This window comes from Oryx dammah, unplaced genomic scaffold (genome assembly GCF_014754425.2).
Source record: "Oryx dammah isolate SB20612 unplaced genomic scaffold, SCBI_Odam_1.1 HiC_scaffold_27, whole genome shotgun sequence".
In the NCBI taxonomy this organism is placed as follows: Eukaryota; Metazoa; Chordata; class Mammalia; order Artiodactyla; family Bovidae; genus Oryx; species Oryx dammah.
This window is the reverse complement of record NW_024070211.1, coordinates 62819080-62963258: the sequence shown is the minus strand read 5'-3', so window position 1 is coordinate 62963258 and position 144179 is coordinate 62819080. Positions and strand designations below refer to the sequence as shown.

The window sequence follows — 144179 nt, the reverse complement described above, 5'->3', positions numbered from 1 at the left end:
CATTTAAATTAGTTGGATCATCAAGGCTGCATCGCTTCTCCTGTTCTGCAAGATGTCTTTCTTTTTGGTTTGATTTTAATGAACACGTCTGCCTTCTTAGAGCAGTAAGCAGTGTGTCAGTCTCAAAATCTGAAGGTCCTGAGTTCAAGCCTCAGAGAGGGCAGTTTGTTTGGGCTTCCCTGATAGCTCAGTTGGTAAAGAATCAACCTGCAATGAAGGAGACCTGGGTTTGGTCCCTGGGTTGGGAAGATCCCTTGGAGAAGGGAAAGGCTACTCATTCCAGTATTCTGGCCTAGAGAATTCCATGGACTGTATAGTCCATGGGGTCACAAACAGTCAGACACGACTGAGTGAATTTCATTTCACTTTAATGGACACAGTCTTAGAAACATTGCAGATTAAAAGCCCAGACACCTTTTATCCTTTGGTGATTAAATGCACATTAGCATATCTGTGTCTTGTCCTGACTCACTGCTGTAAAGCATGAGCAGAGGCTAGAAAGGCACCGGAATTGTTGTGAAACATTTCAAAGCAGCGTGCCTCTCTTTAATTCATCTATCCATCACTGTTTAAGTATAAAGCACTTTGAATGAAGGGAATGGCCAGGGTTTGTTGCCGAGGTAATGGGTGTTTTTCTCTATTACTTTTTGAGCTTGTGAGAGTAATTTTATTTTAATTTTATCAACTCCTTCCCTTTAATAGTGATTCAATTGCACTGGTTAAACAGCTAACCATTCTTTAGAATATGCTCTCTATTTATTTAGTTGCCACAGATGGATAGGCTTGATTGTTTGAACCAAAATGGGAACATCAAACGAACATCACAGCTCTCACCAATAACACTATGACTTTGCTGTCAAGCATAGACTCCACCTTTCATGTAAAAGCTTGTGAGCATGTAGTATGATTTGTTTGGAAACTTCTGTAAGTCTTATGTTTTAGTAAAATATTTTTGTTATTCTAAAAAAAAAAAAGAGGAAACTCTACAGGGATAAAGCCAAAAAAGATATTCTGATGCACACAGCCTAAAAAGAAGAAAAATGCATTGCATATAGAAAGTGAGCTATAGAAAAAAGTCAGTCCAAATCCCATAGGATGATAATTCTGAAGAGACAAGAGAATGAGAAGAATTTCAGAGAAAAAATATCCCCCAGAGACAATATACCAGAAAGATATGTATGCAAGAGATAGAAATTATAACCTACCGTTAAAAAACAAGCTAAAATGTATTATGAAAATGATTAAAAATGATTAAAAGCTATTTAAGAAAAGTATAAATTCAAATCAGAAAATCTTATAAATGAGGTGACTGGAAACTAGGAAGCTTTGAAAAGAGGAGTGACAGAATTTAGAACATAACTAGAGAAAATAAAATATTATTTTTAAATGAAGTCTAAAATTAAGAAATACAAAAAAGAGCAACACAATAATGCCTTAAGATAAATACAAAATGGAAAGGAAGACATATTTTTAAAATATTTTTAAAGAAATAGAAAGGATTGAGAGAAAAACAATAGAGACTACCATGGTGGTTCAGTGGTTAAGAATCCGCCTGCCAATGCAAGGGACACAGGTTCAATCCCTGGTCAGGGAACTAAGATCCCACCTGCCTCAGGGCACTAAGCCCAAGTGCTGCAACAGAGAAGCTGCAGTGATGAGAAGTTCAAACACCGCAGCTGGAGAGTAGCTTCTGCTCACCGTAACTAGAGAAAGCCCATGCTGCTGCTGCTGCTAAGTTGCTTCAGTCGTGTCTGACTCTGTGCGACCCCATAGACGGCAGCCCACCAGGCTCCCCCATCCCTGGGATTCTCCAGGCAAGAACACTGGAGTGGGTTGCCATTTCCTTTTCCAATGCATGAAAGTGAAAAGTGAAAGTGAAGTTGCTCAGTCGTGTCCGACTTTTAGCGACCCCATGGACTGCAGCCTACCAGGCTCCCCTGTCCATGGGATTCTCCAGGCAAGAGTACTGGAGTGGGGTGCCATTGCCTTCTCCCATATGCAACTACAAAAAACCAGAGCAGCCAAAAATAAATTTAAAAAGTAAAAATGATAGATAATAGAGATAAGCAAAGATACAACATAAGTATAATAAGGGGCTTTTCAAGACATGCATGAAAGCAAAGAAAAAAACCACAAAGACTAAAGCATATAACTTAAGAAAATATTCCTGAAGCAAAAGAATTTGTGACTACATAGTACAAGAACATACCACAGTCCTAAAGAAAATAATCTACATGGCCAGTAACAAGATGTATTCTGATAAAATTATAAGGCTTTATGAAAAAGTTATTTCAGGCATCCTGACAAAAAGGCCAAGCTACTCAAACGGGAATTATAGCCACATTGTCATCAGGATTTTTGACAGTAACACTTCATGCCAGAAGACAACGGAGTAACTTATCTAACATATGCAAAAAACATAAGTCACAGATTTTACACCAACCTAATAAATCTCTATGTAACTAGACCATAGAAAATTGTTATGAACATAATAACTCAGGGAATACTGTTCTACAGCCCTTCCTGGGGGGCCATCTGAGGAATAAGCTTTCCCAAAACACTGGGAGGGTGTGATGAAGTAATAGGGACCAAATTTACCCTTCCACCTCAAACACCCAAAATACAAAACAAAATGTGTGAAACTGAACACTTAAACCATCGACCAGCCCTGTTACCCATCACCCAGTCTTGACTAACCTCTATAAGTTCCCAGTTTCCTCTTCTATGAAAGGGAAAAATTGGCTGTCCTGACTTCTTACGGTTGCTGTGAAACAAATATCAGATTACACATGTCATGTGCTCACCACAGGCCCTGGCAGAGTGCTGCGTACCTAATAGAGATTAGTTTTATCCTTAACCTGTATGTAGGCTGAGGAGATGGGAGGGTCACAGACACTAAGTAACTTGCCAAGGACATACAGCTAGAAAGTATCACTGAGTCTGTCTGTCTGGTCCACAAGGAGGCTGCACACAGTTTTATCACATGGCTTAGTGAGGTTCAGATATGCTTTGTCTTTTGCATTTTCTTTGTATTTTGCTTACCAATATTTAAAGCCTGGCTTGAAAAAGACAAGCTGGCACAGGAAATTAAGAAGAAATGTCAGAGAACTTTCCATCTTGACCATTCATCTCTTAATCTAGGCCGCCCTGGATATCATAATAGGGGAATGACCAGAATCAAGCAAGGTCATAAGTGAAGTCGCTCAGTCGTGTCCGACTCTTTGCGACCCCACGGACTGTAGCCCACCAGGCTCCTCCATCCATGGGATTTTCCAGGCAAGAATGCTGGAGTGGATTGCCATTTCCTTCTCCAGGAGATCTTCCCGACCCAGGAATCAAACCTGGGTCCCCCGCATTGCAGGCAGACCCTTTACTGTCTGAGCCACCAGGGAAGCTAACAAAGGAATGAATGGACAATTAGCCTGGATACTGCAGCATTGTCCAGGGTCCAGATCCACAGCGATGCTGGCTAAGGCCAGTCATAGTCACAGCTTCTGTTGCCCTGGAAATCCCAGGGAATTTTCTCCTCTGCTCTTCAGGAAATTCAATGGCTCTATGATACATGGGGTCATTTCCAATGTCAGAAATTATAACCAACCATAAAACATTTATTAAATCCAGACAACAACCATCTCTGTTTATAAACATGTCAAGAAGGAAAGTGACTGCTCAAGGAAGCTTGCTGTAAAATCCAAAGCCAAACCCAGCTCGACCCTGTTCCTTCACTGGTCCCAGTTCCTGGGAGGATCCTCTGGCTTTTTTATGCACTGAGACTTTATGGGAATGACACAGGTTCCTGTCCCTTCTCTAGAACCATCAGTACTGAAAGATTCAAGTCTTCACCTTTGAACCCAATTGTGCCAAACTAAAAATAATTATTACCTACTTGCTGCTGGGAAAATAAAAAGAAACAGGCAGACATTTCCTTTTTTCCCCTAAATCAGGCACTGAAGACCCCAAAAGAGGGAAGATCATCTCTTGTCTTAAGTAACTCAGCTCCAGAGGGATGTCCACCAGCCCAGCTCTATCCCTCCCCGCTTGGGTTTCTAATCATTCGTGTGTTCACTGGGGCAGCTTTCAATTTCCGTCAAGAACTTTTCCTTTGTATTCAAAACTTGGTTGACTGTTTGGCATTAGAGGCCTACCTTTCAGCCTGTCTTGGCTTTCAACATGTCTTCCTCATTAAGCTTTATCATTTCTAGTGTTTTATTTGACTCTTCCTTTCACTTCAAAGCCATTCTAAGGTTATTCAGTTCAGGTCAGTCACTCAGTCGTGCCGGACTCTTTGTGACCCCATGGATTGCAACACGCCAGGCCGCCCTGTCCATCACCAACTCCTGGAGTTTACTCAAATTCATGTCCAATGAGTTGGTTATGTCATCCATCCATCTCATTCTCTATCATCCCCTATTCCTCCCACCTTCAATCTTTCCCAGTATCAGAGTCTTTTCCAATGAGTCAGCTCTTCAAGTCAGGTGGCCAAAATATTGGAGTTTCAGCTTCAGCATCAGTCCTTCCAATGAATATTCAGGACTGATTTCCTTTAGGAAGGACTGGTTGGATCTCCTTGATGTCCAAGGGACTCTCAAGAGTCTTCTCCAACACCACAGTTCAAAAGCATTAATTCCTCAACATTCAGCTTTCTTTATAGTCCAGCTGTCAAATCCATACATGTCTACTGGAAAAATCAAAGCTTTGACTACACAGACCCTTGTTGGCAAAGCAATGTCTCTGCTTTTTAATAAGCTGTCTAGGTTGGTCTTAACTTTTCTTCCAAAGAGCAAGCGTTTTTTCGTTTCATGGCTGCAGCCACCATCTGCAGAGATTTTGGAGCCCCCCAAAATAAAGTCTCTTACTGTTTCCATTGTTGCTCCACATATTTGCCATGAAGTGATGGGACCAGATGCCATAATCTTAGTTTTCTGAATGTTGAGTTTTCAGCCAACTTTTTCACTCTTTTCTTTCTCTTTCATCAAAATGCTCTTTAGTTCCTCTTCATTTTATGCAACGATGGTGGTGTCATCTGCAATAGTAACCCACTCCAGTATTGTTGCCTGGAGAATCCCAGGGATGGGGGAGCCTGGTGGGCTGCTGTCTATGGGGTCGCACAGAGCCAGACACGACTGATGTGACTTAGCAGCAGCAGCATCTGCATATCTGAGGTTATTAATATTTCTCCTAGCACTCTTGATTCCAGCTTGTGCTTCATCCAGTCCAGCATTTCTCATGATGTACTCTGCATATAAGTTAAATAAGCAGGGTGACAATATACAGCCTTGACGTACTCCTTTCCCGATTTGGAACCAGTCTGTTGTTCCATGTCCAGTTCCAACTGTTGCTTCTTGACCTGCTTACAGATTTCTCAAGAGGCAGGTCAGGTGGTCTGGTATTCCCATCTCTTTCAGAATTTTCCACAGACTTTTGATCCACACAGTCAAAGGCTTTGGCATAGTCAATAAAGAAGAAAGAGATATTTTTCTGGAACTCTCTTGCTTTTTCGATGATCCAACGGATGTTGGCAATTTGATCTCTGGCTCCTCTGCCTGTTCTAAATCCAGCTTGAACATCTGGAAGTTTATGGTTCATGTACTGTTGAAGCCTGTCTTGGAGAATTTTGAGCATTACTTTACTAGTGTGTGAGATGAGTGCAATTGTGCGGTAGTTTGAACATTCTTTGCCATTGCCCTTCTTTGGGATTGGAATGAAAACTGACCTTTTCCAGTCCTGTGGCCACTGCTGAGTTTTTCAAATTTGATGGCGTGTTGAGTGAAGCACTTTCACAGCATCATCTTTTAGGATTTGAAACAGCTCAACCAGAATGCCATCACCTCCACTAGCTTTGTTCGTAGTGATGCTTCCTAAGGCCTACCTGACTTTGAATTCCAGTGTGTCTGGTTCTAGGTAGGTGATCACAGCATTTTGATTATCTGGGTAGTGAAGATCTTTCTGTATAGTTCTTCTGTGTACTCTTGCCACCTCTTCTTAATATCTTCTGCTTCTGTTAGGTCCATACCATTTCTGTCCTTTATCAAGCCCATCGTTGCATGTAAAGTTCCCTTGGTATCTCTAATTTTCTTGAAGAGATCTCTAGTCTTTCCCATTCTATTGTTTTCCTCTATTTCTTTGCATTGATCACTGAGGAAGTCTTTATCTCTCCTTGCTATTCTTTGAAACTCTGCATTCAAATGGGTATCTTTCTTTTTCTCCTTTGCCTTTCACTTCTCTTTTTTCATAGCTGTTTGTAAGGCCTCCTCAGACAGCCACTTTGCCTTTCTGCATTTCTTTTTCTTGGGGAGGGTCTTGATCACTGCCTCCTGTACAATGTTATGAACCTCTCCCCATAGTTCTTCAGGCACTCTATTGGATCTAATCCCTTTAATCTCTTTGTCACTTCCACTGTATAATCCTAAGGGGTTTGATTTATGTCATACTTGATTGACCTGGTGGTTTTCCCTCCTTTTTTCAATTTAAGTCTGAATTGGCAGTAAGGAGTTCATGATCTGAGCCACAGTCAGCTCCCAGTCTTGTTTTTGCTGACTGTATAGAGCTTCTCCATCTTGGGCTGCAAAGAATATAATCAATCTGATTTCAGTGTTGACCATCTGGTGATGTCCATGTGTAGAGTCTTCTCTTGTGTTGTTGGAAGAGGGTGTTTGCTATGACCAGTGCATTCTCTTGGCAAAGCTCTATTAGCCTTTGCCCTGCTTCATTCTGTACTCCAAGGCCAAATTTGCCTGTTATTCCTGGTATTTCTTTACTTCCTACTTTTGCATTCCAGTCCCCTATAATGAAAAGGACATCTTTTTTGGGTGTTAGTTCTAGAAGGTCTTGCAGGTCTTCATAGAACCATTAACTTCAGCTTCTTCAGCATTACTGGTCTGGGTATAGACTTGGATTACTGTGATATTGAATGGTTTACCTTTCAATATCAGAGATCATTCTGATTTTTCAAGAACAGAGATCTTTCTGGTGGGGTTTTTTTTTTAGATTGTACCCAGGTACTGCATTTTGGAGTCATTTTTTACTATGAGGGCTACTCCATTTCTTCTAAGGGATTCTTGCCCACAGTAGTAGAGCTAATGGTCATCTGAGTTACATTCACCCATTCCAGTCAATTTTAGTTTGCCGATTCTAAAATGTTGATATTCACTCTTGCCATCTCCTGTTTGCCCCCTTCCAATTTGCCTTGACTCATGGACCTAACATTCCAGGTTCCTATGCAATATTGTTCTTTAAAGCATCAGATTTTACTTCCATCACCAGTCACATCCACAACTGGCTGTTGTTTTTCCTTTGGCTCCATCTCTTCATTCTTTCTGGATTTATTTCTCCATTGATCTCCAGTAGCATATTGGGCACCTACCAACCAGGGGCATCATCTTTCAGTGTCCTATGTTTTTGCCTTTTCATACTGTTCATGGGGTTCTCAAGGCAAAAATACTGAAGTGGTTTGCCATTCTCTTCTCCAGTGGACCACGTTTTGTCAGAACTCTCCACCATGACCTGTCCGTCTTGGGTGGCCCTACACCGCATGGCTCATAGTTTCACTGAGTTAGACAAGGCTGTGGTCCATGTGATCAGATTGGTTAGTTTTCTGTGACTGAGGTTTTCAGTCTGTCTGCCCTCTGATGGATAAAGGATAAGAGGCTTATGGAAACTTCCTGATGGGAGAGATTGACTGAGGGAGAAACTGGGTCTTGTTTTGATGGGCAGGGGCAAGCTCAGTAAATCTTTAATCCAATTTTCTGTTGAAGGGCAGGGCTGTGTTCCCTCCCTGTTATTTGACCTGAGGCCAAACTATGGTGGAGGTAATGCAGATAATGGCGACCTCCTGCAAAAGGTCCCATGCACACACTGCTACACTCAGTGCCCCCAGCCCTGCAGCAAGCCGGCCAACCCAAGCCTCTGCCAAGACTTCTGAACACTCACGGGCAAGTCTGGGTCAGTCTCTTGTGGGGTCACTGCTTTTTCCTCTGGGTCCTGGTGCTCACAAGGTTCTGTTTGTGCCCTCCAAGAGTCTGTTTCCCCTGTCCTGTGTAAGTTCTGGTGGCTCTATGGTGGGTTAATGGTGACCTCCTCCAAGAGGGCTTATACGATACCCGGGTCTACTGCACCCAGAGCCCCTGCCCCTGCAGCTCCACTGCTGACCCGTATATCCTCAGGAGACACCCAAACACAGTTCTGTCTCAGGCTCTATAATGTTATTAATTGGCCAAATTTCGATATTGTTGTGTCCTGGGGAATAGGTAGGACCAAGGAAAGAGAGACTAGGAAACAGCCAGTTGATGGAGGAGTCAGAACACACACATTTATTGATTACATTTGCCATCTTAAATGCACATGGTTCATGGTGCCCCAGACAAGTATACAATAGTAACATCAAAGATCATTGATCACAGGTCACCATAGCAAATATAATAATGATGATAAAGTTTGAAATGTTGCAAAGATTACCAAAGTTTGACACAGAGGCATGAAGTACACGAATACTGTTGGAAAAACAGCACTGGCAGTCTTGCTTGACAGGGTTGCCACAAACATTCAGTTTGCTGAAAAAAGAAAAAAGAAAAGAAAAGCACAATAAAACAAACTACAGTAAAACAAGGTATGCCTGTACTATGCAGTGGATGCTACGAAAGATAAAAAGGTGAAAAGTACAAAACCTTCTTCCTCAAGGAATTCAGGCTTTGTTTGGGAGAAAAAATATGAATCTTTGGAAATGTCAACCAAGAAATAAGATTAAAAACTTTTTTCTTCTAGTTTATTGAGATACAGCTGACATACAGTACTGTGTAATTTTAAGGAGTATGGCATAATGATTTACATATCTCATGAAATGATTATTAAGGTCAGTTCAGTGAACATCCATTATCTCATATAAACATAAAACTGAAGAAATAGAAAAAAATTCTTTTCCTGTGATAAGATCTCTTAGGATTTAATCTCTTAACAGCTTTCATGCATAACACACAGAAGTGCTAATTAAATTAATCATGGTGTACATTACATCCCTTACTTACTTATCTTACAGCTGAAAATTTGTACCTTTTGACTACCTTCATCCAGTTCCCTCAACCCCGCCTCTGGTAACCACAAATCTGATCTCTTTTTCTGAGTTTGTCTGTTTTTGAAGTATAATTGACCTGAAACACGATGTTAGTTCCTGTTACACAGCATAGTGATTTGATATTTCTATACATTTCAAAGTGATCACCAAGATAAGTCTAATTACCATCTGTCATTATAAAAAGATATTACATAATTATTGACTATATTCTCCACACTGTACACTTTATACCTGTGACTCATTTACTTTGTAACTGAGAGTTTGTACCTCTTAATCTCCCTCACTTATTCCCCCTCACCCCTCCCGCTGGCAGCCACCTATTTGTTCTTTGTATCTGTGCGTCTGTTCCTGTTTTGTTTGTTCATTTATTCCATTTGTTTTAGATTCCACGTATAAGTGAAATCACATAGTATTTGTCTTCCTCTGTTTGACTTATTTCATTCAGCATAATATCCTCTAGGTCCATCCACGTTGCTGCAAATATCAAGATTTCATTCTTTTTTTCAAGGCTGAGTAATATTCCATTATATATATGTGTGTGTGTCTATATATACATATATATACACCACATCTTCTTTATCCATTCATCTGTTGATGGGCACTTAGCCATGTCTTGTAAATAATGCTTCTATGAACATTGGGATGCATGTATCTTTTCTAAAATATTTTTGTTTCTTTGAATAAATATACAGCAGTAAGATTTCTGGGTCAAGGGTAGTTCTATTTCTAATTTTTGAAGGAATCTCCATACTGTTTCCCATAGTGACTGCAGCAGTTTATATTACCATCAGTGGTAGTAAGTGTTCCTCTTTCTTCACATACTCACCAACACTTGTTACTTGTCTTATTGATAATAGTCCTTCTGACAGGTAGGAGGTGATGTCTCACTGTGGTTTTAATTTGCATTTCCCTGATGATTAGTGATGTTGAGCATCTTTTTCTGTCCCCGTTGGCCATCTGTATGTCTTTTTTGGAAAAATGCCTATTTACATTTTCTGCCCATTTTTTAATTGGGTTGTTTGAGTTTTGTTTTTGTGTTTGTGTTTTTGGCTACACTGTGCAGCATACAGAATCTTAGTTCCCCATACAGGGATTGAACCCATGTCCCCTGAAGTGGAAGCATGGAGTCTAAACCGCTGGACCACCAGGAAAGTTTGTAGTTGTTTGTTCTATTGATGTTGAGTTGCATGAGTTCTTTGTAAATTTTGGGTGTTAATTCTATATTGGCCAGCAACTTTACAGAATTCACTGATGAATTCGAGTAGGTTTTTGGTGGCATCTTTAGGGTTTTCTGTGTTTAGTATTATGTCACCTGCAAAGAGTGACAATTTTACTTATTCTTTTTCACTTGGATTCCTTTTATTTCTTTTCCATGCCTGATTGCTGTGGCTAGGAGTTCCAATACTATGTTGAATAAAAGTGGTGAGAGTGGGCATCCTTGTCTTGCTCCTGACCTTAGAGGTAATGCTTTGAGTTTTTCACCTTTGAGTATGCTAGCTATGGGCTTGTCATATACAGCTTTTATTATATTGAGGTATGTTCCCTCTTTACCCACTTTATTGAGACTTTGTTTTTGTTTTTTATCATAAGTGGATATTAAAGGGAATAAATATAAATAACAAAGATGGCAAAGTGAAATCTAACAATGATGAAAACAGAATTAATTATCAGGTACTTTGCCTCTGCTCATCATCGCTTCTCACACTTGGGGCCCCAACCCCCCTCCTAGAGCCTCACCCCTGCCCCTATCTGCATCCTCAGACCAGTCCATTATGAGAAGCTGGTTTGTGAGCAGCCTGAGTCCCATCCTCTCCCTCATGTGCCCATCCTATCCCTAGACCCTAGGAAGTAGGTACATTCCTGCCCATTTTACAGATGACAAAACTAAGGCCCATGGTGATTAACTTCTCAAAACCCCAAATTCCATAAGTATCAGAACCTGGATCCCATCCCAGTGCTGTTTGACAGTCTGAGCTTCACCCGTACACTTGGTCTACCCATACTGGGAGGCATTTGGTGGGAATTACACCAGGGTGTAAGGCAGCATTTCTGCTCTTGGGGCTTGTAATCCATTTGAAGGGAAGAGTATTTGCTCACCTGGAACAGTTGGTATCATGCAAATGCAAAAATATGTGTGTTGAGTGCAAACAACAGAAACCCAACTTTGGCTGCCAGGGATCTCAAAATCGACAGGAAGGTGGGAGAACAAAGCTCAGGAAATGGCCAGGAGCCAAAGGAGGCTGGAAGCCAAAAGCACAGCCAGTCATACCCCCGGCTCCTCTGGGCAAGGTCCGCCTCACTGAGGCTGGTCTCTAGGACTGCTGTGCTCACCTCTAGCCTTGGCCATGGGGAACGGTGTCCAACTCTCCCTTTGAATGATGTCACCACTTAAGATTCTGAGCCCTGGATAGCAGTGTCTTTCTGCACAAGCCTGGTCAACATGCCAAGGAACTTGATGAGGGTACATCTGCCCTCTTCAGCTTTCAGAGTGGAGTGGCTTATATCCTGCCAGTATCACATAAAGGGGCCTTCCTCTCAATAGGATGGGCAGGGACAAATATGCTGGGCAGTATTCTCCCCATCCCAATAACAGTATCCCCTGCAGTAAGATAAAGCTAAAAAGAGTAGTCTGGACACTGTGGGGTCTAGTTGTCTAAAGGAAGAGCCCAGATGAGCACTGAAAGAACTCAAGAGGTCTTCACAGAAGAGGTGTGTCTTGACATTGGCCTCATAGAGAGGATGTGGCCCTCGCTCTGGCCCCGATGCTTGGTCTAACCTGGAGAGTCGTCTTCTAGGTGACTGTGTTGCCGTGTCATTTTCACAAGTCCGCCAGCCCCTGGCAATAAGTTGAGAGCCAGGCCTGCCCAACTTCTAGCTCTCCCAACCATCTTGCTGGCTATCTTCACTGGCTCCATTTCACAGATGAGGAAACTGAAGCTTAGAAAGATCACATGTGTGGGGTGGAGGAGACTGCTGTGGGAACTCAGGCCTGTCGACCAGGACCCCCCCCCACGTTCTTTGCCAAAAGCCTGACGCCTCCCAGCATGGCTGAGAAGTAGCAGGAACGCTACACTCCACTCCTTCCTGCTCAACGCTTTGCTCAGGAATTTTTGTATCCTTCACGCCAACGCTATGAGAGCGAGGGCCCTGTGATCACCCCTTTGAGTAGCCGAGGAATTTCTAAGGCCAAGGTCAACCAGCTTTCGCGGCCTGGTGCCGGCTTTCTGGCCTCGTCCAGCCTGAAAGCTGCCTTCCTCCCCGTGACCCTGCTGCTGGAGGCTGTTGGGTAGAGTGGCTTGGGGAACAGATCCCATTAAGATGTGTCCATCCTCAGAGTGTAAGCCCACACCGAGCCTGTCCCCGGAACCCAGTGGTCAGAAGCGCTGAGGGAACATGTCTAAGGGAACAATACGTATTGATGACTCTGGCAGCGGCAGCTGGCAGGCTCTGGCGGCGGTTTCGTCTGGGGTTTGAGGTGGGTTTTACTTGGATGCCAAAGCCCAGTTACTCATCATTCTTGCTCTACCTGGGCCCCTGGGCTGCCTGAGACCCAGTAGGAACAGCTCCACAGCCCAGATGGGCTGTCCCCCTGGCCCCTCTCCTCCTGGGTGTGACTGATGTCAAGGCCCTGACTGGGCCTGGACTGGCCTGAAACCCCTCCAAAGACTGGGACAGAGGCCTGGACACTGGGCTCAGACCTCCCAGCCCTGGAGGCAGCAGGCATCCTTCTTTATAAAGGGCACATACACCTGAGAACTTTCTAGAGAAGACTGCATTCTTGCTTCATTACTGGCCACCTACCTTTCACTCCAAAGACTCTCTCTGTATATTACACAGACTTTACATGCACACCCAGAGCCAGGTCACCTTCTGCCTGTCACCACCTCAGTCACCTCAGTCGTCTGAGTGTCAAGAGATCTCAAGCCAGTCCTGGTCCAGCCACCAAGGCACGGCCTTTTGTGTCCCCTCTCAGTATCTTTAACTGTATGATGAGGAGACTGGACATATCAGCCTCTCGGTCTGCACAGCTTCACGCCTTCTGGATCTCACCTGTCTTCTGCTCCAGCCACCTGGGTACCTGTGGGGACCAGCTCTGAGTTCTCATCCATGGAGCATTCTCTGTCTGGTGGCCACACAGTCACAATAGGAAATGGTGGGATACAGGGGCCTACGGATAAGTCCCCCGTCTCCCTCCCCCGGGAGGAGTATGTGTCACTTCTTGAAGCCAGGACCCAGGGGTCTGTCATCAATCCCATCCAAGCATCCGTTCTCCACCCCAGCCCATGCCCTCCCCTCTCCATCGCTCCATCTCCCAAGGGTCATACTGTTACCAAAAGGGATGTGGGGGAGATGGGGAGGTCCAGCCGCTTGCCACTCAAAAGCCAGTAAACAGGCCAGATTGGTGGAAACTTCGCTTTATTTCAGATGCTGGCAACCAGAGGGTGGCAGACATCTGTCCAGGGGCTGATCCCCACCCCCCAACAAGCAGAGGGTGACAGCTCTTTAGATGGGGCCAGGGTGGGGTGTTACATGCAAAAGCAGCACAGTCATCTCTAACAGTCATCTTCAAACTGATCATCAGTGGTCTGACCAGCATCATCTTGTTTGTTTCAGGTACAGTTAATCTTCAGTTCCACGGTCCATTTGTCTCCATTTCTCTGTGGTCCATTCTAAGAACTGTGGCAGCTCCTGTCCTGGGTCCAGTCTGGCCATCATGTAGCTAGCTTCTCCACCTGGTGTTTCGGTATCTATAAGACAGCTCACAGGATATGGCTCAGAATATTATCTATAACCCTTGAGAAAGAACCAAACGTCCTTGACTGTGCTTAATGACTAGAGTATTATTATTTAGCCTCCTTTGACTGTTTTCCTTTGTTTCAGCATTTCTCACTTCTCTGATTAAACTTATTCTTTGATTAAAGTTTTCCATAGGCAAAAGGCAGGCAGAGGACATAGGGGGGCGGCAAGGACCATATGGTCCTGCTCCGTTTCAGTACTTACCCCAGAAGATTTCACACAGAGGCCGGAAGCCTCAGGCTCTGCTTGGGTGAACTCAGGTCAAGACAGTGGGTTTGAGAATCTCTCTGGTCTCTGTTTTGTCACATGGGAAGGATGTTCTCTTAAGAAAAAATGCCGAGGCCTGGGTCTTACTCCTGTCACACCTGCTTTGCATCCCTGCGTAATGAGGCTGAACTCTTGCAGACTTGCTCCCCGGCTGAAATGAAACAGTGCATCTAATGCCCTCTGAACAATTCCCGTGTCCAGTAGGTGCTCAGTGGGGACCTTTCCAGCTGTCCCTTGGGAGGCGCTGCCTCGCTGGCGGGCCTTGATGACAGAGGCACCCAGGTCCACCCAGGTCCACCCAGGTCCCCTACATCTCCCCCTTCCACCGGCCCCCAGATCCAGTGTTCACAGGCTGGATGAGACGCGCCCGGAACTGGGGCCAAGACTCCGGCAGGCGCTCAAGATCAACAAGCCTTGGGTTTCCTGCTTGAGGACACGCATGCACACCATGTTCCCTCTCTCCAGAAGGCGGTGGCAGCTCCAGAGGCAGCCTCATGCGGCTCTGTCACCCTGACTCCCTCCCACCTCCCCCCCTGCCCTCGGTATCCCCCCAGCTGCCTGGACCCGTTCACCCGAGCAAACCCGCAATGGCTCTGTCTCAGAGTGACGAGCGCCGGACATAACTGTCTGCACCCCCTGAGCCAGCTTCTAATCTTGGCTTCACAAGACCCTGGGAACTTGGCTCTGCAGTACCTCTGATCACAACCCCATTCACCTCTGGAAGTCAAGGCCAGGCAGGGAGGGTGGGAGCCTGGCAGTGAAGGAACACCACGGATCTGATCCTCAGGAGGCAAGTGCGCCCAGCTGGACGGGCAGACATCAACACTGCTCCTCCAGCCATCTGGCTAAAGCTGCAGGTTCCCAGTCAGTGGAAGGCCAGGGCCCTGCCCGCGGGAAGGTGATATCATCACCCAACAGCCAGAACACCTGGGAGAAACTCAACACGAACCCATCAGCCTTTTAGTGGCAGGTGCAGTAGGTGCTAAGGGGAGGGAGGGGCAGCTCAGAGGGTCCCAGAGGGTCAATCCTGTAAAAGTCCAACTCCAACTTCCACATCCTGCACGATGGACAAAAATGTGACCCAAAACTCACCCTCCAGCCTGGCTTTAATATTAACCTTCACCTTATCCAGGAGGCCACATCTGGTCCTGACCCAGACCTGAATTTGAATCCAAATGAAATCCAGTCTGCAGCCAGACCTCAGTCTTTCTCCACATAGAGGGCTCAAGAAATCCTTGTGTGACAGCTAACCAAATAGAACTCAGAAATGCTCTGAGAGAAGGCTCTGGAAAAGGCAAAGCAGATTCAAAGAGCAGCTCCCTCTGTAGGAAACCCACCTGCAGCTCTGGACCACAGCCACGGACTCAGGTGTCTGGGAATCGTGTCCCTCCAGCACCTACAGAAATGGGCTGAGGGTCCCGGGCACCTGGGATCAATTAAGGTGGCTAGGAGCAGCGGACATAGATGTCTGGCTCCCTGTCTTCTGGTCTGCTGCTCCTGCTTGGAGGCCTCACTGCTCACACTAGCGAGGTATTGATCCTTGGCATGCTCTTGGGGATCCCTGCAAGGGCTGGGTCCCCTGCTCAGCACTTGGAGGTGAAGTATGTGCAGGTCTTGCTCTCAGGAACTCGGCTGTGGTGGGGCAGGCAAGATTTATTCTACATAAATCTTATGCCTGTTCATCATACAGGCATTGCGCTTCTTCTGCAATTCCCAAGCTCATGGGTAAGAGTTCCACAGCACAAGGCTTTGGAAATCTGCTTTAGGGGACACCCCACGTGCAGCTCCATCTCTTCAGATGGACTCACATGTATAAACCTTCAGGTCTGTGCATTTATTTATAATGAGTATCCCTGGGACATGATGGAAACTGTTCTTGGCTTGTGACTGCCTTCTTCCCACAGCAGACCATCATCAGAAGACAAACAACCATACGTAGGTTGCTCAGAGAGCATGAATGTGGCACAGAGAGAGCTAGAGAAACCAATGGGTCCAGAATTCTGAAAGGGCATTGACTAAAAAGGTTCTTGTGGTCATTGCTGGACTGGGCACTGCCAGTGTTTGCTTCTGTGTAGCTGTGACAGAAATTTTCTTTCTTTAGACATTGTAGAAGATAAGAATACATCTGGCTTCAAATTCTCTGAGACTCCTTTCCTTTATGTGTATTGCCTCACGGTGGCAAAATGGTTGCTGCCTCACCAAGCCTCATAGCAACATTCCAGTATCCCCTACAAACCTGACAGAAGGAAGCAGGATGGTCAGAGGGAAGGGGACCCCTGCATTGGTGGGCGGCGAAGGCCTGAGTGAGTTCTGAAAAGTAAATCAGCTCTTGGGGCTGCCATGAATGGAAGGGAGAGGTCAAAAGTAAGGGTAGATGGAGGGTGGGGCTAGATCACAGAGGGCAAGAGGTTCAGCTGAGGGAAAGCTGTCCTCATCCTGCCCCAAAGAAGGATCTATTCTGTTCCTGCATTCTCATAGTGATGGCTCATGTTTTCACAGAGCCCACGAGTCCAGGCTGTTCTAAACAGTTTACTGGCATTAGCTCATTTACCTGGCACAGAACTACTTAGAGGTGAAGACTGTTCCCACCTCCACCTTACCAGTGAGAAAACTGAGCAGAAAGGGCAGACAGCTGTCCAAGGTCACACTGGGAGTAAGTGGCTCCCAGGCTGTCTGGCTTCAGAGCACAGGCTCTGAGTCTCTACCCCACTCAGCCACAGAAGCACCTTTGGGTGGTTGGGGCCTGAGATAGAAGCAGCCCAAGGCTGCATCCTCTGACCTCCTCGTCGATTCTCCTTGACCCTCAGGGAGGCACATCTTCACTCCCAGCCAGGTGAGGATGCTGCTGACCTGGCCCTTTCAAACCAAAGACTTCAGAACTCCGGGCCCTCAAAGGCAGCTTGTCTTCCAGGGACAAAGCAGCAGACGCCAAGCCCCAGGGGGTGGGCTGTGGGCCAGGGACATGGTTTGGCTCCAGAACATCACAGAGCAATTTGCAACACCTTCAAACCTCCCAGAGCAGCCAAGAGAGGTAGGTGAAGCACAGGTCTGTGGGAGGAGGGCCAGGTGTTGATGTACCTGGGTGGGGGGTGAGGGTGGGGGAAGGAGAGGAAGGCCCTGGCAGCCCACCCCTCCCATCAGCACGCCGGCATTCTCCTCCACGCAGCTCATTGCCTGGGGCTCCCACAGCCGGGTACCAGCCTTGGCGGTCCTACCTATGAGATCCATCAGCACCCCCAGCTTAGTCCCCTGGCTGCAGGGGTCTTCAAGGTATGAGAGCACACATGCAGGTGGGGAGGCTGGCTGTGACCAGCCCACCAGGACCACCCATCACCTTCAGCATTGTGGTCTCAGCCTGGGTTACCTGCCTCTGAGCAGATGCAGTGGTCATGACTGGATGGTTTAAAGCCCTCATTTAAAATAACTGATGTTTCCTCTAGATCTGCTGTAGGCCAGGCATGATCTTATGAGTTTACTTCCCTTTACCTCCCTCTCAGTTCCATAGATACCTACTGAATAATACTAAGTACCAGGCACCCTGGCAGGTGAGCCAGGCCCAGGTTATCCCCACCGTAACCTACAAGGGATGGACTGCCATTCAGGCTTTAGAGAAGTGAAATTGAGGCTCAGAGAGGTCAAGCAACTTGCTCAGACTCACACAGCAGCCATGGTAAGATTTGAACCCCACTGTGAACAACCCCAAGTTCTTGTGCTCAGTCCTGAGGATCAAGGCAGGCGGGACAGTGCCAGGCAGCTGAAGCAGGATGGTTGTGGGGGTGGGTGAATGCGGAAGGAGTAGGGCTCGAAGAAGAACAGTGACTCACCCACTGGGAGATGTCATCACAGGTTACAAAACAGGCCTGGCCCATGCCAGACACTTATTATCTCTCACTTTTTTCTGTTTCTTCCCTGCCCTTCCACTCCCTGTTCCTTGGGCTCCTGGAGTACATTCTGTTCTTGCTGAACTGAGCAGGGCCACTGGGTTGCCCCATGAACCTAGGGCCCTCAGCCACCGGGATTATCACTCCAGGCCAGGAGGACCTGAGAGATACAGTTTAAGGTGTGTACCAGAGCCCAGGCTGCCCAGCCTGCACGTCTGCAGGGCTCCCCGTGCCAACACTCACCTTAGTGCCAGGGCTGTTCCATTGCCCAGGCTGCCTTTCAGTCTGGCCTCCTCCACGCCTCTCAGGCGCTCAGCATAGAAACGCTGCTCAGATCACCTTAGTACCAGGGCTGTTCCATTGCCGGGGCTGCCTGCTCTGCAGTCTGGCCTCCTCCACGCCTCCCAGGTGCTCAGCACAGAAACCCTGCTCAGACTACTACACGCACCACCCATCTCCACATCCACAGGCTGCCCACAACACTCCCTACAATTTCCTAATGTTGATCATGGTACTGGGGTTGCTCTTGCGTTTAGGAAACTCTCACTGAACTATTCAGATGTAAAAGGTCACCATATCTGCAACTTATTCTGAAACACCTTAGAAAAAATAAAATTTGAGCGTTATAGATAAATGATGAGGAAGATGATAGATAATGGATAGATAGATAAATGATAGATATGGGGAAGAGAGAGGGAAAGAAAGTAAATGTGGAATTTACTTTCCAAAAGAAAGGAATTTGAATGAAGGATATTGGAAATTCTTTGCACAATTTTTGCAACTTTTCTCCAAATTTGAAATTACTTCTTTAAACATGCAGAAAATTAGAATAGGGAAATAAGTTTTAAAACTCATCCACCTAGAGCTTCATCTCCAGAAAGGCCTTCCCCATGACTGAGACTGGGTGTAGGGCCCCTTCCAGGCCCTCCCCAACATCTTCATGTCCCCTGTCACACTGTATTTTAATGAACTGTTTGCCATTTTAGCCAGTGAGTGCCTGGAGGACAGGGTCTGTGTCGAATTCAGATCTGTGACCCAAATGATGTGTGTGTCTCTGCCTCTGGGCTCAGTGCTCTGAAAATACAACAGCAAGATGAGATGGTACCCTATGTCCAAAAGCTCACTGTTGATTAGGGAAAGGAGAGGAGAAAATAATAAATCATGACACTTGTCTCAGACAGTGCAGACATGCCACGTGGCTGCCAGCACTCACTCTGGCCAGAGCCACTTTCCTGAGCCACCCGGGTACCTCTCCCCTCCCCTACCCCACCAGCTGACTCCAGTGAGCCTGGGCCCAGGATCTCTGAGAGCCAATGTCCCTCCAGGGAACTGGAAATCTGCAGAGAGGAAAGGCCAGGCTACCGAGAGCAAGGGAGACAGGGAGGAAAGGCAGGGTGGTGGGGACACTGGGAGAGGCCCAACCTTGCCAGCTTTTCTCTCAGAACTTGTTCTTCATGGGGCGTCTGCCTGTCCAGGCTCTGCTCCAGGTACAGATGATACAGCAATAAGTGAAGCAAAGCCCACTTCCCAAGGATGGCCATCCTGCTGCAGGAGACAGTCAACTCCACATATCGAGAGCTCTACAGCCTGGGCTCTCTCAGCGTGGAGAAAATGACTCTGATTAGCGGGCTCTGGGCAGCGGTGGAAGGTGCTGGTCCAGCCCCGAGAGGATGTGCAGGTGGCAGAATCAAGGCCTCCAGCAGGGACACTGAGCCAGACCCTATTCTCAAGTTGCCACCAGGGAGGTGATGAGAGACCCTTCCCCGCCTCCTTTGAAAGGTACACATGCCTTTGTCCAGAAGTGGTAGGGAACCGTTGACCAACCTTTTGGCCAGGCGTGATGATAACCACTTGCATGAGTTGTCTCATAGCAGAAGGTTCCGATAAGGAACATGATGCTGCTGCTGAAATCTAAGAATTAGGGCAGGGCCAAAAAGAGGGAGGAGACTCCAGTCTGTATGTCCTGCCAGCCTCCCAGAAGCCTTCCTGCTGGAATCCATCTTGGCTGAGAGAGGCACACGTAATTAGGAAAGACCTTGAGTCAGACCAAATATGAGCCAAGCAAGACGACTGTGCAGAGACAACCCGGAAACTGAGCCCATCACCATAAAACCTGAGGCTGCCACCCACATGGCGAGTCCTCCTGGGTTCCCTTACCCTGCTGCCCTCTGCCTGGGCGCCCCTTCCTAATAAAGTCTCTCGCTTTGTCATCACGTGTGTCTCCTCTGACAATTCATTTCTGAGTGTTAGACAAGAGCCCACTCTCGCGCCCTGGAAGGGGTCCCCCTTCCTGCAACAGAGAGAAGTCCCATGGGCCTTCCACCCTCTGTCTGATTGGCCTTGGGTAAAAGCAATGGTGATCTCGGCTGTGTGACCCCACTACCACCCCCTGCCCTGCCAGGACTGTCTTCTTCCACCCAGCAGCGCAAGCTCTTCAGTCTTTCCCAAGGTCATAGCCAAGGTTAGCCATAGGTGAGGTGCTTTCCTCAATGGACATGAGTACTCCCACCCTGCCAGCCTTGGCATAAGTCACTTCAGAGCATCTTTATGGAAGGATTAGGGTCCAAACCTGGGAAGAAGAGAAAGAGAGTCAGGGAGACCTGTACTCCTCTCCTGACCCTCCGTGACTGGTGGCCTCGAGTGAGCCTCAGAACTCAGTCACCTCCTCTGTGGTGTCCAATGTCTGTTGAGTGGGTATCCTCACAGGCCAGTGTGTTCACTACCTCATGTCTGCAAGGTGGCGCTTGCATGGGGCACTTTCCAGGGAAGCCAGCCTCTGCATCTCTGACTCCAATTCTGTCTGGGAACCAGGATTTCCTTGGCCGAGGATCCGTCCTTGGCCTGCCCTGGGCCCCATGCTGGGCCCTGGACCAGGGCCGGCCTCACTGAGTCTCATCCAGATTGGCCTCTAGTTCACCAGGAGTGTGACCGGGCCGGCTGTCTGGAAGGGTGAGTGGTTCTAGGACAAGCTGCAGGTCTACACAAGGCAAGGTGGGAACTGGGAGGGAAAAGATATGGGTGATTGCAGGGGGCCTGGCTGCAGGGAGCGAAGCTCTGACACTCTGCTGATAACTGGCCTTCTTTCTCCTCTGTTTCCTCATCTGGAAAATGGGTGCAATAACCCCCATCTGACAAAGCCATTATGAGGATTTTCTGAGAGAATGAAGCCCAGAGTCTTGCGCTCTTTCTGAGTCTAGACCCTCAGAAAACAGCAGTTCCCTGATTTTTGCTTATGAAAGTTTCACATGATGGGGGTGGGGGTGTGTGTGTAGTGGATACTCATGAATGTCCCCTTCAGGGATGAAGGACCTTCTCTCCAGGTTGCTGGGTAAGGTGCAGCCCCCCACAATCCCTGCAAGAATTGCTGCCCTCAGGTCACATCCCCTCTGCCTTCAAACCACATGCCTTCCGCCTTAGGGTCACAACCCTCCTGGGTGACCAGTATCCAGGGACTGACTGGCAGGTGATGTCTGGCTCTCTTACCCCTTGTGGGGGAAACTCTGAAATGTGTTCCAGCCTTGAACTGCCCGTGGGGCCCTTGGAGGCCCCACCGGGATGGCTTGGCAGCCCAACATGTCCATCTGCTCTTCCCTGCTTCCCCACCACGTCCCACTCCCAGTGCCAACCTCAAGACCATTTCCTATTGGAAACTCCCTGGCAGTCCAGTGCTTAGAACTTGGCGCTTTCATAGCCGGGAGGCACAGGTTCAATCCCTGGTCATGTAACTAAGATCCTGCAAACCACATGGTGTGGCCAAAAAAAAAACACCCAAAACAAAAAACCAAAATGGCATTCATTTCCTGTTAAAAGTCCTGCACAGTGATCTCTATCCTGGAGTCTGCTTCCCAGATCCCCCAGTGTTCAAAATGTGGATTTATGTAAGAAAAAAAAATCAGACGGGTTTTGTGGCTGTACAAAAGAATCCTTTACTCTCCCGAAAAACTAACTCTTCATAGGCTTTCCTTAAAAGGCGAAACTCACTGATGTATTTAAACTAGCTTTTGAATGACCCACAGTGAATGGGCTGTATCCAGAGTAGCCCATGGAAACAAGGGCCTTGAAGGGAGATCTGGGGGTTACTCTGGAAGCTGGTCAGCATCCTCCAATTCAGAGCTCTCAGGATGTAAGACAGAAGCCTGTGCTTCAGAGGCTCTCAGCCTGGGGGAGTACAGGGCAAGGTGAAACACCTTTGCTGGGGCAAGCTAGGGGCTGTGGGAGTTGGAAGGGGGCGTGTCTGGCCTGCCTGTGTTAGAGGCGACCGGGAGGGCTCTGTGCCTGCAGGAAGGGAAGGCTGTCCTGGGCAAGGAAGCCATGTGGTCAGGCCCTTTCCACATAAGTGCCCGGTGCCTTTCCTGTGTCATCACATTGAAACCAGGCACCTGCCCTTGGGAAGGAGATACGATTATCTTTAGTCTAGGGGCTCAGAGAAGTGGTCAGGGCTGAGCCTGCCTGAACCCTCCTGTTGTTAGAACACACTGGCCAGGTGTGGGCTGAAATGCCTCGTGGTGGGCAGTTGTGGGCAGCCTTTGGCTCCTGGGGACTGGGTGCTCCAAGGCAGGATCTGGGGCAGCATGTGGCCGGGGAGGCCGAGGACACCCATGCTGCCAGATTCTGAGGCCTCCTCTTTCTTCAGAGCTGTCAGCAGAGCAGACTCGATGGGCAAGAACAATGGATGACTGCTCTGGTACTGGCCCAGCTCGACGGCAGGGTTGGGTGGAGATGGGCTGGCCCCTGGAGAGGGTCCCTTAGGTGGAGCACTGACTCTCCTCATCAAGGAAGCATGAGGAACATGGACCAGAAACCAAGTGCTGCCAGCACCAGTTGTGGAAGAGACCAAAAGAAAAGCAGGTGCATCCAGAAGAGAAGACAGCAGAAGATTCTTCAGGTCCATGGGGGAGCTGCCTGCTCCGGCTGGGAGCACTGGGCAAGGGGCGGGTTTTGTTTTCTTTTCTTTTCCAGAATGACATGTTTTATGAACTGAGCATTTCTTTCTCTTTCTGTCTTCTTCAAACCTATTTTATTGTGAAACTTCATGTAAATACAGAAAAGGGCGGAAAACAGACACAGAGCTCAATGACTTATAACAAAGCCAGCATTCAATAAGATCACTCCTGGGGCAGGAAGTGGACCACTGCGATTCCCCAGAACCATCCCCACACTGAATCCTCTCCCACTGCCCCCCGTTCCCACCAAGTTAACCACTAGCCTGACTCTCACAGCTATCACTCCCTCGCCTTTCTGTTGAACTTGACCACCTAAGCATCCCTAAAGATTCATAGATTTGCCTTCTTTACCAAGCTAGGAAGTTGGGTAACACGCCTTCTTCCTGCTTCTTTCACTCCCTGTCACATCTGAGATGGTCATGAGCTGTTTACCAAGACACCTTATCAGAGCATCTCTGGAGTCAGGCTGGCTGGTACCCCCTGCAGGGCATGACCTGGGCTTTGAGTCTTCCTACACCTGGGCATCCTGTCCAAACTTGAAGGTGCCAGTCCCCAAACTACCGCCCATCTGAAGAGCTCCAGAACTAAATCTGAACCCAGGCTTCACCACTTTCTGACTGTGTCAGCTTGTGGGGGGTTCTTTTTGGCTGCTCTGCGTGGATTATGGGATCTTAGTTCCCCTATCAGGGATCAAACCCATGGCCTCTGCAGTGGAAGCGCAGAATCTTAACCACTGGACTGCTAGGGAAGTCCCTGACCGTGTCATTTTAATCAAGGTACTCGCTTTTTCTGAGACCCCATTCAGTTCAGTTCAGTTCAGTCGCTCAGTCATGTCCTACTCTTTGCGACCCCATGAATCGCAGCACTCCAGGCCTCCCTGTCCATCACCAACTCCCGGAGTTTACCCAAACTCATGTCCATCGAGACCCCATTACTCCTCTACAGAGTAATAATAGTAACTCCTTGCAGGATGTTTTAAGAACTATGGATGTTTGGGTAAAGGCATGGTACATTTCTTATCCTCTTAGCTATAATGTCCCCGACCTGATGTAATGTTTAATAAGTTACTTATAAACAACCACTTGTGAGAGGGACCCTCTTCTTCCTTTTTATTTGAAAACATGATGGTATCTATGAAACACAATGCTGCCATAGTCCCTGGCTGAAAAGACAGCTCTATCAAAGTGCTGTCTGCCCTCAAGCTGTTTCTGGGCTTGACAGGAACAGGAGGAAAGGCCTGCTGCCCTGGGGGAGCCCTGAACACCAACAGCTTGTCCCAAGTCCCTTCCAGAAGGAACCTCCTAGGGTCTCCTATTCCTCTGGAGTAGGAGGCCCTTCCACCAGCTTAAAGCAAGGAGTGTCCATGAAAATGTTCCAAAACCCATTGTGCGCTGCAAGTTTGGGCATTTCAGACCCACCCCAGCAGGAGCCGAGGAGGCACCTCTCTGTAAGCAAAGTCCCCAGTGTTAGAAAGAAAGGCAGACGGAGGTGGCGTCTCTGGGAAAAGACCCACACACCAGGATTTATGGACAGCCAGTGGCCGGTGGCATGTGGGTCAGAAGCCTAGAGTCAGACTTCCTCCCATGCCCTCTTTACAACTCAGTCTGGTCCTCAGAGCAGAGATTGGAGTGTACAGCCACACACAGTTGAAAGAAGGTTTGGGGGGACAGGTTTGAGGACCACCGGCCTGGGCGATGTCGAGGGTTCCTGCCAGGTTGACTATCCAGGGTAGGGTGACCTGGGTCTGGCTGGAATTGGGCCGAACATGGCCACAGCTGGGTCACGCAGGAGCAGGTCCTCCCTCCCATACCTCCTCCATCACCCCATGCCAGAGACAAACAGGACTGAAACTAGCCTGGAAGCCGCAGCCCACTCACAGTGGACCCTGTGTACCCCCACCCTGCCCTGCACCCCCAGGCCCAGCTTCTGTTTTGTACACAAACACTGAAGATATGGTGTTGGAAACCTGTGGACTGGTTTTGTCTTTCCCAAAACAGCGCTTCTTTTTTTCTTAAAGGCGCCGTTGCACACTAGGGTTGGGGAGGCAAGTCGAGGCCATGAGGAATCTGGAAGGGGGCTACTTAATCAGTAAAGAATCTGCCTGCAACGCAGGAGACCCCGGTTGATTCCTAGGCCCGGGAAGATCCCTGGAGAAGGGGTAGGCTACCCACTCCAGTATTCTTAGGCTCCCCTTGTGGCCCAGCTGATAAGGAATCCACCTGCAATGCGGGAGACCTGGGATCGATCCCTGGGTTGGGAAGATCCCCGGAGAAGGGAAAGGCTACCCACTCCAGTATTCTGGCCTGGAGAATTCCATGGACCATAGAGTCCACGGGGTCACAAAGAGTGGACATGGTTAAGGCACTTCCACATTCACTTTCACTGTCCAGTGGGCAAGATTTTGCCTTCCAGTGCAGAGGCTGCTGGTTTGATCCCTGGTCAGGGGATCTAAGATCCAACATGGCTTCAAGTAAAAAAAAAAAAAAAAACACATAAAACAGAAACAGTATTGTAACAAATTCAATAAAGACCTTAAAAAACAGAGGCTGGAGGAGGTGGAAGACCACAGTTCTGCAAGTCCCCTGCTATGAGCATGGAATGTGGGGTGTCCCCTACATCACCCCATCCAGCAGAGTGCCTGCCACACAGCAGTGTGAGCTCAGAATGACTGTTGGTGAAGAAAATAAAAAAGAATGAATAAATTCTGATGCAGAGCCCCTGAAAATCAGCCCACTTTTGGACTGATTATGTCTCTATTGAGGCAGAGTCAAGCAGTGGTTTAGGGCACAGGGTTGAGTCAAAACACTGGCTTTCAGATTCTTTCCTGGACAAGTTAACGAGTCTCTCCTGCTCCAGTTTTCTCCTTCCTGAAACTGGGCTGTTGATGGTGCCGAGCAGGGCTGTTGGGAGCATTGGTATCTAGACCCTAAACAGAGCTGGGTGCAGGGGCAACGCTGGACATATCAGCAAGTGCTTTCTTCATTCATTCTGGTGGGTTTTGTTGTTTTCGTTCAGTCACTAAGTTGTATCCAACTCTTTATGACCCCGTGGACTGCAGCATGCCAGGCCTCCCAGTCTGTCACTATCTCCAGGAGTTTGCTCAAATTCATGTCCATTGAGTCAACAGGTTTCTTTATTTATTATTAAACTCCATGGAGGAAGCGAATGCTGGACCCATAACTGGTCTGCATTTCCCAACCACCCAAGAATGGTACCAGTGATCTGTGCAACTTCCTTCTGTCCACAGTCATGTGAGGAAAGTCGCTTGGGGCCACTCTCAAGCTGATCTCTAAAACTGCTCCTCTTATCCTCTGGGTGCTCAGCCTCTGCCTGCAGCAACGGGTCAAGTAGAGGGCTCTAAGGCCCTAGGAAACAGTGGGACCCCCAGATGGAGGGAACTTTGGTCCCTGAATGACCACATGGAACATAGTCTGGCAGCCCAGATCAGCCTGAGACACAAAAGAGAAATAAACCTTTATTGTGTAAAGCACCAAAATCCAGGGGAAGGGGTGAAGGGATGGGGTCTAGCGTCACTTACCTAATATGGCCATCACATGAGACTATGAATGTAAAGGGATATAGCCTATCCCTTCTCCAGGGGATCTTCCCTACCCAGGAATCAAGCCGGGGTCTCCTGCACTGAAGGCAGTAGTCACCTCTTCTCAGGGCATCTTCAACTTAATACTTTTCTCCTAATAATTATTATCTGGTAAGGTTGTGTTCTATTCTTAGTAGTCTTTTAAATGTTATCATTTGGCTACTTTACAGACAGTTCAATTGGTCTACCATCCATTCTCCTAATTCATAAGCTGCTAACAACCTGAGAAAAAAATGGTACCCAAAGTGCTACTTAGAACATGTGGTTTCATCTGTTGGGAGAGTGTGTAATTTCCTCGGGTCTGTCTCACCACAGCAAAGATTTGAAACAGCAGACAGGTGTTACAGCTTAAGCTCAGAGTTTTATTTGGCAAACAAAGGATAATACGCCCTTCAGGCATGAGGGTGGGCTGATCCCAAAGAAGAGGTCTCAATCCATCTTGGCTTCCTTTTTGTCTCCTCCCTCCCAAGCCTGCCCAATGCAAATTGGGCTAGCCAGGAAGGCTGTTTGTTTCACCCGAGGTTCTTACTCTAGTCCATGGATTTTCTTTTGTTCCATTTTCGTAGGTTTTTCCCTTTCATTGTCTTTTAGCCACTGTCATTTTGGACTCCATTTTCCTATTCTAACTACCTAACACATCCACCCTTTTACATGGTCAAAGGGAAGAGTTAGGATATGGCTGAGATGGGGATGGGATGACCATGATACCTGATTTCACCAAGGGCATGAAGAATTGGGGGTATCCAAAGAAAACTCTAATTCAAAAGTATACATGTGCCCAGTGTTTATTGCAGCACTATTCACAATAGCCAAGACCTGAAAGCAACCTAAATGTCTATTAACAGATGAATGAATAAAGCTCTGGTATATATATATATATATATATATATATATATATATATATATATAATGGAATATTCAGTTCAGTTCAGTTCAGTCACTCAGTCATGTCCGACTCTTTGCGACCCCGTGAATTGCAGCACACCAGGCCTCCCTGTCCATCACCAACTCCCAGAGGTCACTCAAACTCATGTCCATCGAGTCAGTGATGAGGTGGCCAAACTATGGAGTTTGGCTTTGGAGTTTCAGCTTTAGCATCAGTCCTTCCAATGGACACCCAGGACTGATCTTGTTTAGGATGCACTGGTTGGATCTCTTTGCAGTCCAAGGGATTCTCAAGAGTCTTCTCCAATCCCACAGTTCAAAAGCATCAATTCTTCGGGGCTCAGCTTTCTTCACAGTCCAACTCTCACATGCATACATGACCACTGGAAAAACCATAGCCTGGACTAGACAGACCTTTGTTGGCAAAGTAATGTCTCTGCTTTTGAATATGCTATTGAATTCGGTCATAACTTTCCTTTCAAGGAGTAAGTGTATTTTAATTTCATGGCTGCAATCACCATCTGCAGTGATTTTGGAGCCCCCAAAAATAAAGTCTGACACTGTTTCCACTGTTTCCCCATCTATTTCCCATGAAGTGATGGGACCAGATGCCATGATCTTCGTTTTCTGATTGTTGAGCTTTAAGCCAATTTTTTTCACTCTCCTCTTTCACTTTCATCAAGAGGCTTTTTAGTTCCTCTTCACTTTCTGCCATAAGGGTGGTGTCATCTGCATATCTGAGGTTATTGATATTTCTCCCGGCAATCTTGATTCCAGCTTGTGTTTCTTCCAGTCCAGCGTTTCTCACGATGTACTCTGCATATAAGTTAAATAAGCAGGGTGACAGTATACAGCCTTGACATACTCCTTTTCCTATTGGGAACCAGTCTGTTGTTCCATGTCCAGTTCTAACTGTTGCTTCCTGACCTGCATAGAGGTTTCTCAAGAGGCAGGTCAGGTGGTCTGGTATTCCCATCTCTCTCAGAATTTTCCACAGTTTATTGTGATCCACACAGTCAAAGGCTTTGGCATAGTCAATAAAGCAGAAAGAGATGTTTTTCTGGAACTCTCTTGCTTTTTTGATGATTCAACGGATGTTGGCAATTTGATCTCTGGCTCCTCTGCCTTTTCCAAAACCAGCTTGAACATCTGGAAGTTCACGGTTCATGTACTGCTGAAGCCTGGCTTGGAGAATTTTGAGCATTACTTTACTAGCATGTGACATGAGTGCAATTGTGTGGTAGTTTGAGCATTCTTTGGCATTGCCTTTCTTTGGAATTGGAATGAAAACTGACCTTTTCCAGTCCTGTGGCCACTGCTGAGTTTTCCAAATTTGCTGGCATATTGAGTGCAGCACTTTCACAGCGTCATCTTTCAGGATTTGAAATAGCTCCACTGGAATTCCATCACCTCCACTAGCTTTGTTCGTAGTGATGCTTTCTAAGGCCCACTTGACTTCACATTCCAGGATTCTGGCTCTAGGTGAGTGATCACACCATCGTGATTATCTGGGTCATGAAGATCTTTTTTGTACAGTTCTTCCGTGTATTCTTGCCACCTCTTCTTAATATCTTCTGCTTCTGTTAGGTCCATACCATTTCTGTCCTTTATCGAGGCCATCTTTGCATGAAATGTTCCCTTGGTATCTCTAGTTTTCTTGAAGAGATCTCTAGTCTTTCCCATTCTGTTCTTTTCCTCTATTTCTTTGTATTGATTGCTGAGGAAGGCTTTCTTATCTCTCCTTGCTATTCTTTGGAACCCTGCATTCAGATGCTTGTATCTTTCCTTTTCTCCTTTGCTTTTCGCCTCTCTTCTTTTCAGAGCTATTTGTAAGGCCTCCCCAAACAGCCATTGTGCTTTTTTGCATTTCTTTTCCATGAGATGGTCTTGATCCCTGTCTCCTGTACAATGTCATGAACCTCAGTCCATAGTTCATCAGGCACTCTATCTATCAGATCTAGTCCCTTAAATCTATTTCTCATTTCCACTGTATAATCATAAGGGATTTGATTTAGGTCATACCTGAATGGTCTAGTAGTTTTCCCTACTTTCTTCAATTTAAGTCTGAATTTGGCAATAAAGAGTTCATGATCTGAGCCACAGTCAGCTCCTGGTCTTGTTTTTGTTGACTGTTTAGAGCTTCTCCATCTTTCAGCCAGAAAAAGGAAAGAAATAATGCCATTTGCAGTAACATGGAACGACTTAGACATTATCATACTAAATGAAGTCAGACAAAGAAAAACATAATGTGGTATCCCTTATATGTGGAATCTAAAAGAGGACACCAATAAACTTGTTTACAAAACAGAAACAGACTCACAGGTATAGAAAACAAACTTATGGTTACTGAAAGGGATAGTGGCAGGGAGATAAATGAGGGGTTTGGGATTACCAGATACACACTATGATATATAAAAGGGAGAAAAAATAAGGTCTTACTATATAGGATGGGAAATATATTTAATGTCTGATGATAAACCATAATGGGAAAAAATATGAAAAACAATGTATATATATGTACAATTGAACCTCTTTGCTGTACAGCAGAAAATAACATAACACTGTATATCAGCTCTATTTAAATTTTTAAAAAAGAAAAATAATTGGGAGGAAGGGCACCCCCACAACCTACCTAGACATACTGGATATTCCTTCCAAGCTCAGAACAGCATCTCTTCCAGGACATGCTTCCCCCCATCTCTGGCCCCATCATCCCCTCCCCTGAGATGCCTGTACAGCCCTGGAGTCCATGGCAGTCCTTGGAGCAGACAAATGTGGGTTGGAAGTCCAGTTCTGCTTCTGAGCCGCTGTGTGTCCTTGAGTAGATTATTCAGCTTCTCTGAGCCTCAGCCTCCTCATGGGCAATACAGAGACTTTAACAATTGCCTCAAAAAGTACACTGAGCATTAGGCAAACTTACAAAATGTCAGAGAGGAAAATCTCTTCCTCTGCCCTCTGATGTTCAGTATTAGGGAGCCAGAGAATTAATTGAACAGAAAGATTAGCAGGAGAAAAGACAGGTTTTTATTCTCTCTTGTGCACAAGAGTTCACAGAAAAATGTGACTCAAGGAGACAGAATTTGGGATTTATATGGGTGCCTCAGATGGTAAAGAATCTGCCTGCAATGAAGGAGACCTGGGTTCAATCCCTGGGTCAGGAAGATCCCCTGCAGAAGGGAATGGTAACCCACCCCAGTAGTCTTGCCTGGAGAATCCCATGGACACAGAAGCCTGGTGGGCTACCATCCATGGGGTCGTGAAGAGCCGGACACAACTGAGAGACTACACTTAACACCATCTTCATAGGGGAAGGGGCAGGAAAGAAGGGCCTTTGGGGAAAACAAATCATTTGTTTTCCTGAATGACAAGTGGGCCCTCGGGAGAACTGGGAGAGGAGGGGAGGGGAATATTGTAACAATGTTTGTTAGGTGATTTCTTATCTAGGTGAAGATGTCTGGATTTTTTCTCTCTGGTGACAGAAATCAGTCTTTCCTGGTTGTAAAATGCTCAGGGAGACGATTTATGACGGCTGAATTCTTTCAGAAGACTCTGCTTTATGCAGATAAGAAGAGTTAAAAAACAAAACAAAACAAAAAACTTTCTGTGGTAGTGTATCCTGGCTCCTTTTAAAGACCCCTGGCCCATGGTGGGCACCTGACTCGGGGCTGCCTTCCCAGGCCCCTCCATGCAGACCCACCCAGTGTTCTTTTGCCCCATGCTTGGTTCTTGTCCCAATTCCTTACCCTCCCATTCAAAATTTCCCATCCTTTGTCCTCTATCACCATAGCCCTGTTCCCTGTGCTGTGAGCTAATAAACTAATGTGAAGTCCTACCAAGGCGCACCAGCTGATGCCCTGCCCTCTATAGGCATTCCTTCCCTAAGGCCTCCAGCTCCCACTCTTGCACTCGCCCACTACCATATTGCTATCATTTAGTCATTCAACCAGCACTCCTGGAGAGGCTTCTCTCTGCCAGGACTTCAGAGTAGCAGTGATCAGGCAGACCACTCTCTGTCCTCTAGGAGCTCTGCCTGGTGAGAAGGGGAGACAGATACATGGACAGTTCAGTCTATGCCCAGGAGCCCAGGGGTGCTCAGAGGAAGAGCAGGGCTAGCAAGCTCAGTGCCTTGTTGGTGCCAGGAGAGCTGGATCCTCAAAGGGATGGTTGTGGGAGGGGAAAAAGGGAGGAAAGAGGAGAGAGAGGGAGGGAAGGAGGAAGGGGGAGGGAGGGAGGAAGCAGAAGAGCTGGCTGATTTCCCTCCACCCACCTTTCTCTTCTCTATAGGCTTTCCTGGTGGCTCAGATGGTAAAGAATCTGCCTGCAATGCAGGAGACCCAGGTTCAATCCCTGTGTCAGGAATATCTCCTGGAGAATGGCAATCTGCTCCAGTATTCTTGCCTGGGAAATTCCACGGACAGAGGAGCTTTGTGGGCTACAGTCCTTGACTAAGCGACTAACATACACCTTTCTCTTCTTTGGATGAGTTCAGGGTCCAGCTCCCCTCCCCGACTCATGTCAGCCTCTCAGATTATCAGATTTTCCAGTAGCCACTCCTGCCTGATAAACTCATTCCAGATAACCCCTTTGCCTTCTCCAGAGTTTAAATATAAATCCACCAAAGGCAGCTGAACCTCCCTTTCAACAACGCTGAACCTTTATTTTCTTGGGCTCCAAAATCACGGCAGATGGTGACTGCAGCCATGAAATTAAAAGATGCGAGCTCCTTGGAAGAAAAGCTATGACCAACCTAGACAGCATATTAAAAAACAGAGACATTCCTTTGCCTACTAAGGTCCATCTAGTCGAAGCTATGGTTTTTCCAGTAGTCATGTATGGATGTGACAGTTGGGCTATAAAGAAAGCTGAGCACTGAAGAACTGATGCTTTTGAACTATGGTGTTGGAGAGGACTTTTGAGGGTCCCTTGGGCTACAAGGAGATCCAACCACTTGATCCTAAAGGAAATCAGTCCTGAATATTCACTGGAGGGACTGATGCTGAAGTTGAAGCTCCAATACTTTGGCCACCTGATGGGAAGAACTGATTCACTTGAAAAGACCCTGATGCTGGGAAAGATTGAAGGCAGGAGGAGAAGGGAATGGCAGAGGTTGAGATGGTTGGATGGCATCACTGACACGATGGACATGAGTTTGAGCAAGCTCCAGGAGTTGGTGATGGACAGGGAAGCCTGGTGTGCTGCAGTCCATGGCGTCACAAAGATTCATACACGACTGGATGACTGAACTGAAATGAACCTCCCAGCTACCAGGCTCCCTTCCCTGGAGTAGCCTGGGCAGCCATGGGGCATGGCCTTCTCGTGCTGGGGGCCCAAGAACCCTCTCCAAGCTGAACTCCGGTGCCTGTGCCTACAGCATGGAAGCCCCAGCACCTGCCTTTCCCAATGTTCGGAGCAGGTGAGAGCAGAAGACATGGGCAGTTTGGGTCCTGCCCACTGCTCCCACTCAGGACACAGGGGGAGAAGCACTTCTGCTGGCCCCTTTGCCCAGCCAGGAGAACAACTCTCCTTCAGGGGCTCTGCTCTGCTAGCCTGGAATGAATTCCCTCCGGCTCCAGCGAGTTTGGTCCCTGTGAGTCAGCCCCTGAGGGCCCATCTGCTCTGACACACTCCTGGTGGAATTTCCAGCCCACAGGATGGAGGCGCAGGAGTGGCCCCTGTCCGCCACCGATGAGTTTCTCTGGTTTCCCACAGGGACAACCACGACCAGTGGCGCGGAGCCGCTGCAGCCAGGGACTCAGGAGAAGGGCTCAGTGTGGTTGCCGCACATGCCGAACAGGGGAGTGGGGAGCAGGCAGCCTCTCCGCCTGCAGCCAGAAGGCCCCCTGCCTCCCCCAGCAATCAACCCAAATCAGCTTCCCCTAGAGTGAGGATGGGGGTTCCCCAGTGGTTCAGCAATAAAGAATCTGCCTGCAATGTGGGAGACGTGGGTTCGATCCCCGGGTCGGGAAGATTCCCCTGGAGGAGGGCATGGCAACCCACTTCAGTATTCTAGCTTGGAGAAGCCCATGGACAGAGGAGCCTGGCAGGCTGCAGTCCATGGAGTCGAAAAGAGTCGGACACAACTGAAGCTACTGAGCACGCACACCCACAAATTGAGGACAGACGATCCCACCGGTGACTGCAGGCCTCAGGCTCTGATGACATTTGTGTCCATTGACCTAACGATCTCCAGTCCTCCTGTACCACTCCCCCACCCTTAGCTCACACTCAGGTCTACATCTTTCTTTTTTTTTTTTTTTAATTATTTATTTGGCTGCATCAGGTCTTACTTGTGGCATTCAGAATCTTCGATCTTGATTGTAGCATGCAGGGTCTTTAGTTGTGGCATGTGGGACTAGTTGCCTAACTAGGGATCAAACCCAGGCCCCCTGCATTGGGAGAGCAGAGTCTTAGCCACTGGACCATCAGGGAAGTCCCCAGATCTACATCTTGAGTGACTGGAGAGTGACTTCAAGAGGGCGCATGCCTCAAGGGCAGGGGTTTTCAAAGTGTGGCCCCCACCAGCAAACAGCACCCACTGGGAGAAATACAAAGTCTCACCCCACCTTTCTGAAGGAGAGACTCTGCAGATGGGGCCCAGCACTGTGTCTGGTGATCTCTCCAGGGATTCTGAAGCTTAGGACACTGGTTCTCAGCAGGGGCTACCAAGTTGTTGCTCAGTCACTCGATCATGTCTGACTTTTTGAGACCCCATGCCATCCATGCAGACCAGGAACTGCAGTGGGGCTTCTCTGCTGGTTCAGCTGGTAAAGAATATGCCTGCAATGCAGGAGACCCCGCTTCAATTCCTGGGTTGGGAAGATCCCCTGAAGAAGGAAATGGCAACCCATTCCAGTACTCTCACCTGGACAATACCATGGACAGAGAGGAGCCTTGTGGGCTACAGTCCATGGGGTCACAAAGAGTCAGACACGACTGAGCGACTGTGAGCAGCGTGAGCAGTGTGCCAGGCTTCCCTGTCCTTTACTGTCTCCTGGAGTTTGCTCAGACTTGTCCATTGAGTCGATAATGCCATCCAACCATCTCATGCTCTGTCACCCCCTTCTCCTCCTGCCTTCAATCTTTCCCAGCACCAGGGTCTTTTCCAATGAGTCAAAGTTTCCCCTCCCCAAAGAATTACAAACCATGACTAAAAGGCTCTCACTCAGTTTACTGTGGGCTGCTGCTAAGTCACTTCAGTCGTGTCCAACTCTGTGCAACCCAATAGATGGCAGCCCACCAGGCTCCATCCCTGGGATTCTCCAGGCAAGAACACTGGAGTGGGTTGCCATTTCCTTCTCCAATGCATGAAAGTGAAAAGTGAAAGTGAAGTCGCTCAGTCATGTCCAACTCTTAGCGACCCCATGGACTGCAGCCCACCAGGCTCCTCCATCCATGGGATTTTCCAGGCAAGAGTACTGGAGTAGGGTGCCATTACTGTGGGCTAGGGTCATTCAAAACTCTTTACAGAAATTAAATCCTAGGAATCGGGCATCATCAGTCCTCTTTTATGGATGAGAAAGGCAAGGCACAGAAAAGTTAAGTCCCCTCACCCAGGTGACCAAGCTAATAGCTGACTCTGAGCTGACTCTGAACCAAGGCAGTGCTCCACTGTTTAAGAAGGTTCTCAAAGTGTGGTCCCTGGACCAGCGGCATCAGCATTGCCTGGGAACTTTTTAAATGTTTTGGCCGCAGTGTGAGGCATGCAGGATCTTGTTTCCCTGACCAGAAATAGAACCCACTCCCCCTGCTGTGGAAGCACAGGGTCTTAGCCACTGGACCAGCAGGGAAGTCCTATCTGGGAATGTTTTAGAAATACAAAATCTTAGGCTCTAGTTCAAATCTGCAGAGTCAGAAACCCTGGGCACAGGGAGGTTGTTGAACAAGATCTCCAGGTGATTCTGGATGCAATTTGAGGATCACAGCATCCCATCCTGCTGCCATAAATGGGGCGTCACAGGCGATTCATCCCCGAAACCTCATGCCCACATCGTGGCCAAGGGAACATTTGCTGGAAAGGGAGCCTCTTGCACACTGCAAGGGCTCCCTCCACTCTTGCCCATCTGGAAGGATCTGGGCAGGGGATGTGCCGGTGGAGCTTGCCTGCCTGGGCCTGGCTGGCTCTCCTGCGGACCGCGGGAAGGTAGCTTGCTGCTGGGCCCTGGGGTCAGGGTAGGGGGGTCGGGGTCGGCTCTAGGTCCCAGCCACTGGGAGAGCCTACCCACGGTAAGCTGAGAGCACCCCTGGGACACACCACTCTGCTTGTTGTGTCCTTCTGCTCACATTTGAGTTCCCTGCTGGGGCAGAGGCCACCCGTGTGGTGGACAGCCAACAGCCAAGCCAGGCTCCAGCCCCCAATGGCTCTGAAACCTCATCGAGCTCCTGAATTCAACTCTGAACTTTTGAACCCAGTCCTGTCTGACCCTTCTCAGTTTCAGGACCTCCATGGCTGTGTCCCACCACCCCTTTAGAAAACAAATCAGACCTCCCTTCCTCTGCCCAATGAGACCCCATGTCAGTATTGTCAAAAATGTGGGGCACATCCCACTGATGGGCTGGGAATCAGAATCTGCATTTTTTTAAAAAAGCAATTTATTTATTCATTTTAGGCTGCATCGTGTCTTAGTCGTGGTACTTGGGATCTCTGAACAGCACATGGGCTGCTTTCTCTTTGTGGAGTGCTGGCTCAGTAGTTGCGGCTCGTGGCTCAGTCGCCCCATGGCATGTGGGATCTTAATTCCCTGTCCAGGGACTGAAACCAAGGCCCCTACATTGCAAGGCAGATTCTTAACCACTGGACCACCAGAGGAGTCCCTGGACCAGCATTTCTAAAGAAGACATAAAATGGAATCATTCAAGTATTATTTGGTGAGACTCTTAATAGGTGAGTGTTTACTGGGTAACATTATTAATCCAAAGAATCACAGTGTTATCTGACCTGATCCCCAATCTCCCCCATAAGATGCAGGAAACATAAGAGACATGGGTTCTATCCCTGGGTCAGGAAGATCCTCTGGGGGAGGGCATGGCAACCCACTCCAATATTCTTGCTTGGAGAATCCCATGGACAGAGAAGCCTGGAGGGTTACAGCCCATAGGGTTGCAAAGATTCGAGCATGACTGAAGCAACTTAGCACACACCCCATGGTGTCAGTCTTCTGGATCTTGGAACACATCAAGCTATCCTCGCCTTGGAGCATCCCCACCCCAGCTGCTCCTGCATGTCCCTGGGAGCCTGGTCCTGCCCAGCCTTGTGCTAGGTCACACATCATCACAGAGCATCCTTGGGCTAGATAGTGACAAGGGTCTGGGACGGTGGCCACTATGGATGTGCCCCCATTGGGCTTAACACAGCCCACCCACTGAGCAAGCTTCAAAGACCCAAGGTCTCCTACGGACATAGGAGAGAAGGGGGCAAGGCACAATTTTTGAATGCCACAGCTCGAAGACACAATATAAACCAATTAGAATCAAATGGGTCCAAGATGGCAGACAAGTCAACTTGATCTTCAATCAGCAAGTTAAATGACACACCCAGAGGTACCATGATAATCCCAAGGCACTGTCAAAAGACCAAAAAGTGGGCAGTGGCCCAATTCCTAAAAATCTCCACCCCTTCCCCAAAATAGTTGGAATAATCCTCCCTCTCATTAGCCTATGAAATACCAAGCCCATAGAAGCTAACCACATCACATTTCAGGGCTGATGCACTTGTCCTATGCGATGGCCCACACTCTGTGTAGTGTGTCTCTCTCTAGATAAATCCACTTCTTACCTATCACTTTGTCTCTCACTGAATTCTTTCTGTGATGAGACATCAAGAACCTGAGCATCACTAGGTCCTGAAACCAGGTTTTGGCTGGGTTTGAGTTCCAGCACATGGGTTAAAGTCCTAATCTGAGGTAAGCAGTTTTACTATGAATATGGTACTAGCCCCAGAAAAACCCCATCTGTGTCTGGGGCTCCACAGGATGAAGGCAGGGACAGGCTGGCCTGGCTGCCCAAACAGCCAGGTGTCTCAGCCCAGGACTAAGAAGTGCTGGCCCCTCCCTGCCTCACCCTGCCAGTTGTCCTGGACAGAACAGCAAAGCTACCTCTTAGAGATTCCACAAGCCATGTGGGAAAACGAAAAAAGGAAAAAACTGTGACCCCCATGGACTGAGCCTGCCAGACTCCGTTGTCCATGGAATTTTCCAGGTACGAATACTGGAGTGGGTTGCCATTTCCTACCCCAAGGGAATCTCCCTAACCCAGGGATCGAGCCCAAGTCTCTTGCATTATTTGCACTGGCAGATTCTTTATCACTGGGCCACCTGGGAAGCCCCTGAGGACATTATGCCCTGTAAAGTCAGCCACTTACAAGAGGACCAAGACATATGACTCCACTTATAAGAGGCCCCCAGAGGAGTCACATTCACAGAGACATAAAAGAGAAGGGTGGGTGCCAGGGGCTGGGGGAGCTGCTGTTTAATGCTGAAGATGGTAAATTTCCTGTCACATACATTTTATTACAAGTGAAAAATATTAAAAGGCCAGAGGTCTGAGCCACACAGGTTTCTTACAAATGAGTTTTATTTGCATTCTGACCCAAGCACGGAACCTACACGTAGATCTCTTGTCTTCACAATGGTACAGTAACAAGTGCAAATATGCTTTATTTCAGGTACAAAAACGTGGCAGTGTGACAACTTCTGCTTTGGTGCCCACTCCCCCCTACAACCCCTCCCAATGTCACGCCCACCTGACCCATCAGAGGGCCACACCACCCCAACTGAGATGCCCGCCACCTTAAGAGAAGAGTCACCCCATCTGGAGAAAAGTGACGAAGTGACATTTCTAAAAAAGAAATCACTTTCTATACAGGAGCACTGGTAAGCACAGTAACCAAGGTGTTGCCCAGCAAGGGGAGGGCTGGTGGGAGGCACAAAACAATGACTTCTCTTCTGTCCCCCTGCTTACACCCCTCCCCCCACCCCCACCGCAGGGCACAGAGCCCAGGGATGATGTCATCAGGAGAGTGAGCACTAGGGATGAAAGGACTCGCCCGTGCATCTGGGGCAAGAGTGCGGTCTAGATGCAAGATCGGGACCCTGGCTCAGCCCATCAATAGTCATAGGACCTGGGCCCCTATCTGATTTCTCAGTCTTGATTTCCTCAACTAGAAATCAGCCTATGGGGCCTCAGAGCTGTGAGGAGGCTCAAATGGGACAAAGGCAAAGCACAGAGCCCAAAGTCTGACTCAGGCGAGGCCAGTCAGCATCATCAGCGGTTGGTGCTAATGGAGAGCTGGCTGCAGCGTCTGGCCATCTTCACTGGAAGCAAAGGAGCCGGGGCCCAGAATGGGCAGCCAAGCCACAGGGAGATGGGACCACCCCAGCATGAGGCTGCCTATGGGCCAGCTTCTCCCAGGGTCAGAAGTGAGCACTGGGTCCAGGGAACCCTTGCAGAGGGCAGGGAAACCCTCCCCATCATCAAGCTGAAGCTGTCACAAGCCAGTCCCTCTGTTGGGGGAAGAGCTGCAGACATGTGGAGGGGGCTTTGGGGGACCCCAGAGCAGCTGAGAGGTCCTCAAGGTGCCAGTAGAGGTGGAGGTTAGGCCATACCTCCTGGGGCGGTAAAGTCCCAGTGACCTAAGTCAAGAGACCACCACCCACCAGGCCCCGGAGCCGGTACTGTATTCTCCCCACAGCCAGCTCTCGGACACAACCTCCCGCACCCTGCCCCGCGACCAAAGGCCCTGCAAGTCTCCAAGAAGTGGACAGCAGGAGGGAAGGGGCAAGAGCAAAGGACTATGACTCCTGAGCAGCTGGGGCAAAGACTGTCTGGGGGAGGGGGCACATGACTAACAGGCGGGGTGGGGGTCTGGTTTCAAAGACTGTTCAGCTGAATGATCCTCCTGCTTCAAAGCTCCAAACAAAATACTTTTATTATTTTTAAAAGCCCTTATTTTCAAGGATACTATTCAACATCATGTAGGGGGCATACAGAGTAACAGAGGTCTAGCTCAGCAGTGGGCAATGTTTTTCTGTGAAGGCTGGATGAGACCTATTTTGGGCTTTAAGGGCTTCAAGGAGGCAAATAAGAGAAAATGAGTTTCCATAAGTTTCAGATGATGAAATTCAAACTATAATAACTGAGTACAGGTTTTGGTATACAAATGGGAGTGGAATAGCAGAGGGGAGGACAGGATGACATTTCACTTCATTGAGTTCAGTGTTCCCTGTCATCAAACAGACTACAAAATGCAGCAAGAAGCTGCATTTGGCCTGCAGTTGGCCTGTCCCTGATGAGCAGGTGTAGGGTGATCGTTGAGGAGGTGGAGTGACGGGTACCAGGGCTAATTATATTGGTCTGTCTTTCAAGAAGGATTGAAAAATTTTCACGATAAAAAGTTTCCTGGTCCCTGCTAGCCCCCTGCAGGCCGCCACCCCTTAACCCATCCCTGTCTGGGGCTCCACAGGATGAAGGCAGGGACAGGCTCACACACTCCCTCCTGGGACAGGCTGGCCTGGCTGCCCAAACAGCCAGGTGTCTCAGCCCACAACTAAGCAGTGCTGGCCCCTCCCTGCCTCACCCTGCCAGTTGCCCTGGACAGAACAGCAAAGCTACCTCTTAGAGATACTACCTGGGGATGCTGCCACTAGAAAGTCCCTACATGGCCAGGTGAAGACCACACCCTCAGAACTCAGTCATTTCCCACAGGAGCAGGAGGGAGGAAAGCCCAGCCTTTACAAGGTGCTCTGGGGAGCTGGGCAGAGGCTGCATGGAGTTCTCAGGTTGGGGAAGGAGGTGGGGGTGGCTTGTCTTGTACTGCACTGCTCTGCCCCACAGAGTGGAGGGAAAGGGGCCAGGAGGTGATCAGAGAGGATGTACAAATACTTCCTACTGCCTGGCCTGACTGATGACATCACACACAGAATACGCAACCCAAGGGGACACAGGGAACGTGAGGTGGCTGCAAGTAAGACCAAGTCTGAGGACCTTGCTTTGGGGGTCCTGGTTAGATGTCAGCTCCCAGCATTGCTCTGCTCCCTAGGGCAGGACTGAGGATGGGCCTTTCCCCACAATTAGGGCAACAGTGCCCTAATCAGTTTTATCAACTTAGTCCGAACCAGGAGCATCACGTAAGGTCTAAAGGGAGCAGCAGTCATCACTCCATCTAGGTGAGCTGAAGACACTCAGGGCTGCCCTCCTCATGCCAGATACAGGGGCAGAGAAGGGGATTCATGTGCATCCATGAACATGCACATACATAGGCATGCATGCATGCATGTCTGTCACACAGACATAAAGCCAGCCAACAAGGAATCCAGCTTCAGGCTGCAGGGAACAGCTGGTGGCCACTCTTAAGAGCATGGATGGAATCAAGTCACCCTGGCTGCAAGCTAGGCTGGATTCCTAAAGACGTGGCTAAGATGCAGTGTCTCACACTGAAATGCATGCAACCTCGCAGAGCATGTACCAGTCCAAGCAGAAGAACTGAGGCGCTGTGTACCACTAGGAAGCACGCATGTACATGCCACCCACCCACAGTGCAACTCTGATGGAGGGAAAAAAGGAATGCCCCCCTCAGACACACTCATGCCTGAGTCAGTCACAGCCCCAGAAGCCTCCCAGAGAGGAGGTGAGGCCCAGAGAGGCAGAAAAAGCACGCCAAGTGAGGGCGTAGGAGCCCAGGACTCCTGGCTCTTGGTCACTTGCTTTTCTATCTTCTCTGAGCTCCTGGGGGCTGCCTCCCTCTGCTCCACTGACAACAGCAAAAGAAGCTCTTCCATTTTTCTCATTAACTCGTTAATGATTTTCAGAACTTAACTCATGCAGGCCAGCCCCTGAGGCCGGTCTGGACTTGGAAACTTGTGACGCACTGCTCAGGCAGCTCCACTCTGCTCCTGGGAAAGTCCCTCTAGGTTCATGGCTCTTCCCAAGAAGCCCAAGGTGGCCGGGGAAGGAGGTCACCAGGACAGCATCTGACCTTTGCTTAGTACCTTACACTGAGACTCCCTGCCCATCCTCTTTCCAAAGGCCTACCATCCCTTCCTCCATTCCAAAGCCCATGTCTTTATTATAAAGGGGTGACTCAGTAACCAGGAGAAGGTTTATCACAACCTTGCAGACAACTGCCCAGCAAAGAAATGCGATGGACTGAGAAAAAAGCACTCCACTTCGGGTTTCTGGTTCAAGACAGTGGCTCTGGTGCACAGTACATCTTCTGTCCCTCGGGGGATCCCTTTTAAAATTTGTTGCTGCCAAGGAGCAGCCACAGCTCAGAATACGTGGGGGTGGAGGGGACTGTTCTGGGAGGGGCCACCCTGTCCAGCAGGCTCAGACGCTGGACTCAGAGCACATAGGAAAGACAGTGGACAGGACTGAAAAGGGCACAGCTTTTCTGTACTTTAATAAAATGAAAAAACTAGACACAAAATCTAAACACCTGCAGCTAGCTCCTCTGACCCCTGTGGAAGGAACAAACTGCTGAATTGGGCAGCTAAAACATTTTGGTACCAAATGACTGTGTATTCTTCTTTGGTATTTATTATTTTCTACTTCTGTGTAACCTACAAGACTGAACTATAACCATTAGGAGAAGGTAAGCAGAGCTGATGCAGTGTGCATTCCAGATGAAAGACTCCACCTACAGCAAACTGAAGGTCACAGTTCTTGACTGGACCCTTATTTTGAATGAAGAAATAAAAATAAAATATTAGCCTACCACATTTTTAGAATTAAGATTTTAGCCTGTCATCACTTGGCCTGGGAAGTGGCATCTCTTGGGTCTAGTCAATTGTAGATATCTCAAAATGCCAGAAGTCACAAGACCAATAACCTATTTCTGGTTCTGGGGGACCTTTGGCAAGTTTTTCTACTTCTGTGTGACTTGGTTTCCTCAAAACAGAAAACGATTGATCCTAACCTTCCCCTAGGACTGATGTGTGGAGCCACGCACCCAGAAAGGCTGTAGATCATCAGAGAGTGATGTCACCCAGTGTTGCTGAAACAGGGAAAGAGGGAGACAGAAAGAAAAGAAGAGAAAGCCATTTGTAAAACTGGTGGAGCCAAACATGGGCTGGAAAAAAAAAAAAAAAAGGTGAGCATCCTAATGACAGTCCCATGTCGCAGAAAAAAAGATCCAGTAAGAATTAGGGCCCATTATCAAGGGTATGAAGACAATTCTATGGAGACCCCAATAGTGTTTTCAACAATTGGTGCTGGGACAGCTGAATATCTACATGCAAAAGAATGAAGTTGGACCCATACTTCACATCATAAATGCAAATTAATTCAAAATTAATCAAAGACTACTGGAGAGCTAAAACTAGAAAAACTGTTGGAAGAAAACATAAATCTTCTTGACCCTGGATTAGGCAATAGTTTCCTTAGATATGACATCAAAAGTACAAGCAACAAGAGAAAAATGGTATCTTAGAGATCATTAACATTAAAAACCTTTGTCCTTCAAAGGACATCATAAGAAAGTGAAGACAACCCCCAGGAGTGGAGAACAGTTTGACACCTCATATATCTGATAGAGGGTCTGCATCTAAACTATACACAGAACTTCTACAACTCAATAATAAAAAGACAAATAAGCCAATTGCAAATAGGCAAAGGATACATTTCTCTAAAGAAGATATATAAATGGCCAGTAAGCACATGAAAAAATACTCAACATCATTAGCCATCAGGGAGATGCAAATTGAAACTCCAATGAGACACCACTTCTATCATCAAAATGACAGTGGGATGCTACCATCCAAATGACAGATACTAGCAAGTGTTGGTGAGGATGGAGGAGAACTGGAGCCTCATACACTGCTGATGGCAATGTAGGATGATGCAGCTGCTTTGGAAAACAGTCTGACAGTTCCTCAAAAAGTTAAACATGGAGTTGCTAAATGACACAGCAATTCCAGTCATATGTATATTCCTAAAAGAAAACACACCAAACCGTGTGCAAATACTTCATAGCAGCATTATTCACAATAGCCCCAAGACAGAAACAACTCAAATATCCATCAAGTGATGGATGGATAAACAAAGGCAGTCCATCCATGGAATGAAATATTATTAAGCTATTAAAAAAAGACCGAAGTACTGATACATGTTCAATATGGATGACCCTAAAAAACACTATGCTAAGTGAAAAAAAAAAAAAGACCACAAAAGACCACATATTGTATGATTCCATGTACATGATATGTCTTGGGTGATGAAACTGTTCTAAAATTGATTGTGGTGATTCTGTGAATTGACTAAAAAAAATCACAGAACTGTACACTATAAATAGGTAAACTGTATAGTATGTGAATTATAGCTCAAGAAGGCTGTTACATGCTCCCCATCCCCCCACCCCCAAAATGGAAAGGGAATGAGAAGCCTGTCCTTACAGAGCAGTACATCATACCTGTGGTCCAAGCATTATTATTACCAGAGCTTCTTCCACTCTCAGAAATGCCCTGGTTTAGACGACAAATCTATGTTATTACCCTATCACTATGTGATATCAAGCAGGTGGCTTTGCCCCTCTAGGCTTCAGTTGCTCTGTCTGTAAAACAAGGTCTACCCAGTTAGGATCATCTCGATATTCCCCCAAAGCATTCTATTCCCCCAGATCTCCACTTGAAAGGCTGTCAGGTCCTGCTTAGTTGGTCACAGTGCTCACCATGCTTTGTTAGATGAACCTACATTAGCAATATAGATCACAGGGTCCCAAGTAACAGAGACAGACACTGATTCCTGAGTCTACTGGTTATCTAAGAAAGGTGATCCAACCATTCCAATGCAGGAGAAACGCCCAAACACAGCCTCTACAAATGAAAAGAAAGAAACCTTCAAAGGGGAGTCCTCCCAGAAAATACACTGTCCCTAGGGAGCTTGGGAAGGTTGGTGGTCTTCTCTAAATGGGATTTGGTGAGTCCATCCAAGAAGACTGGGCATCAGGAGAGTCAAGGTCATGTGATCCTACAACAGGATGTTCACTTTCTAGTCCTCCTCTACCCACGACTGCTTAGGAAATAAACTTACACCCAAAAAAGCCCAAGAGGAATCATTTGGTTCTCTTCCCTTTTATACTCATGAGAACGTGCCTAAAAATAGTCTTTTCTCAGCCTCGTCCTCTCCTCCCCAAGGGCCTTAGAACCAGGTGGCTCCGTAGTATCTACCCCAGCAATGAAGAAAGGCAAGGCCCCCTCTGGGCTGTGAGCAGCAGCAGACACTTAGAATCAAGGTCAATGTGAAAAGAAGCAGAAGGCACAGAGTCAACCCAACACCCATCAAGCCATCAGGAACAGGAAGGACAGATGCTCACCAGGATCACCAAGACGGGAAACTGACACGGAGACAGGACAGTCTCAAACCACCCCCATGTAGTCAGCCGCCCAGGGACCCAGCCAGTTGGCAGAGAAGAGGGTGAAGGCCTGCGGGAGAGGCAGAGCCTTCTCTGGAAGCAGGAGAATGGGCGCAAGAAGCCGGCACAGGTGGCACCTGGGTACCTGGTGAACTAGCCTCCAACCAGGGGAGCAAGAGGTTTCAGAGCAGATGGCCCCCGGTGGCCTTTTCAGATGGAAGGACTGGGAAAAAGAACAGGGAACTGTCCCAAAGCTGGGAGCTAAGAGGAGGGGAGAGAGGAGCTGCTGGCTTTCTGCCCTCTAGACCCACAGCCTCCGCGGGTCTATGGTTTTCATGGGCTGAGCCAGGTCCCTCCTCGCCACAGCTTCCAGGGGTGTGATATCTCCATCCAAGGGGGTCCGTGGGGCTGGGGGGCGGGAGGCAGCTGCCCACTCTGCATCTGCTCAGAGGCCGCATTTCAGGATGACATGGTAGCCGTCGTTGCTCTCGGCTGCAAGAGACAAACACTGAGGTGTTAAGGGAAGAAAGGCAGGCGTGGCAGTTTCTGGGAGCCACGGGGTCAGGGTACCAGCAGACGCTCTGCCATGGATGCTGGCAGAGGCCACCAAAGTAAGACTGCACAGAACAAAGATAACAGCAGAGATCCCAACGCACACCTTCTCAGCTGCCTTGTTGAGCTTCTTTTTAACAGTGGGCTTTCTGCCACAGCCCAACACCCAGGGACTAAAGGGCCTGCAGGTAAGGAGGCCCTGGATCTGATGGCTGCCAGGGTCTCTGAAGGCACTTGGTGGCTGGATCGAGAGAACAAGGGGAGGAGACTGTCCTTGTCACAGTCCAGGGCCTCTGGCCCGGTGAGGGGCTTTCATTCCTGTATAACTCTGCACACTCATCTGCACCAGCCCTACGGGGGTTGGGGGAGGGGGTCATAGCTGGTCTCCCCTTTCTCCTGGTAGAGGAGTTCCTTCTCAGACCCCTTCCTTGGGCAGGCCCTTCATGTCCCCCCCACCTCCACACACAGCCCCAGGTCCCCAGTCCACGGGGGCTGGAGGCTCAAGTGCTACTGTGCTCCATGGCTGCTCCTCCTGGAGACCCACACTTTTTTTTTGGACATGCAGCACGTGGGCTCTTCGTTCCCTGACTCTGACCAGGGACTGAACCTCTACCCCCTGCATTGGAGGCGCAGTCTTAGCCACTGGGTCAAGCAAGTCCCAGACTCATACTTTAGAGCAACTCAAACGTGTCTTACTTCTCCTCGGCGCTGGGTTCGTGGAGCACACAGTAAATGGCCAAGATTTCCCTTTCAAAGTGACCTTGGGGCCCACCTCTCCAGTTCACACACTTTTGAGGCTGAGTTTCCCAGGAACTGTGTGTTTCTTTTCCCCGGAGGATGTTTCCAAGTGACACTCACTCAAGGACTCCCCATGCCAGCCTCACTTACCGGCCTGCTCTCCCCTCACCCAGTTAACCCAGGGGGTAAAGCCAACATCCTTTAATTAAATAAGAGAGGGCAGAGAGGAGCAGGTTTTACCTTTTAAGGTACTGAGGATGAAACAGGATTCATCTTGGAAATTCTGCACCATCTGAAAGGCAAAAGAGAGACCACGTCACCTCAACGAGTTGAGAGAATGAAAAGCCTCAGTGACGCAGAGCCCAGCCACTCACAACCATCAGAAACGACAGGAGCTGCATTGACACACACACAGGATGACAGTTATGTCTTACTTTCACGGAGGAAATATGATGCAGAGTCAATGGACAGAGAAATTATAGTTGTTTGCTTTTTTAAATGTATTTGGCTGCGTGGGGTCTTACTTGCGGCATGCAGGATCTTTTTTAGTTGCGGCATGCAAACTCTTGGCTGTGGCATGTGGGATCTAGTTCCCTGATCAGGGATTGAACCTGGACCCCCTGCACTGGGAGTGCAGAGCCTTAGCCACTGGACCACCAGGGGAAGTCCCACAATTACAGTTTTGAGTAACAAAAAATTAAACGTAAAGGACAGAAGAACCCTGGAAGGGAATTAAAATGTCAACATTTCATACAAGACTCAATTGTTACTGATTTTCTTTCATTTTTTAGTTTTCTGAGTGATGGGGACACATTATAGGAGCAGATGTATGTAAAACAGCATGAGATAAAAAACTAAAGTGCTTTACACAGGGAACTACATTCAGTATCTTATAATAACCTACAATGGAAAGAATCTGAAAAAGAGTATCTATTAATGTATGGAAGCTCAGCTGGTACAGAACCTGCCCACCAATGCAGGACACACAAGAGATACGGATTTGATCCCTGAGTTGGGAAGATCTTCTGGAGAAGGAAATGCAACCGGCTCTAGTATTCTTGCCTGGAAAATTCCATGGACAAAGGAGACTGGCGGGCTATAGTCCATGGGGTTGCAAAAAGTCTGACACGACTGAGCACACACATGTACACACACACACATATACACACACAGATGTATAACTGAAATCACTGTGCTGTATACCTGAAACTAACACAACATCGCGTGTTCAGTTCCCTGTGGCAGGAACCAAACAATGATTCACCAGCCCCCTCTCTCTGGAACTTTAATTAATAGTCCAGTGACCTTGGACAAGAAAACTTCCTGTCTCCAGGCCCTGTCTGTCAAACGGGCTGTCCTGATAAAAAAAAATATATATATAACCAGGATGCAGAGCAATAGGAGGTGGCATCCTCTCTGGTGGGGCATCCATCCAGACAGTTGCTTTCTAGGACCGTCCGTCCATAGGAGCCAGCACAGAGGACCACACATATATCTCCTGCAGATGGGTGCCCCAGCCAACCTCCTGCGCACACACACACAAAGCACACCTAAGGATGTTGAGAACAGCACCGTGTGTGTGAGTGAAAGCTAGAAACAGCCCCCTGTCCCTCGGTAGTAGAAGCAGCAGCAACAAACTGTGGCCTGATCACACCCGGGCACTCAGCAGGGCCGGCGACCCCCAGCAACACCCCTCAAAGTACGTGAACCACAAACTTAAGTCCTGAAGAATACACTCCTATTCCACTTATAGAAAGTTTTAAAATAGGTGAAATTAAACAACATATTGAGGAAGAACCAGGGAATACAAAATTCAGACCAATATGTGGAGGGGAATGTGGAATTAGTTCACAAAGGGGCTTCTAACAACACTGCACTAACCTGAGTGCAGATATTGAGTATTTATACTTTAAACTCTACAAATGAGCTTCCTATACTCTAAATATGTATGCTATATTTCACAATACACATTTAAAGACTATGAAAACTACACATACCTACCTAAACATACCACAACACACACACTGGCCCACAGGACAGCAAAACCCCTTTACCAATTAAAAAGTGCAACCTACATTTTGTTGCCTGCTCTGCTGATGGCCCCAAATCCTGCACATCCATCTACCTGTCGACCCCTGCCCCTCCCCCAGGCCTAATGACGCGTGAAGTACATTTACGCTATGCTGCCGCCGGTTCCTTCGGGGACTCTTGGCAGCCCCACCACTGGAGCATGCCAAACCTGACGCAGGGCCCACACGGGCTTAATCAGTAACTGCCTTGTTTAATGAAGTGCCCTTGCACCCCAGGGGCCGGCTGTGCGACTGGCCGGGCTGCCTCCAGTGCTCTGGGCAATTAAGAACCAAAGGTTTCCAATTGATTCGAGGTTAAGAGGCAAGGGGACTTCGGAGGAATTAGAGTCACCTACTTAGCGGAGGTGGTGTTGAGTTCTATTCTCTGCTTCACTGGCTTAACTGCCTGCTCCGGGGGGCATGGGGCAGGCTGGGGAAGGAACCCCCTTAAGGGACTGGTGAAATTGCAAGGGTTCCACGAATTCTTGGCTTTTGTCTTCACGACAGAAATGCGTTATGAGATCAGACCACTGCCTGATGCTCAGGGTGCTTTAACCTTCCTGGCTATTCTAAAGTACGTGCTTAGGCCAGTAGCTCTGGGCTTCTGTGCTTTATGGGGGCCAAAGAACAGCCACCCTAGATTTGAATATGACGATGTGAAAGCAATTCTGAGCTGATGACAAAAATAACAAGTTACAGATCAAGTCCCTTGTTCAAATGGATCCTGGGTGTGTGTTTTAAAAACCCACACCTACACACACTCTGGCAAGCAACAGACACACACAGACACAAAATTATCCTCCTTGATCACATCAAATCTAATCTCAACTCTTCAAGGAAAAGAGAGAGGGGAAGAAAAGGACCTTTCATGCTTGCTTTCTTCTGGTTTATGCTGCCTGATTTCTTACACAAATTGTGAATTACTTTCTAATTATAAAGGAAGGAAAATACCACCTTGTCCACTCCCAGGATGAAACTCCCATGAAACGGGACTCAGGACTCCTGTGTAGGGAGCTCAGGCAGTCATGATGACAACATTAGTAATGCTACTGGTGATAATGCCACTGATGATGACAGTTTATGCAGGTCATTAAAAGCCTTACACGTTATATGTTATCAAATTTAAAGCTCTCTCTCCAACATTTTTTTGCCCCCCAAAACAAATACTTAAGCTAATTTAGCATCTCCTGGTACGTGCCACTGTTTCTTCATTTTATCCTTACTACAACCTGCTCTTTGGGTATAATTATCCCCATTTTGGAGACATGGAAACTGAGGCTCAAAGACATTACATAGATTTGCCCAAGGTCACCTGGCTATGAGGAGCCAGTCTAGGTGGAGACTTCAGCTCGATTCCAAAGCATACCCTCTCCCGGCCTTCCCGACCACCGTTCCTGGACTGTTTCCCCCATCGCCCTCTGTAGGTTAGTGGGTGGAGGGTCTGCTGCAGACTGGGCTGGGGTTCCTTCCGCCCCTGCTCCCATCAGCACAGCTCTGTGCAGAGGCCTCATTTCAGGAGTGGTCAGAGAGCCTGCCGTCTCGAAGCTTGAACTCTGCTGCTCTGGGCCACCTGTGTTTCTACCACAGCCTGAGCTCTTAGGAGCTGTCCACCCGGGGGCCATTATGCAACCTCTCTGTGCCTGCTTCCTATCTGTGAAATGGGCTCATGACAACACCTGCCTCACAGGGAAGCTGGCAGGACTAAATGAGTCACTTAGAAGGCTGCACAAACATCGTGAGCACTGTCGAAATGCTAACACTTATCATCAACATTATTACTAAGAGAAAGGGTCCAGCATAGGACAAACTCAAAAGCTTCTGTTCTACAACACGCAGGAATGCTGAACCGCATCAGCAAACCCATTTGATGAGCTCCGCTGGAGCCAGCAGTGGAATCTGATCACTCTGGGGCACCGTTGCAGCTGGGCTGTGTTCTGAACCTGTGTCCTCTCTCAGGGGCTGCCTGTGCCCTGCAGAGGCTTGTGTGGCCAGGGACAGATCCTGGAAGGCTGCAGCAGGCACCTTCACCACTCAGCACAGGATGCTTCTATTACCTAAGAGCCAGGTCATCTCATCAACCCAGCCCATCTCACATCCCCCAGGGCTGCTGCGTGCCCAGATGAGCTCCTGTGTCCTCACTGCCCTGCCTGGCAGTGCCCGAGGCAGTGGTGCAGTCTCTGCTCCCAGTTCGTGCAGGGCAGGACATAGGGTGGAGGGGAGACAGCTATGCCAAGCCTGGTCCTGGCCTCAGACCCCTCTCTCCAGGCTCTCCTGACAGAGCCTACTGCTGAGAACAGGTGGAAGGTGGATGAACCCCATCTTCAGGCTAAAGTCACCCCCAAGCCCTGCTGGGCACGTTTCTTGCTCCTGCCCAGAGCCCCAGGTCAGCTCCACGGGGTGGGGCCACAGCACTCACCTCGTTGCTCACCACCACGTGGATGCCCGTGGGGCCCTGGCGGTACACCCGGTGGATGTGCTGCGGCGAGATGCTGTACAGGTTGGCGATCTTCTCGATCAGCTCCAAGGTGGTCAGCTCCTCCAGGAAGATGGCGTGGTACACTGGAGGGCGGAGGACAGGTCCTTCTATAGAACAAGCGTCTGCTTTCAAAGGAGCCTACCTACCAACTCTCCCCCCACCCCCTCGAACCAAGAACTAACCCAGATGGACTCTCGGATCTGGCCATACTGGGTGCACCTCTAGAAGCCACAAGGCCCCTCCCTGTGCGATTCACCTCTGCACCAGGTGAAAAGATGCCAAACTATGTTCTTTATCCCTGTTTCAGTCTCTCCTGGGGAATTCGTGTAAAATGGAGAATCCTTGGATCCACCCTGGACCCCAAGATTCCTGTCTCGTTTGGGGATGGAGGCTGGCTGAAACCTGCATTGGGCAGGTGGAGGAAATCCCGTGTCTGCCTTCCTTCCCTTCCATTGGTTAAAGGGGTTACTGGATGGCTCCAAGAGTGGCCAAGGGTGAGACTCAAGGATAACTGCTACCTGGCAGCAGAAGAGAGGGGCTGGCCCTCGCCCTCCTCCACAGCACAGAAAACACCCAGCTGGAGCACTGTGACCCAGAAGGGTGAGCGAGGTGGCACCAGGAATGTCATCAGACAGTTGGGATAATGGTGACCATGAGGCTAGTAGCAAAACCCCAATCAGTTAGGGAGGAGCAAACCCCATGGGTGATGGGGGAGAAGAGGGGAGACCTCAACCCTCAGGGACCTCAAGGCCCTCAAAAACTAAAACACAACTGGATTAAACAAGAGGTGCCCAAACTCCTCCCTCAACTCAAGGAAGAAACCCTTGGTTCAACAAATCTGATTGGCAGCTCCATATACTAAAAGGGCACGGACACGCACACGCTCACACACAGTGGCTCCCCTTGAGGGCAGTTACAGAAGCCACACTCAGACTCGCCTTCCCAGGATTTCGCACGCTGTTCACAGAATGTGGTCATTGGGTAATGTTCCTTCCTGAACTAACCAGGTAAGAATCCCAGAATCTCTGTTCCAAGATTCTTTTTTATAACAGAAGTCTCATTGTACTTTTCCCCCACACCCCAACTTTTCAGAGCTAGTTCCACTTTTTCTTATATTACTCCTCAAACAAATTGGACTGCAGGCATCAAAGAACCAGAGAGATTCCAGTTTAGCCCTGTGGTTGTAACCTTTCATCTCTTGCCTTTCCTGCCACTGGAGGAATGTGGAGGTGACCAGCACTGCTCTGAACAGCAGTCAGCCTCCACTACTCAGAGCTCCTCTCATCTTGTTTCCCGAGTGAGGCAACAAGAGGCACTCGAGTGGGTCAGCCTAAGCGCAAAGCCCGAAGCTGCCACCCCCGAGAAGCCAGACCTTGGCCCTCTCCAGACCTCTGAGCCTTGGGGTGTGGGCTGGGGCGCCTGCCTGCTTTTTCCACACGCACAAGAAACCGTGAGACTCAGGCTCTGTCCTTCCCAGACTGACTGCAGGCAGAGGGCTGGACTCTTGCACACATGTCCTGAGGCCTGGACGCCAGCTGCCAGGGGCCGGATATTTGGATCCTGTCTCTGCCACTTGGCACTGGCCTCTCAGGGCAGCCTCTGTGCCTCAGTTTCCCCTATAGCAAACCCTGTTGGGTCCCTTGCTGATCTGGAGGGGCACACGGCAGAGAGGGGTGGGGGGAAGGGGGGCTCTCACTGCAGATAATGCAGAGTTCAGACCATGCGGGTGGAGCTGGGCAGCTTGTCAGACTCAGCGCTTCAAGATGCTCAGAAACAAGGTGCTGAAAACTGCTAGCCCCAAAGAACCATGTGCCCCAGAGGTGCTCTAAGACCCTCTCGGGCAGTAGCCAAACCAAATGGGAAAGCCTCACCCAGCTGCGGGAACACAGGAGGACACACTCCTGGGAATACACTTGTCAGGTGGCACTTGTCACCAGCCAGGGAGCCAGAAAGCCCGACTCCCAGTTCTCCCCTGAGTAGCTCGGTGACATCGGGGGCTACGTCTCCTCTCCAGGCCTGTTTCCCGAGATGGGACATCAGTAAATGGGACAAGACCTTCTCAGAGATAATCTCCACCTTATACATTTGAATCCCAGGATGAAGCACAGCAGAACCCCTCCTGCATGCAAGGCAGATCAGGGGAGACACTCTCAGCCAGAGGACTCTCCCTGTTGCTTTGCTGCCCTCTCACCAGCCCGGGGAAGGGGCTCCCCACAACTCACCACACAGGTTGGGGTCCCCACTGCCATCCCGCTTCTGCTGCAGGGGCACACGGCTCTGCTCCAGCTCCTGGCAGACATAAATGGTCATCTTTGGCCTCACGTTCCTGGCAGGAGGAAAGGAAGTTAAGGAGCAGGTATAGGGGACCGAGCTCTGTTGTTCCAGAATGTTCCAGAACACAGGGTGGAAAGAACAGTAGAAGGGACTTAGGGGGAAGAAAGAAGGTTGTGGAGATACAGAGTGCCTTCATCCTCTGAGGAAGGAGCTGTCAGGGAGAGAATCCCATCCAGGTGAGCCCTGACAGCTTCGAGCAGACTTGCTGACCAGGGGATGGGCGAACCCCCAACCCCCACCCAGGACCTGCCACTTGCCCAGAGTGGACTCTGCCCGTAGCACCAATCTGAAGATACGAGGTTCTTCAGGGTGATAATCAGCAAATGCATTCTTCGGCTTACTGTGAGCTCACTGCATCCTCACACATCTATGGGGGAGCCAGGACCACTGTCCCTCACTGTACAGATGAGGAAACTGAGGTTCATGGGGGTTAAGGGCTTGACCCAGTTGCCAAGTTCCTAAGAGGCAGATACGGCATTCAAACCCAGACATACCCTCTCACTCTCAAAGTGGTGCTGTCCATGTGTGGCTATTTAGACCACTCCAACCACACATGCCCCCTGCCCCCTGCACTGGGAGGACGGGACAGGCATCTCAGAACCCACAGCCAAGAGGCAGAGACTCAGAGACCAAGGCCCCCATCAAGCCAACAAGAGGGAAGGAGGGAGTGGGCCTCCAGGCAGGGTGGGTTGCAAACCAGGGCATCTCACCCTCTCCAACATGGGCTCTGGCTCCCACCCCACTCCTAGCACCTCCTCCTGCACTCACCCCCAGAGGAGCCCAGATCCCACTAGCTAGCCCACCAGGTGTCCAAGGGCCTGAGAGATGCAGGCCACCCCAGCCATACCCTGCCTCCAGTGGGAACTGACACCTACCTGCCTTTAATGGCGTTGAAGAGCCGGATCCCGTCTGCAGGGCCACAGATCTGGACCAAGTCGTCTCGGGACATCTTGAGCAGGTCAGCACCTGGGCAGGTAAATGGGGCCGGCTTGTTACACGGTGACCAAGGCCTGAGGCTATTACACGGTCGCCTCCCCAGGTACCTGCCGACCCGGGGCAGGGAAGAGCCAGCCTCCGCCTCAGGAGGCATGGGCATCCCACACAGAGAAATGGCAAGAGCTAAACAACATCAGATCATAGCCCAAGAGGTGTCAGAACTCGACAACGAGGTTCACAAACTCAGCAGAACTGACAGGCATTTGCTGGTTAGTCATCCTCCCTACCTGGGCCAGACCCTCCCTCTGGGCCTTTTATTAGCATCACAGTCCATGATGTGTCTTATCAGCACGTGGCCCTGATCACGTGTGTACCTGCCTGTAGGCAGAAACTCATGGCTCTCTGGAGGCTGCCGGGGAAGCTGGGCACCCAGACACCCATGCACCTAGCACCCAGATCAAGAGGTAGGACATTCCCACCAGCTCACGTGCCCCTCATGCCAGCTACTACCCCTCTCCCCACCTCTGGGAAACTGCTGTCCTTATTTCTTACACGCAGAGGAGTTTCACGCTGTTTTCCATTCACATGGCACTTACGTGAATGGAATTGGAAACTGCACCTTTCTAAGTCTGACTCTCCCTCCAAGTTTCATTTAAGGCTCGTCTGTATTGCATGCAGTATGAATCATTCATGCCCACTTTTAGATAGTACTCATGACATGAATAAACCACAATGCCTGTACTCTCTCTCTGCTGATAGGCATCGTGGGTGCTCCCAGTTTGGGGTGATCATAATCGGTGGACACGGTCCTTTCCTCAAAGACTGAACAGCCCCCAAGAGCCTTGAGCTCATGTGGACTCTCCAAGGTACAAGGATGACATCAGCCTTCTGTTAAAACCTGGCCAACAGCCACGTGGTCCAGAGTTACAGTGTCTACCCCCTTTCCCTGCCACAGTTAAGATACAGTTTGGAGTATACTTCTGCAGTCAAACTGGCTCCCCTTTCATAGGAAATAAAAGGCACGCCCTCATACTGTTGCACCAAGGTCCCTGGGCACCTCCCTCTCTGACCTCACCTCCTGTCTGACCCACTCAACCCCATCATCTGGGCCCTCAGCTCTGTGACCACACCAGACAGGCCCCAACCTTACACTTGCCCTCTGCTTGGAAAGCTCACCACTCCCAAACACACACACACCCCCTTGACTCGCACTCCTTCCAGAATTTCCTCAAAGATACCTCCTCCACGAGGCCTACACTACACCTTGCTTAAGGTGGAGGCACCCTCGGCCTGCCTCCCTCCCAGTCTTCCAAGTCCCTTCTCCAAGCCTGCCCATCACAGAAGGGTCACAGTGTGTTGAGACGGGCAGTTTACACCTCTGTGCCAACTCAGAGCTGCCCGAGGCTGGAGTCCCTGCCTGACCGCCCTCATCCAGTCCACCCCCAGCACAAAGGATGTGCTAAGAAGAATTGAGCTCAAAGATGACTGTTGGGGTGCTGTTTCCCTTCTGCTATCACAGATGTCCTTGGTGGCCACTCCTCTGGTTTAGCCAACAATGAGTCCCTGTCACTCTGGACTGCCAGGGGGCAAGGTTCATGGCTCAGTTTCCCTGTCCCCCACTACCCCCAGCTCAGGGCTGCTGTCTGATGGGCTCATCAGCAAGGGGCTTGAAAAGCCTTTACAGAAGGAAGAGCCAGCTTTCCCTTCTTACCTTGGCTGCACCACCACCTCCCACATTGCTTACCTGGAGACCGCGAGATGAGCAGCATTTGGGAGGAAGAGGCCAGGAGGCTTGATGAGTACACCCTGGCCTTCTTGGCTAAGGGACCCCTCCAGAAGGCACAGAGCCCACCCCACAGGGAAGGAGCAGCTTGAAAAGGCTCCCAGATGGCCCTCCCTTAAAGCCACGAGCAAGTGGACGCCCCAGGGGCAGGCCCGCCCATTGAGCCCTGGGCCCAGGGCCAGCACACGTGAGTGACCACATGCCTCTGTGTCCCCAGGACAGACCACAGCCCCTGGGTGCCCAGAGCACGTGTTCAGTGCTCTGAGATCCCGGTAGGTTCTGTGCACCGTTCAGAGATGCTCACCCGAGAAGCTGGCGAAGAGCCGGCAGAACTGGGAGAATCTGTTGCGGTGGAGCCACTGCTGGGCGTCCTGCATGGAGGCCGAGGGGAGCAGGTGCTGCAGGCAGAGAGGACAGGCCTTGAGGGGGCGCTCACTCACCCATGTGGGAACAGATAGCCAGCGCGCCCCACCGCAGTCACTTACATCACTGCCCACGGGCAGGGCCTCCACCGGGTGGGTTGGGGAGCTGTTGCTGCAAAGGAAGAGGAGAGGCGGTGAGCAGCCAGGATGCTCCTTGCTGGCCTGCCCTTCACGTCCCTCGGCTCTGGGGCTCGCTGGAAACAAAACGGGTCCTCGAGAAAAATACAAGCAGGAGCCCTGCTCCATCCCTGGAAATTCTTAACAAAGCCTCTGGTGTGGACAAGGGTTCTGATAAGCTACACACCCCATAAGCTACACATCCCCATCCCTCCTCTAAGGCTCCAGGCTTGTTTTGGGCAGATTTCATGGTCCCCACCCCGAGCCCCAGTCAGTGGGAAGGACAGACTGACCAAGGAGACTGGGCCTCGAGCCTCTCAGGGACTTGGTGCTAAGATGGCAAAGGGCCAACCACACCCAGGAGAGGGCAGAGGAATCCCTGGGGAACCATTCTGCAGCAACAGCACCCACAGTTTGGCATCCATCGGAAGAAAATCTTTCTCATGGCTTTCCCCCAAAGGGAGGCAGAGACTTGAACACCTGGGCTTTTAAGCCAAGAGAAACACAGTCAGAGATGACCCTCCCAGATGGACAGTGGTAATACTACAATGTGAGTGGACCTGGTGTCACTGACCTGGCCACTTAAATTTGTTCAAACGATGAAATTTACATTATGTATGTAAGTATGTAAGTGTGTGTGTGCGTACACTAAGTTGCTTCGGTCATATCCGACTCTGCGACCCTATGGACTATAGCCCGCCAGGCTCCTCTGTCCGTGGGATTCTCCAGGCAAGAATACTGGAGTGGGTTGCCATGCCCTCCTCCAGGGGAATCTTCCTGACCCACGGATCAAACCCACGTCTCTTATGTCTCCTGCACTGGCAGGCAGGTTCTTTACCAGTAGCGCCACCTGGAAAGCCCCCTGTAACAATAAGGAAAAAAGAAAAGACCTTTGCAGCAATGATTCCTAGGCCAGTCATCAGTGACTATAGATGCAGGTCATCTGGTTCTAGGGGTCCCAGGACTCTACACACATTCCCCTGACTGAGTGTGGAATTCATACTCCCCTGGAAGTAGGGAAACTGAGACTGCAGGAAGTGAAGGAATCTGCCTCCAGAAAGGTGCAGAGTTAAGAATCTGCCTGCAGTGCAGGAGACCCGGCTTTGATCCCTGGGTTGGGAAGATCCCCGAAGAAGGGCATGACAACCCACTTCAGTATTCTTGCCTGGAGAATCCCATGGACAGAGGAGCCTGGTAGGCTATAGCCCACGTGGTTACAAAAAGTCGGGCATGACTGAGCGACTTTCATTTTTTTTCACTGCCTGAATAAAATACAGCAGCCCTTCCTTGTGCCCCCTTCTCGGTAAGGACTGTCCTTACCTAGTAAGTCAAGCTCTTGTCTGGCTTGCCCATCAGTAAAGTTCTCTGCCAAGCAGGGGCTCCAAACAACCCGCATGTTCTACATGCCCCTGTTAAACTCGTCTGGCATCCTTCCTGCCCCCACCAACAGGGAGGGCAGTGTCGTCACAGTGACACCACAGGATAGGAGGGACAGCTGCCTGCTGGTCCCTGCACATCTATCACCCTGGAATCAGCACGGCCTGGACCTTGGCAGAGCCGGTGACCAGAGGTGAAGTCACTTCTGTGTTGTGGGTCCGGACACCCAGAGGGGTGGGAAAGATCCTGAGCTGAGCCCCTTTGCCCAGTGACCATGCACAAAGGCTGCAGCAAGATCTAAGAAGCCCCTCCAGCCACTACAGGGCCCAGACGTCCACCTCCTGAGGCCCCAGCTGTCTAGGAGGTGGCCCAGGAGTTCACGGGCTGGCCCACCTTAACTTGGGGAGGGAGTGGGTGCTGGGTGCTTAGTTACTCCACCAGTCGGCCTTTCTAGAAGTGTAATCAAGCACGAAAACCTGTACACATGATGCTAAAAATGGTTGTGAACACCAGTCAACCGCCCTGAAACCCAATTGATGCCGGGCTACAAGAGCAGTGAAGACACATAGAATGAGTCTGCACCTGTGGTCAGTTTACAAACCACAAAGGAGAGAGGGTGCACGTACCCTTCGCCGAGGCCGAAGCTATTTGGTGAGCCATTGTAGCTTGGGGATGAGGCACTATTCACCTGGTAAACCACATCGGGCCATGGGGAGCACTGTGGGGAGAGAGCACAGAGTGGCAGTGGTCCCCGAGGACCCAGACCTGCAGATGAGATGAGCCCAGCTTCCCTAGCCCTCCCACTCGGTGTGAAATCACAATCTTTCAACACCCAACCCACACTGACCTGGTACCCAGGGATGGGCAGGGTGCTCAGACCACACCGAAGAAATCAGATAGAGCCAAGAAGAGACCTCGTCATCAGTAGGTCATCCCCAGGGCAAGCAAAGCATGACACATGTCTGTCAGAGCTTCCGAGCAGCCAAAGCAAAGAGGGAAACCTCATCAGTGCAGGACAGGCCAGGTGCCCACAGGCAGGTCTTCCCCATACAGACAAATGGGTGTAAATGCAAGAAACAGGGAGCACTGGCCCACTTCCAAAAGAAAATCATTGACAAACCTCTGTATTACTAATAGTATCTCCTGATGGGCCTCAGATGACAGGGACAGGCACCTCCACACTGGCTTGTAGCAGCCTGTCCCCAGCACAACTCCACGGGTATTTATAACATTTGAGGCATCCTGCCCAACCCAGGAGCCGAGGGAGACACAGCAACACAAACAACGTGACCCCTCAATGCCCGGAACTTCTTGTGCTGAAGCCTAAATGAAATGTAGGAGTCCCCCAAAGCAAGCCTAGACATGTGGGTGCTGCCTTAGGGTTGGGGGACCAAGCATTCACCACTTCCTTTTTCTGCGATGACCCTGCTCTGGACACGGTCAGACGGAAGCATTCCTGAGACTTACGATCACCCACCTGACCACAGGGTGGGTCAATATTTAACTCTGTTCTGAGTGAGGGCTGGAATGTGTTGGTGCCGAATCCTGGAGCCCTCGGGGGTAGGAAAACTGATGAGCTGACAAGAGGGGAGCCGGTAGCTCCTAAAGATACAGATTGGGTAGGGATTTCAATACCTGGTCGGGGAGAGGGGCTGGGACATAGCCTGGAGCACCCAGGGGACTTGTCCTCCAGCAGGGAAGTCAGGGGAGAGGCAGGCACCGGAGGCTGAGGCCCAGGTTGGAAAGAGAGGTGGCCACAGACAGGACTGGGCAGCAGGGAGAGTCCTCAGGGCATGTCCCCAGCATATACCAAGCCCGGGAAGAGCTGAGTGTCCAAGCGCTGCCCCACACCATGTATTGTTGGCTCTGACCAACTTCCAGGGGGCAGGGCTCCCCCTGTGCCGGGGCTCTCGGCCACCGTCAGCCTCGATCCAACGAAAGGCCAGCATGCATCTGTCTGCAGAATTAGTGTCCCTGCTCTCCTTTTGCAAATACTCTTCTGCAGATGGCTTGTGTGTGTGTCTCTCTCACACCCGCACACACATCCTCACATACACGCACAGCTCCTCAGACAGGACCTAGTCACCAGTCTCTGAGCCACCCTGTGTCTGGACCTCACCCTTCACACACTTAATCCCACCATGGTCAGCACTGGACCTCAGGCATCCATGGAGGGCCTCCCAAGTAAGTCACAATATACACACAACATCTATTAGCTGGCCTGATCACAGGGCACAGTGGGGAAGTGTTGTTAAAATCAAAAACAGAGCCCAGTTATCGCGGCAGCAGCAGCAGGAAAGGCCCGTGACAGGAGGAAAAGGAGCCTGCGATAGGGAGCGTCTCAGACGGACCCTGGAGGGAAGGACAGAGCAGGCTGGTGTCAGCACCTGGGTTATGAGGAAATGCACCCCAATATCCATCCCAACAGCCCCAGAGTGGGTGTTACCCCCTTGGACCCAGCAACCCCTGCTCCGAGAACAGAAGCTGCAGACACTCTTTCCTCGTGGAGAACTTCACGTGAGCAAGGTGTTCACGGCGCCCTGTGTGACACAGCAGGAACCTGAGAACAGTCCAGTGTCCGCCAGCAGGCTGTCCACACAGAGAAGGCTATAGAGCTGGGTGAAGCACTGGCAAGCTCTTCATGAACAGATAAGAAACGCCAGGAAATAGAGTCAACCTTAGAACAGTGACTGTGTGTGTATGTGTGTGTGTGTGTCTGCTGTTGGGGGAAAAAAGCATGCGTGGGGCAAACTTGTTTGAATTGGTTTCCTTCTCAGGGAATGTGGGGCCGATACAGAAGAAACCAGGGTCACCTACCGCCCTGAGGAAGAGAAACGAAGGCTGGATAGTGCTGGGAGAGATATTTTCTGATGGAGATTCTTATATCTTTTGAATTTGGACCACATGAATATATTATCTATTTAAAAAAAAAAACACCTAATTTTGAAATGTACCTGGTGAAATGTGCCAATGGCAGCCGAGGGTTAGAAGGTATTTGTAAAACGTGTCCCTGGACACCAGGCCTCAGATACCAGCAGTTCCAGACACGGGAACACACCAGGACTGAACAGTGCTCTCAGAAGCATTCACCCCAAACGGGCACTTTTCCAAGGATCCAGATTGACAGCCCCCTGCCCACCTGCAGGAGGAGGCCCCCGGCTCACCTCTGAGAGGATGGTGGTCTCATAGGACGGCTGATACTTCTCCTTCTCTTGGGCCGTTCTTTTCTCCATCTTTTCCCGGTCGGTCTTCTGCTTCCGGTCGGCTCCCTTTGGCTGTAAGTGCAGAGCACAGGGGTCCAATGAGCTCAAAGCTGGCAGAGGCAGCTGTCTGGGGCAGATCCAGAGCTGAGGGGTGGCCCCTAAAGCTGGCATACTGCCCCCTCACCCCAAGCAGGGTCTCACAGACAGCAAAGACTGTCTCTCACCTCCCAGGCATCCGACACATGGTCCTCCTGCCTGGAACCCTTGCCCACCCCAAGGGAGCTCAGAGCCCACTCCTGGTCCTTCAGGGACTCTTACGGGGTCTGCTCAGCTGTTCTGGCAGGCATGCTTGGGGCAGAGCTTTACCAGTGGCCACTTGCTAATGGAAAGGACCGTTCAGGAGCCTTCCTTGGGTTCCCCATAGAGAGAGACAGGAAGCGGACAGACTAGGGACTGCTAGCCAGGGCTCCATCTACACTCGCGGTCCACCTCTAAGGCCTCCTTGCCCCTAACATTTAGGACTCTGGGCACACTCCCAGCTTACAGTCTGCCCGTGGGGTAACATCCATCCCAACATGGCCTGTCTTGGGCACCCAGCACATCTGAGGAATTCACAGGTATCCAGGCCTCACAGGTACTACTATCGGCCTCATTTACAGATAAAGGAGACAGAAGGTCCAGTGACCCATCGAGACCGGAGAGGAACCACATGCTGATCGAGTCAAGATTCCAGGTCAGAAGCCCAGCTGGGCACAGCCACCATGCTGGCTCCAGCAGGCCCAGCTGATGGGGACCATTTGGACCACTAAGACTATCCCCTCCTGAGTTCACAGTCTGGTGGGCAGGGTCAGATATCAAGACTCCGAAGAGCCCTGAACTGAGTGTTTTACTCTGTATGGGGCAGACCACACAAGGTGGGCAGTCAGGGAAGAAAATCCACCCTTCCGCTCCATGGTGCCTTTGGGATCATCCTGGCGGGTACTTTCGTCAGGCTGCAGCTGCTGACTCCCAACTCAGGGGGCATTAGGAAATAGCCTTTGAGGGGACACCCGGGCTGGAGGGAGTTAGCTTTGCTGGGGGTCCTATGGGAACATGAATGATGGATCTGGTGTCCAGTGGGAGAGCCAGGCATGCGGTAGCTGGACCCCCACCATCTGGTTTCCCTACTCCACCTCCATCCTGTCCCAGAAAGGAGGCCCTTCCTCCCGGCCCAGAAACATTACTGGCAGAACAAGGCTGAACCTGCCTGTGGGGGACACCACTCAGCCCCAAGGAGACCCCTGCAAGGAGTTGGCAGGACAAGGAGAGTCCTAAGACATCCCTACAGAGCCCCAGGGCAGCAACCCAAGAAGCCAGAGGCTTCCTAGTAAGCAGGGTGACCTGAGATAGGAGAGTTACGGGCAGTTTGCCAGGGCTCTGCCTGGCCCTGATGCACACCTATCTCAACTGCTCCTGTGGGTGGGTGGCCAGGCCACCTCAGGCATTCTGAGGAGCTCATTTCAGGTGACAGAGCTTCCCTGGTGGCTCAGATGGTAAAGAATCTGCCTGAGATGCAAGAGACCCAGGTAGGATCCCTGGGTCAGGAAGATTCCCTGGAGAAAGCAATGGCTACCCACTCCAGCATTCTTGCTTGGAGAATTCCATGGACAGAGAAGACTGGTGGGCTATGGTCCATGGGGTTGCAAAGAGTCGGATACAAATGACAGAGCGACTAACACTTTTGCTTTCACTTTCATTTTGGGTGACAGATGCTCCTTCCCTCTTGCAGGAGATGCCAAAGCAGCTTCCTGCTCAATTCCCCCAATAAGGCCTGGTGTGGTGTTGAGGAGCCAGGTAGAGCCCTCATTTCTGAGTGTCCGCCTTGATGTGTAACAGGGGGAGCTGGCAGGGGCCATGGGGAGAACTGGGCATCTCTGGCAGAGACTGCTCCTCCCTCCTACCACCTGGCCCAGGGCCTGATCCCAGGGCATCACACTGGATGCAATCCCACCTGAGGGCAGAAGATGGCTGGTGGGATGTGGTCTGCACACAACCAAGAGAGGATGGGACCGCAGGACAGGCAGAGATCATCCACTGTGCAGCCTCAGAGCTGTCCAGGGTGAGCTAGAATCAAGAGCCCAAGACCAGAGGCGCCGGTGAACAGGATCTGCAGAATAATGCTCTCCAAAGATGGCCCCGTCCTAATTCCCAGAGCCTGGGAGAGTGTTACCTTAGGGCACAAGAGGGCAAGGTTGCAGATGGAATCAGGATTGCCAACAGTGAGAGACTAAAATAGGAAGGTGAGCCTGGATCATCCCAGTGAGACCAGAGTAATCATGGAGGCTTAAAGTGTGTGTTGCGGGGAGCATGGAGGGATTGGGGTGATGGTGGCTTTGAGGATGGAGGAGGGGCCATGGGCCAAGGAATGCATATGCCTCTAGAAGCTGGAGAGGGCAAGGAAAGAGATTCTTCCCTACGGCCTCCAGAAAAGAATTTAACCTTCCTGACGCCTGACCCTAGCCCAGTGAAACCTGTTTCAGACTTCAGCATTTAAAAAATAATGTAGTACTAGGCCACTCAACATTGGTAATTTTTTTTTTTTTTTACATCAGGAGGGAGATATAAATATGGGGGAGAAATGTAACTTCCTTTGGAGGCCAGATTCAAGGCTTCATCATGCTGAAGTAGGTTTCTGGAGGTGTCACTGCTCTGGCAGCAGAGACAAACTCACTTCCACCAACACATAGAGCCTGCCCAGGGCCTCAGAACCCTTTGCCCACAGCCCTCAGATGGCCAGACACTATCAGTGGGGAAGAAGCTGGCTGCCCAGCTGTGTGGTCACCTAAGTGCAGACACGGGCAGCTTCAGGGCCTTCCCGTCCAGGTGGGAAACGGGCCAGATGAGCACTCTGCCACCAGGTTGATGGTTCTACCTGCGGGCGTTTATTTCCACATCCATCCCTAGCTCAGGAACAGCAGCACTGACCCAGCTTCTTCTGGGACAGGCCCTTGTTTCTACAGCCTCTCCCTCTGGCATCTCCAGCTCGAGCAGCTGGAACTCTGTCAGTAAGTCCCCAGGTCCCGATTGCGAAAGACCAGGAGGAGAGGGAAAGGCACCTGGGCTGGTCCTCAGGCGCCTTCTAGGATTCCCCAGGAAAGCAGGCCGGTCCCATCTGCTGGCAGCGGTCCTGCTCAGGGCCGGTGCACCCACCAGAGTGACGTGGACTCTGCTGTCACCCCCTCCCCCCAGGGCCACCCTGAGCTGCACCACTGGCAGTCATTTTTAGGAAATAATCTGTCCAGAGAGATGTGATGAGAAACAATGACAGGCAACTGCAGGGGGTGAGGCAAGAAAGGAAAAGGGAGGCGGTACCAGGAGGCCATTGCAGAGGGACAAGGGTCTTGGGGCCCCAAAGAACAGCATCAACTGGGATTAACAGATACACGGTAACATATGTAAAACAGATAACCAACAAGGACCCACTGTACCGCACAGGGCACTATATGAAATATTCTGTAATAAGCTATAATGGAAAAGAATTGATACATATAACTGAATCACTGCGCTATACACCTGAAACCAACACAGCTTTGTAAATTAACTATACTGCTATAAAAACATTTTGAAAAATAACATCCATGGTCAGGACCTTCAGAGGGGATCTCCTGACTTGTTTTTTTAGGAGAATCTAATGGGCAATCACGGAATCTGTGGCCAAAGTGCTTGGGAGGAAAACAGAAATTGCTGACTGTGCCAGTCCCACCACTCTGGTCAGGCAGAGCTGAGCCCGGCTGCCTGTGAGGGTGAAAGAGCCCAGGCAGGAGCCCCTAGCCCCTGGCTGCTGCCCTCATTGCCGGGCTCTGGGGCTTTGGCCCCCAGTCCTGGGCTGGGGTGGCGCTGGCAGCCATCCTACCTTGAACACCTTGATCTGGCAGCTGGCTGAGTGCAAGTGCTCCGTGTACTCTCCATTTTCACTCTGCTTGAAGGTGTCGATCTGCACCCGGAAGGGCACACCCTTCTCACCCCCGTGCTTCCTCGGGGTGAACTCGGTGCTGATGCAGTGCACCTGCGGGGGATGCGGCAGGCAGTTAGCCAGAGGTGGGCGAGGGTGGGGTCTGAACCCCCAGGAGCTCCTCTCCCAGTAGATGTGTCCATCCACACAGTCAGGCCCGCCTCCACCTCCCCACTGTCCCCCAGGGCTGACCACTCCGTCAGGCCACTGGCCACCCCCCACAGCCTCTCACTTCCATCCTTTGACCTTGGAGGCCCTGCCTGACCAGCTAAGTCCTTGCCATTACTCCAGGCCCACTGACCCCAGCAACTCCCTCTCACTCCTCCCCCTGAGACCTCTGCCTGGGCAAATCCCAGACAGCACAGAGCAGGGACCACAGCTTAGTCCCTAGGAGCCTAGTCAGGCCAGGCCAGAAGCTAGAACCATTTCTTTACTTCTGGTAAGTGCCTGCTACACAGATAGCACTTGATGTGTGCTGATTGCTATAATAACGTAATCACATTGTCATAATATTGGGTCGGCAAAAAAGTTAGTTGCAGTTTTTTCCATAAGGTGGTATGAAAAATCCGAACAAACTTTCTGGCCAACCCAATACAACTACATATTGTTGTAATAATAAACAATAACATTATAATAATTCTTTTGAAATGCAATTCGAATATTATAACCATGCAAGGTGAAAAGGTCGCTTACTCTCACTGAGCGATTACTATGAACCAGGCCTGTGGTCATGCCTCTGTTTTCATTCTCTAATTTATAAGACAGAGAGGAAAACCAAGACGCTCAAAAAGGGACCCACAGCAAGTGAGAGAGCCAGGGGAAGCCCAGAAGCACAGGGCCCTGGCCATGTCCTCGACCACCTGGATCCGCTGTAGTGTTTAACGTAAGGTCAGGTCCAAGGCAGAAGCTCTTATGGGCTTCCCTGGTGGCTCAGATGGTAAAGAATCTGCCTGCAATGCAGAAGACCCGGGTTTGATCCCTGAGTTGGAAAGATCCCTGGGAGAAGGAAATGGCCAACCCACTCCAGCATTCTTGCCTGGAGAATCCTATGGACAGAGGAGCCTGGCGAGATGTACAGTACATGGGGTTGCAAAGAGTCGGACACAATTGAGCAACTAAGACTTTCACTTTCATACCAAGAGATTCAGAATTAAACATTTGATAATAGAAACAATTATGAAAAAAAATTTATACTTCAAATTATGTATGCTAGGACTCAGTTACTGTGTAAAAAGCTTACATATTGATAAGCAATACCCACGCAGGAGTCTACAAATCCCATATCTTCCTCCTAGCCCCAGTGACCAACCAATCTCGTGGTTCTGGGCCCCATTCACCCTCTTTCTCAGCCTCCTTGCCTGTAGCCAAGGGCAAAAGCCCATCAAGGCCCAACGCATGGATGGTTTTGAGAAACAACACGATGGACCCCAAAGTTCTGACTTCCCCTCAAAGGGCAACCTCCTTCCTGCTCACCTGAATGAACGCAGACGCTCTCTTTGAAGGATCCCACAAAAACTCGACTGCATTCAGCTGGGTCGGGCTGGCCCTGGGGTCCAAGATACCAACAGACAGTGGAATATCTGTGCACACACACACACACACAAAAGTGCAATCGTCAGCCACTCCCAATATTTCGGGAAGGACTCCTATTACAGGTCCAAACTCCTTATACAATTTGAAATGCCAGGAGTTCTGAAAGCTAGGTTCTGCATAGCTCATTTGGCAGAATCCTGACTTGAATCTCCATGAAGCTATTCCGAGCCTTCGCCCCATTGTGTGCCGTCACTCTATATGGCTACAAGAACATGGCCTGTTGGTGGTGTGACCTGACTGTGGGTCTATACACCCTACTATTATTCCAACTTCTGAATTCCAAAACCCATCTGGCCCCAAGTTTTGTGAATAAAAAGCCTGCAGACCACTGCCTGAGCCCTCAGTTCCATTTCTGTTGCCCCCTCTCTGATGCCCACCCTGCCCTCCATCAAGTCAGGATCCTTCTGTGAAGGTTTCCCTGCTTCTCACTTCCTGACGACAGGTCCTTATTTCTAAATGCCCCCCCATGTACCCCAAAAAGGGTACTCCCAGAGGGCAGGGCTCATGATGTGGTCAACCTCCACCAGCTCCCATGGGGTTTCACACAAGGCAGAAGTGTGGTAAGAGGCCCTGGACACTGCTGGGTCTGGATGGTGCCCAGGAAGAACCCCAATCAGCCCAGAAACCCACCAATGTCCAGGATCCGGTCCCCAGGCCGGCTCCACCGCCAGCCCTCCAGCTGCTGGTGCTCCGTGTACTGCAGACGCCGGTCATGAAACACCACGCGGATGATGCTCTGGGGGCCGGGGTCGGGACGGGGGGTGGCGGGGGGAGAACAGCTGAGTGTGGGGCCCAGAGGGACCCGCAAGGAACCCACCCTGACCTTCCCCCAATCAGACAAACCTCTCTTCCTCTGAGGCCCTCTGCCTGGGGCCTTTCCCCCTAGCTCCTCATGTCACCCCTCCCTTCTCGGAACCCCAACAATACGAACAACAGCACAAACAGCAAGGGATGCCCTACTCTCAAGGGGCTGCTACGTGCTTCGTACACATGGGTCATTTACAAACCTTCTGTGCAGGTGAGCAAACTGAGGCTCAGAATACATTGGGAAGAGGCAAAGCCAGGCTGCAACCCAAGTCTGTGTGACCTGGCCATCAGCTCCCAGCACTGCCAGCCTGACCAAGGCCCCTCAGACCACACATTCCAGGGACCTTGAGCCCACCTCTGTCCCTGGAGCTTTCCCCATACCTCCCAAGCACTCCCGATTCCCAGTGCAAGCTCAGGTGTTAGGCCCCCAATCAAGCACCCCCAGGTGCCAAGGCAAGGTGCAGACTGGAGCCTTACCTTCACATATTTTGTGTTCAGATCCTGAAAATCTCCCAGTTTCCTGTTCTCCAGCAGTCGGATTTCATAAGACTGACCTGGAGGGAGTTAATGGTACATTTTCCACTTCTGTTTTCAAATTGGGGGCTTTGCCACGCTAGAGGCCTTCTCAATGCCCACCCAGGCCTCATGGCTCTGCGACCAAAGCAGAGAAGAAAAGCTGGGGACAAGAGAAGCTCAGATCACGCTATGGGCAAGATTTGTCCATCTGACCTGGTAGGGACCTAGGCCCCCAGGTAATGCACAGGACCGCTGGAGAGAGACAGCACCTCTACAGCTTTCAAAGACAGAATCCAAAACAATACAGTTAGCATCACATTTACAGAGCACAACTTCATATTTCTTTATAAAGAACATCCCCCATACACTCAGATGGAGAACACAGATACATAAATCTACATTCAATAACTGAACGGATGGACCCTTTCTGAGAGCAAGTTTAAAGGAATGAATAAAAACCTGTTAAACATTGTCTCTAACTGCAGAATGAAGAGCATTTTCTCAAGCTGAAAGAATTTCATGTATTTGAAAGGTGTGGGGATTCTGTTTGGGGACATGTTACCAGCAAGAGCCAGTTAAAGAATATAGATGGGGGAAAGATCCATCCATAAGAACAAACTTAAAACACCAAACTTTAAAGTATCTACGAGTTACCTGAAGCAAACTACACACATTTTACTGGAAGATAAAACATACCTTGAAAAAATACAATACAAAACATTCCTAGACAGAAAGCCCACCTATCAAATGATGTCAACTTTTTCCAAATCAAGTTCAGCAACAACTCTAAAACACCTTGCCACACATTGCAGCTTAACAATGGATGTGTTGCAAATAAGAGGGAACAAATGATTTCATCATTGGTCTTGGTAAATTCAATCAAACTCTGTTAAAAAAATTTTTTTTAATAACGATAGGCTCTCAAGAAGTTACAAAAATAGTACACAAAGGTCCTGAGTATCAGCCCCTAACTTCTCCCAGGGGTTGCATCTGAGTTCACTATGGTACATTATCAAAACTGACCATGGCACAGTGCAGTTAACTAAACTCCAGACCTCATTCAGGTTTCCCTAGGTTTTGCAGATTTAATCCAAGTTACCACTAGATTAAAAAGTTAATTTCCTAAAGTTTTGTGTTAACATGAATGATTGCTTATTAGACACTCAGTGGGGAAGGACTGAACCTAAATCAATGAAAGAAAGGAAATCTAATATAGAGAAAGACACAGATATAGATATATATGCATCTAGGAGCGGCACAAACCCAGTGGTTAACAGACTTACTATATCTAAAAATGCAGTGATTAGACAAATACTAAGATTCCCTGGAGTAGGTTGAATTGCAGCCCCCCAAAGATATGTCCATACCCTAATCTCCAGAACCTGAGAATATTATCTTTGCTTTGGAAAAAGTTTTTGCAGATGCAATTAAGTTAAGGATATTGAGGTGAGGAGAGATGATCCTGGTTTGTCCTGGAGGTCCCTACATCCAATGACAAGTGCCCTTGTAAGAGGACACACAGAGAAAAGAAGGAGCAGGGAAGCATGGGAGCAGAGACTGGACTGATGAGGCCACAAGCCAAGGAGTGCCTGGAGCCACCCGAAGCCAAAAGATGCAAAGAACAAATTCTCTCCTAAAGCCCCCACAGCTGTGGCGGATTCCCGACTTCTGGCCTCCAGAACTGGGATAGAATAAACCTCTGCTCTGTTTTAAGCCAACATGTTTGTAGTTCTTTTGTTAAAGTAACCCCATGAAACTACTATAGTCCTCCTCTCAATGAAAAACATGATGGACAGACACTCTGAAATCAATCATTCATTCCAAGTATTTGCTGAGTATTAACAACCACGTGCCAAATGCCATGTGAATCTTGGGAGAGGAGCAGAGGGACCCAGTGGTGTGGTCATGGACACAATGCTGGCTGGGCTCAGAGATGCCCACTCAGCGAAGCTCCCTTCTCCCTTCAGGAAGGCAGGACTTGTCCAGCTGGCTTCCACCAGCCCTGGCTCCCTCTCCATTCAGGCCAAGACGATGAAAACTGCTCAGGTTGTCCTGCTGGGCACATCCCATCAGAAGGAAAAGGCCCAGACCCCAAACTCCTGCCCTGCCCTCATGCTGGTTCTGAAGGGTCTTGCTGATCTGAACAGACACTAGTACCTTTCTGAAAAAGCCAGATTTTTCACATAACATTTCCGGGCTCCTGAGCCAACACTCTCTTGACAGCTACATGAAATGGAGCCTCCCACGCCCTAACTGGTTTTTCCAGTGTCCTCCACCTTCCCCGAGGAAGAATGCAGCCCGCTCTGGCATGAAGCCCAAGGCCCAGATGGTCATTACTGTGGGTTTACAGGTGCCCTACGGCCCCATTAACACTGACCCCAGGCTCTGCAGGGCAAGCTCAGCTCAGGCCTGGCAGGAGGTACCTCCCGTGCCACACAGAATAGTTCCCAGGCCTGAGCATCACAGGCAGCCATTCAGGGATCAGAGCTACTAAGTGGGACTTCAGGTCCAGGGTCCCAGCCACTTCTACCAGCAGCAGAGACCTACGCCCTACACTTCCCCATGGAGTCCCCCAGCCACTCTACATCCCCCCCTGCTCAGGCTTCGGACAGACACCTGGCTCCCTCTCCATTCAGGCTGCCTCAACGCCAATACGCCTCCCAGCCCCCTCCCACCCAGCGCAACACCAATACTCGGGCTGATGAACAAGGTCAGGGTGGCAGAACTGACCTGGGGCTGAAGTGACCTGGGGGATGAGGGCATCTCTCTGCTTGGCCGGCCTCATTTCTAGGCACCCGTGGGAGCCACAGAAAGTGGGCTCTATCAAGGCCCAGGGCTGCATGTGTTCTGCTCAACACTGTTCTGTTTGACGCAGAGGAAGGACTCAGGGGTCTCTGCAAGGCTCCTCTGTGCTAAAACTATAGGGTTTGCAAGACACACTCCTGCCCTCAAAGGGATGGCAATCCTCTGGGGTATATCAAAACAGCACCAGCATAAGGCAAACCCTAGAGACTGTCATACTAAGTGAAATAGATCAAGCAGAGAAACACAAATACCATATGATATCACTTATATGTGGAATCTAAAATACAGCACAAATGAACTTATTTACAAAAGAGAAACAGACTCACAGATTTAGAAGATGAACTTATGGTCACCAAACTGGAAAATTGGAAAGGGATAAATTAGGAGTTTGGGATTAACATATACACTCTATTATGTATAAAATGAACAACTAGGACCTACTACAGCCCAAGGAACTCTATTCAATATTCTATAATAACCTATATGGGGAAAGAATATGAAAAAAAGAATAGATACATGTATATATAAATGAATCACTCTGCTACATACCTGAATCTAAAATGACATTGTAAATCAACTAAGGTGATAGTGGTGGTTTAGTCGCTCAGTTGTGTCGGACTCTTGGGACCCCATGGACTGTGGCCCGCCAGGCTTCTCTGTCCATGGGATTTCCCAGGCAAGAATACTGGAGTGAGTTGCCATTTTACTCCATTATATAATAAAAATTCAATTAAAAATTAAAAAGAAAAAAAATAAAAAGAAGAATGCCTCTAAGAAACGATGGAGATCCAAAGCGGGTGATCCTCACCCAGAATGGGGAGGTGGGGGGGAAGGGTTTGAACAAGGAGAGAACATTTGCCATGGATTTCTACAGTTGAGGGGTAGAATGATCAAGAAAGTCACCCCCAATCAAAACAGTGGCCAGGAGGTGGGTGGGGAAAAACATGCCTTTAGGAAACACCTAACAGCTTCCATTTACTGGGTGCTGATTCAGTGTGCAAGTCTGCCCAGAGATTAACTCACCTGAATCAACAGCGCAGTTTAGATTAAGAGTCCTGCCTGACAGAAGGAAGCAGAGGCTCAGAGAGGTTACCTGACTTGAACAAACTCACAGGGCTAGTCAGTGGCGGATAGAGCCAGGGGCAGAAACTTGAGCCCATCCAACCTGGTGGGTGTTGTCTGCAGGACAGAGGACTCTCTCTCACCTTCACCTTTCTGAAGGCATCTGGTTTCATTCTGTGTGCTGGTTAAAGTCTACCCACAGCATCTGGTGGCATATAAAGTACCTCAATAACCCCATCCCCAGGCAAGATGGTACTCTGTTCTCCTTCCTTCTCCCCTTTAGGACTAGAAATAAAGGTAATTCCTAGGAGGGCCAACTCGACTTTTTCCATGACCCTAGATAAAACATTTCCTTGTCTGCAAAATCCTCTGCTTGCTACACGGTATGATAGTAAAGCCTGTTTTAATTTCAGAATTGTGAAATATGGGAAAAGAAAAAAAAAAGCTGGTCTTAGAATGAAGGGATGGGTGTGATATTTGCGTGTGCTCGGTCGTGTCGAACCCTTTGTCACCTCACAGACTGCAGCCCGCCAGGCTCCTGTGTTCATGGGGTTTCCCAGGCAAGAATACTGGAGTGGGTTGCCATGCCCTCCTTCAGGGGATCTTCCCGACCCAGGGATCTAACCTGCCTCTCTTGCATCTCCTGCATTGGCAGGTGGGTTCTTTACCACTAGCACCACCTGGGAAGCCCTAGAATCAAGGGGATAGAATAATACAGAAACCACCATCATTTAACTGTCATCCAGCGATGAGTTGGGACATTGCTATGCCCTTCTGAACATCGTATCATTTAGCCCTCTCAACCATCTTCGGAGAAGGCAATGGCAAACCACTCGAGTACTCTTCCCTGGAAAATCCCATGGATGGAGGAGCCTGGTAGGCTGTAGTCCATGGGGCCACGAAGAGTTGGACATGACTGAGCAACTTCACTTTCACTTTTCACTTTCATGCATTGGAGAAGGAAATGGCAACCCACTCCAGTGTTCTTGCCTGGAGAATCCCAAGGACAGGGAAGCCTGATGGGCTGCCATCTATGGGGTCACACAGAGTTGGACACAACTGAAGCAACTTAGCAGCAGCAGCAGCAACCATCTTATAAGGAAAACCCAGTATGGCTCCCACTGTATAGATGAGGAAATAAAGTCAGAGATTAAGTATTTTGTTGAAGATCAAACCCAGGTCTGTTGGACTCTGAAGACTGGTCACTTAGCCAAACTACTCCACACAGTGTCTAGTGGCTTCCAATGCCCCCTTCTGGTTCTGATACTCAGGAAGCTCCTGAATTTCTTGATATTTATTTCATTTCATGACCCTGTGCCATCTACCAAAACCTACCCCTTTCTTTCAAGGCTCAAATTCCTAAGGCCCATGACCTCAGTTCTCTGAACCAAGATGGGTCTTAGAAGTCTGGTGGCTATGTGACCATTCTGTGGTATATCACTTGCTCATGATAAACTGGGTGTGCTATTCTAGTCTATAAGAATAGTCTAGACTATTCTGGTCTCCCTGAAACACATACTACTACCCCATTTAAAATACTCTGTAGAGGACAGGGAACTAAACTCGATACCCTGTGATAGACCGTAATAGAAAAGAATATGAAAAAGAATGTGTGCATATAACTGGATCACTATGCTGTACAGCAGAAATTGACACAGAATTGTAAATCAACTATACTTCAATAAAATAAAAATTTCAATAATAATACAACAAAATACTTTGAACATATATTATAAGGTTACAGTAGCTAAAACCAGGACACTTTGGGAATGAGGACAAACAGAACAAAGAGAAAAAAATAAAAGAGCCCAGAAACAGACTTTTCAGTTCAGTTCAGTTCAGTCGCTCAGTTGTGTCCAACTCTTTGCAACCCCATGAATTGCAGCATGCCAGGCCTCCCTGTCCATCACCAGCTCCTGGAGTTCACTCAAACTCATGTCCATCGACTCAGTGATGCCATCCAGCCATCTCATCCTCTGTCATCCCCTTTCAACTCTTCGCATGAGGTGGCCAAAGTACTGGAATTTCAGCTTTAGCATCATTCCCTCCAAAGAACACTCAGGGTTGATCTCCTTCAGAATGGACTGGTTGGATCTCCTTGCAGTCCAAGGGACTCTCAAGAGTCTTATCCAACACCACAGTTCAAAAGCATCAATTCTTCGGTGCTCAGCTTTCTTCACAGTCCAACTCCCACATCCATACATGACCACTGGAAAAACCATAGCCTTGACTAGACAGACCTTTGTTGGCAAAGTAATGTCTCTGCTTTTGAATATGATATCTAGGTTGGTCATAACTTTCCTTCCAAGGAATAAGCGTCTTTTAATTTCATGGCTGCAGTCACCATCTGCAGTGATCTTGGAGCCCCAAAAAATAGTCTGACACTGTTTCCACTGTTTCCCCATCTATTTCCCATGAAGTGATGGGACCAGATGCCATGATCTTCGTTTTCTGAATGTTGAGCTTTAAGCCAACTTTTTCACTCTCCTCTTTCACTTTCATCAAGAGGCTTTTTAGTTCCTCTTCACTTTCTGCCATAAGGGTGGTGTCATCTGCATATCTGAGGTTATGGATATTTCTCCTGGCAATCTTGATTCCAGCTTGTGCTTCTTCCAGCCCAGCGTTTCTCATGATGTACTCTGCATAGAAGTTAAATAAGCAGGGTGACAGTATACAGACTTGACGTATACTCCTTTTCCTATTTGGAACCAGTCTGTTGTTCCATGTCCAGTTCTAACTCTTGCCTCCTGACCTGCATATAGGTTTCTCAAGAGGCAGGTCAGGTGGTCTGGTATTCCCATCTCTCTCAGAATTTTCCACAGTTTATTGTTATCCAAACAGACTTTTAGATACATGGAAATTTGATCTATAACAGTGATTTTAAAAAACAGACTTGGGGACTTCCCTGGTGGTCCAGTGGTTAAGAATCTGCCTCCCAGTGCAGGGGATGTAGATTTGATCCTTGGTCAGGGAACTAAGATCCCACATGCCATGGAGCAACTAAGCCCACGAGCCTCAATTATTGAGTTCACAAGCTCCAGAGCCCATGAGTTGCAAACAAAAGACCCCACATGACACAACTGAGACCTGAAGCAGCCAAATAAATAGATATTTTTAAAAAAATAAAAATAAAAAAGATAGACTTTTCAAGACTGTGGGATAAGTTTAGGTTATCCATACAGGAAAAATATATCCATACCTCACACCACACATAATAAGTTAATTCTCGGTGATTAGAAACTATACAAAAAAAAGCAAAACTTTCTAAAACATTTCTGCAAAAATATGAGACTACTTTTTGACCATGGGATAGGAAAGGGTTTCTTTAAACTAGAAACACAAAGAAAAAATTATGCCCTTTACATCATGTAGGAAAAACTCTCTCTGTTAACATTTATAAAGAGACACTTTTGAAAATGCCAGAGGTGCTGTTAGTATTTACACAGTCTCTATCAATGGGAAAAGACCTGGTGAACTGGGCCATGTGGTTATCCCATGAAAACATAAAAAGGTCAACAAACACACAGAAAGATGTGCCGGAGAAGTAAACAGGGCAATGTAAAGTAAAATAAGACATCATCTAACATCTGTCAGAGAGGCAAAACATGTCAATTGAGCATGTGGAGAATGGACTTTCAGGCACTGCTGATGGGCGTGTTACACAGATACCACCACTGGGACAAGAGTTCGGGGGGAAGAAAGAAAGTCAGGCTAAGCACACAGAAGCCTTCTGTCAAGCACATCAATTTGAGAAACATCCTAATAAAGCCCTTGATGTGCACTGGGAGATTTAGACAAAAACTGCTCACTATGGTATTGCTTGCTGCAGTGAGAAATTGTCACCAACCTATAACCAGTCACAGGAGAAAGACGATTTTATTATGGAACTCAAAAACGGACTAACACACAGAACTTAAAATGAGTCCTCTAGAGACAGGCACCAACATGGAGAAATCTCAGAAACATTCAACAAAGGGTGCAGGGATGTCTAGAAAACCACTTTATATAAAGTTTGGAGCCAGCAAAAATGGCATAGGTCATTTTTAACGGCAAAGTGTGCAAAGAGTAAAAATTTTAGAGTGCACAGTGAAAGTGAACGTGTTAGTCCCTCAGTTGTGTCCAACTCTTTTGAGACCTCATGGACTGTAGCCCTCCAGACTCCTCTATGGGATTTTCCAGGCAAGAAGACTGGAGTGGGTAGCCATACCCTCCTCCAGGGGATCTTCCTGACCTGTGCACAGTGGTATAACCAACTTCACAACCATGATTATGCTTTTGGGAGGAAAAGCAACAGAATTAGAAAGAGCTAAAAATGAGAAGCAAATTTGGCTGAAAACACCACGTTGGGCACATGAGTATTTGTTCTCCCATCTCTAGAGCATTTGGTCGATCTGAATTAAAATACAGTTGACCCTAGAACATTGCGGGGGTCAGGGGCTCAGCGTGGCTGAAAACAATCTCAGAGACTGCCCTCCAGATCTGCGGTTCCTCTGCATCCCTGGGCTCCACCAACTTCAGATTGTGTACTTGCTATTGAAACGAATTTAATATTGTGTATCAGTGGACATGTGCAGTTCAAACAAATGTTGTTCAAGTATTTCTCTCTCACACAAAAGAATTCAGTGGAGGAAGAACTCTTGGAGCTGGCATCGCATTTTGCATCGCATTATGGTTGTGTGTTTCCAACTCCCCAGTCCTGCTATAGAGGGAGGTTCTCTTGGGTCCCATTGCTGAGCCATCACTGTACACCCACCACACCACCCACTCTGTGCCAAGGACATGCTGGGGGCAAGGGCTGCATTGCTTTACTCAGTCACACTCCATCCCACAATTTTGCCACTGAAATTAAAAATCACCTGCAGTGTATCAGCCTACTGTTTTTAATTTATTGAACTATAGTTGATTTACAAAGTTGTGTTAATTTCTGCTATATAGCAAAGTGACTCAGTGATAAATACATATATTCTTTTTGATATTCTTTTCCATTAAGGTTTATCATAGGATAATTAATATAGTTCCCTAGGCTATACAATAGGACCTTCTTGTTTATCGATTCTATATACAGTAGTTTGCATCTCCTAATCCCAAACTCCCAGTGCATCCCTCCCCTACCTCCCTATCCCTGGACAACCACAAATCTGTTTTCTGTGTCTGTAAGTCTGTTCCATAGATAAAATTATGTCATATTTTAGATTCCACACATAAGCGATAACATGATATTTGTCTTTCTTGGTCTCACTTCACTTAGTATGATAATCTCCAGGTCGGTCCATGTTGCTGCAAATGTGAGCCTGTGTTATTTAATCAACTCACTTCAACTTAATTTTTTTAAGTGTGTACCACGCCTGCATATAGAAAATCATAATCATATACTGTAATTAAACAGTCATTGTAAACATTACACAGCCATGCAGCTACCAGTGTTTTTCTGCAGTCCCTTATGATTAGCTTGGTGATCTGGCTGGCACCCAGGATTGGAGCCCAGACTCCCCAGTTTGGGGAGGAAGCCTGAGTTTCCACACCTCCAAAATGTGGATAATATTGCAGCTAGCACAGCAGGTTGATGCAGGTGCCCAGGAGGTCCCTGGCTCAAAATCTCCCCTGCAATGAGGTCATTACAGCACGTCTTGGCTTTTCAAAGCTTTGCCAAAGCCTCTGAGGCAATTTCCTCCAATGACTCTGCCCCACCCTCCACTATGGAGCAGTTCAAGGCCTTTTAAAGGAAAGCAGGGAAGAGCCCCAGGGCCAGGATTCAGCCTCTGCAGATGGCAGCCAGCCCTGTCCAGAGGAACCATGGTGACAGGGCGTGGCAGGGCCAGAGGAGCAACGGCCACAGGCTCCATCCCCACCAGTAGGGGCCAGTGGAGCTCAGTGACCCCCTCCCACTTGAGGATTCTGGTTTCAGCCTTCGGGGGTGGGGGACGGCCCTCAGCTGGACCTGGACTCCTAGGGAGCTGGTCACCACCTGGAAGAATGGCCTAGACTTTGTCTAAAAGCCTTGACACCACTCACAAGGGGATGAAAGCCTTCCTCTCGCCCAACCTCCATCTCTCTCCCCTTCCTGCCTCCACCCCATGCAGGGAGGAGCAGAAATGGGGAAAGAGGGCAAGGAGCACAGGGGGAAAGAAGAGGAAATCCTGCCAAGGGAGTTTATATAAAACACACGGCAAAGCTCTCTAAGTCATGCCCAGCCCAGGCAAGGGCCCAGCAAACCGAGCTTCCTCCCTCCACCCTCGTATAACCCCCAATAACCAACACCTCCTAGCTCAGGCATCAGCAAACTTTCTCCAGGAAGGGCTGGGCAGTGACAATTTTCAACCATGTGTCCATAAGATCCTTCACATCTCCCGCGCTCAGCCACTGTAACAAGGAAACAGCCAGATAGCACAGGGATGACTGCACATGGTTGGATTCCAATTAAACATTCCATGGACAGTGAAGGTGGAATTTTCACATAATTTTCACTCCTCTTGCTGAGCTCTTTCTTCTTTGCAACTTTGTTTCTCAGGCTACCAGCTGGCAAGAAGCTTCAAACCAGCTACCAGTTTACCTGAGCTAGATATGCACATGTGCACCCCCCACACACACAGCCTAGCCCCTCTGACGATACTGACGTGTTTTAGGTTTTAACTAATGGTGGCAGAATCTGACACTGAATGCCCTAAAGCAAATAACAGAGCTGGAACTAGTCAGCCAAGCCAAGAACATGCAAAGATGTTCAACCTCTGTAGTGGTCAAAGACAGGCTGAATGAAAATAATGCAATGCCAGTTTCATTCATCAGACTGGGCAACATTTAACAGATTGCTAACATCCCTCAAGGACAAAATGTGAGCAAATGAGCTTTCACATGCCAGGAGTGGGAGATGGGATGTCCCAGCCTTTGGACAATATCCATTAAAGCTACAAACACACACAGCTTAGGATCCAACCACATCTCCTGCATTCTAGTCTACAGAACTGCTGGTACATATGAAATTAAAAATATTTTTCTAAGGCTATTCGATGCAGCAATACTGGTACAGCTGAAAACAAAATGAACTGAATGGTCAAAAATAAAAAAGAACAGAGTCTTCCCTGGTGGTCCAGTGGTTAAGAATCCGCCTGCCAATGCAGGGGACACGGGTTCAATCCCTGTTCTGGGAAGATCCCACATGCCTCGGGGCAACAAAGCCTGCTCTCCACAACTAGAAAGCCTCTGAGCTGCAACTAAGACCCAATACAGCCAAAATTCTTAAAAAAATAAAAGATTACATATGTAAAGGATCTACTGTAGAGTACAAGGAACTATATTCAATATTTTGAATAATCTATAATGGAAGAGAAGCTGCAGAAGCTGCATATATATATGCTTCTGCATATATATATATATATTCTTCTATATATTTTTCTGTGTATTTATATATACACACACAAGAATGTATATAAAAATATATAACTGAATCACTGCTGTACACCTGAAACTAACATGATATTGTAAATCAACTATACTTCAATAAAAAAGATTATATATGTATAAAGTAAGTTACAAGGATATATTACAAACACAGCCAATTTTTTGTAATAACAATAAATGAAATATAGCCTTTAAAAACTGTGAATCACTATACTGTACACCTGTAACTTATATTAGACATAGACTATACTTTAGACTCTGATGCTGGGAGGGATTGGGGGCAGGAGAAGGGGACGACAGAGGATGAGATGGCTGGATGGCATCACTGACTTGATGGACGTGAGTCTGAGTGAACTCCAGGAGATGGTGATGGACAGGGAGGCCTGGTGTGCTGCGATTCATGGGGTTGCAAAGAGTCGGACACGAATGAGTGACTGAACTGAACTGAACTGAAACTTTAAAAAAAAAAAGATAGTGGAAACCAAAAACCTTATTTAAAAAATTAAACAGACCCAAATCCACGATAGAAAAAAAAAAAAAGCCACCACACACACACATAGATATGAATGGGAAAATACAAGCCACTGAATAATATGTACACGTAATTATATTTATATTTTAAAGTGTATATCTCTATACTTGTGAGCCAAAGATATGGAACTAATAATGCAGAGAAAGACCCTTCCCTCTCACATGATATATATTTGCAGCATTAACTTTTTAAAAGAAAAGGAGGAGCACTGTCTCGTACTATCCCAAGCCTGTCATAGGTGACCATGGTGACAATGGTCAGCACTTTTTTTCTTCCAGCATCAGGTTGGTACCCAAAAGTTAATCAGACAGGTGGGCATCTGGGAAAAACAGTCTTTCTCCAATAAACAGACCACCAGACACACACAGATGAGGTCAGACCCTCAGGTCTCTCTGGGCAGCCACCCGGAGAACCTGCCGCACAAGATGACTGAGCTCATTTTGTGGGTCAGGTCACCCAGGCCCAGGGAGCTGCTGATGCGCCCAAGGTGACACCGCAAGGTAGTGGCAGCCTGTGGCCTGGCCCAGGACAAGCAGGGAGAGGGGAGCAGGGTCAGGGCAGACACACTGGGGTAGGGTCAGATCCTCCCGTGTTCTGGGCAGGTTCTCAAACCCCTCTGCCTCTTACTTTACATCTGCAAAATGTTCTTTGCAAACTGTTGTGGGGATGAAATGAGATCATGCACCTGCAGCCTGGCAGGTAATAAGGACTCAGTAAACGCCCATCGTGACTAGCACATCCAACCAACAAGCATACTGAGCCCCACCCATGCCCGGCCACTGTCCTGGGGATTGCACGCCCTCCCCGCCACTCCAGCCCTGAGCAGCCTGTCTGCCCAAGGCCATTCAAGGTCACCCAGTCCGAGGCAACCCAGCTGGAACAGGGCCCCAGGCTACCTGACTTTCTTCCGGGCTGTCTAGGGGAGGGAGAGCCACTGCTGCCGTCAGGGTGCTGCCCAGGGCAGACACACCCCTGCCTGCCCGCCCACCCACCCACCCATCCCGAGGCTGTACCCACTGGGCACTCCTGCACTGCAGCTCTGCCCAGCCAGTGGAACCCAGCACAGGGCCTCCAGCCCAGATCACCGTGTTCCCAAGAACATGAAGCAATTGCCCAGGCTGTCAAGATTTATAGGTTGTTTACTTTCCAGCAGTTACTGCTTTGGGTAATTAATGCCACATAAAACATAATGGAGGCCCTCGATAGCTCTCAGAGAATGGAGGGCCAGACGCCAGCAGTCCTGAAATAATAGCAGAAGGAGGAAGCACAAGGCCACAGAGTTTCTAGCAAGTATCTTGTCACTTGCATATGTGTGGCCTTGGGCAAGTGTGTGACACAGAGTGCTCACACATAAGGCACGCTTTACTACTGCAAGGCTTTACTACTATCACAGACTGGAGTCCTGATCTTGATGGCTCACCACCTGGGTGACCTTGAACCTTAACCTCCTCACAGCTACTTATGAATGCCAGGGACTAGGCTCTGTGTCTGGCATATAGTGCATGCCCAATAAATAATAAATACTTGGAAGACAATAAGCATGTGTGTGTTTATACAAAAGCAGAAGAGTAAACCACAGCCTAGAGACCCCTTTGAGAGGGGATTGCTTCCGGGGCAGGGGTCAGGGAAAACACAAGATGCTCAGCTTGTCTTAAGTGTCTGGCAGTGCCAAAGAGAGGACATGCTCAAAAAAAGGATGGAGGCGTGTCACAGCATCATGGGGGCCAATCTGAAGGAGCTCCCAATAGTCACAACTGGAACAATTTCAGAAACAAAACTGGTAACAATAGTATTGAATTTCAACAAAGAAAACAAATATCCACTTGTCTATACTGATACAATGGTGGTGGGTGGTTTACTCACTAAGTCGTGTCCGACTCTTGCGACCCCATGGACAGTCTTGCAACCCCATAGACAGTAGTACTCTGCCAGGCTCCTCTGTCCATAGGATTCTCCAGGTAAGAATACTGGAGACTGATACAATAAATAAATGAATAAATAAATTAGCAGTAGATAAGAGAAAGCTCTTACAATAGTGTTTCAATTACTATATATAGAAAGAAATATCTTTTCCACTCCGAAATATTTATTAGTTACAAAAAGGGACATTGTAACTTCACAGTGGAGAAGCCTGGCAGACACTCAATCATCAAGGTTGAAACCATCGGCAGTAAGACATTATCAGTGTCATGATTCCCCAGTATGGTGCCCTGGCAAGGACATCATGTCGCTTCAACCCCAAAATGCAATAATCTCAATATCATCATTTAAAAACATCAGACAGGGACTTCCCAGGTGGTCCAGTGGTTAAGACTTCACCTTTCAATGCAAGGGGTACAGGTTCGATCCCTGGTTGGGGAGCTATGCTCCCACATGCCTCAAGGCCAAAAAACCAAAACATAAAACAGAAGCAATTCTATTAACAAACTCAATAAAGACTTTAAAAATGGTCCACATCAAAAAAAAAAAAAAAAAGCAGGAAGTGGTCACAGATCGGAGGACACCAAGGAAATATTTCAACAATACGCCATGTGGGATCCCAGACTGGAACCCAGACAGAAGCAGGACAGTAAGGGAGGAACTAGTAAAATTCACCTAAAGATGTGGTAGAGGGAACAGCATCAAGCCCATGTAATTGCCTGCTTTCAATCACCACACCATGGTGACATAAGATGTTCACATTATGAGAAGTGGGTAAAAGGTAAGCAGGAACGACAGCAGCACTAGTTCTGACAGTCTGTGTCTAAATTAGCCTCTCCTCCCCGCAGCCCCACCCAGAACTGGGGCTAATAGACCTGACTGCAACCGGCAATCATGCATGTTGTTGACTGATTCCAAATCAGGGGCCTCTAGATCCCTAGACAGGTGATTAGCATCTTTTAAAATTGCTCAGTTTGCTCTCAGTACTAGGAATGATATGGCTTTTTCCTGTTTCATTTTACACTTGGTTGTTGCTGGTTCATAGGAAATTCACTACTTTCTACATGTTCAACTTCTCGGTAGCCACTCTGCTGAACTGAATACTTAATATATGGAAATGAGCAACATGGAATGGTAGATACGCAACCTGTTCTGATTTTCAGAATGTTAACTGCATTCGGTCCAACCTAATATAAGGTTTCTTGCAGCCCAACGAACAAAGTGAAGTGAAAGTCGCTCAGTTGTGTCCGATTTTTTGCGACCCCATGGACTATACAGTCCATGGAATTCTCGAGGTCAGAATACTAGAGTGGGCAGCCTTTCCCTTCTCCAGGGGATCTTCCCAACCCAGGTATTGAACCCAGGTCTCCCATACTGCAGGCGAATTCTTTACCAGCTGAGCCACAAGCGAAGCCCTTGAACAAAAGGGCAGGAAAAAAATTGGCAATAAACTGCCAGCTTATTTTTTAAGTAAAAGGAACGCAAAAGGCATACAGACATCTGAGAAGATGGCTCAGTTTCACTCATAACAGTTGATGGGAAGAAAGTAAGTGCGAAGTAAAATCCAGAGCAGGGCTTCCATGGTGGTCCAGTGGGTGGGAGTCCACCTGCCAACGCTGGGGACATGGGTTCCATTCCAGCTCCGGGAAGATTCCATATGCTGTGGGACAGCCCCTGCACCACAGCTACTGAGCCCGAGAGCCTGCACTCCGAACTAGAGAAGCCACTGCAATGAGAAGTCACGCATTACAACAGAGCAGCCCCCGACTGCCACAACCAAAGAAAGCCCACACAAAGCAACAAAGGACCCAGTGCAGCCAAACATAAATATGTAAATAAATCTTAAAAAAAAATAAAATTAAGAGCACATTTTCTGTGCACCTATTAGAAAAAATTCCAAAGGCTGATGGAGTCCAGACAAGGACTGGTACTTGAAACAGGTACTGTCCTACACAGGTGGGAGGGGTGCGAACAAGTAAGTTAACAGGACAAAGGACAGCAGAGGGTAGAAAACCAGATCTCTTAGATAAGGTCAGGACAGTGACCCCCTCAGGCACCTCCCTTCCAAGCCCGGCCCAGCAGGAACTGTGTCGTGGGCTAGGGTTCCTCACAAGCCTTTGATCTTGAAAGGGGGAGCCAGACCCTCCTGGTTGATTATATTTCGACCATCACTGTCTGGACCCTGGTAGCCATTTTCCATCTCATCCTCTGGTACATGAAGTACACCCTGGGGCAGTTACTGTCGGGGCAAACAGTGTTTATCAGGGAAACCCAAAGCAACCGAAAAGCAACCAAAGCCTCTTTTCCTTACCCCCAGGCCACCCAAGAGAGCAGGCATTTCAGGGAAGTGATTCATCCTCAGCCTCTGATCAGAGTGGAGAAAGGCCAAGGGTGTGGGCAGCCACACTGACTCAGGGGCCAAGCTCAGGTAAGCACAGGACCTACCCTCCTAGGAATCAGGGAATCAGGAGAGCAGTCCGTCTAGGCGTGTGTTCCCAGGAGCATCTGGTGGCTTCACTGTCTGCCCTCTGCCTATAGAGGCTGGGAAGCTGGTGCTCACAGACAGAATAAACAGACAAACCCTCAGAGCATCCTCACAGTGTTGGAGCTTCTGGCCTCAGTTTGCTCCTGAGACCCAGTGGCAATCCTGCCTTGAGGTCACCTGCTCCATGGGATGCTGGTAAATGGCAGATGGTGGCCACCAGAAAAGGCTTCCATCACCCCACCTTTAATCCACCAAAACGATGGACAATAATAAGTGCTAGATGTGGAGAAATTGAAATCCTCCTTTATTGCTGGTTCAACATAAACTAGCAAATCTGCTTTGGAAATAGCCTGGTAGGTCCTCAAAAAGTTAAAGATACAGTTAGCAAGGAACTTCCCTGGGTGGCCCAGTGGTTAAGAATCTGCCTTCCTATGGAGGGGAAATGGGTGCCATCCCTTGTCGGAGAACTGAGATCCCACATGCCTCAGAGCTCCTAAACCCACGTGCCACAACTACAGAGCCTGCACACTCTACAGCCCAAACTCTGCCATCAGAGAAGCCCCTGCGTGTGCAACAAAGAGCCTCGAGTGTGGCAACTAAGACCCAATGCAGTCAAATAAAATTTTACCTGTTTAAAAAGAAGTTACCATAGGACACAAATTTCACTCCTAAGTGTATACACACGAGAAATGAAAACACAGTTCCACACAAAAACTTGGACATGAAGATTCATAGCAGCATATTTATAATAGCCAAAAAGTGGGGAAAAAACTCAAATGTTTGTCAACTAAAGAATAAATGAGGTAGGTTCACACAGTAGAATACTATTCAGCAATAGAAAGGAATGAAGTTCTGATACTTGCTACATCATGGATAACCCTTGAAATTATTATCCTAAGTAAAAGAAGTCAGTCCCATGAGACCACCATTTGTATTATACCACTTACTCCAGAATAGACAACTTTATAGATAGAAGGCAGATTAGTGGTTACCAAGGGCTTGGGGAGTAGAGGAACAGGGAGGAAGGGAATGAACAGTGACTGCTTCTAGGTGCAGAGTTTCTTATAGTGACTTTTTAATTTATTTAATTGACTAAACTAAAAAACAATGACACTTAAACGGGTATATGAATGTGCAGGGCATGTGAACTGCATTCTAATTAAACTTGAAAAGAGAGCAAGATCAGACTGAAGCACAACTCTGTCAACTAGGGCAAGTCACACAGCCTCTATTGGTCTTCATGTACCACCACCAATACAAGAGGGTAGCATGAGGATGAACAGGCTAGATCAGAGCCTCTCGAGCTTTTTAAAAATATATATTTATTTATTTATGGCTGTGCTGGGTCACCGTTGCTGTGCACCAGCTCTCTCTAGCTGCAGCAAGCTGGGGCCACTCTTCACTGTGGTGAGGAGGCTGCTCATTGCGGTGGCTTCTCTTATTGTGGAGCACAGGCTCTAGGTACAAGCACTTCGGTTGCTGTGGTCCACAGGCTTAGCTGCCCTGTACATGTGGGATCTTAGTTCCCTGACCAGGGATTGAACCCACGTCCCCTGCATTGACAGGTGGATTCTTAACTGCTGGGCCACGAGGGAAGGCCCTCAAGCTTTAACACGTTCATAAATTACCCGGTCACTTGCAGGGAAACGCAGGTTCTGATTCAGATATCCTGTAGCAGACCCCAGATTCTGCATTTCTAACCGGGTTTCGGGTGCCACTGGTCCATGAACATTCTCAGTAGCAGGGGAGGAGGGATGGCATCTCAGGCCCTCTCCAGCCCTAATACTTCAAGAATCTCCTCTGGTCCACCTCTGTAAATTCCCAGAGCAGGTATGGTTTCTCCTTCCCACTGAGGACACATATCATTCCCTAACCACCAAAAATGGGAGCTTCCAGGACCTGGTCACTGGATGGAGACCGTGTGTTCTCCCCATGAGAAGAATGTCAAGAAATTCCCAAGTCTGCCTGAGCACAGAACACCTGGCTGGGCACAGGAGAGTCCCAACCTGCAGAGCAGAGCCTTGAGTGGAGAGGGACTCAACTTGTCTTCAGAAGGTATGGGTTCCTTGGACTTCTCTGATGGTCCAGTGGCTAATGCTCCAAGCTTCCACTTCAAGGGTTGTAGGTTTGATCCCTGGTGGGGGAACTAAGATCCCACATGCCAAGTGGCACAGCCAACAAATTTTAAAAATAATAAAAGAAAGCCTAGGTGTCTCTTTCAGGAAGAAATGGAAAACAGCAATATTCTCAAGGCAGGGGCTCTCAAACCCTAGGATACATAAATATCAATCACAGGACACTTTACACAGATTCCTGCCCTTCTCAGCTCTAACCTGGCAGGAAACATACACTCCAGGTGACACCTATGCTAGTGGTCCAAGGCCCAGACACTGCTCCAGAGCTGCTATGGAGAGAAGACAGGACTGCTCTCCAAGAGACTGCCAGGAACCCACGCCACACGCTGGCATGTCAGTTCCACCCTCCAGACCCCGCTTTCCCCATCAATCAAAGGGGTGGGATGAGATGCCTCTCACGGAATCAACAGGACATTCCTGCATAAAACAGGTAGAGTAGAAGGGAGCAAGGGAGGCCAGCTGTCTACCTCTAGCCTCCAACCAAGACTACATCAACCCAAACAATCAGTTTCTTTGCTGGAGGGCTTTGCAAGGAAGTATCCCAGGGGGAACCGCAAGAGGGACACAAGAGTCCAGAGAAGGAGAATGAGATGGGGGACACCAGCTCCTAATTACGACAAAGAAGCAGTTCTTCCCCTCCCTGTTCAGCCAGGGGCTCACGACTGGCCCTGCCCCCCTGCCCTTAGTTAACTGCATGGCCTGGAAACACTCCATTTTTCCTTTGGGCTTCTTCCTTCTCTTGGGAAAGGAAAAGGTTGGAAGGATCATAGTACCTACTTGAGTACAGCAACTCCTTTAAAGCAAGACACAGGGACTTCCCTGGTGGTCCAGTGGCTAAGACTTCTCGCTCCCAATGTGGGGCCTGGGTTCAATCCCTGGTTGGGCAATTAGATCCCACAAGCAACTAAGAGTTCACATAATACAACTAAAGATCCTGCATGCCACATCTAAGACCCAGTGCAGCCAAATAAGTAAATAAATAGTTTGTTTTTTTTAAAAAAGAGAGTCACAAAAAACTTTCCTCAATCAGAAAAGAGAATCCACATACATTATTTTAAATTGCAGTATATTCATTTATAGAGTTGTGTGTTTTGTTTCTGCTGTACAGCAAAGTGATCCAGTTATACATATATCTATATCATACATCTATTCTTTCTCAGATTCTTTCCCATTACAGTTTATTATAAGATATTGAGTATAGTTCCTTTGTTATTTATTTTATATATTGTAGTTTGTATCTGTTAATCTCAAACTCCTAGTTTATACCTCTCTTCTTCCCCCTCACCTGGCCCCCACCTGTCTGCTTTGGTAATAATAAGTTTGTTTTCTATACACATTCTTCTGGGAACTCCCTGGTGGTGCAGAGGTTAGGATTCCATGCTTTCACTGCTGAGGGCCTGGGTTTTATCCCTGGTCAGAGAAGCCATGCAGCACAACTCCCCCTCCACCCCCTGCCAAAAAAAAGGTTATATACATTCTTCTAAGTTAGTAACTCTAACCATACTTCAGTGGTCCCTGAAACCTAACTCAGGAGCCCATTTGCACAGAGCAAAGTGGGTCCATCTACTGCTGACCTTTTTTCCTGCTCCCCTTCCCTCCAAACAGCCAAATTTAGTGGCTGAGGGAAATAATACTTATTGAGAACCACTTAAACATGACTATCTTTCCACAATGCTAAACAAATTATAAGGCTTCTGACCTTTGCAGTGACCAAAGTGAAGTCAATTAAACCTGGTACCCCTCCCTGACTCCCTCCACCACTCCTCCTGCCCACTGAAGGTCTGCCCTGGTGGCCAGGCCCGAGTTTGGTTCAGGAGTAGGACTCTCAAGGCTCTAGGCAGACAGTTGTAGCCCCCAAGCCACTGACCAGGGGCAGAGCTGCTCTGATCAGAAGTATTCCAATGAGGTTGTCTGAATTAAGGGCTTGAGGGGCTAGTCCCTTTGACCTTCTCCTGGAAACCTGGGGATGCGCAGTAAAAAGCCAAGGTACTTTGGAGTGGGGAGAGTAAAATCAAGCTAGCCAAAAGCTTTTCTGCCCACGTTAAAGAATGTGTCAAGTCAATGAGCAGATTAGACTCATCACAGAAGCCTCAAGTCCACTGCAGCGGAGTGAGTCCTCAGACGTTACAAACTCTGCTGCTGAATGCTTGGCAGCACTTAATAAATATGCAATTAGGTCCACCTTTGCATCTTGACTGAGAACAAAACGCAGGTCCCCAGAAATTCATTCCCTGGAGTGATGATGGCTCATCTGGAATGCCAGACACTGTCACTTGCAGAGGCATCAAAACAGTCCCAAGCGACTGGGGCCCAAAACATGGTAAAGACATCTCTGAAGAACATAGAGCATATTCTGAAGGAAAGAAAAGATGGGAGAGTGAAAGGAACACAAAAAGTGCTGGGGAACTTCACACAAAGGGAATAGGAGGGCAATGATAAAAGGAGGCAGCGAAAATCTCTGAAGATGATATGCTCACTTGCTCTCCTGAGAGATTTCATGAATGACGGCAACTTGACATCTGCCAAAAAGAGTGAGCGAGAAGATGCAGACCAGTATTGTCACTCAGAGGTCATTCTGAAGAAACTCAGTGATTCTGTTAAATATTTCCTTTAAAAATCTAGAGAGAGAAAAGCAGAGTATTTTTAAAGTGATGTGGAGAAAATCAAATGCGGTAGCATTTTCAGTTCAAATGCAAAGTCTCCAACCAGGGTAGGCATCTCCTCAGTGTGAAAATCCAGAAGGAGACAGTGAGATTCCAAAATTCCAGCTGAAACTCAACACTGCCTGAATTCCACCATAAACATGAAAGGTAATTTTGCAGAAAGCCAGTGGATGAGAGAATTTACTGTTTAGAAACAGAAGCTTCTCAGAGTGTATGAACACACCAAAACCTGACTCCTACAGGAAGAGGACCAAAGATCTGAAGAAATGAAAGATGGATCAGCTCCAATGAGAAAAGAGCTCAGGAAAGTTTGTTGGAGAGTCACAGACATAGAAAACATACCTGTGGTTGCCAATGGAGAGGGCGCTGGGGTAGAGATGGATTGGGGTGAACAGATGCAAACTACATACAGAGAACAGATAAACAACAAGGTCCTACTGTATAGCACAGGGCACTATATTCAATATCCTATGATAAACCGTAACGGAAAAGAATATCAAAAAGAATGTATATAGGCCTACAGTACGCTTTACAAATGCAAACCAACCAATCTAGAGTCCATACCACAACCACCTCCTCTTTTAGGCTTTCAGAACATCATGCTCCAGATGCTCCAGGCCACCGGTCCCCTGCATCAGTTGCTCCAGAGACTGATGGGTACCAGACACCTAGGGACAGCCTTTTTGCCACAGAGCCAATCCTAACCCTGCTTACTCTGCCTCGCCCACTCCTTCCCCTAGAAACCATACAAAAGTGTCTTATTCTCCCTGTGTTCCCTCTGCTTCCTGACTGACCCTGGTGCCTCTCCCTACAGCTCTCCACTCCAGAACCATGAGTAAGGAACTGTCTTTTTCATGGTAATGTCTCCTTAACTTTTGGCCTCACAATACTTGAAAAATAATAAAACCTCCACTGAAAAAAGACCAGAACACCCCCCGCATCATCACGTCCCCAAGTGAGCAGGAGCGGTGAGCTACAAGGGCTCGATGGCTCAGGGTAATGTGGAGGCTGGATTCAGATTTACAGCCAACCTCTGAACATGTACCAGCATGGCAGGACAGATGACATCTCTCTTCTCTTTAAATTAATCCTGATGGAGGCCAACTTCGTGTTACTTCATGGATGCTGCATTTGTTCTCATATTGTAATTTCTGATATAGTGTTTCTAGATGTTAATGAAAACTGTTGCCTGCCGCGTGTGTGTGTGTGTGTGTGCGCACGTGTGTGTGTGTGCGCCCGCGTGCACACTCAGTCTTGTCCAAGTCTTTGAAACCCCTGGACTGTAGCCTGCCAGGCTCCTCTGTCCACAGAATTTTCCAGGCAAGAATGAGTGGGTTGCCATTTCCTCCTCCAGAGGATCTTCCCAGACCCGGGATCAAACTCAATGTCTCGTGCATCTCCTGTAGCAGCAGGAGGATTCTTTCCCCCTGAGCCACCTGGGAAGTTCTGCCATATCAGTAAACAAAGAATGTTAACTGTCCTCAAGTCTTCACACTGCAGCTGCCTCACCCTCCCCAGCAGTGCACCCCGAGGGGACTCAGGATGAGAAAGTACAGAATGCTGGCCCCAGATAGCTGAGGTGCACATCAAAGGAATGATCTCAGTGAGCCCAGACCCTTGCATCTTCCCGTACACAGAAGACTGGTAAATTCCTTAACTTAGGATGCCTAATTTTCTTTAACCAACAGTAATTGTTTGATGTTCCCACTACCTGGTTTTTGTTGCAAAAACTCCTATATACCCTGGTTCCTCCATTACCTCTTCAGAGCAGTCCCTCAGAACAATCTGAGAGGCTGTGTAACAGGCTCACATGCTTAGAAAGTCTGCCAAATAAAACTCTCAGTTTTTAAGTTGTGAGGTTTTTTTTTTTTAGTCAACACAGAATATAGATTTTTAATATATCATTCCCAGTTTCTTAGACTCTGTGGACTAGACTGCCTAAGTATTCTAGCTTAACTAAATGGTCCACACTGCTTAAAGCATGACTGATGCTTGACATGACCAAAAGAAGACATCTGAAATGTTAAAAATCATTTTCTACATGCTGAACTGCAAGAAATCTGCGCAAGGAACCTTCTAGTTATTTCAGTAAATGTTGATTGGTTTTAAAAACAAAGAAATTCTAAAAACCCAATCAACAAAAATCAAATCCCAGTTAACTTCTAAGTATATTTATTAACTGATTAATTTATAGATGAATTATGAGGAATTGACATTTGGGAAAACATTTGTTCTTTATTTTGTTGGGATTTTTCTAAGTTTGTCATCTGGTTTATAATATCCTTTGCTGAGAAAACATTTCTAAACTTTATGGAGCCCAAATAAAGTATACTGGCACAGCAAAAAGAAAACAAACATCAACAACAAATACCTCAGTTAATTCTCAAGTCAACACCTTAAGTTGTTCTGTATTTTACAGAAAACACAGGTGACAATTTCAGTAATGCAAGAGGACAGAGAGCCAGGAATTGAACATGGGTATAGCCAGCTCCAAAACACCTGGCTTTCAATCTGCTACCAAGTTCCTAAGAATGGTTACTTAAGTGTCATCCAAACTGGTGTTAACAACAGAAACAAAGGTTTTTTCTTTTAATTTAATAGCACATGCTGAATATCCTTCACGGATATACACAAGGAGACACCGAATGCATTTTATGGCTACATAGTCTACCAAATGAAAGTTCCGTGTTTAATAAGTTATTATGGGACAAATGATGGTTATTTGAAATGTAACAGAGTTGGATTCACCTTATTCCTTACATACAAAAATAAGTTCCAAAGTATGAAACACTAGGGGGAATTTTTTTCTAAAAAAACAGGTGAATAAAAAAAATTTTTTTTAATCTTTAAAAAAAGGAATTGCCTGGTGGTCCAGTAGTTAGCACGTGCTCCTTGGAATAAAAGTTATGACCAATCTAGACAGCATATTAAAAAGCAGAGACATTACTTTACCAACAAAGGTCCATCTAGTCAAAGCTATGGTTTTTTTCAGTAGTCATGTATGGATGTGAGAGTTGGACTATAAAGAAAGCTAAGTGCTGAAGAATTGATGCTTTTGAACTGTGGTGTTGGCGAAGACTCTTGAGAGTCCCTTGGACGGCAAGGAGATCCAACCAGTCCATCCTAAAGGAGATCAGTCCTGAATATTCATTGGAAGGACTGATGCTGAAGCTGAAACTCCAATACTCTGGCCACCTGATGTGAGGAACTGACACATCTGAAAAGACCCTGAGGCTGGGAAAGATTGAAGGTGGGAGGAGAAGGGGACGACAGAGGATGAGATGGCTGGATGGCATCACCGACTCAACGGACATGAGTTTGAGTGAACTCCGGGAGTCAGTGATGGGCAGGGAGGCCTGGCGTGCTGCAGTCCATGGGGTCACAAAGAGTCGGACACGACTGAGCGACTGAACCGAACTGAACTGAACTGCAGGGAAGGAATGGAGACACAGATACAGAGGACGGACTTGTGGACCCAGCAGGAGAAGGAGAGAGTGGGACGAATGGAGGAAGTAGCATCAGCACATATACACTACCATGTGTAAAATCGATACCTCGTGAGATTTGCTGTACAGCATGGGGAGCCCAGCCTGGCCTCTGTGATGACCTAGAGGGGTGGGATGGGGCGAGGAGAGGGCCGCTCAAGAGGGAGGTGATATACGTATGATCATGGCTAGATTGTGTTGTTGTATGGCAGAAAACACAACACTGTAAAGCAATTTTTCTTCAATTAAAGAATGAATTTTTTAAAATTAAAATAAAATTTAAAAAATTAACAAAAAAGGGAATTCCCTGACAGTCCAGTGGTTAGGACTCAGCACTTTCACTCCATGCCAAAAAAATATTTTTTTCAGAAAAAAAAAAGCAGGTGAATATTAAGATCTTAAAGCGGAGAAGGCCTTTTACCATGTAAAATAAAGAACAAGTAAATGAAAGCAAAATGAATAAAATATATGAAAGTGTCAGAAAATATGTCTAACACATTATCCCAAATAAGCAAAGAGCCCATCAGTTAGTTCAGTCACTCGGTTGTGTCCGACTCTTTTTGACCCCATGGACTGCAGCACGCCAGAACTCCTTGTCTATCACCAACTCCTGGAGTTTACATGTGGACATCACCAGATGGTCAGTACTGAAATCAGATTGATTATATTCTTTGCAGCCAAAGATGGACAAGCTCTGTAGGGTCAGCAAAAAGAAGACTGGGATCTGACTGTGGCTCAGATCATGAACTCCTTATTGCCAAATTCAGACTTAATTTGAAGAAAGTAGGGAAAACTACCATTCAGGTATGACCTAAATCAAATCCCTTACGATTATACAGTGGAAGTGACAAATAGATTCAAGGGATTAGATATGATAGAGTGCCTGAAGAAGTATGGATGGAGGTTACTGACATTGTACAGGAGACAGTGATCAAGACCATCCCCAAGATAAAGAAAGGCAAAATGGTTGTCTGAGGAGGCCTTACAAATAGCTATGAAAAGAAGAGAAGTGAAAGGCAAAGGAGAAAAGGAAAGATATACCCATTTGAATGCAGAGTTCCAAAGAATAGCAAGGAGAGCTAAGAAAGCCTTCCTCAGTGATCAATGCAAAGAAACACAGGAAAAGAACAGAATGGGAAAGACTAGAGATCTCTTCAAGAATACCAAGGGAACATTTCATGCAAAGATGGGCACAATAAAGGATGGAAATTATATGGACCTAACAGAAGCTGAAGATATTAAGAAGACGTGACAAGATTACACAGAACTATACAAAAAAGATCTTCACAACCCAGATAATCACAATGGTGTGATCACTCACCTAGAGCCAGACATCCTGGAATGCGAAGTCAAGTGGGCCTTAGGAAGCATCACTACGAACAAGGCTAGCAGAGGTGATGGAATACCAGTTGAGCTATTTCAAATCCAAAAAGATGATGCTGTGAAAGTGCTGCACTCAACATGCCAGCAAATTTGGAAAACTCAGCAGTGGCCACAGGACTGGAAAAGGTCAGTTTTCATTCCAATCCCAAAGAAAGGCAATGCCAAAGAATGCTTAAACTACCGCACAATAAATAGCACTCATCTCACACACTAGTAAAGTAATGTAATGCTCTAAATTCTCCAAACCAGGCTTCAACAGTACGTGAACAGTGAACTTCCAGATATTCAAGCTGGATTTAGAAAAGGCAGAGGAACCAGAGATCAAATTGCCAACATCTGTTGGATCATCAAAAAAGCAAGAAAGTTCCAGAAAAACATCTACTTCTGCATTATTGACTATGCGAAAGCCTTTGTGTGGGTCACAACAAACTGGAAAATTCTTCAAGAGATGGGAATACCAGACCACCTGACCTGCCTCCTGAGAAATCTGTATGCAGGTCAAGAAGCAACAGTTAGAACTGGACATGGAACACAGACTGGTTCCAAATCGGGAAAGGAGTACGTCAAAGAGCCCATACAGATAAATAAAAAAGACTTTAAAAATCCCACTTGAAAAATGGGTATATCTGATGAAAGACAAAAAAGCATAGAAATAATAAAACCAAACATGAAAAAATATTCAACATCACTGAGGAAGTGAGAATTGAAACAAGAATACCTTATATTTTCCCCACTAATTATGTGTGTGTGTGTATGCTCAGTCACATATGACTCTCTGCAACCCCATGGACTGTAGCCCTCCAGGCTACTCTGTCCATGGAATTTTCCAGGCAAGAATACTGGAGCAGGCTGCCATTTCCTTCTCCAGGGGATCTTTCCTACCCAGGAATCAAAGCTATGTCTCTTGTGTCTCCTGCACTGGCAGGCAGATTCTTTACCACTGGGAAGCCCTCTACCCAAGGTTAAAAATTATCGGCAAAAGTACAGAAAAACAGACTTTCTTCATTCATTCAGAGTAGTACTGTGTGCCAGACACTGTATTAGTGAAAGAGATACCCAAGGTCTCTGCCTCAGGAAGTTTATGTTCCATATGTGTAGAGATGGAAGAGAGATGATAAAGGAGAAAGTAAACAATAATTCAGATAGTATCATTCATAAAACTACAAATGGGACAACTCCACTGACTTCACTGCATGGCAATAAGGCAGCATCTATCAAAATGTTGTGCCGGCTATTCTATTTCTAGATATTGATTCTACAGATATTCTCACTTCTTGTTTAAATATAAAGATATGTGTACCTGGATGATCAATGGAGTGCTGGGTGTAATTATGAAAAAATGGGAACAATCCTGAAGTTCCTCAAGAGAACAAATTATGCAACATCCATACAATGGATCAGAAAGACCCAGGGGAAGACCAGCTTGTTTGTTTGTTTTTAGTGTATCCACGTGGAAGGATTCTGAGGATACATTGTTTGTGGGGGGAGGGGGAATTACCAAAATAATATGCATAATAAGATCTTTTACAAAAAAAAGACAAACACATTCCTATAAGTGCATATGTATGTGTGCCTATATAGTTAGACATACATTGATTAATGTATGACTATAAGATTAGGCATATACAGTTTAATCTATGACTAAGAAAAATCTGGGAAGTGGAATTATGAGAAGTTATTTACAGTACAAATTTCTGTACTGTTTGGCCGTTCTGTTTTACAAGAAATATGTGCTATTTTTATACTCAGCAAAGAATAAGGGAGAAAGCATTAAAAAATAAAAAGTAATGTATTCAAGGATCATTTGGTTTCCTCAGTTTATATTCCCAAACTTCAGGCTAAAAATTAATCTGGGAAGAAAACTTCAGCTAAAGGAAGAAGGATAACAAAGTAACTAATCATTTGCTTCATTCCTTAAATTTAAAGTTACAGATATAATTGGGGAGAGGGGCAAATCTGTGGCTTTCTATTTGCCAGACGTTAGTTCTTCACTTAATTTTCAAGGCAACCCACAAAATGAAACCTGGCTCGATTCCACAGATGAGGAAACCGAGGGTCTTAGAGGCTAAGTGATACCCCTAGAGCAGAATTTTCCTCACTTCTAGGATGCCTGAAAACAAGACTTCCTGCTGGGGGCTCTTATCTTCCGGCCATTCCCTCAGGTCAGGTGGCTGGAGAGCAGGAGGGATGAGGGTGGGGCAGGAGAAACTGATTATGGGGTTTTGAAGCTGAGGCATTTTTCTCCCGGCTCCATTATGGTTCCTTTGCTTCTTGCCCTTCTCCCCTATAAAGCTCCTATTTCCTCCCTCAGAGCTGCATCTGGAATTCCAGGTGGCAGACACAGCTCCTGGAAGAACCAGCCTAGAATCCTGCCTGTGAAGGAGTCCCTGCAAAAAGCAAGTGCCTACCCCTTCAGAACTCCCTTCAAGATCACATCAATGCTCAGCTGCTCCCCAGGCTTGCCTGACTTTGCCACCTCTCTCAGCCAGTAAAATGGGAATAATACATTTTAGGAGAATTACTCAAAAGGGAACACCAAGAAGTGCTTTGGGAATTTTAAAGCCTAGGGTCCCCATCTTGAAATTAAAGTACCCCTAACACAACAGCTCACATCATGGAGGAAGGAGTCCAGTATTTTCTGTAATCAGTTTTAAAGACAGTATTTTAACACTCTGAATAGGATGTCACCTGTGGGTTATGTCTATTATTTTGTTGTACAATGAATGAAGAACTAACAGAAAAGTTCAGCAGGGCTTCCTCCTGCCTTTAATCTAACCCAAAGCTACCATCTTTCAATTCTAAGGGGTACAATTCTTAGTTCTAGAACCAACCTTATGTTAATCTTTCAATTAGGAAAAGAAAGATTAAAACAGAAAAAAAATAAATAAATAAAACAAATTCAAAGTCCCAATGTGATGACCACATTAGCTTTCAAATAGGATAGGGGAAACATATATTCACTTTATTATTAATAATGGTTAATATGCAAATGGTTACTATGTGCTTCCCAGATGGCACAGTGGTAAAGAATCCTCCTGTCAATGCAGGAGATGGAGACACATGTTCAGTCCCTGGATCAGGAAGATCCCCTGGAGAAGGAAATGGCAATCCATTCCAGTATTCTTGCCTGGGATATCCCATGGACAGAGGAGTCTGGTGGGTTAGTCTGGTGGGTCACAAAAAGTCAGACATGACTGAGGACTCACGCTTGTGCCAGACACTGTTTTCAGTGTTCTTTCTGCATTAACTCATTTTACCTACATAGCAGATGTTTTATTTCCTTCATTTTATATGTGAGGAGTTAGAGGCATTGGGAGGTAGATGGCTTGCCCATGGAGGCTACCCAACAACTCAACCTCAACAAGGCAGTTGGAGATCTTGGCCTTCTGGTCTACTTCTCCAGTCATTCACACTCCTCCTTGGGTTCCAAACCCTGCTGCTACTGCTAAGTTGCTTCAGTTGTGTTCGACTCTGTGCAACCCCATAGACAGCCTCCTACCAGGCTCCTCTGTCCCTGGGATTCTCCAGCCAAGAACACTAGAGTGGGTTGCCATTTCCTTCTCCGTTGAATCTCTTAGGCTTCTTCACAAATAGTACGCATAATTGCAACCCACCCTGCCCATTCTTGCCTTTGGATGTGGTTTTTCTGTCGCTGAACTATCCTCTCCTTCCAATGGACAGGAAGTTTTATTCCATGAATGAACATAAGACTCCTGGAAAAATCCATCACTGTATTTAAAATTTCAGAGTTGTTTTGGTAGGAAATACCAAAGCTTTTTTCATAACAAGCCATGCTTGCAAACTTGTTCTTATCTCAAAGCCAGAATTCCCTACACAGATTGCCTGAGGTTCTCTTTCTTCTGATCTTCCTGACTCCTCCCCCACCGCCTACTTCATTTCTTCCCTCTGGCTCCAGTCTTCAGGAAAGATGTCTCCACAGTGACCTTTGGCCACTGACAAAGAGGTTGGCCTGGAGTTTGTGGACCTCCCTTTAACTGCTATCTACCTCTCCTCCTTAGGACTCCATTTCAGAGGAAGAGCACAAACTTTGCTTCTCAAATCATTTTCACTGCATACAAAATTAGTCACTGGGGTTGATGACAGAACACTCACAAGGAACACACCTTATCCAAGTCGTGATGTAAGGCAATGGACTGACGCTACACTGAGAAACGAGTACCCAATGGTGTAAATGGCTTTGCAATTGACAGATCCAACATCCTTCTTACATGAACAATGTAAAGAAACAGAGGAAAACAACAGAATGGGGAAGACTAGAGATCTCTTCAAGAAAATTAGAGATATCAAGGAAACATTTCATGCAAAGATGGGCACAATAAGGAAGAGAAATGGCAACGACCTAACAGAAGCAGAAGTGAATAACAAGAGGTGGCAAGAGTATACAGAAGAACTATAAAAAAATGGTCTTAATGACCTGGATAACATGATGGTGTGGTCACTCACCTAGAACCAGACATCCTGCAGTGTTCAGTCAAGTGGGCCTTAGGAAGCATCACTATGAACAAAGCTAGTGGAGGTGATGGAATTCCAGGTAATCTATTTAAAATCCTAAAAGATGATGCTATTAAAGTGCTTCATTCATTATGCCAACAAATTTGGAAAACTCAGTAGTGGCCACAGGACTGGAAAAGGTCAATTTTCATTCCAATCCCAAAGAAGTGCAATGCCAAAGAATGTTCAAACTACCTCAACAACTGCACTCATTGCACATGCTAGCAAGGTAATGCTCAAAATCCTTCAAGCTAGGATCAACAACACGTGAACCAAGAACTTCCAGATATACAAGCTGGATTTAGAAAAAGCAGATGAACCAGAGATCAAATTGCCAACATCTGTTGCATCATAGAAAAAGCAAGAGAATTCCAGAAAAACATCTACTTCTGCTTCATTGACTATGCTAAAGCCTTTGTGTGGATCACAACAAACTGTGGAAAATTCTTCAAGAGATGGGAATACCAGACCACCTTACCTGCCTCCTGAGAAATCTGTATGCAAGTCAAGAAGCCATAGTTAGAACTGGACATGGAACAATGACTGGTTCAAAATTGAGAAAAGAGTACATCAAGGCTGTATATTGTCACTCTGCTTATTTAACTTATTTGCAAAGTACATCATGCAAAATGCAAGGCTAGATGAATCACAAACTGGAATCAAGATTGCTAGGAGAAATATCAACAACCTCAGATATGCAGATGATACCACTTTAATGGCAGAAACCAAAGCAGAACTAAAGAGCCTCTTGATGAAGGTGAAAGAGGAGAGTGAAAAAGCTGGCTTAAAACTCAACATTCAAAAAATGAAGATCATGGCATCTGGTCCCATCACTTCATGACAAATAGATGGGTAGAAAATGGAAACAGTGGCAGATTTTATTTTCTTGAGCTCCAAAATCACTGTAGATGGTAACTGCAGTCATGAAACTAAAAGATGCTTGCTCCTTAGAGGAAAAGCTATGACAAACCTATATAGAGTATTAAAAAGCAGAGACATCATTTTGCCAACAAAGGTCCATATAGTCAAAGCTATGGTTTTTCCAGTAGTCATGTACGGATATGAGAGTTAGACAATAAAGAAGGCTGAGAGCCAAAGAACTGATGCTTTCAAAATGTGGTGCTGGAGGAGACTTTGGAGAGTCCCTTGGACCGCAGGAAGATCCAACTAGTCAATCCTAAAGGAAATCAACCCTGACTATTCATTGGAAGGACTGATGCTGAAGTTGAAACTCTAATACTTTGGGCATCTGATTCAAAGAGTGGACTCATTGGAAAAAAAAAAAACCCTAGTGCGGGATAGATTTGAGGGCAGGAGTAGAAGCGGGTGACAGAGGATGAAATGCTTGGATGGCATCATCGACTCAATGGTCACGAATCTGAACAAACTCCGGGAGACAGTAAAGGACAGGGAAGCCTGGTGTGTGGCAGTCCATGGGGTCACAAAGAGTTGGACATAACTTAGTGAGTGAATAACAGCAGCTTAGTCACTAAATTGGGTCAGACTCTTGGGACCCCACAGACTGACTGTGACCCACTAGGCTACTCTGTCCATGGAATTCTCCAGGCAAGAATACTGGAGTGGGTTGCCATTTCCTTCTCCAAGAGATCATCCTGAACCAGGGATCGAACAGGGACTCCTGCATTGCAGGCGGTTTCTTGCACTGCAGGCAGATTCTTTACCAATTGAGCCACCAGGGAGTTATGACAATAATCTGTCCCAAATAATAACAGAAAATAGTGAAATAATATGCAGGCATTTTATGTTTTTTATTCCTTCAACTTTTGTTCTGTACTGGGTAGAATTCTAGCCTGGGAGAAGACAAAGATAAAGGAAATGAAGCCCTTGATGAGCTCAGAAGCTAATGAGGAAGATGAAATTTATTAGATAATCATAATCCAGGTGCAGACATTTTAAGTGGTGTTTGAGGTTATAATAGAAAATATTATAAGAAAAGTATTTAATAAAATCAAAAAACAACTTTATAAAGCATACAATCTCATTAAAAAAATTTAAGTATAGAAGGAAGATTCAATGGCTATAAAAATTTATCTTAAGAATAAGTGATTAAAAATGTCTAAGAGACATATTTTCAAGCTATAATTAGTGCAACTAAAAATGGGGCAAAAATCAATGAATATCAGGTGTACAGGACAAACATCTATACAAGGGTCTGTTTCTGGACTAGTACTTTAGAATATGCTTTTCAAATGTTTCAAAGTGGCATTTAAACCAGTGAGACTAAGAGATAAACCAAGGTGTCAACTAGTAGGTTAACTAGAAAGATAAACTTAGACTGTTAGATCACATCACGAATTTCCAGTGCAACGTATGAAAGTATAAATCCCACTGGTAAGGCTAAGGAAAAAAAGAAATAAATATATTTTATGCAGTAATAAGCCAAAGTATCACTAAATGACACTATTATTTCCAGAAGACTTCCAAGTGCATTGCAATGTAAAAATTTAAAAACATGAAATTTAGGAAACCACTAAGCTGATTTTGGGGTAAGCAGGCATTCTAAACATAAAAGAAAACTTATTTTAGAAAACTGAAAAGGTTTGATAATATATACTGAAATTCAATATCTACACTGAAAAAAACCCCAAGATATATATCTCACACATAAATCTAATTATCACAAAATAAATATAATTATCACATAAATAAATAGATCACAAAAAATATATGATATTCTTCATATAGGGTAGGCTGTTACAATCAGTAAGATAGAACCATCCCAGTAAAAAAGTGTGTGAAGAACATGAACATAACTGATAGAGAAATTTAAAAGATCAATAAATATATTTTTAAATATGCAGCCACATTAGCAATGATATAAATGCTAGTTTAAGATTAAATCCTGTTTCACTAATGAGGTAAAAAGCAACAATATCCAATATAAGAGACAGTAAAACATACCCTACTGGCTACCTTGTAAATTGGTACATTCAGCTGAGAAGTCAATTTGGTAAGATGTAGCAAAAGCCTTACTTAACTCCTTTGAGCCAGTAGGTGTACCTCTGATTTATATTCATCTAAAATAGTAATCAACATTTCACACAAAGACCACTGAAGCCTAAGTATTCATACTATGAGACTAGTCAAAGCTACTAGAACTCTGAAATACGTGCAACCATTACGAAAATGTAAGTTCTCAGAGCATTTTTAATGACACGAGAAAAGCTCATAAATATAGTAAACAAAGAAAACAGGGCACATATCGCAGCACTGTAATAATTTTAATTTTACATATGCAAATATGTAGAAATGTGGTTAGCAACGGCTCTCAGGTGAAATTAGAGATTTCAATTTAATTTTAAACTTACTTCCTTATGCTTTTTAAATGATCCAAGTTTTCTATAATGAACATGTATTATTTTCTTTTTTTAAAATTTTCATTGGAGTATAGTTGATTTACAACGTTGTGTTAGCTTCCAATGTATAGCAAAGTGAATCAGTTATACATATACATATATCCACTTTTTTTCTTTTAAGATTCCTTTCACATATAAGCCACTATAGAACAGTGAACAGAGTTCCCTGTGCTATATAGCAGGTTCTTATTAGTTACCTATTTGATGAACATGTATTATTTTCAATAATCAGGAACATATAACTAAAAAAGATCTAAAGTAAATACATCAAATTAACCCCTGGGCAGCTCTTTTAGCCTCTCTTTCAACTTATCTATATTGAGCAAAGGATAACTCCTTTTTAAAAGAGGTAGAGTGTTGACTGTCAAACATTGCCCAAAGGTGACTGATTAAAGAAAGGAAGAAAGGAGTTGAGGGAAGGGAAACAATAAAGGCCTTACAGATAGAGTGGGAAGCAGCCGGAGAGGTGGGCACACGAGACCAGCAGCAGGTCCAGCAGGGCCTCAGACCCCACGACAGGCCAGGAACAAGAACCACCCCAGACCCCTGTGCTCTGTAAACATCACCCCGCTTCTTCATGTGACACTTAGGTAAGAGAGCAGAGGCCCGGGGGAGGACACCACTGCTTGAAGGTACATAAGTTGGTAGCATCTGACCTTCCATGAGAGAGAAAGGAAAATGGCCAAAGCCATTCCACAAACGAGCACAGACACACAGAGGTATTCTTCCACCAGCCAGGACACCTGCCATCAGGGGTCACCGGCCTCAGCAGATGGAACATAGATCTCAGGGCCTGAGCCAGGTGCCCAAGAGCTGCCTGAGCCTGGGCTGGGGACCCACTGAGGCCACTGAGCCACGCACAGGGATAAGCATGCCCATCCCCTGGCCACATCCAGAGGCAGACACAGAGCCACCTGCTAATTCTGAGCTTGTTTCTGACCCAGAAGAGGGCAGGTTGAGCTGTCAGAGGTAAGCCTGATGGTAGGCTGGTCTTCCATCCCGCCCCCACCCTGTCTGGACTTCCCTTCCCGAAATCAGGGAGTCAAAGTTCTACAGAAAGGAAGCTGCCCATGTAGGATAAATTGTAACCACACTGCTGCCCCCGCCACCGCCTCCCTCCAGAAAGCACTGCATCCCCCAGCTCCTTGGCTCTTCCCATTCCAAATGGAGGGGCAATGATTCCACTGGATGCCAGGGCCTCTGAGGTGATCCAGGGAGGAAGGACAATCAACGCAGACACATAACCACACAAAAACCACAGAAAGGTCATCGGTTAGGCCACTGGTCCATATGTCCTGATAAAGAACATCAGAAATGGAAACTGCACTTCACACACCTTAACTCTCTCAAATGTCACAAATTAACACTTCTCATTTTGCACGTGAACACACTGAGGCTCCGAGGGGAAGTCACAGAGCTGGGAAGGGCTGGGATCGGAATGCAAAGTCCAAGCCCCATGCCACTTCTCCCAGGACATGATGAGCACGCTCGTCCCCATTGCTACAAAGGACTCCTGCCTGGCACATGTGGAATCCAGCCTCGAGGATGGGCCTTCCCATCACTGATAGGTGCAGTTCCAGAAAGGGCAGCTGACCCCATACACCAAAGGTGCTCAATCTACGTCCAGGAAAGGGCACCAGTTGTGGCCCCAGCAAACAGCAAGTATAACTACGGCCGCCATTCACCGAGCATCATCTGCTCCCTGGAGGGCCCACATGAGGAATGTGAAACACTGTTTGGCCTGAGTGAGACACAGCTGATGTGTCCACTTTGGGGGAAGAAAACACTGAGGCTAGGAAGTCTCACAGCTAGGAAACAGATGCCATCTGACACCAGAAACCCCTTCCCAAACCCCATCTCTCCCACCCTGATGAGGAAACAGGCCCAAATGAGTCATTCAGGTCAACTCCCCACTGCTGGGTGGTACCCTCAGCCCCCAGGCTCCACCCTGGCCCGGCGCTCCAGCACTACCTTGGTTGAGGTAGGTCAAAGTCTCCTCATGCAGCTTCACAGCTGGGGATGTGGCGGCACACAGCACATACTGCAGGGGTGGCAGGCGGGCTTCGTTCTCAGGGGACAGTTGGGGCTCCTCTTGCTTGAAGATGGGCAGAGCGAGGACGTCGCTGCAACACACAGGAGGGAGGGGTCAGGAACAGGGCCCCCGGAGCCAATGTGCAAAGGCAGGACTAAGCGGCCAACTTCGGGCAGCATCAATGGCAACACAGCCCAGCCTAGCGCAGCTGGCAGGTCCAGCTTCCTATACGACGTCACAAATACTCTAAAATGCTTCCCAATGGAGGAGACCAATCCTGGATGATTCTACTTTCATTATGTGACCTTTGAGAGATTTATTCAGATGTCACATGGTTTCCATCCACAAGTGTCTGGCTTTTATAACAAGAACTCAAATGAAATATTTTATTTTTTAAATAAACTCTTCTAGCTATTGGTCACATCTCAGACCAATACAATCCTGTCCCCTAGGCTCTGTAAACCATGCAAATACAGAAACTGTGTACTTCACTCATAAAAACTGAGACATACTTCCACACTTCTAAAAAGAAAGGACAGCTGGCCCATAAACCCTATTTTAAGGGTCATGTTAATATCTCTGAACTGCAAAACAAGAACAACCATGGTTTCAATTCAGTTTTCTCATCCAAATGGAAAATACTGAGATGCTCAAAGATTCTTTTCCTCCACCTCTAAACAAAAATTCCCATCAGATCCAAAAATTCAGCTTCACATCAGTCTAGGACTGGAGAACTTATTTCTAGATGTGCTTTTTTAAGTGCATCCCCAAGGAAAAACAAAATCTTTGAGAACATGAATGACTTGCAAGCAAGAGGGACTTGGTTAAGCTCTCTGGATTATGAAGAGATTATAGCATGGACACTGGCGCCAAAAAAAGGTCCTGTGCCCTTATCTCGATAAGCCTCCACCCTCCGAGTGTCCAGGGTGCTGAATCAGATTCACTGACCCCACTTCACTATGTAAACAGCAGAGTCACTGATACAATCTATTCCTCATACAACACCATACACAAGTATCTAAAACACAAGCCAGGCACATACCCCAGCATATCAGACCAACTTTCAGAAGGAAAAGTCCAGCTGTGGCTCACCTAGAAACCTTCCGTACGGAGGGCTGCCCCTGCCACCACCCACTGCCCTGGGTCCCCCCACCTCATGCTTTCCCTTGTCCAGACTGAGGCACATGCCCAGTCTAAGTGGTTATCCAGGAATGGGGGAGAAGCAAAGAGATCTGATTCCTGGGGGAATGCATAATTTCATGTTTGCCCAGACCATGTTAAGTTAATAATCCATGGGCTGCTACCTTTAAATTAAAAAAAAAAAAAAAGAAAGGTGGAGGTAGCCAGGGTTGGGAGAAGAGCCATCACTCAACAGTAACTTATTTCAATCCTGGTATCCTTATCTGCTGAGGAATAAAAGTCACCAGAACATCAAACGGAAGTAGGGAAGAAAGGAGTACAGACCACTACCCCAGGAAGGTCAGACAACTTGAAGAAATGCTGCACAGTGACGAGATGACCAAAATTAAATGCACAAACCAAGCAAAAGAATAAGATGTTCTTCACTCTAGGGGGACCGGGGCATGTTCATGGACCCTCCCCATTGCATCCATCAAGGTCAACTTCTCCAAGTGTGAAAGTCCTGGCTTCCAAGAAGTAACATAAAAAAAGAGAGAGTGGACCAAATGAGTCTTTATCCATGGTCCCCATATGACCCCAGAAACCCACATGGCCTTATAGCACCTTTTACCCCAGTTCCCAACCACCTCATCAGGATGAATGCAATACCAAACTCTTAAAGTAGGGCACCTCTAGTTCAAGAGGAGAATTATTCCCTAAAGGGATGACATTCTCGGTGTCCAGGAAGTTTTACATACACTCACTTCTTCACTCAGGGTCACCTTCAAAGTCATTTATAAGGTATGGTAACAAACTGAATCGCTACAAACTAAAACTGAGGCAAAATTACAACTAAAATTGCATCCTGCGATACAATAAAAATGTATTCCATTGTAGCATTTCAGGTAAGTGAATGGACACAATCTTCTGCCAGATTAACATCTGCCCAGGGGGGAATTCCCTGGAGGTACAGTGGTTAAGACTCCTGGCTTCCACTGTAGGGGACTCGAGTTCAATCCCTGGTCAGTGAACTAAAATTCCATATACCACACAATGCAAGGAAAAAAAAAAAAATCTGCCTGGTGGGCTTAACACCTCCCAGAGCAGCCTGCCTCTGGTGGATCACCATGGTCTGCTGTGAGACATAAGTCCTTAATTAAAACCCTAGGCTTATGCCATCTCCTACCTCTCTTGCCCATGAATAAAATACAGGAGACATACAACTTATTCCCAACCATTCCTTTGCCTGCTGGAATTGGGCTGTCTTCAGAGAAGACTACTGGACAAATATCTATCAAAACTAGGATTTCCACATCACCTGTACTGTTAAATCTGAGTTGGAACTTTTGGGGGTCAAAAATAAAATAAAGCAGGCAGGACAGCTCTCTCTGTGAAGTGGTCTAGCCCACGGTTCACTTTCTCTGAGCTCACATCAAATGCCCTTTGGGTTAAATTAGGCACATTTCATAAACTGTGACTAGGATGGAAATAAAGACAGGCTAAAGCTGGTTCAGGCGAGTTCAGAAAGTGAAATGACTGCCCATTAGTACCCAGCCAGCTGCACAACAGGGAAAAACAATCCTCCAGGAACTGAAGCTAACGGGGGTGCCACTTCCTTCAAGGGGACGGGAGAGAGAACTTTGCAAAACAGGCAGGACTTACTTTTCCCTCTGAAGAGCACTAGTCAAATCCCTGCAGAAGAAGAAAGATTTCCATCAAGGGCAATCAACGTGCGGGCCTCGGACCCACATACCAAGGCCACCTAGTGTGAGAGGGCACCCGGTCCCTCCCGAGCCCCCGCCCGCCCCCGCTGCAGGTCCGCTAGGCGGAACGCAGGCCCGCGCTCGCCGTTCGCTCGCCCCTCGGGCGGACCAAGGACACTGGAGAGGACGCGAGGCTCGGAGAGGGACCCGGGCGGAGAGGGGCAAAGAGCAGGGGACTAGACTTCCCGGGACAGCTCCAGACCGACGGCAGGAAGTTTCCTCTTCGACGCGAGCGGGGAGAGGAGAGACGCAGAGGTGGAAAGACCCCGGGGAGATTGAGACCCAGAGATGTGCGCTCCGCGCCCGCCCGGGGTCGTCGGGGGGAGTAACCCCGCGAGCACTAGGCTCTGGAAACCCGCCTCCCGCGCTGGCCCGCAACTCCGAGCATCGGGTCTCGCCAGGGTCGGTCTGTCTGTCCCAGGCGGGAGTCTGGGCAGATCTCCCTCAGTCCACAAAGGGCACAGAGTAAGGAGGCGGCGAGGGCGCTCGGGATCCCCGGCCCGCGGACGTCAGACGGCGCCCCGCCCGCGGACCCCGGCCCGAGCCCCTTACCGCAGGTAGCTGCCGGGATTGTGCTGGTTGTAGTGCTCGGGCTGCGTGTGCCAGAACAGCATGGCTGGGGCTCCGAGCCCGGCCCGACCCAGGCGCGCGGCGGACGGGACGCGGGGCGAGCCAACCTCTGGGTCACCTGCCAGCAGCGCTCCTTTCGGCGGTGGCCGCCCGCCCTGCGCATTTATGGACGGCTCGGGGGCGGGGCCTCATCCGGACCCGCCCCCAGGCCGCGCGGCCGCCTCACCTGGTGACCCGCACAAGCGCGCCCTTCCCGGGAGCGAGCGCGCCTCCAGGGCGGCGAACGCGAGCGTGCAGCGAGGCTGCAGGCGGGGATCTGGCCCCGTACTGCCCGTATCCCGCCCTCGAGGGTGGGGCCCAGGTAACCGTCTCCGCAGCCCTGGTGTCTTCCCTCTCCCACCCTCACCGTGGGTGGATGACGGAGCTGTGAGCTTGAGACCCCGACCCCTGCACGCTGTCGCCTTAACTTGCTCTTGCTTTTTCACAGCACTCTCAGAAATCGTGTTTTGTTTTAATCTACACTTCAGTATTGATCTCTTTCCCAGTATAGTATAATCTCCAAGAGGACAAGGTTTGGACTCTATAGCTCACTCTGTTATCCCTATCTCCTGGAAAAGTGCTTGGGACATGGTGCTGCTGTGCTGTGCTTAGTCGCTCAGTCATGTCCGACTCTGCGACCCCATGGACTGTAGCCCGCCAGGGCAAGAATACAGGAGTGAGTTGTTATGCTGCCCTCCAGGGGATCTTCCCAACCCAGGAATCGAACCCAGGTCTCCCCCGTTGCAGGGGGATTCTTTATCGTATGAGCCACCAGGGAAGCCCGGGACATAGTGAGTGCTCCATAAATATTTGCTGAGTAAATATGAAAAAGGAATGCCTCAAGTGAATAATCAGAGAGAGCTTCTTGGAGGAGATGACATTGAGCTGAGGCCTTCTGAATTCACAGGAAGTGCTTCTGTGAACATCCAGAGGGAAAGTGGCTCCAGACAAGGGCAGCAGTAATTGGCAAAGCCCTGAGGATGACCTACTTGGGCATGGCCTGGGGCTGGGTGACCCACAGGTGAACTCAGAAGGTGAGGTGGGAGTGTGGGCGGGGCAGATCAAAGAGGGACCCCCAGACCCTGGCAAAGAAGGAGCTGGGGTTTTGATCTAATTTGTGTTTTCAGCAGAGGAGTTGCATATCTGATTTGTTTTTGTAAAGATCAGTCCAGAAGGAGTGCAGACAGTGGGTCACAGGGGTGCAGCAGTTAGGAGGGGGTGGAGGTAAAAGCACCATGACCTACATCCAACAAGAGCCACACCCCCACTACCACTGCCTGGCACAGATGAGCTGCATATTCTCTCCCTGGGTGTTAACGGAATCAAATGATGTCCCTTGGAAACAGGGATCCAGAACTCCAGCTCCCACAAGCATGGAGGTGAGTCACATCCTCCCTCAGTCTGCTCTCCAGCTCCCCTCCTTCCAACCAAGGTGACAGCTGGCAGGCCACCCGCTCTGGGAAGCTCTTAGTGACCACCACCTCCCCACTGCTCTCCTGTCACTCAGATCTCCCTTCAAGGATGGATTTACTGCACCAACCACAGGGAAAGCACAGCAGACAGTCCTCAGCACTCTGCCCCTGCCCCCAAGGACTCTGTTGTAGAGTCGCCTTGCCCAAGGTAGCTCCCCTGGTGGGGTGGCCCCATTGACCATCCAGACAAAAGTATCAAAGTCTGGCCATCTCCGCTAATGGGCTGTTGTAGCCTCAGGATTCCACGCGGGGCGACTCAGAGCTGTCAGGGGGCTTTCCTCACATACTCCTACTTCCTTTCCACCCCTTCAGTTCAGTCGCTCAGTCGTGTCCGACTCTTTGCGACCCTGTGAATCGCAGCACGCCAGGCCTCCCTGTCCATCACCAACTCCCGGACTTCACTCAGACTCACATCCATCGAGTCGGTGATGCCATCCAGCCATCTCATCCTCTGTCGTCCCCTTCTCCTCCTGCCCCCAATCCCTCCCAGCATCAGTCTTTTCCAGTGAGTCAACTCTTCGCATGAGGTGGCCAAAGTATTGGAGTTTCAGCCTCAGCATCAGTCCTTCCAATGAACACCCAAGACTGATTTCCTTTAAGATGGACTGGTTGGACCTCCTTGCAGTCCAAGGGACTCTCAAGAGTCTTCTCCAACACCACAGTTCAAAAGCATCAATTCTTCGGCGCTCAGCTTTCTTCACAGTCCAACTCTCACATCCATACCTGACCACTGAAAAAACCCATAGCCTTGACTAGACGGACCTTCGTTGGCAAAGTAATATCTCTGCTTTTCAATATGCTGTCTAGGTTGTTCATAACTTTCCTTCCAAGGAGTAAGCGTCTTTTAATTTCATGGCTACAATCACCATCTGCAGTGATTTTGGAGCCCCCCAAAATGAAAATGAAAGTGAAAGTGAAGTCACTCAGTCGTGTCCGACTCTTTGCGACCCCGTGGACTGTAACCCACCAGGTTCCTCTGTCCATGGGATTTCCCAGGCAAGAATAGTGGAGTGGGTTGCCATTTCCTTCTCCAGGGGATTTTCCCGACCCAGGGCTGGAAACTGGGTTTCCGGTATTGCGGGCAGATGCTTTACTGTCTGAGCCACCAGGGAATCCAAAAAAAAATGAAGTCTGACACTGTTTCCACTGTTTCCCCACCTATTTCCCATGAAGTGATGGGACCGGATGCCATGATCTTCGTTTTCTGAATGTTGAGCTTTAAGCCAACTTTTTCACTCTCCTCCTTCACTTCCATCAAGAGGCTTTTTAGTTCCTCTTCACTTTCTGCCATAAGGGTGGTGTCATCTGCATATCTGAGGTTATTGATATTTCTCCCGGCAATCTTGATTCCAGCTTGTGTTCCTTCCAGTCCAGCGTTTCTCATGATGTACTCTGCATATAAGTTAAATAAGCAGGGTGACAATATACAGACTTGATGTACTCCTTTTCCTATTTGGAACTAGTCTTTTGTTCCATGTCCAGTTCTAACTATTGCTTCCTGACCTGCATTCCACCCCTTACATAGTTGTTAATTTCAAGGGAACTTTCAAATAAGCATCCTGAACACAGCTCTGTCTGAGGGTCCATGACAAGCCCAGTATTGCTACGGGAGGTACTCTGACGTGGTATAGAAAGAGCTCCTTCCTGGGTTCCTTCACTGGGCAAATACCTCCAGAATACCTGCCATGTGCCCCTGGGTGCTAGGTGCAAGTTTACATACTTTTTATTTTTTTAACTGGAGTATAGTTGATTTACAATGTTGTTAGTTTCAGGCATACAGCAAAGTGAGTCAGTTATACATACCTATATCTATGTACCTACTCTTTTTTTAGGTTCTTTTCCCATATAGGTCATTTTAGACTATTGAGTGGAGTTCCCTGTGCTATACGGTAGCACAGGTCCTTATTAGTTATCTATTTTATATAGAGTAGTGTGTATATGTCAATCCCAATGTCCCAATCTTCCCCGCCCCCTGCTTACCCTCTGGCCTGTGAATCTGTTTCTGTTTTGTAAGTTCACTTGTACCATTTTTTTAGATTCCACATATAAGCAATATCATATGACATTTGTCTTTCTCTGTCTGACTTACTTCACTCAGTATGACGATCTCTAGGTCCATCCGCGTTGCTGCAAATGGCATTGTTTCACAAGCTTCATTCTCACTGGAGAGGCAGGGGAGAGTGCTGGTAGTGAGCAGCAATCACAGTGCAGTGTGATCAAGAACATAGAGGGAGGCTGCACTCCATGGGGATGCAAAGAATCGGACAGGACTGGGTAATTAACACACACACAGGTGGGCCTTGCTCTCCACCAGGGCAGACTGACTCTCCCCTGGGTGGTCCAGAGCTCCTGAAGAGTGGGAGTGAATACCAGGGAGGATTTTGGAGCTCAGGGAAAGTCTCCCAGGTAAAGTGATGTCTCCTCATGGATGGGCTTGGGGAAGTTAGGCCCATCTGTGAAGTCAGGGCTGGAGGAGAGTCACCAGCTGAGCACACAGCCTGTGCAAAAACCTGGAGAAAGAACACCAAACGTGGGAAGGAGATCACGATGGCTCAGACCTGACTTTCCCACCTGGCTTTGTCAGGATGTGTGGCCCTGGGTGGGGTAAATAGACCCATGCTGCCTCTCATATTGAAATGGTCCTAGAACTTGCTTTGATCACAGAACATAGGTTTTCCAGGACCAGCTGACCCTAAGAGGCTAGGCAGCTTCTGCTTCCATTCTTTCAGAGCTCTGGACCACCCAGGGGAGAGTCTATCTGCCCTGTTGGAGAGAAAGGCCCACCCGTGTGTTCGTCACTTAGTCCTGTCCCATTCTTTGCAACCCCATGGACTGTGGCCTGGCAGGCTCCTCTACCCATGGAATTCTCCAGGCAAGAATACTGGAGTGGGTAGCCATTCCCATCTCCAGGGCATCTTCCTGACACAGGGATCAAATTCGGGTCTCCTGTATTGCAGGCAGAACCTTTACCATCTGAACCACCAGGTAAGGCCAAGGGCCCAGCTGAGCCCCAGCCATTTCAGCTACCAGCAGGGGCTGTCTTGGCTGAGCCGGTGGATATGCTCCAGCAGATGCCACGTGAAACAGAAATGAGCCATCCACTGTACCCTGCCCGGAATGCCTAGAAGAAAACACATGGATAGAGCTTTAATCCACAAAGAGGCAGCATGGTTTGTCTCATACCAACGGAGAGATGATGTACTGGGCCCTTTGAAGTTCAGCCTTGCCATTGGTGAATAGGGGTAATCAGGTTTAGTTTCAAGGTGGTGATGAGACTTAGGATCAGTAAGCATAGCCTCTCAGGAATGACCAGCACTCTCAGTCCCTGTAGGGGACTGCATACCTTCACTCCATTCCTAGAGTTTGACTCTTGTTTTTCTTTTTTGCTTTTTGGCTACACAGTGCAGTTTGCAGGATCTTAGTTTCTTGAGGGTTTGAACCCAGGCCCTGGCACCACTGGACTGACAGGGAATTCCCAGATTTTGATTCTCTTGAGAATAGGATTGGCTGTGCCTTGAGGACAACATCTGAGTCATGCTCTGTGAAGTAGGATGCCCACCCCTGCCTGTGGGTTGCTGGTGTGGCAGGGCTCAATTAGGCCCAGCCTGGACCTGGGGGCTCCCAGACTAGTGTGTAGAAGACAGATGTGCAGGCAATGGCCTATTGGTCCCTCTTTTCATTTTGTAAACATCCACAATTCACTAATGATGGACTATTGACTTTTACTCTGTGCCACGCCTGGTGCCATTCCCTGGAATTTGGGATAAGTAGGCTTGTCACGCCATCTCACAGATGAGGAAACTGAGGCTCAGGAAGCTGAATGCCACAGCTGGGTTTCGAGGTCAGAGCTGAGAATTATTACTTTTTGGGTACTATCAGTTCCTGTCCCGAGGCCTTGTGTTTCTTTCTTCACAGGAGTCTAGGCAAGCATGCTGTGACCAGAGGTGTGTCTGCTCCCAAGCAGCTGCCCAGGGCCCCATGGAGCTCATGGGCAGGGATATTCTCCTGGGGTGATCCTCTTCCATGGGCCCTGTTATGCCCACATGCTTGGGGACAGCAGGTTGCAAATACAGAGGGGGCAGTGCCCTTCAGGTGGAGGCTGGCCCGCCCTCACTGCTGTGCACACTGCCCAGGCAGGGGAACGGGATGGGCCCAGAACTGGCAGGAGGGAGCCCTCCTGCACCTGGTCTCTGGCCTGCCAGGCCCTCCTGACAGTACCTTGAACCCTGACTCCCGCTGAGGGGCAGAGCCCCAGGCAGGGAACAGGGAGGAAGCTCTCATCTGCTGAGCACTGACTCTTCGCAGGCATTAATTTCATGAACACACTGTCTCCACTACAACCCTTGCAAGGTTCACTGTGATTACTCCAGGAGGGGAAATCGAGACTCCAAACATTGGCACGACCTGCCCAAGGCAAGGTGGCTGAGATCCCAGATTTGAATCCAAGCCTCCTGACTCTGGACCTCTGGACTCAGAGCCCTATTCTGGTTCTGGCCTTCAGCCCCTGGCTGAAGTCAGGGCATGGGTGGGGCAGCTGTGCCCAGGGTTGTGGTCCAACACACCCAATGTGCGCCCGACATCTGGGGGAGGCTGGGATCTCTGAGGCCCTTGGAAGCTGACAGCCTTTGTGGGAAGGCAGCAATCTTCCATGAGTCTGTGCCCCTACCAGGCTCTGGACTCACCTAGGCAGGGGCCACATCCTCCTTGGAAATGTGTCCCCTGCACATGGCATGGGACCATTACACAAAGGCCACTTAGCAGCTGCTCATCTGAGTTGACTGATGTGAACTGACATGAAACTGGGAGGGACTTCCCTGATGGTCCAGTGGTTAAGTCCCCATGCTCCCACTCCTGGGACCGCAGTTCCGTCCTTGATCTGGGAATTAAGATCCTGCAAGTTGCACAGCACAGACAAAAAACAAATAAACATAGGAGACGCTTCCAACAGGAGAATCACCAGTATAGTCGATTATGCAATTAACTAATCTTCTGGGAGTAACATAAAATTGTGCACAGCATTCCAAAGGGTTAACCCCCTCCCCTCTGCCCCATCCTCCTCATCAGTGTGACTCCTGGGGGCTCTTCCCCAGCTGTGGTGCCCATGGGCACACGTGTCTGCAGAAGGCACAGTAGGGGTGCCAGAACTGTCCAGAGATCTTAGAGCTGGGTAACCCAGGTGGGTTTTCTGGGGGAGGAGAGGAGGGCTAATTTGAACTGGGTCTCAAGGGAGGTAGGATTTCTTTAAGTGAAAGAAAACAGCAGGGGGTTCTCAGGCATAAGGAAGAGTACCTGCAAAGGTGCAGAGCAAGGAGAGTGGTTCTCTAGGGGGACAATAAAGCAAGAGCCACAGGCTAACCCCTGGTGTAGGAAGGGGCCAGGTGACCTCTGAATTCTGGGGAGTGGAGTGGCTGTGTTGCCTTCGGTCAGTCACTTAACCTCTCTGCTGCAGAGTTACAATGAATGTTTACTGAAGAGTGTTCTTTGAATCAGCAGCTTTCGAGGTGGGGGTTAGGGTGGGAAAGAGTGGGTAGAGGGGTGAGTTAGGCTGTGAGTCCTCTGTGGATCCTATTTGAGCTGGGGGGCTGAAATGTATACTCACACTGACCAGTCATGGAGACACAGGTTGCTGCTGGGGAGGGGAAGGGACTTGGGGAAAGTATTCAGAGGGTGGCCAGTCCCGGAGAGGGATCCTGTCAGTGCTGTCAGTGCCTCGGCCTGGGAGAGGACAACTTGGCTGGACATGACTGCACCCGCCATGCTCTTAGAGCTGAGACTTCATTTATAGATGAACATACCGCTTGCCTCTTGGAACCATTGGTAAGACTCAGGGAGACAAGGATGCAGAGCCTCATCTCCCAGCTTCCTAAACACAGTTAGCTGTTCAGTTGCAGATCACCAATATGAGTGTTCACTACTTCTTGAATGTTCCAAAGTGTGCAGTGAGTCCAAAACTCCGTGTCCTTGGATTTGGGTATCTGCAGGGATCCTGAAACAAAGCCTCTGGAGATACTGAGAAATGACTGCATTGAGTTAAATACACTTTATTATCAAAACTAATTTCACCTGTTTATTTTTACTTTTCAAAAATGTGACTACTATTAGAAATTTTAAATTTAAATATGTGGCTTGCATTATATTCCTATTGGACAGACTAGACTGGTCCAGAGTAGTGGCTCTCAACCCAAGATGACTTGACTCCCCCAGTGGACACACGGCAATCTCTAGAGACATTTTTGGTTGTCACAACTCAGGGGGTGGGGTCGCATCTAGTGAGTAGAGGCCAGGGATGCTGGTGAACATCTTACAATGCACAGGACAGGCCCCCACAACAAAGATTTATCTGATACAAAATGTCAGCTGGGCTCAGGTTGTGAAACTCTGTTCTAGAGATAATGAGTGCCTCACATTCTACAGTGTCAAGAACCCAGCCTTCTTATACCTTGTTTCTCTGCCATGTGTACCTTGCATTTGCAAGGTCACAACATAGTCTAAAATGGCTGCTGGAGCTCCAGCCATTTTGACAGCACTCCTGCCAACCAGAAAGAGGTACAGAAAAGGGAACTCCTTCTTTCTTCAAGGAAGATGTTCACACCTCTTCTTCTTACTTACAGTGATTGGAACCTAATCATCTGGCCTCACCTTGCTGTATGGGAAACTGGGAAATATAGTTCTTAAGGTATGGCCCAGGCCCAGCTAAAGCTCAGGGGTTTCTTACCAAGGAAGATGGGAGAATGGATTTCAGGGGGAGACTGGTATCTGTCTTACCTTGACAGGGGCACTAGGCAAGAAATATTATTCCCATTTTACAGATGAAGAAACAGAGGCACATGGGTGAGGGACTTGCCAAGACACAGTGTGGAGGGCAACCTGCAGCATGAGCTGAGGTCTCCTGACTTCCCATGTCTCTTCACCACACCCTGCTTCCCTTTTGTCCTTGGAATCCCACCAGCCAGTTACACATGTTGTTGTCTCCTTTACATGGTGCCAGATCCTCTATCAAGACCTTCACTGGCTCTCAAAGATGCGCCTTCACATTCCCATAAAGTCTGGAGTTACTAGCAGCACGTCTACCTTCCTGAGACCCGCCAAGATGGAAATGGCAGGCTTTTTTTTTTTTTAAGTGAAAATGCACACAGCCCCTCTTCCAGAATGACTTTTTCCCCTATCTCAAGATGATGTATAGATGCTGCAGGGTGCTGTCCAGCCATTCCCTTGAGGTCCGAACACCTGCCTTGCTCTTGCCCACCCCCTTGGAATGCTGGCTACTGACCTACAGCTGGGCACCTCTCCGGAACTTTCCCTCCACTGTCATGTCCCCTTTCTTGGGCGGCCTACACCCAAGGTCTGGTCAATGTAACATATAAAGGCCCAGGTCCTGTGCCCCAGCCAGGCTCTCCCAGGCTCAGAGCTGCCATGGGATTGGCTGAAGCCTTCCTTGCATCTGCCTTGCAGTTCAACCCTCCCCTCCCTGCACTCATTTACACATACACTGACATCTATGCTAACAGCGTGCCCCATAAAACTCCCTGCACCTGATCTCCACCTCAGAGTCTGCTCCCAGGAGGGCCTGTCCAAAGGTGGCAGGTGGGAAATGCACAGGGAAGAGGGGCAGATGGCAAAACCCTCAGCTCTACCATTCACCAGGGGCTTCTCTGAGTCTCACTGTCCTCCTCCCGTCCCTGTCATCCATTAGCATATTCATTCATTCTATTCATTTAATGAGTATTTGTTGAGTTCTACTACGGGTTGGGCAACCACACAGATAGCCTTCATCCTCACAGAGCTGAAGGTTTGGTACAGGAAGATAAGTGTGCAAGCGAACATGCAGTCCCATGGTGGAGTGTGGAATTTTGGGGAAGCAAAGACGCAGTGGGCGTGGAAGGACTCCCTAACCTGCCAAGCCCTAGGAAGAAGCAGGATTCTTCGCCCTGGGGCTGCTCCCTAGCTTTCTGCTTCCACCTGCAGGAGCATGGGGTTCCCAGGAAGCCATGCTTCCCTTCCAGGCCTTGGGTACACTTAGGAGGTATTTCTGGTCCATTGGCCAGAACACACACTCTGCCCTGTGTGGCCTGAGGAGTCCCGAGAGTTGACCCAGTGGAACCAGGCACACTGCCCACAGGTCCAGGGCCCTATGTTCACTAGCACGTGCCCCGCTCCTCCTGGGCTGCTCCGGGTGGTCAGGAGTGAGGAACAGTTCCTCACTGTTCTGTTCACCAACACAGACTTTGTCCTGGTTGCCTAGAGTCTTTTGACCCCTTCCCCATGCTCGACAGAATATTTCACTGAATCTAAGATGTCATCAGTGTAAGGTAATCCATTATTTTATGAACCAAGAAGAGAAAACACTGGAAATTAAACTTGATACAATGTTTTCTTATCACTTAGAATTTGCATTTGGTTCTTGAAAGATCTTTTCTTTCCTGAGGTGTCTATCTCTCTTGTGCACACATAAAAATGGAGAACATAAGTAAGGGAGGTCATTTAACTTATTTCTAGATGTTCTCTATGTTTTCAGGTACAGCTCTTCTGGGTCCTGTTTTAATGAAGAGATGTTTCCTGTAGGTTCTGCATCCTGCGTTCAGGGGTGGAGCATTGATGGTGCAGCATTTGGGAGCACTGTTTATCCCTTTTTAAAAAAAATTATTTTGAAGTATAGTTGATTTACAATGTTGTATTAATTTCTGGTGTACACAAAGTGATTAATTTATATACATTATTTTTTCATATTCTTTTCCATTATGGTTTATCACAGGATATTGAATATAGTTCCCTGTACTCTACAGTAGGAACTTGCTGTTTATCCATTCTGTATATAAAATAGTTTGCATCTGCTAATCCCAAACTCCCAACCTGTCCCTCCCCATACCCCTCCCCCTTGGCCACCGCAAGTCTGTTCTCTATGTCTGTGAGTCTGTTTCTGTTTTGTAAATAAGTTCATTTACGTCATTTTTTTAGCTTCCACATACAAGTGATATCATATGATATTTGTTTTTGTCTGACTTAACTCACTTAATGATAATCTCTAGGTCCATCCATTCTGCTGCACATGGTATTATTTCGTTTCTTTTTATGACTGAGTAGTGTTGCATTGAATATGTGCACCACATCTTCTGTATCCGTTCATCTGTCTGTGGACATTTATGTTGTTTCCGTGTCTTGGCTATTGTGAATAGTCCTGCAGTGAACACTGGGATGCATATATCTTTTTAAATTAGTTTTGTCTGAACATCAGGAGTGGGATTGCAGGATCATATGGCATCATCTGCACCTTTTTGATAAAGATACTTTCACAACGTTATACTATAAGGAAGTACTAACATGTATGTACAATGTGAACTCATCACAAAACTGCCAAATGGCCAAGAGCTATCATCACCAACAGTCAGAAGCATCCTGATGAAAATGTGAAGAAAAAAAAAAAAAAACCCATGTGTCTTAAAATCAATGGTATATGCTGGTTTATCACAACTGTGAATCCCACATTCTTAAGGTCAAATTTTCAAACTACATTTCCCAGCCCCCCTTGCAGATCTATGACCTAGTTTTCCACCAATAAGATGCACTCATCAAGGCTCTGATCTAGAAGTGATATGAAGGAATAGGCTAGATAGAGGTCACCATTTTGCTGGCGTGGGTGGCAGAAAAAGTGTTTCTGAGATTAATCAAACCGGTGAAGCAAGACTGTTTCTGGGAGCATTGCCTAGACTTGTTTCTTCAGTACTTCTAACAATTCTGCAGGAACAAAATTTTGTTCTGCCCCCAACTAGTTAGAATTACCCATCTAAGATCTATTCTTTCCTTCTTCTTTGTTAAGACACAGAAGAAACAGAAGCTCTGATCTTGTTGGGGCCTAGCAATCTGTGCCCAGGTGAAAACCTACATTTCCCAGGCTGTTATTTGTGGTTAATGGAGAGATAACCACATGACTAAATTCTGACCAATGAGATGTGAGTAGAAGTTGGTAGGTGGAACTTTTGGGGAAATTCCTTAAAAGGTGAACTAACTTCAGTGTGTTCCACAAAGTCATGATCCTAAGATAGGGTGATGTGGGTCAGCTCTCTGAAACTAAAGTTCCATTTTATTAATGGTTGTTGTAATCATAGATCATATATTTATTGGAAGTCTCTTCAAAAACAAAATTACACCCTGAAATGCATATTTGGAATTATGATAAAGCAAGAAAGGTATAACACCTTATCTTTTTCCATGATCTGTTGATTACCCCTTGACTGTGGAGAATGATTTGGTTCTGCACACACACTTGTATTTAGTGTCTGGACCCCAGTCAGCTGCAGAAGAAATCGCTGGGTACAAATCGGCAAAGTGCTTCTGTACATAATATTCATGCAGGAAATATTTGACAAACTAGACTCTGAGTTTATTGCCTTGCCTTTTTGCTGGTGTATTTTGAATTCCCTGGCCCCTGATTTAGGCTTTATTTTGTATTTGCAAGATTTGTTTTTGAATCATTATGAATGTCCTTAATTAGGGGGAGTGATTGATATGTGAATTATCTTGATCTTGGTACATTCCATAGTGTATTTGTACCAAATCATCACATGGTGCACTTTAAATATATAAAATTATATTTCTCAATTATTCCTCAATAATTTCAAAGTTGGGGGAAATTAATGTATGTCTTATGGAAAACTCATATTTACAACTCAACAAATACTATTTTTCCATCTTGTTTGCATTGCATCCCTTTTCATACCCTCAGAAGTTGATTTTAATTCTGGGTGGTCCTATATCTTAGTGTTTTCAACAGAAATAAATCCTGCTGATGAAGCTTTAAGTTGTTATTATAAGTTTCTTTACAGATTAAGTGTTCCTTCTTTAACATTTGTATCAGTGTGTCACTACTTACCCCACACAGTAGCATTCTTCAACATTATATTCTGTTGAACCTAGTAGAGAAATCTGAATATCCTCTTTCTCACCTAAAAAAAAAGTGCTTAAACATTTTATATGGCAAAGAAACCTGGGGGAGAGTTGGATCAATTGACTAATATTCTTTTACCCTTGCCTTTGCCTGCTCCTGGCTGTCTTGAAGGCAGCTGTGAAGGCTGGAGCTCAGGCAGCCATCTTATGAAGGGTAAACGCCCATTCTAACATTGAGCAGAAGTACGAAAGGAATTGTAACCCTTGAAGACATCATAAAGACATTATTTCAGCCCTGAATTGCCCACCAGATCTTAATTGATATTAATTCATCCTTATTTGGTACTCAGGGCTGCAATTACAAATCTAAAAACTTTAAATTGGCTGAATGGAGAGGGTTGGGTTTGAGGGTATAAAAGTAAAGATGTGACAGGCTAGAAAGTTGTTGCCTTTAGACATGTGGTAGTGAAACATTTGTCAAGTTGCCACCTGTGGTCTTTTAGAAGCTGGATTCTGTGCCAGTCAAGTCTGTAGTTTAGTGCACATAGTGGAAAGGGGGCATTGGCATGTGTTGACTCAGCTCATTCCAGCTGCTTTGAGTCAAGTCCAATAAGAAAAGGAAGACCCAGATGAGAGCCAACCGGTGAAGAAGGGAGAAAATACCACTCTACCTACGGTCTGAATTCTAAGCTGTTTGAGGGCACTGGTTTGAAGTCTCTCAGAATTCAAGAATTCTGCTGCTCCTACCATGCTGGGCAATGAATGTAAAGAAACAGTCTTAGCCAGAGATTTTTTTAAAATGGCCTTTCATCCTCTTCACTCTAGTGAGACTTTTCTGCCAGATGAAGGGAGCAAACTCACCAGAAAGACTGGATTAAGGATGTGATTAAGGGTATTGCCTTTCCTATTGTTTCAAATGGCATCAAGCCAGGCACAGAGAGGGATGGGCCCAGGAGAATGGGCAAAAAGGGTGGGCCAAGGGGGTTTTGGGGAGACAGAGCATAGAGGTCTGCAGTTACCGGGCTCAATGTTTGCAGACTAAAAACAGTCATCACAGAATAACTGTCATGGGATTAGTGTCCAGAGTATATTAAGAATTCCCATAAATTAGTGAGAACGAGATAAAGCATTCAGTTGAATAAGAGCCAAAATAATTGAAGAGAAATTGCCTAGAATAGAAAACACAGATGGCCCATAAGCATATAAAACATTGGTCAACCTAACTAGTAGTCAGGAAGATACAAATTTAGGCCATGAGATAAAATTTCACAGCCTGGCAAAAAATTTAAGGTACAAAATACCAAGTGTTGGTCATTTGTACAACAGTGCTGAGGATGGTGTAAATTGGCAGGCCACTGTAGAAAATGGTAACTGTGCACATCCCAAGCCCTAGCAATTTTACCCCGAGTGTACTCCCTGGAGAAAGTCTTGAACTTGTGCATCAGGGGTCAGAGTAGATGTGTTCATTTTTAAAAAAGTAGCTGTGGACTTGCCTAGTGGTCCAGTGGTTAAGGATCCACCTGCCAATGCAGAGGACCCAGGTTAAATCCCTGGTCCAGGAAGATTCCATATGCCTTGGAATCTTCGAACCACAACTACTGAGCACATGCATCCTAGAGCACATGCTCCACAACAAGAGAAGCCACCACAACATGAAGCTGGCTCGCCGCAACTAGAGAAAGCCCATGCATAGTAATGCAGAGCCAGCACAGTCAAAAAATAAGTCAATAAATATTCTTTTAAAAAAAGAACAAAAAATAATACAAGCAATAGCCATCTTTGACTGTAGAATAGATAATTTTTGGTTAAGTAAATTTAACACAGAAACACAGCAGTGAAAATGAAATAAAAAAACAGTCACACACATCAACATGGTTAAATCTCAGAAGCATAATGTTAAAAGGAAAAACTCAAGTTGCAAAATAATTGTTTTCTACTTATAAAAAGTATAAAAACAGGCAAACTAAATAATACATTGTAAGGAGATATATAACTATGTAAAAAAATTAATATTGTAAGTGTCAATGGAGGGAAATGGGTGGTGGTTTTAGTTTTTAAATGTCAATATATTGTATATGCACTCTTTTATGTATGATACACATATAAAAACAAAGCAAAAACTTTACAATAAAAGAACAAAACAAAAAGTTGTGGGGAGGCAAACTATTGGACTATGATTACTCACACAGATTTGACCAAGACAACTCTAAGATAACACTTGGAGTCTTCAAAATCCCACTTTCAATAATGACTGGAGCAACTAGACAGGAAGTAAACAAGGAAATAAAGGACCTGAACATTATTTTAGGTGAATGGGACCTAATAGACTTACACAGAACATCCACCCAACAACAGCACAATACACAATTTTCTCAGGTACACACAAAATATTCTCCAAGATGGACAATTTGTTAAGCCACAAAGCAAATCTTAATAAATTTAAAAAGTTGAAGTCATAAAAAGCATTATTTTTTATAATAATGGAATGAAACCGTAAAGCAACAGAAGGAAAGCCATGAAATTCACAAATATGTGAAATTAAACAACACATTTTTAAACAACTAGTAGGTGAAGAAAAAAACCAAAAAGAAAATTAGAAAGTATCTTGAGACAAAAATGAAAACGTGACACATCAAACCTTACAGGATGCAGCAAAGCAGTGTTAAGAGAGATTCTGTTGCTTACATTTTAAAAAAGAAGGATCTCAACACAGCAACTTAACTTTACACCTCAAGGAACCAGAAACAGAACAAAATAAATCTAAAGCAGAAAGCAGTCAGAAGGAAGGAAATACTAAAGATTAGAGAAGAGATAAAATAGAGAATAGGAAAACAATCAAGAGAGTCAGTGAAACCAAGAGTTTCATTCTTCGAAAGGATCAACAAATTTGACAAAACTTTAACTAGACTGACAAAAAAAAAAAAAAAGAGAGAGAGAGAGAGAAAAGAGTCAAGTAACTAAAATCAGAAATAAAAGAGGAGACATTACTACCAATTTTACAGAAATAAAAAAGTTTACAAGAGAGTACAATGAACAGTTGTATACCCTGCCCCCAAATGAATGGACAAATAAGAAATGGACAGTTAAGCAGTTAAGCATCCCTAGAAACAGGCAACCAACAAGAATGAATCATGAAGAAATAGAAAATCTGAACAGACCTATAAACAAACACCTCCCAGCAAAGAAAACCATAAGACCAGATGATGTCACTGGTGAGCACCACCAAACATTTAGAAGAGAACTAGCGTCAGTCCTTCTTATATTCTTTCAAAAAACTAAAGAAGGAAAAGTTCCTAACTCATTCTATGAAGCCAGCATTACCGTGACACCAAAGCCAGGCAAAGACATTATAAGAAAAAAACAGACCAATATCCTGTATGAATACTGAGGTAAAAATCCTCAACAAAACACTGGCAAACCAAATTCAACAGCTATTAAAGGAAATGTTCACCATGACCACAAGAGATTTATTCCTGGAATGCAAGGATGGTTCAACATATGAAAATTAATCACTGGTATACTCCCCATTAACAGAATGAAAGACAAAAACTGCACAGTTATCTCATTTGACACAGAATTGCATTTGATAAAATTCAAACACTCTAATGACCAAAATATTCAGCAAACTAAGAATAGAAGGAAACTACCTCAACATATGGAAAATTCACAGCTAACTTCAGGAAATGAAGTGAAGTCGCTCAGTCGTGTCTGACTCTTTGTGACCCCATGGACTGTAACTTATCAGGCTCATCTGTCCCCGGGATTTTCCAAGCAATAGTACTGGAGTGGATTGCCGTTTCCTTCTGGAAAGAGTGGATCTTCCCGACCCAGGGATCGAACCCGGGTCTCCCATATTGCAGGCAGACGCTTTACTGCCTGAGCCACCAGGGAACTTCATACTCAATGTTAAAAGGTTGAAAGTTTTTCCTCTAAGATGTGGAACAAGTGGAGAATGATTACTTTCACTAGTTTTCTTCCACATTGTACTAAAAGTCCTAGCCACAGCAGTTAAGCATCAAAATGAAGTAAAAGGCATCAAAATTGGAAATGAATAAGTAAAAGCATATTCAGAAACTCAGTGATAAAATCTATGGCTACCCTCTCATCAAGAACAATGGGAGCCAAAGACAATGGAATGCCATCTCTAAAGTGCTGACAAAAATCCAGAATGTTTTATTCAGTAAAAATATTATTAAACAGTGGTGGGAAAAAAAAGAGATTTTCACATAAACAAAAACTGACATAATCCATTGCTACCAGAGGTACACTACATGATATGCAAACACCATCTTCCTACTGAAGAGGAGTAATATCAGAATTATTCAGGAAGAAAAGAAGAGCACAAGAAATAAAAAAGAAATACGTGGATAAATATAGTAGAATATTGTCCATCTTAGTCTTTAAAATCCATTTGATTGCCTAAAGCAAAAATCATAACATCGTTTATGTGGGATTTATAACACAGGTAGATGTAACACGCATGACAACTAGAATATAAAGCCTGGGCAAAGTACAGGCAGACCTCATTTTACTGCTCTTCACTTTATTGTGCTTCTCTGATACTGAGATTTTTAATAAAATGAAGGTTTCTGGCGACCCTGCATCAAGCAAGTCTATCAGTGCCATTCATCCAACAGCATTTGCTCACTTCATGTCTCTGCGTCACATGTTGATAATTCTCACAATAGTTTAAACTTTTTCATTATTATTATATTTGTTACCATGATCTCTGACCAGTGATCTTTGATGCTACTATTGCAAAAATATTATGATTCAGTGAAGCCGTAATAAAGTATTTTTAAATTAAGATGTATACATTAATTAAGGTGTATACAGTATAGTGTAAACATAACTTTTATATGTACTGGGAAACCAAAAAATGTCTGTGACTCACTTTATTGCAATATTCACTTTATTGCAGTGGTCTGAAACCAAACCTGCAATATATTCAAAATATGCCCATAAATGTTTTGTACAGTTTCAAGGTTCCTGAATTTTACATGAAGCAGTATATTATTGACATTTGTTTCTGTGTAATTCCACTGTGGTCAGAGGACATATCATGCATGATTTCAGTTCTGTTTTAAGGCTCAGCTTCTATTTTATCATAGTGTAAACCCCTTGTTTTCCCCCTTAAATCAGGAATTAAATAAGGATGTCCACTCTCACAGCCTTCCTCAGTAATCAATGCAAAGAAATAGAGGAAAGCAATAGAATGGGAAAGACTAGAGATCTCTTCAAGAAAATCAGAGATACCAAGAGAACATTTCATGCAAAAATGGGCACAATAAAGGACGGAAATTGTATGGACTTAAAATAAGCAGAAGATATTAAGAAAAGGTGTTAAGAATACACAGAAGAACTACACAAAAAAGATCTTCACGACCCAGATAATCATGATGGTGTGATCACTCACCTAGAGCCAGATAGCCTGGAATGCGAAGTCAAGTGGGCCTTAGGAAGCATCACTAAGAACAAAGCTAGTGGAGGTGATGGAATTCTGGTTGAGCTGTTTCAAATCCTAGAGGATGATGCTGTGAAAGTGCTGCACTCAATATGCCGGCAAATTTGGAAAACTCAGCAGTGGCCACAGGACTGGAAAAGGTCAGTTTTCATTCCAATCCCAAAGAAAGGCAATGCCGAAGAATGCTCAAACAACCGCACAATTGCACTCGTCTCACACGCTAGTCAAGTAATGCTCAAAATTCTCCAAGACAGGCTTCAACAGTACATGAACTGTGAACTTCCAGATGTTCAAGCTGGTTTTAGAAAAGGCAGAGGAACCAGAGATCAAATTGCCAACATCTGTTGGATCATCCAAAAAGCAAGAGAGTTCCAGAAAAACATCTATTTCTGCTCAATTGACTATGGCAAAGCCTTTGACTGTGTGGATCACAACAAACTATGGAGAATTCTTCAAGAGATGGGAATACCAGACCACCTGACCTGCGTCCTGAGAAATCTGTAGGCAGGTCAGGAAGCAACAGTTAGAACTGGACATGGAACAACAGATTGTTTCCAAATTGGGAAAGGAGTACGTCAAGGCTGTATATTGTCACCCTGCGTATTTAACTTATATGCAGAGTACATCATGAGAAACGCTGGGCTGGATGAAGCACAAGCTGCAGTCAAGATTGCCAGGAGAAATATTAATAAACTCAGATATGCAGGTGACACCAGAAAGTAAAGAGGAACTAAAGAGCGTCTTGATGAAAGTGAAAGAGGACAGTGAAAAAGTTGGCTTAAAACTCAGCATTCAGAAAACTAAGATCATAACATTCGATTCCATCACTTCATGGCAGATAGATGGGAAACAATGGAAACAGTGACAGACTTCATTTTTGGGGGCTCCAAAATCACTGCAGATGGTGACTGCAGCCATGAAATTAGGATGCTTGCCCCTTGGAGGAAAAGCTATGACCAACCTAGACAGCATATTAAAAAGCAGAGATATTACTTTGCCAACCTAGGTCCATCTAGTCATAGCTATGGTTTTCCAGTAGTCATGTATGGATGTGAGAGTTGGACTACAAAAAAAGCTGAGGACCGAAAAATTGATGCTTTTGAAATATGTTGTTGGAGAAGACTCTTGAGAGTCCCTTGGACTGCAAGGAGATCCAACTGGTCCATCCTAAAGGAGATCAGTCCTGAATATTCATTGGAAGGACTGATGCTGAAGCTGAAACTCCAATACTTTGGCCACCTGATGCGAAGAACTGACTCATTTGAAAAGACCCTGAAGCTGGGAAAGATTGAAGGTGGGAGGAGAAGGGGACAACAGAGGATGAGATGGTTGGATGGTATCACTGACTCAATGGACATGAGTTTGAGTAAACTCCGGGAGTAGGTGATGGACAAGGAGGCCTGGCATGCTGCAGTCCATGGGGTCGCAACGAGTTGGATACCACTGAGCGACTGATCTGGAATAAACTGTCCATTCTCACTACTTGTGTTAAATATTGTTTTGCACTAGCCAGTGCAATAAGGCAAGTAAAAGAAATAAAAGGCATGTAGATCAGAAGGAATCAAAGCTATCTCTTTTCTCAAACAAACTGATTACTTTTCACATAGAAAATTCTTACCTAGATCTCTGCAAACAATGACAAAAATTTAAAAGTTAATATAGCAAGATCACAATATAAGTCAGTGTGCGAACAGTTGAAATTAAATTACATTCCAAGTATACCATTAAAATGTATACAATACTTAGGAGAATTTAACCAAAGATGTGCAAGACCTGGATCAGTGGAGAGACATCAGTGTCATTATGGAAAGGCTCAATATTGTTAAAATTCCAGATCCAATGTAGTCTCAGTCATAACCTCACTAGGCTTTTTATTTTCTAGAAATTGACAAACGGATTCTAAAGTCTATATGAAAATGCCAAGGATATCTTGAAAAAGAGAAACAAAGTGAATGGACTTCACACTGTGTGGCCTCAAATTCACCATATGGTTTAGTAACCAGGTCAGTGAGGCACAGCATTAAGGATCAGATGTCACTGAGTCCAGACACAGACCCACATTCACTTGATTTCCAAGAAGAGGCAGCCTCTACTTTGAGCAACTATTCCATTAGGAAACAGATTTTGCTCTGGTTAAGAGTGAATACCTATGGGGGACCAAATGACCATGACCAGGAACCTGAGCTGCCCAACAAGAGCCAGAGGTTGTCTGATCACCTCACCATCAAATTGGTGGGATTAGACTCATGCAAATCCTGGAGACACGTGGAAGGTAGACAAATAGGTGGCTCACCCATCCACCTACAGTTCCTCCCTCAACCTACCCCATGGCCAGTTGAGGAAAGCACTGAAGCCCTGTTCAGATGGCTCTGAACAATATGCAGCAGCCAACTGAAGATGAATCACCGTGGAGCAACTCACTGGTGTGTTGAAGGATGGTGGAAATGGGAAATCCTCCCAAAGTCAAAACTTCAAGCAGTACATCATCACATGATCCTCTAGATGATATGAAGTAAGGATCACTCCTGATTTGTGGGTGGTAGCTAAGGTCAGTGGTCAGGAAGTTGAAAGTAGCTAGACTGAAAGACTCATAACAAGCTTAGAGAAAGAACAGGCAAATCATGTGCTAATATTTGTGTCTTGTGTGAATGCTTCCTATGAGGATACCTGTTGCAGAGCAGGATTTTAATTGTCCATCTCTTTCTACAACAAGTACATACTCATTGACAAAGTGGAACAGTGATAGCAGGGATGGAGGTTGTATGTTGGCACAACAGCATGGAATTGATCACTCTAAAGCCATTTTGGGACTTCTCTGGAAGTCCAGTGGCTAAGACTCCATACTCCCGATGCAGGAGGCCCAGGTTCAACCCCTGGTCAGGGAACTAGATCCGACATGCCACAACTAAAGATCCCTCATGCTGCAACTAAGTCCCAGTGCAGCAAAATAAGTATTTTTTAATAAAGTAAAATTGATTTGACTACCATCACTACAAAGTGCCCTCAATGTGGTGCCATACCATGGGGGAATAGTTGGCCCCTGATGGAGGCTGGTTGTGTTGGTGCCCTCCGTCACAGAGGTGGCAGTGATTTTTCCTTATTGGGATAGACAGTTCTGTGAAGGGGTTTTCCTTCCTTATCTCTTTTGTTTCTGCTGGCAATATCATCTGTGGGCTTACTGGAGCCCTTAATCACTTAACATTGCTGCCGGTCAAGTAGCTTATTTTGCAACCTAAAGAAAAATAAGACAATTGACCAATAATATCCATGAGATTCATAGGTTTTTGCCATGTTCCTGCTCACTCCAAAGCAGTTGGCCTTGTTGAATAGTGGGATGGCCGATTAAAGACCCCATTATAGAACCAGATAATAGACAATGCCTCATAAAAAGGCATTGTGTCTATTCTACACTGTACAATCTAGTCTTGAATCAGCTATCAATACATGGTCGTGTTTCTTCCTTTTAGCATACATGGGTCCAGGAGTTGAAGAGCTAATCACCTCCTTCATAATACAACTAATGACTAACCCATACGTTGTTTGTATTATAGTCCCACAATTTGGGGCTCTATTATTTAAGTAGTCTTGGTAACTCAAGGAATGAATGGATCTACCAGAAGAATTAAGTTAAATTAAATTAGAAGATGAGACCCTCCCTCGACCATTTGGAAATCCTCATGTCACTGAATAAACAAGAGAAAAGAGAGTTAAAATGTTGACTAGTGAGATTGACATTAATTTTCAAGAGGAGATAGCGTTACACAGATACTGACTGCTACACAATGGGGACAGGAAATCCTCAGGAACTGTCCCTCGTATGGCTATGTCCAAAGGTAAGATTAATGGATGACAGAATAATCCAACATAAACAAGATCACTAAGAACTCAGATCCCTCAGGAATAGTTTTGGGTCACGTCATTGTGTAAAGAACATTTTGAGGGTGAGGACAAGAAGAAGACCTTGGGTAAATGGCCAAGTGTCTGCTTTGGGGTCCAATATAAAGGACCCCAAAGTAAAGGTAAGTAAGTAAAGCAAAGTAAGTAAAGGAATGAGCGTCACCACTCCCCTCCACCAGCACCCTTCCCACACTCAGCACTTTCATTCCCTCTCATGCGCCTACCTGCCCCTTAGCACAGCCGGTCCTTCTGTTCAAATCATACTTCTGAGGAAGCCTCCATCCTTGCTTCCTGAGCCCTCCTCACCCCCAGGTTGGATGACGTTCCCTCCTTGGGGATCCGGGTTCCTCTGGCCTTGCACTCCCAATGCAGCATCGCCATGTCCACACTCATTACCTCCTGGAGATGGAAGCTTTTGACCTATCTCTCATATCTGGTGCACAGGTGCTCAGGAGCCAGCTGAAACTGGAGCGCAGAAGGCAGAGCTGGGGGTGGGCACTGGCCAAGGAGCATGGTGATCCCTGGGGAGGCTGTGGAGGACTCTGCCAGAGCTGCATCCTGGGGACTCCAGGAAGGCAGACTCCAGCCACATGATACTCCGATGCTACCAAACCCCCAATACCTTGTAGGATAAACACAGATCCCAGATCCAAATAGGGCTTCCCAGATGGCACCATTGGTAAAGAACCCACTTGCCAATGCAGGAGACATAAGAGATGTGGGTTGGATCTCTGGGTCGGGAAGATAGCCTGGAGAAGGAAATGCCCACCCACTCCAGCATTCTTGCCTGGAGACTCCCCTGGACAGAAGAGCCTGGTGGGTTACAGTCCACAGGGTTGCGCAGAGTCAGACACGACTGAAGTGATTTAGCATGCATCACTCACCAGGTTCAAATAGCAAAAGAGCTGATATCAGAGGCCAGGAGTCTGGTGGAAACAGCTCTGAATGGGGATAGGGTGGGAGGGAAGCAAGTCTGTCTGCTTAGAGGTGAAGTGAAGTCGCTCAGTCGTGTCTGACTCTTTGCGACCCCATAGACTGTAGCCTACCAGGCTCCTCTGTCCATGAGATTTTCCAGGTAATAGTGCTGGAGTGGATTGCCATTTCCTTCTCCAGAGGATCTTCCCAACCCAGGGCTCGAACCCGGGTCTCCTGAAGTAATGGCAGCGAAATACTGAATAATAACAATACCATTCCATTGTTGAGTCTGCTGCCCAGAGCCATGCACTCGGTTGAAAAATTCATGTTTCGATTTTGAAAACAAGACAACAAAAACTCTGAGAATGCGAGCACCTTCCCCAAGAGGCACAGCTACTCAGTGGCCTCACCATGTGTGATGAGCCGGATGCATCTCCACTGCCTGTCTTCTTTGCCACCGTGCCCTGCTGCTACTACATAAGAGCAGGACAATAGTAAGGGAAGAAATCCACATTTGGACTCTTTCATTAATGTTACAGGATGGACAAATTATTGCTGCATAACAAATTGCTCCAAAACTTAACAAATTAAAACAGCCAAAATTTTTGTACTTCACACTCAGGTAGATGGTGCTGCCTCAGGGGCGGTCTTGATCTTGCAGTCATGTTGTCAGTATGGCTGTGGGCACTGAAGGCTTGGCCAAGGTTGGAGGAGCTGCTTCTAAGAGGCAGCACTCATTGTGCTGTTGGCTGCAGGCCTCAGTTCCTCAGCTTGTGACCTCTCCATGAGGCTCTCAGACTGTCCTTTCAACAAGGCAGCCAGCCAATATACACATATTTACTTATTTAATTTTGGCTTCGCTGCTTGGCATGTTGGATTTTAGTTCCCCTACCAGGGATTGAACCTGCACCCCCAGCATTGGCAGCATGGACTCTTAACCCTTGGACTTCCAGGAAGTCCCCAAGTCTTAGTGCTTTTTATGATCTAGTCTCTGAAGTCCCACGATCACTTTATTCTATTCATTAAAGTTACCTGTAGCATTTTGCATTACCACCAGCAACACAAGAGCATTCCTGTAGCTCCAGATGCTTGCTAGCATTTGGTGAGCCAGAGTTTGGGCCAATGTAATAGGTGTGTAGCAGTTTCTTGTTTTACTTTTCCTGATGACATATGTTGAGGACATCCTTCAATATGCTTATTTTCCATTTGCATAACTTCTTTGATGAAGTGTCTGTTAAAGTCTTTGACCCACTTTTTAATTGATTGTTTCTCTCCTTATTGCTGAGTTTGTTTCTTTCCTTATTGCTGAGTTTCAAGAGTTTTTCTATATTTTGAAAACAGTCCTTTATTAGATGTGTCTTTTGCCAAATAGTTTCTCCCAGCCTTGGCCTTTCTTCTCATTCCTTTGACATTGTCTTTCACAGAGCAGAACTTTTTTGTTTTGTTTTTTTTTGAGTAGAAGTTTTAAATTTTAATGGAATCCATTGCCATTAAAAAGAATGAAAAACACCATTTGCAGCAACATGGATGGACCTAGAGAACGTCATACTGAGTGAAGTAAGTCAACAGAGAAGGAGAAATATCTTATGACATCCCTCTTATGTGGAATCTAAAAAATGATACAGATGAGCTTACTTACAAAACATAAAAGACTCACAGACTTTGAAAAAGAGTTTATGGTTGTTGAGGGGAAGAATAGGGAGAAGGCCTAGTTGGGCAGTTTGTGATGGACATGTACACACTGCTATTTAAAATGGATAACCAACAAGGACCTACTGTAAAGTGCATGAAAATTTGCTTAACTGTTATCTGGCAGCCTGTCTGGGAGGGGAGTTTTGGGGAAAATGGATACATGTATAAGAGTCACTTTGCTGTTCACCTGAAACTATCACAATATTATTTGCTAATCAGTGTACCTCAATACAAAATTAAAAGTTAAAAAAAATTGTAATGGAGTCCAGCTTATCAAGAGTCAGACACGACTGAGCGACTTCCCTTTCACTTTTCACTTTCATGCATTGGAGAAGGAAATGGCAACTAACTCCAGTGTTCTTGCCTGGAGAATCCCAGGGACGGGGGAGCCTGGTGGGCTGCCGTCTATCGGGTCGCACAGAGTCGGACACAACTGAAGCGATGCAGCAGCAGCAGCAGCAGCAGCAGCAGCAGCACCTTATCAATTATTTATTTCCTAGATTCTTCCTTTGGCGTTGTATTTAAAAAGTCATCACCATAGACAAGGTCATCTTAGGTTTTCTTCTATTTTATCTTCTGGGTGTTTCATACTTTCAAGTTTTACATTTATGTCTGTAATTCATTCTGATTTAATTTTTGTGAAAAGCATAAGGTCTGTGTCTGGATTCATATTTTTGCTTGTGGATATCCAGTTTTTCCAACACCACTGGTTTAAAAGACTACCTTATTCCACTGTATTGTCTTTGCACTTTCTCAAAGATTAGTTGATTATATTTATATGGGTCTGATTCTGGGCTGTCTATTCTGTTCCATTAATCTATTTGTCTATTCTTTCACCAATATTATGTTGTATTGGTAACTGTAGCTTTATAGTAAGTCTTGAATTTGGGTAGCATAAGTCTTCCAACTCTGTTCTTCTCCTTCAATATTTTTTTGGCTATTCTAGGTCTCTTGCATCTCCATATAAACTTTTGAATCAGTTTGTCAATATCTACAAGATAACTTACTGGGATTTTGATTGAAATTGCTTTGAATCTAAATGTCACATTGAGGAAAACCAACATCTTGACAATATCGAGCCTTCCTAGCCATGAAAATCAGATTAGTTCTCTTTGATTTCCCCTGGAATTACTACTTGTGCATGGCGTGAGGCAGGGGTCAATTTCTCTTCTTTCCCCCTCACATTTATATCTAGTGACCTAGTACACTTATAGAAAATACTTCCTTTCTCCCACTGTTTTACAGTGTCACCTTTGTCATAAATCAAATGTTCAAATATGGATGGGTCTACTTCTGGGCTCTTTATTTGTTTTCATCATATATTTGCAGCTTGTCTATTACTGCAGAATGCCAAATTACTGTGAGCTTTGTAAAAATTCTTGACTCTTGGTAGAACAAGTCTTCCCACCTTGTTTTTCTTCTTCAAGAGTTTCTTGTCTACTTTTATCCCTTTACAGTTTAAAATGAGCCTTTCAGGCTACATAAAAACATCTTTTCAGAGACTTCCCTGGTGGTCAAGGGCTAAAATATTCTGAGTGCAGGAGGCTCAGATTCAGTCCCTGATCAGAGAACTAGATCTCACATGCTACAGCTAAGACTGTAGCCAGTGCAGCCAAATAAATAAATATTTTTTAAGACATCTATTGAAACTTTTATCAGAATTGCATTAATTGCACAGATCATTTGGGAGAAAATTGATAATGTTACTATGTCTTCTGTTGAATATCTTTCCATTTAGTTAAATCTTTACTTTTCTCTCAAGAATGGTCTTACAGTTTTCTTCAACTGTAAGAGGTGTTGCTCTTTTTGCTGTTGTTAGATATATTTCTGGACTTCCCTGGTGGCTCAGACGGTAAAGCGTCTGTCTACAATGCAGGAGACTTGGGTTTGATCCCTGGGTTGGGAAGATTCCCTGGAGAAGGAAATGGCAACCCACTCCAGTACTCTTGCCTAGAAAATCCCATGGACGGAGGAGCCAGGTGCAGGCTACTGCTCATGGGGTCGCAAAGAGTCGGACACGACTGAGCAACTTCACTTTCATTTTCAGATGTATTTCTAGGTATTCAAATGTTTTATTCTGTTGTAAACAGTGCCTGCTTAAAATTTTCATCTTTTGTTTGTTGCCAACATATATATAGAAATAGTTTGTTTTTACTGGATTTTATCCAGCAATATTTGGAGAAGGCAATGGCACCCCACTCCAGTATTCTTTTGCCTGGAAAACCCCAGGACAGAGGAACTTTCAAGCTTCAGTCCATAGGGTCACTGACGGTCAGACACGACTGAGCGACTTCCCTTTCACTTTTCACTTTCATGCATTGGAGAAGGAAATGGCAACCCACTCCAGTGTTCTTGCCTGGAGAATCCCAGGGACGGGGGAGCCTGGTGGGTTGCTGTCTATGGGGTCGCACAGAGTCGGACACAACTGAAGCAACTTAGTAGCAGCAGCAGCAGCAGCATACAGCAATACTGCTGAATTCATTATTCAATCTAGTAATCTGTCAGTTCTTTAGATTTTCTATTTACATCGTCATTTCACTCACTGCTTATGACTCCTTCCCAGTCCTTATGACTTTTTTTTTTTTTTTTGGCCATGCTGTGTGGCATGCAGGATCTTAGTTTCCTGACCAGGCATCAAACCTGTGCTTCCTGCAGTGGGATTGTGGAGTCTTAACCACTGGACCACCAGGGAAGTCCCCCCTTATGACTTTAATGTCTATTTTTCTGGCCAGGGCCTGCAGCACAACATTCAGTAGAGGTAGCTTGCTTTGCTCCAGCTCTCAAAGGAAAAGCTTTCAACATCTCATCATTAAGTATGGTATTTTCCCTAGTTTTTTTTTAAGTAGGTAATCTTTATCAGATTAAGAAATTTTCCCTCTGTTTTAAGTTTTCTAAAAGTATGTTTAAAATTATGAATGGATGTTGAATTTTTATCAAATGCTGTTTCTAGATCAGTTAAGATGATCATGTTTTTTCCTTTATACTCTGTTCATGTGATTAATTTCATTAATTGACTTTCTAATGTTAAAACCAACCTTGGAATAAATACTACTTGACCTTATGTTACAAGATTCCTTTTGCTAATGTTTTGTTTAGGATTTTTGCATCAATGTAATGAGTGAGATTGGCCTGTAATTTGCCTTTCTCATAAGGTCTTATCAAGTTTGGTATCAAGGTTATGCTGACCTGATCAGGTGGAGTTTTCTCTTATTCTTATCTCTCTGGAGGAGTTTCTGTGGGTCTGATTTTTATTTTTCTTCCATAAATATTTGGTAAAATGCAAGAGTGTAGCCATCTGGGTTTGGAGTTTTGTGTGAAGTTTTAAAATTACATATTCAGTTTCATTAACAGCTATAAGACTATAAGACTATTAACAATTTTCTTTTCTCTTGTATCAGTTTTGAATTGTTGGATTTTTTTCTACAGTTTGTCAATTTAATCTAAATTTTACATTATTGTTATATTGTATATACTCAGCCTTGTTTATTTTTACTTAAATAGAATGAGTATAATACAGTGGTTTTTGGTATATCCACAAAGTTGTACAATTGTCATTGCTATCTAATTCCAGTTAGATATTTAATTCCAGTTAGAATATTTTAATTATCCCCAAAGAAACTTCATATCCATGAGCAGTGACTTCCCTCTTCTTCTTCCCCTCAGCCTTTGACAACCACCAGTCTATTTTTTGTATCTACAGATTCGCCTATTTGGGACATTTCATATAAATGGGATTATATGGTATGCAGCCTTTTGTGACTGGGTTCTTTCATTCAATGTAATGTTTTCAAAGTTTACCCATGTTGTAGTATTTATCAGCACATCTTTCCTTTTCACAGCCAAATAATATTCATTGTAGAGATATATAGCTACATTTTGTTTATCTGCTCATCAGCTGATGAACATTAATGAACACTAGTGTTTCCACTTTGGGGTTAATATGAATAATGTTGCTATAACTTTATTTAATGAGTCTTTGGAAGGACAAATATTTTCAGCTCTCTTGGGTAAATATCCAGGTTTGAACTTACTGGGTCGTATAACTCTATGTTTAGTTTTTTTGAGGGACTGACAGACTTTTCCAAAGTCTGCACCATCTTACATTCCTACCAGCAACGTCTAAGTGTTCCAACCTCTTCAAATCTTTCCCCAAACTATTGTTGTCTGCTTTTAAAAAATCAGTTAATTAATTTATTTAATGTTCTTTTTGGCTGCATCTTCGTTGCTGTGCAGGCTTTCCTGAGCGGCGGCAAGCAGGGGCGAGTCTTTGTTGCAGTGCATGGACTTCTCCTTGCAGGAAGCATGGGCTCTAGGGTGCACAGGCTCAGTAGTTGTGGCACAAGGACTTAGCTGCCCCACTGCCTGTGGGATCTTCCCAGGTCAGGTATCAAACCCATGTCCTCTGCATTGGCAGGCAGATTCTCAACCACTGGACCAGCAGCAAAGCCCCCGGTCTGCTTTTTTGACTCTATCCATTCTAGTGGGTATGAAGTGGTATCTCATTGTGGTTTTGATTTGAATTTCTTTAATGACTAAAAGTGTTGATCATTTTTATGTACTAGTTGGACTTTTTTTTTTAGAAATGTGTATTCAGGTCTTTTGCCCATTTTAAAATTGAGCTCTTTGTCTTTTATTGTTGACTTATAAGAGTTCTTTACATATTCTAGATATGTCTTTTATCAGATACATGATTTACAAATATTTTTTCCCATTCTGTGTGTTTTATTTTTTCACTTTCTTGTTTTCTGAAACACACACAAAAAACATTTATTTTTAAAGTTTTTAACTTCAGTGAAGTTCAATTTATTTATTTTTTTGTTGCTTGTGCTTTTGCTGTCATATTGCCTAATAAAAGCTCATGAAGACTTAACATATCTTTACTTACAAGAATTTTATAGTTTTAGCTCTTACATTTGGACTTTGATCCATTTTGAGTTAATTTTTGTATATGATGAGAAGTAGATTCAAATTCACTCTTTTGTATGTGTTTTTCAATTGCTCCTCATTATCTTTTTAACACCTATGGGATCTTTGATGATGTTCCTTTTTTATTTTTTATTTTAATAATTTGTGCCTTTTATTTTTGTCAGTTAATCTTGCCAAAGTTTCATCAATTTTGAAGTGTTAATTATATTAATCTTTTTAAATAGTCAACTTTTTGCTTTATTGATCCTTCCTATTACATGTTTTTTATTTAATTGATTTCAGCATTATATTATTTTCTCATTATTTTTCTATTCTTTTTCTAACATCTTGAGATAAATAACATATATTTTCAGCTTTTCCTTTTTTTCTGAGCTTGGCTTTGGCTGCATTTCAAAATGCATCAGTTAAAATTTTTTTATCATTTAGTTAAAAAATTTTCTAATTTCTGCTATAACGTCTCTTCATCCATTGGGTTATTTACATTTTAAATATTGTGCTTGCATGATATATCTTTTTCTAACCTGATTTTCAACTTACCTATGTACTCAAGTTTAGATCTATCTCTTGGAAAGAACATATACTTGTGGTTTTTTAAAATCCAGACTAATATTTTTGTCATTTCATTGCTGTTTTCTGTCCCATTTGTATTTAATGTAATTAGTAGGATATTGGCTTATATCTTCTTACTATGTGATTTCCATTTTTCCTATCTATTTCCCTTTTCTATTAATTTGGACTTCTTTTGAATGAATTGTTTTTATTATAAAATCTCTTCCTTTATATTAGTTGGAAAGTTACACCTTGTTTCAACTTTACTTTTTTTTAAAATTTATTATTATTATTTTTTTTACAAACCTTTGTGTCGAGGGCTGACTTTCAACAGATTGCAGTGAGGAAGCTGCTCTGCTACGTAGAAAACCCCGACCCAGAAGCAGGTCGTCTATGAACAGTTTAGCACCAGGTTCCCCACGAACATGCGGTGCGTGACGGGCAAGGGGGCGGCCGCCTTTCCGGCCACGCCCTGTGTCCCGGGATGAAGGGCTTTCCGCCCTGAACTCGGTCCCGACGCGGGGCGTATGGCCCCGCCCGGCGCCCCCGAGGGACGCAGGCGACGTCCCGCCGGTGGGGACAGCGGGGGACCGGCTATCCGAGGCCACCCAAGGCTTCCGAGGCCACCCGAGGCTTCCGCGATGCTGCCGTATCGTTCCACCTGGGCGGCATTCTGACTTAGAGGCGTTCAGTCATATTCCCACAGATGGTAGGTAGCTTCGCCCCATTGGCACCTGCGACTTTAAGTTTTTCTTAAAGTTTCAAAGTCCATCCGTAACTTCTCAAAACCAAATGTTAATCAGTACTTTAATTTTCTTCTATAGAACACTTAACCTCATTTGGATCCCTTTTAATTTTTGTGCCATTTTTATGGATTTTAAGTTCCATATACATTTTAAACTTCATGAGGCTTTTTTTTGGGGGGGGGGCACAGCTTGTGGGATCTTAGTTCCCCAACCAGGGATCAAGCCTGTGACCCCTGTAGTGAAAGCTTGGAATCCTAGCCACTGGACTGCCAAGGAACTCCCCACAGGACATTGTTATTGTTGTTTTTTTCACACAGAATCTTTTAAATCGTCCTCATAATTACCATTTCAATCAATCTATAGTCCTTTCTGTAACAAAACCCTCATATTTGAGATCATTTCTTTCTGCCTGGAGGAATCCCTTTAACATTTTCTAAAATACAGTTCTACCCATGAAGAATTTTATTGCTTTTTATTTGTGTGAAATTTTATTTATTTCATTTTCTGCCAAACAGGGTGTTTTTGTTGGGTATAGAATTCTATTTTCTTCTGTTTTTCTATTGTTTCTGCTGAAAAGTCAGCTGATAGTCTCATTGCTTCTTTGAACATAATCTTTGTTTTTCTGTAAGTGCTTTCAAGATTTTCCCTTTGTCTTGTTTTTATGAAGTTTTATTATGATGTACCTACATTTGCTTATTTTATTTGCCTTTACTGGAAGGATCAAAATTAGAGCAAGGCAATGAGATGCTTATAGCACAAAATTTAGGAATAAAGTCAATCACGGGGTCATGCAAGTGTACCTTCAACCCAGTCCTGCTTAGTGGACTTCAGTGGAGTTTTTAATTTGCAGTTTGGGGTCTTTAGTAATTTTGAAAAATTCTCAGCTATTATCTTTTAACATATTGCTTCTGCTTAAATCTCTTCCTAGTTCACTCTAAGTTTCCCATTACTTGGATTTTACATCTTTTACAGATCTATGTTTCTTACTATTCCTTCTGTATTTTCCATTTTTAAATATCTCTGTGCTTCATTCTTGATATTGTCTTCTAGTCCACCTTCCAGTTCATTAACCATCTTTACAGCTATGTCTGATCTGCTGTTAAAGAGTTGTTTCGCCTTGTCTGTCTGTCTGTCTGTCTGTCTGTCTGTTTTTGGCCACACTGTGTAGCATGTGGGATCTTAGTTCTCCAGCCAACGACTGAAACTGTGCCCCCTGCAGTGGAAGTGCAGAGTCTTAACCACTGGACCACCGGGGGAGTCCCTGCCTCTTAGAGTCAGTTAACTGCAGTTAATGTATTTTCAATCCAAGAATTAAAAAACTTGTACCACATCCTTTAAAAAATTTGTTATAGTAGCTTTTTTAAAGTTTCCAGTTCTCTGCAGAAATTCTGAATCTTGTCTTTTATCTCTTTAGACATGTTAAATAAGGATATTTTAAAGTCTGTGTTTGGTAACTCGACAGTTGAAGCCTTTGTGGCTATTTGTCTGTGTTAGTTGTTCAGTCGTGTCTGACTCTTTGTGACCCCATGGCCTGTAGCCTGCCAGGCTCCTCTGTCCATGGAATTCCACTGAAGTGGGTAGAATACCAATGCCAAGAATACTGGCGTGGGTTGCCATTTCCTTCTCCAGGGCATCTTCCCAACCCAGGGATCGAACCTGGATCTCCTGTAGTGCACGCAGATTCTTTACTGTCTGGGCTGTAAGAGAAGACCCTTGTTGGTATTTGTCCCTTGTCTATTGTTTCTGTTGGTTTTGCCCCTTCATATAGCACTTTCCTATTTATTGTGTGCTGAATAGTATATTTGAAAAACTGTATAAGTATTTTTGTGGTCTAGATAATATCTTCCTCCAGAGAAGTGCTGTGTTTGTTTCTGTCAGGAACTTGGGGCATCAGCAGTGGATAGTGTTACTTCTGAGGGGTGAGGTCATCAGAAGCCTTGTCCAACATCTCTGTTGTCTTGGTTTTCTCTTCTGAATCAGCAAACACTACCAGCCTATCTATCCAGATTTCTGTCATTTCTTGCTAATTCCTTGTAATTTTTCACTACTTTGTTAAATCTCTGATGGCTTTAATCAAATTCTCAAGATATTTTGTCCAGATTTTTTTAGTTACCTTCTGCAGAAGGTATTATTACACCATTCTGCAGAATGGTGTAATTTATCCATTACACCATTACTGGATAAGGGAATTCTCCCTCTCTTTCCATTTTCCACGTTATTTGTGTAAGCATTCACTCCACACCTTTAAGAATTTTTTGTGTTTTATTTTGGCTGTGCTGGCTCTTTGTTGCAGTGTGGGCTTCTCTTACTGGAGTTCATGGGCTTTGTTGCCCCATGGCATGCGAGATCTTAATTTCCTGACCAGGGATTGAACCTGAGTCCCCTACATTGGAAAGTGAATTCTTAACCACTGGACCATTGGGAAGTCCTAAAAGTGATTTAGACATATACTTTTACATGGCTGGGTAGCATTTCATTCAAAGGTTAAGCCAATGTTTATTTAGTTTTTTGTCTTCAGCTGGACATTTGAGTTGTATGTCTTGCTATTACTCAGGGTTCTTGATTACAAATGATGGTGTACCAGTTTAAGCAGATTTCTTAACAGAGTGGTCATTATCTTTGCTAGAGCCAGGGGACCTGGTTGGGTGCCACTTACCCAGGAACAACGGTAGACAAGGACAGTTCCTTCCCAGAAAAAGGGATGAACCTTAGTGGTGCAGCTGCTACTTGGTAGCTATGACATTGGAGATCATCTAGAACTTATACCTGAGGAGCCCCACCCCCAATATTGTGGCCATCCTCAACAAATGCTGCTTCCCTTCTCAGAGACAGATCTCCTTGGCAGAGCCCAGGCACACATAGAACCCAGCACCAAGAGAGTTTGGCCCAGCCATAGAGGAAAGCATGCCAGAAGGGAAAGGTGTGAAGCATACCAGTCCTTCTCACACTCAGCATCTCTCCTCTGCAGCCTGATGTTTCCAGGAGCGACCATCACCCTATGGACATCTCTTTCCAGGTGTGTCCTTCTTGGAGTGTGTCTTACAAAGAATATGAAGCAACTCAGACTCGGCTGAAAAAGCAGGACCTTCTGTGATCCATCTCAACTTGGAGAACATTGAACCATGTCACCTTTTGGCCTTGATTAGGAGGTATACTCCTTTGTGGATCACAGCCTTGTCATGACAAAGGGGCTTGCATAACTCAAGATCAAACCAGTCAATCCTGAATATTCATTGGAAGGACTGATACTGAAGCTGAAGATCCACCTTCAATACTTTGGCCACCTGATGCAAAGAGCTGACTCATTGGAAAAGACCTTGATGCTGGGAAAAATTGAAGGCAGGAGAAGAGGGTGGTAGAGGATGAGATGGTTGGATGGCATCATCAACACAATGGACATAAACTTGAGCAAACTCTGGGAGATGGTGAAGGACAGGGAAGCCTGGTGTGAGGCAGTCATGGGGTCATAAAGAGTCAGACACAACTAAGTGACTCAACAACAATAGGAGATATAACTGGGTGGGAGAGGAGTGAGCGAGAGGAACAGGTGGTCACACGGACAAAACTTCCCTAGTATTTAGGGGCCCAAGGGGCTGTGAGAAACTGGTGCTAAGAAGATCTTGCATGCTTATCCCTCCCCATTGTTCTGTGCAGAGAGGGTGTCCTCTAAAGGGTGGTAACCTGTATCCAGAGCCTCTGCTCAGACACAGGCCTGTTAGGACCACAGATGGCCCCGTGTGGCACAGAATTCCTTGAAGGATGCTCTCCAGATGTATTATCAGAGATCTGCAAATTACCTACAAGAGTTTAAAACTGGGGAGTTTCTATCTCTCTGCTAATTCAAAGGATTAATAGACTCATCAAATCATCAAATAACTCATCAACTTAGCATGCTCACATATCTTTTTGTTATTAAATTATGAAATATTTGATACTATGAGAGAAAACATATTACATAAAGGTTGGTTACAAGCTATAAAAATTAGCCTCCACAAGAATATACAATGGAGAAAAGACACTCTCTTTAAAAAGTGGTGCTGGGAAAACTGGTCAACCACTTGTAAAAGAATGAAACTAGAACACTTTCTAACACCATACACAAAAATAAACTCAAAATGGATTAAAGATCTAAATGTAAGGCCCGAAACTATAAAATTCATAGAGGAAAACATAGGCAAAACACTCTCTGACATAAATCACAGCAGGATCCTCTATGACCCACCTCCCAGAGTAATGGAAATAAAAGCAAAAATAAACAAATGGGACCTAATTAAACTTAAAAGCTTTTGCACAACGAAGGAAACAATAAAAAGGTGAAAAGACAGCCTTCAGAATGGGAGAAAATAATAGCAAACAAAGCAACTGACAAAGAATTAATCTGAACAATATACAAGCAGCTCCTGCAGCTCAATTCCAGAAAAATAAACGACCCAATCAAATAATGGGCCAAAGAACTAAACAGACATTCCTCCAAAGAAGACATACAAATGGCTAACAAACACATGAAAAGATGCTCAACATCACTCATTATCAGAGAAATGCAAATCAAAACCACAATGAGGTACCATCTCATGCCAGTCAGAATGGCTACTATCCAAAAGTCTACAAGCAATAAATGCTGGAGAGGGTGTGGAGAAAAGGGAACCCTCTTACACTGTTGGTGGGAATGCAAACTAGTACAGCCACTGTGGAGAACAGTGTGGAGATTCCTTAAAAAACTGAAAATAGAACTGCCATATGACCCAGCAGTCCCACTGCTGGGCATACACACTGAGGAAACCAGAATTGAAAGTGCACTTGTACCCCAATGTTCATCACAGCACTGTTTGCAATAGCCAGGACAAGGAGGCAACCTAGATGTCCGTCAGCAGATTTACACAATGGAATATTACTCAGCTATTAAAAAGAATACATTTGAATCAGTTCTAATGAGGTGGATGAAATTGGAGCCTATTATATAGAGTGAAGTAAGTCAGAAAGAAAAACACCAATACAGTATATTAACGCATATATATGGAATTTAGAAAGATGGTAAAGATGACCCTATATGCAAGACAGCAAAAGAGACACAGATGTAAAGAACAGACTTTTGGACTCTGTGGGAGAAGGTGAGTGTGGGATGATTTGAGAGAATAGAATTGAAACATATATATTATCATTGGAGACATAGATCTCCAGTCCAGGTTCGATGCATGAGACAGGGTGCTCAGGGCTGGTGCACTCAGATGACCCTGAGGGATGGGATGGGGAGGGAGGTGGAAGGGGAACACATGTATACCCGTGGCTGATTCATGTCAATGTATGGAAAAAACACTACAATATTATAAAGTAATTAGCCTCCAATTATATTATATTAATTAATTTAATTAAAAAAGCGAACCAGTAAAAAAAATTTAGCCTCCAATTATAATAAATAAATTGATTAAAAATAAATAAATAAAACACTTGTGAATCCATCACCCAAATTATGATCCAAAACATCATCACCATGAGGCTCCTTGTCCTGTTCCCTTGTGTTCAAGCAAAGTTCAAAACAGAGATGAAACTGGAAAGGGCCCTGGGCAGACAGAACTTTGCAAGCCTAGCGCACCTAGCTTATTTCATGAACGTAAGTGAAACAATGTTAACCTGTTTCTTGTAAATGCCTTTGACAGTCATAAAAGAAACTTAAGTCATCTTCCTAAAACAGTATAAGATAATCACTTTTAACCAATTCCCTGCCGTAGGAAAAGTCCCACTGTAATAACTGATCAACATAAAAGGTTAAACAACTTTCCCATTTTCACTTTATAAACCATCCTGTGACACAAGCATTATCAGTTTGGGCTTTGAAATCTCCCAGTTTGCGAAATGCTCTGTTTTGCACTGGAGTTTATTGATCTGGTTTCTATGGTTACTGTTCAGGATTTTTGACGCCTGCCTCCACAATCACACAACACTCTTGGAAGCTTGTTTCATATCTACATACTTTGTGGGGTTTTGTCACAGCCTATGTGTCTCTAAAATATACTTGGTTAGTTTGGGTTATTTTCACCTTTAAAAAATAAGGCTACACATTGTTCTGTGATGCTTTTGCTTCCCCTCAAACTGGTTTTCCTATGAGTTATCATGCTGATAAACCCACCAGCAGTTCACTTGTGTTCACTTCTGTGTCAGATTCCATGATGTAACCATCTCGCTAATTCTTGCACATCCTGGTCCCGGGGCCCATTGGGGCTATGCCCTGCTTGGCCTTTGAGAATCCTGTTACTGAGTCTTCAGGAACACTCACTGGCCTTGTTCAGGGCCTACCCCACAAGCGGGGCTGATAAGTTGTAAGGTATATGAATCTTCAATCTTATCAGAGAATGCCAAACTGTTTTCCACGTTGGCCGTGCTGCCCCATGACGTTAGGGCTGATAGAAGCTGAGAGATGCCCTTGAGATTAAATCAGCCCTCTGTCTCTGCAGGTTTCACATCCCTGGACACAGAGGGCCAACTACACAGAAATGGGGAAGACAGCATGGGAACCCATGCCAGCTCCAAGGTTAAGCTCTCTCCCCTACTTGATTGGTCTAATTGATCACTGAATACAAAGTAATGGCTGATAAAAAACAAGGTCCTACTGTAGAGCACAGGGAACTATATTCCAAAATCCTGCGATAAACTGTAATGGAAAAGAGTATGA

The 144179-nt window shown here is 46.3% G+C and overlaps 1 protein-coding gene across 4 annotated transcripts; it reads right to left on the bottom strand.

Annotated features, from left to right (window-relative positions):
* Positions 1 to 37989: 37989 nt before the first annotated feature.
* TFCP2L1 (transcription factor CP2 like 1) lies at positions 37990 to 106989 on the bottom strand. Of its 4 annotated transcripts, none has more exons than XM_040228940.1 (16): positions 106914 to 106988; positions 106261 to 106290; positions 103419 to 103570; positions 67655 to 67731; positions 67001 to 67106; positions 66251 to 66357; positions 64679 to 64831; positions 60748 to 60858; positions 58210 to 58301; positions 56153 to 56201; positions 55972 to 56065; positions 53824 to 53914; positions 52837 to 52940; positions 50555 to 50721; positions 46310 to 46361; positions 37990 to 45271 (listed from the first exon to the last, which is right to left on the bottom strand). In XM_040228940.1, exons 1-16 carry the CDS (start codon positions 106973 to 106975, stop codon positions 45225 to 45227), a joined length of 1494 nt encoding a protein of 497 aa, XP_040084874.1. In that variant the 5' UTR covers positions 106976 to 106988; the 3' UTR covers positions 37990 to 45224. The 4 variants fall into 4 exon arrangements, with proteins under 4 accessions (XP_040084874.1, XP_040084875.1, XP_040084876.1 ...); XM_040228941.1 differs by having other exon boundaries at positions 50555 to 50697; XM_040228942.1 differs by lacking the exon at positions 106261 to 106290 and having other exon boundaries at positions 106914 to 106989.
* Between the last annotated feature and the right edge of the window lie 37190 nt (positions 106990 to 144179).

What these genes read in the sequence shown, in the direction of transcription:
- TFCP2L1 (XM_040228940.1), bottom strand. Translation starts at nt 106,975, where the DNA reads ATGCTGTTCTGGCACACGCAGCCCGAGCACTACAACCAGCACAATCCC. An exon ending in TGAACACAAAATATGTGAAG is followed by an intron (nt 67,107 to 67,654) that starts GTAAGGCTCCAG and finishes CCCGGCCCCCAG; the next exon opens with AGCATCATCCGCGTGGTGTT. An exon ending in AGCTTCGGCCTCGGCGAAGG is followed by an intron (nt 56,202 to 58,209) that starts GTACGTGCACCC and finishes CTTCCTTTGCAG; the next exon opens with CAACAGCTCCCCAACCCACC.